Source organism: Rhyacophila brunnea, unplaced genomic scaffold (assembly GCF_057557595.1).
Source record: "Rhyacophila brunnea isolate RB1 unplaced genomic scaffold, BYU_Rbru_1.0 scaffold_14, whole genome shotgun sequence".
NCBI classification, from domain to species: domain Eukaryota; kingdom Metazoa; phylum Arthropoda; class Insecta; order Trichoptera; family Rhyacophilidae; genus Rhyacophila; species Rhyacophila brunnea.
This window is the reverse complement of record NW_028232796.1, coordinates 39661201-39805379: the sequence shown is the minus strand read 5'-3', so window position 1 is coordinate 39805379 and position 144179 is coordinate 39661201. Positions and strand designations below refer to the sequence as shown.

Sequence of the window (144179 nt, the reverse complement as noted above, 5' to 3'; positions counted from 1 at the left end):
TACGCACTGCACCACGAGACCTTCAGAAATAATTGTGTTAAAATCTACGACACATATTATGTTCGTACTGCGCCTAACAAAGAGCCTACCGCGCGATGGTAAGATGAAACTAAGCTTCATTTTAAAACTCGAAATTTATATTTTCTTTTTCTCTTACTCCTGCGACAGGTCATTAGTGGTACAATACGAACAAAATGATATGACGAGCTCACGCGAGCTTCTTCATTGTTAATCTGAAAATGACTTTCACGTTAGCTAGTTAAAAAAATAAACATAGGTATGGTTACTGCTTCTCCTTCAAAATCCGTGTCCGGAAACTTGTACGTATGCAGTTTGCCGTATCACATTAAAGACCGTCCGATCTCTTTGGGTCGTATAGTACTGACATAAAATCATGTCTAAATAAAACACGGTTCTTGTTGGTTTACACTTTACAGGAAGCCAGCAGCAAACAATTTTCGAAAATAGCTGATATACTGGAATTACAATGCAATATATTATTATGTAGACGCTTTTTATATTTTCACGACTCAATCCATATGGGCCTATAGATTCCGTTAGAGTAGATACTAATTGAACTAACTATTATTTTGTAATAAATAATAATATATGAATCGTCGCAGATTCTGATCATATATTATTAAAAAGTCAATATAAAAATATAAATATGTGCATAGCTATGACAATGTGTTGAAATGCACGTCCCTCGTGTTGATATCACGTAGCAGAAGTCAGTCAATTGATTTATTACAACACACATCTTTTTCTAGCTTTTTTATTTCAAGTCTCAAAGAAATAATTGAACATTTATCATTTTGTAGGCATTCTATTTACTTGCTTACTGGTTGCAAACTCAGCCACGTCCATGTATGGGCATTGTATGCTGTCAATAGAAAAAAAACCTGATAGATTTAGTGTGTTTACCAATCTTTTTAATTGTCAACGTGCTATTTTTGTAATATTTACTGTTTTTTTCTATCATATTAATCTGGTAATCATTTTAATTAATATAAAACAAACTTAAATACTGCCAAAAGTTGGTAAGTCTCGAAATCATGTTATGGAGTAATTTCAATTTAAAGTTTAACATGCCCTCTAAAATCAGGCATATTAATGTTAATTTCTTTTTGCTTTATGTACTCGTACATGTACTATATATTAGATGACCTCGATTTTTTTCTAGCATACATATTTATATATAGACACTTAATACGTTGTTAACTGTAAGTAGGTACCTAAATTATCGACTTACCAACTTTTGGCAGCAACAGCACAATATAATTTAATGGAGTCAATTAGAGAGAATACAAACGTTTTAAGTAACTAATAACTATGTGATATTTTTTTAACTTAATCTGTGTAATAAATTAAATTGGTTAGTAAATAATTACAAGATAAAAAGAAATGTTTATTTACAAGGTTTTTAAATTTTCTGTTGAATCATATAAACTTGACTTGACTAGCTCAAACGATCAAACAAATTTGTACTTCATAGAAATACTGAATAATGTGATATCATATCATATTGATTTCCATACTAACGCACGTATATATTAATAATTTAGTTGCTAGGACCCCCTAATGGTGTCGAAATAACTTTTCATACAAAACAGAATTAACCGAAAATGAATTCAATTCCACTTAAAGATGGCTAAAAGTATTTAAAAGATGCATTGGCATCGTGTTCTGATATATTCTAAAAGCTTCAAATGTCTAGCTAGTCGGGAAGTTCGGGACCTAAGAAAAACGTTGTAAAATACACAATTTTGAAAAACCTCAGAAACATACATAAATCAGAAAATTTATAAAAATAAATGGACCGAATAGGACTCGAAATAACATCTTTCGCTTTCCGGGTGAGTGCCAGATATTTTCATCAATGCAAAACATATATAATTTACATTGTAATGATAACTGTCCATTCTTGGTGGAAAGACATTAAATAGTACATAGTAATCAATCTTTCGTCGGTATAGGATTGGTTTGTCGAATATCCGTTTTTGTTGAAATCGACCTTTTAATGCAGAATGATTTTTTGTATCTAAATGGATCAGAACCATCCGTTTCTTTAAATTGCTTTGTAATGAATAGATCATTCATGTGCTGTAAAAACAACAATTTAAATATAGGATAATGAACTATGTATTTCGTTTCCTGAACATTTGACATTTGGTCTATTCGACAAACCAATCCTACAGCGACGCTTCGTCGAGTCATCGACGGGTTTCTACAATAAAATTCGTGATTGTCGTCGTCCATTCCTCACTTTCAGTCTAGCGATAAACACCTGGCCTGCAGTTATAGAAGGGTGTTCACATTCGAGTTATTGCGAGCTTTCGCAACCACAAGTGGTTATCTATTCCGCGTGATTTAAAACCCATAATAATTATTTGGATCATTAGTGTCCGTTTCTATCGTCCGCACTGTCTTGCCTTTTAGACATGCTACATCGGAATATTAAAGCAAACATCGGGTGCCGTAGGTAGTCGCACCAATTTATGAGTGCCACGGGTCTTCATTCCTTATACCCAAACACTCCTCACTTTCAACCTAGCGATAAACACCTGGCAGGTATAACAAAGGGTGTTCACCTTTGACTTATTATGAAATGTCGCATCCACAAGTGGGCGTGGCACAGCGGCCATAAAAAAATGTTAGGATCATGTCCATGTGTGTCGTCCGCGCCGTCTTCCCTATTAGACATGCCGCACCGGAATATTACAGAAAATATTCGATTCCACAGATAGTTGTGCCACAGGCCTTGTGTGTCGAACAATGACGAGAAGAATGGGGCTAACCAGGGCACAAGGCTGTTTGACAGCCAACTAATTATTCAGGCACTTTCCTGACGAAGAATAAGAAAAAGAAAAATTCCATTTATTTAAATATTGTTTACCACAGAAAATATTAATAATTATCTCTGAGTTAGATATCCTTGTTGTTTACGTTTCTGGTGGGGTCGGAACCCGAAAACCGCTTTAACATGCGCGCCTGCAATGATCCAATCGATTGAGCGAGTGATTAACATCAATTCCTCGTAAAAGGTATATTTTTATGATCGTAGATTTTGGTATGTCGTAAAGCAGTTTTAACAGTATGTGATAAATACCAACTGATAACTAGTGTTTGCTCGCCAAGTTACCTACCAAGTTGGTAAAATTTCAATATTTTCCCGGAGAGTGTTGGTTTAAAGATGCGCTGTCTGTTGTATTTCCGGGAAGCTGTGATTTCAGTGAAATTGGACAAGTCACTCAATTATTTTTATGTTTGAAATAAAACACGCTAAACGTGTTTTTACACAGTCAATTTAAAAGCTTATAATATCATGTTTTAGTCAAGAGAGCTTTTAACTTTACTCATCTGTTTCATTCCATGACAAAATACGTTTGTCGGACAAAATTATAAGTAAATATTAATCTAAAAAATGGATAGCACATTCAAAGATATACGAAATAATATCTAAGTTATTATTCAATAAATATTAGGAACTTTCTGTTGACATTTTTATAATTTAGGATCATGTGTAAAATACAGTTCTTACAGATATTTTTCATGCTTTGAAAGTTGTTCAACTGCAATATAATATAACCGTCATTGTCATCAGCCAGGGTCGTTCCACTGTTGGATGAAGACCTCCCCTAGCTTCTTCCATTCTTATCGATCCCAAGTTCTTCGCTGCCACGTAAATCCACCGATATATAATGAATATATAATTTGATAAATAACTATTTTTTCAGTGTAATACGAACGGCAGCAACGCTATTTACATTTTTGTTTTGTTCATTTCAATTCTTTGTTTTTTTTGGAAAATGTAAAATTATATAATATAAGTACCTAGTCGTTGCAGTGTAGGTATCAAATTGTACAAAAGAAAATAGGACAAATCCATTAGCCCGATTTACAATCAGTGGCCGAATGGAAATTTCATCGTTTTTTTTCGAATTTATCATATTATTAGATACATTATATTTAAAATCAGTGATTATCCACTAAAATTCAAAAATTTAAATGAACATGACAAACTTTAGTGAATGCCATGATATAGGGGACGTAACTATTGAACATAATGGTTTTAAGTTTATCCCGTATTTCTCTACTGTCAGCCTCACCCGGAATGCTGCCCATTTCTCATTATTGTTATGTTCCCTGGGCGTAATTTTTGAGTTTGGACTCTATCGATTATAGCCATAATAAATGATTTATCCTGCCCAGATTATAATAATACCTATAATAGTTTGAAATTCGAATTCACCTGAATGAAAATAATGCTCGGTATGTTATTGCGAGTTTTGAAAGTGGCAGGAAACATGATACCAAAACCTAAACATAAACATAAACCTACGTTTTTTTATAAAAATAATCATTTTTAGTGCCGGATTCACGATAAATCATTGTTTCAAAATATTTACTTTCTATAAATAACCCTTAGGCTTAGGCCACATAGGCAGGTGCCTTACTTAGTCGCTACGTGCTATATGCTACGCGTCGCTATCTCATTGCTATATGCTACGCGCTACATGATACGTGCTACGTGCTAGGTGACATATCCTAGCGAGCAAACGCACACTATTCTAACGCAATGGCCACACTGCACGCTTCGCGCCTCGCTACGCGATTATGAGTCGCCTCGTGAGTCTCCCGGCGAACAAACGTGTTGGTTATTTTCATTGTGTCACCTAGTGATGTTGCCATTGTCTATGGATTTGGCAAGATGGCGGATGTCTCTTCAGTATGAAAAACGTCAAACACCGTATATTTTGAGGTTATGAATAATAACGCATGGGATGAATTGACAGAATGCACCCAACAAGTTCGAATTTGAGACTTTCAAAATTTTAAACTTAAATTCTCTGTGAGAAGTGGCTTTCTGGTTAGTTTTGAAAGTGACATAATATCGTTGTTCACTTGAGCGCTCCCAAATGTTAAATGAATTTGTACCTAACCTAACCACGTAGCGTGCAATGTAGCAGTAGTTTTTTTAGTAGACAAGCATAGCATCTAGCTCAGGACTAGCGAAACACCTGCCTATGTGGCTGAAATCTTAGAACAGCTGGTGAATAAATATAATACTCGGTGCACACACGTGCTCGCAGCCACTTTTTGACAGACGCCATCGATTCGATTGATAGCTTGTGTCATCTAGCGGCGTGCAAAAAGCTACTTCGATCGTCCCACCTTGATAAAACAGAGACCGATTCGATCAGATAGCAACTAAATTGATGTCCCTGTCAACAGAAAAAATCGCGAATGGCTTTCCATGGCGTAATTAATTATCAGAATGTCATCGATTGTAAACGGATTTTTGCTAATTTAACGGGTAATTAATGACTGGTTTTGACATCATCAGCATAATTTAATTAAAGCTTTTTCTACTATCGATAATATCCATCCGATACGGTTGTAGAGTCAGTCGCAAATAGATACAGTATCAATAATTTTCAGTAGGTACCAGACGTACATTCGTGTTAGTCACCAAATAAATTAGCTAACAATATCAATAAATACAAATCCTGGTGTTGATATGATATAACTATAAGCAGATCATGAATAATTGTAAGGCGATGTCTTTACCTACCAGAGACACCTAGCGGAAATATACGAAGCTTGCAATTTGAGACATTTTTTTTATAATTTACATTTCAACCATGTTAATTAATAAATAATATGTACTTATCTGAAAACATTAAGGCTATACCTCAGCTGGGGCACGGTGTAAAACTATTGTGACAACGCGACGCGAAGATTGTGCAAACGACGCCTGCCGAACGAAATATAATTAGTCATATAAATCCAACATGCGTCCATTTAATTTTATGTTTATTGTTCTATTAGTAATAATAATATATTCATTGACATGTTATCTTTTTCAAGTAAATGGGTAACGTTTTTTAGTCATCTTTACACGATTTAAGAATTAATTCCCCCGACGCCATCACAAAACAAATTGACGTGTTCAGAGCTCAACTTTCGCTCTCCAATTGGCAGCCAGTCCGAAATTTCGTCGCACCTATATAGTTGAAAATTATTTGCCGTTTCACTGAAGTTATCGTCTTAAAAAGAAAAAAAAATTAATTGACGTCAAAGATAAACTTGTGAATATGAATTTGTTGAATTGCACCCCGTCTTATTATTACATATATTTTATGGTCATATTTATAATTAAAATTTAGTTTATTTAGTTTTCTAAGCATCGCTTTAGAGCCCCTAGAGCTCTTTAGATTTTTGACTAATTATTCATAGTATTAATATTTGTATATATATTTTAAAGAACATCGATTTTTATAAAAAGATAAATATGTATGACTTGAAATCCTTTTTATTTATATCAAATCGAGCTTCAATATTGGGACCATACCTAAATAAAAATTGATATAAATAAAAATGATTTCAAGTTATACACAAAAAGAGTGCTAGTACAAACTTTTATAATAGGTCACAGTATTCTGTTTCGTTTTTGAAAGTAGATTTATTTCGCCTGCGTCTCTGACAGTATTTATAATTTAGACCAATTATTTCTCATGCATATACACACTAGAAAAAATCATTTTGTAGGAAAAAAAAACAATTTACTAACCTACCTAAATTTAATATATCTACTAAAACCGATAGCCAACATTATAATTCAATTCGATAAGCATTTCATGTAACAACTAATAGTTAAAATCATCATAATTTACTAAGATGCCCGTAGCTTAATTGGAAAAGCATACTGGTGCGAATCCAGCAGATACATATTCAAGTCCCGTTGGGTATCGTATTTTTTTTTCTACAAAATGATTTTTTCTAGTGAGTATATACCGTGTCGGGAAACTTCACACTTCACCGTATATTAAAGACCATCCAACCTCTTTGGGTCGCGTATAGTAGGTACTGACATAAAAATCATGTCTAAATAACACGCAGTTCTTGTCGGTTTACTTACACTTTACAGGAAGCCAGCAGCAAACAAATTTTGAAAATAGCCGATGTACTGGACTATTTGTTAGGTTAGTTTAGGTTAGGTTTTCATTCTTGAATTCATGAATTTTGCCAAAATCAGCTATAAAAATTGAATTGATGTTCATATTGAATCTAATAAAATTGGAGACCGTATAGTATATGATTACCTCTTTCCGATAGAAAGCTCACGGCGAACTGTGCCACGGTGAAATGTTTTACGTACAATTTACATGTCACCGTATATTCACTATAAATTCAAAAAAAAAATGATTATTATGATAAAATAATTACAAGATAAAAAGAACTTTTTATATACTTACAACGTTTTTAAATTTTCTGTTGAAGCATATAAACTTGACTTGACTAGCTTAAACGATCAAAAAAAATTGTACTTTTAGTTGTTAGGACCCACTTAGCAACCAATAATAGTTTTAGTTTTTACGGATTTCTTCCTAAATAACTTTTCATACAAAACAGAATTAACTGAAAGTGAAATCAATTCTATTTAAAGTTGGCTAAAGTTGGCTTTTGATTTCCATAGTAACGCACGTATATATTAATAATTTAGTTGCTAGGACTATTCGCTTAGCAACCAATAATGGTATCGAAATAACTTTTCATACAAAACAGAATTAACTGAAAATGAATTCAATTCTACTAAAAAATGGCTAAAAGTATTTAAAAAATGCATTGGCATCGTGTTCTGATATATTCTAAAAGTTTCAAATGTCTAGCTAGTCGGGAAGTTAGTTAAAAATCGATTGCAAGATTTGTACCGGACAAACAACCACCGGAAATTTAAGAATACGACCTAAGAAAAACGTTGTAAAATACACATATCGCCATTAAGATTAATATCTACACAATTAGGATGCGAATCGGCGTGTTTAGCCTACTAATGATACTAATAATGATGCTCATTTAACCAACAATATATTATACCCGATTTATTGGTAGATGTTTACTAAGATACCAAGTCATAGTTTGTAACTATGAGAAGATGTTAATAATATGTTTGTTGAATTTAATAAGTGGGGGGCAGGTTGATGAAAGCTAACAACTGTAAATGACATTAAATAATGGACCATGTCTGCAATCAATGGCGGGCCATTTATCCAACGTGAAACAAAGAGAAGGAAGATAAGCAAACGCGAAGAAGTTTGTATAGAAAATTCTTTGAAAATAGTTGGGATAGTCATTGTAACTTACTGCCTGTCTAACGAAGAGTATAGAAAAAAAAATAAGATGAAATCATTAACAGAATATTATACCTAACATTAAATAAGTATTAGCTAGTAGGTACAAGGACATCATAACTCATAACTAACAATTTTGGACTACTCTTGTCAAGTGTTGCCAACTGCCAATATGACAAAAATAATATGGCAGATAGAGTAAGAAAAAATCTGCAAACTAGCATTTTACAACAATAAGTCATAATTTTAAACATGGTTTTGCGAGAAGAATTGATAATTTTGCAACTAAACCACCTACAATAGGTACCTTAGTCATATAGTCAGATATAAATAAAAAGGATTTCAAGTTATACACATTTATATTTTTATAAAAATCGATGTTTTTTTAAAATAAATATAAAAAATATTAAAACGATGAATTAGTCAAAGTTAAAAAATTTAAAACTTAAACTAAATTTTAATAATAAATGTAAGCATAAAATATAATGTAATAATAAGATGGGACCCTGCAAGAAATTCACATTTTGTTACATTTTTTTTACAATATTGTAAGTATAAATGTTTTCAGATAGGTACATATTTATTAATAAACTAATGCAGTTGAAATTGTAAATTGTCTCAAATTGCAAGCTTTGTATTTTTCCGCTAGGTACCTCTGTTGGTATAAGGATCCCCCTTAAAATGTAGTTTTTTTCTGTAAATTTGAAAAAATCGTAATTGAGTAATAAATATTGTATATGTCCCTAATAATGTAACACTCCTTTCTATGATAGACTATCGAAACTAAATAAACAACAGAATTATTCTTTCGTGTTTCCGTTGAAAGAAAGGTATATTATTTTGGTCGTACGACTTTCAGGCTACCAAATTTATTCTACGTAAAGTTATCTACCACGCGGCGAATAGCAAAAGCTGTTTTCTGTAGTGCGTCTTTGCTAAAATATTTACAGTTGAATAACAGATGGCAGTGCCATTCAGATTTTGTCTAGCTTACTAAATATTGAATAAATAATAGAAAATTTAGATTCCACCACCAGAATATTCGGTACATAGATAGCATAGCGACTTGCATAATTTATTTTTACAAAAGATGTATTATATAATATTTAACATTGTTTTTATTTTTCCAGGTGAGTTTCTACTTTGGATTATACCGTGTCGAAATACGGCTAATACTGGTTATTGGCAGAGAATTACGTTTGGTAAGAAATGCAATGTTTCTTTATCATATAATTTTATACTGTTGTATTTTTTATTAAGTTTCCATTCCATTATAAGTTTTCGTGGTAAATATGTTTGTCCAACAAGCCTTGGTTTTCCATACTTACTAGGGCTAAATCGAGTTGTAACGAATTAGGTACCTACCCTTCTGATGATGATGCTGATGAAGGGGGCCCGGGGTATGAAAATAAAGTAATTACGAATAGAAATTAGGTAATAGAAATTCTTTTCTTGATCGGCCACTTGCGGATTTACGCATAAACGTGGCCATCTCCATCATAAGTGAAACTGAGTAAATCAACTTTTTTGTCTTTTTGCGGTTAATTTCTACTTGTGAGTTAATAAATTCCTGATTTATAATTATATTTACTTAACTTTAAAAATATTATTTAAACCATGCTCAATAATCACAAATCTTTAACAAACAAGTAATTTACAATTTAATATTGGAGATGGCCACGGTTGTTTTGTATCTTCTGGATTGGACAAGGTTTGAAATAAAAAAACTATTGGACGTAGACAGTTTTGTTTTGTATTCTATCATACATGACGTATATTTACAAACAAACTGGGTTGCCCTAAAATAAACTTTCATATCGTCACCTCAATACTACAACTAGATAAGTCTTATTTGGTAATTGTTGGGAAAATAAAATTTAAACTTTACTTGATTAACATAAATCTGGCTATAATTATTATTTAAGTGCTTGTCTAATTGGGAAAATTAAACAGGGCTCGAAATGGACCGGAGCGCACCGGAGCGCCGTCCGGTTCGTGAAATTGGTAAAATTATCGCTCCGTCTCGTGGAAAAAATATTTTGACCATCTGAGCTAGATATGCCATATAATAAAAAATGTAACACATTTTTTTTATACAATACACAATAAAATAAACAACTATATAAATATCTTCAGAAAATTGTCGAGCGCTCCGGTTCGTAAACTTTTCCATTTCGAGCGCTTAAATTAAATAATGTTCAATAATGTATTAGAAAAATATTGTAGACATATTATTTTATTTATTTACCTAATGCATTTATGGTTTTAAAGTTATCTAATATTTTCAAACACAAAATTAATACAGTTCCCATTAACTTCCGATTAGCCTAGTTTTATCATTATGTAGAGAAGGAAATTTAGAATCATATTCAATAGCTATATCAAAATAGTTAAAATCAAGTTATCTAGTTGTAGTATTGAAGTATTGATGTGTTTCATTGTTAATCTGATATACATCTTAAATTTTGATTAAAAATGACGAATTTTTTCGAACAAAAGACTAAGATGAGTTTTATATTAAATAGTTTCGAGAATAAATCCACTTCTGCGCCCTTTGAAACTACATCTTGGAAAACCAAAAGAAGTGCATAATACGTATTATATTATATAATATAAATTACGAATAAAATAATACTCTATGTGTTTAAATCGTTTAATATGCAGTAGGTAACTGCACTCGCTATGCAATTTAGATGCATTGAGAGTATTCTAATGACCTGGATCATGTCTTTATATTATGCGTAAAAAGATAATACAATAAAATTCCTCGCAATCCACGTAGTACTCTTTAGGTCGAATAATAATATTAGGTTTGAACTGGAAAGAGGATCTAACCCACAGGTTCTCAAACTTATTTCGACCACCGCCCACTTTGAGATTTAAAAAAAATCTAGGGCCCCCCATATTTTTAACTTACCTTTTGAACTTCTGACAGATCAAAACGCCATTTTGGTCAACTTCCGGAGATGCCAGATTCATGAAATAAAAAGCGGGAACGAGACCAGTGCATGCGCAAGCGACTCTAGTTTTTTGTCTATACTGGTCTCCAAGACACAGACAATCACAGTCAATTTTATTTAGTTAACTTAATCGTGGACTACGTACATGAAAAATAAAGCTGCATCCACATTATTACATGCGTTAACCGTCGCATTCGAGTAGTAAATCGCATTTCAAGTGGTGTCGTGTTTAGTTTCCGTCGGATTTTTATATATAGAATTTGTCTGCCGTCGCCCCTCTAGATTTCTTTAACGCCCCCTAATTTTCTTTGAGCGTTCTACTGTCCCCCTGAAAGGCTCCAGCGCCCACAAGGGGGCGTTATCGCCCACTTTGAGAAAGGCTGATCTAACCCAATGAGGTCAGATTTGATTGCTGCGATCATAGAGACGTTCTTACAAAATAAAACCGAACATTAAAATATCATTGGCTCAGAAACATTCCATAATAATCAGTCAGTGCCTCATTGGCTGATTCTAATACCAATACGTGGACCAATAAAATTAATAGCTACGAATATTTTACGAACTGTCAGAATATGTAGGTACATGTATCAAGTCTATGTGAATTTAATTAGAGTAGTATATACTAGTATAGTTTTGAAAATAGCATTAGTCTAATCGCACCCCATTTCAAGTCAAATGAATAACTTTAAAACATTGTGATTGATATATTATTATTTACATTATTGTAATGTTTATTAAAGAAAAATATTAAAACAAAATATTTTCTATTTCACTGAAAATAATTACTAAAATATTGTAAATACTCGTAGTTTAATGCATTGTCATCGTCAATCAGAATTTATATAATCCACCTATGGAAAAAACTATCGATATATTTTACTAAATCCAGACCACACTTTTTCATTTTTGTGGGAGGTTGGCCGACACTTTGGGTACGCCACTGGCAATAATTTAGTAATAAGTTATTAGCGTTTTTACACATAGCAGTAATAATAAATATTGTATGATTGTTATAATTATTATTTAAATTGTGAAGTGTGGGAGGACGATTTTACAGAGGTGAGTATAGAAATTATTCTACATGCCCAACGAGAACAGGTGTCAAAACATTCAAGTCGTGGGAGGGAATTCCTGATGCTTCAACACAACTTCTTTTGGACTTAAGTAGACACCTACTATATTAATAATGATTTATTTCAATAAAATTATACTCTATTCAATTTGCCGAATTTTCACCCATCAATATTAATTATAATATTGTATTTTTCGAGTCGAGAATCTCTTATATCTAAAGCATAGTTCAGTATATTATTCTAGTGTTTTAGTCAAATAATTTTGGGCTATAAATATAAGGATTCTTGTACGTTATTCCTGTTATGACATTATTTGCAATTATTTGGCAAATACATGAAGCATGGTTAAGTTGTAACCCCACAAATATTAACATCGCTAAGTTGGCATTCCAATTTTCTGAGACACTCAATGGCTGCCATTTTTCATGTACATTGTAATTACTTATTCGACTGTAGTAGTTATAAATGATTTTACACAAATTTGACAAGATCTTTCTACTAAATAATAATATCGAAGTGTAGTATTATTAAGCCGCATTTAGACCAAGCGAGCGAATGTTTGTTCTTCCCCCACTCCAGCGATATTATTATGCTCCTCAACAAAAAGCGTTTAAATCAACATAATTTCGCTGGAGTGGGGGAAGAACAATTATTCGCTTGCTTGTTCTAAGTGCGGCTTTAGCTGTTTACCATCGTGACGGGTCATTTTACACTCCATACAAATTGACAAATAAATGTCATAGCAATAGTCTGACGTTCTCTGCAAATGAACCTGCAATACGGAGTCGCTTGTAGCTAACATAATCGGTGGACTGGTGATCCTATTTCCCCTTCAATTTCATATATTTACAATCCATCTCTATAGGAGAAGGCTTTTTTCAACATCTTTCATTTTAGTCGAATGGCAGTCATTTGGTGTTTAAGCCCATTCGCTGCGGACCTTTTAATTAATATTTAATTACCATATTTAAATAACATGCTAATTATGTATAATGGTCACCTGATGGGCAACGCACCAGTTGCGTTGGACACAGTGAACAGACAAATCTAGTCGGGTAATTTAGTATAATCAATTACTTAGTTTTTTTTTTATTGAATTAGCCTCCACTACTCCTCATCAAACACTAAATAAGCCGCGAGACAACTACAAATTCTGGTTCCTATAATGCTAGTATTTTAGCAAGTTTTAGTGGCGAGTAATTTACTTACCATTAAATGTTTTAATAACTGAAAATATCCTAATATACTACATTGGTGAGTAACTTGACTCAAGAAGATAAGACTATAACCTAAAGTAAAAATAAATAAATTAATACATTTATTTGAAATTGCTTATAGGTTGTACCCACAGAACAGATTACCTAATAAATAGAATTCCGATAGGCTATATCCCAATACACTACGTCAATTTTGTCACAGGGTTTTGAATGTGTGAGTGTCCTACGAAAATCAACCACACATTATAGACGTGTAATGGTGTGTTTTACAACCTTCAAATACACCAATATTGAATGTACATCAGTGTATAAAACGAGAGCAGTTGTCAGAACTAAATCAAGAACAAGCTTATTTTTGACACGTGTTTAAGTTTATCCCATATTCTTCCACACTCGAGATCGGTTGCGTGTTTCTCCACACCCGTTAGGTATTTCAGTTCCCATTATTTATAGAAGTTCCGTGGCTGTACTGTTCATATTGACACAGCACTCACCTATGTACTGTATCCGGTTACTCTTCAGTTAGGTACTAAAACAATATTTTAGTGGTAAGTAAATCACTCGCCACTTGACTAAAATACTAGTATAATCTGAACAAGGCTTAATAGGTATTATTTAGTAGCAAAATTCCATCTACATGGGTCACCTGTACATTGCAGTCAATCTAATCCTTACAGATTTAGCTAATCCCTCGAGGATTTGCCTTACTTGAAGTTAATCCGAGTTTGCAATCCTGAATAATGTCCCGATTAAATTATACAATCTACGAAAATACCATGACTTGATTAGGATTCCTACGCGATTTTAATAATAAAAAATCAATAATTGAATAATGTACACTAATTAAAACACAAAGGACATAGTAATATACAATCAGCATTGCCAACTTAAAAAAATTCTTGCCAAGTCTATTAATTGCCCCAACAAACCACATTCATCCTGCACTACAACCGAACTTAATCGGACATAACACGTGACCCTGCGCTCAGTGTGAATCATCAGGAGCAGTTATACAAGATTTAAGTGTTGATATGCTTTGACTAAATTTACGTGACTTTAAGGTAAAAATCCCCGTGGATGAGAGGAGCACATTGAGGCAACATTAAAAATTGTTGTAATCAAAAAAAACCTAATAGGTACAAAACTGCCGAATAATCTAAGTAAAGAGATGCCGCAAATTTTGTAAATGCAATATAATTGGCCTTTGTGGCAATCAGGTCGGACGGTCCAATGGTTTGAACAGACAAAATACTTACGTCACTTATAACATTATCATCTCTTCTTCAGCGGGATGTCATAGCAAAGATCATAATACAGATGATTATTTAGCCATCTGACAGCCTTCGCCGGGGTTTGGCTACATTTCTCTCGGCAATCAGAGGCGTGCAAGATCTTTGTCAGTGTGGAACCTGTGTCATTCCTGATTTGGTTGGAATCCATGTGAAGAGAGCTCTTCCTCAACCTCTCTCACCTTCAACCTGACCCAATATCACGAGTTTTTCCAGGTTGTCATCTTCTGTGGGCTATATGCCAAAATAATTTAAGAGCATACTTCAGTGAAACGGCAAATAATTTTCAACTATAGGTGCGACGAAATTTCGGACTGGCTGCCAATCGGAGAGCAAAAGTCAAGCTGTGAACACGTCAATTTGTTTTGTGGTGGCGTCGGGGGAATTAATTCTTAAATCGTGTAAATATGACTAAAAAACGTTACCCCTTTACTTGAAAAAGATAACATGTAATTTAATATATTATTATTATTACTAATACAACAATAAACATAACATTAAATGGACGCATGTTGAATTTTTATGACAAATTATGTTTTGTTATGTACGCGTCGTTAGCACAATCTTCGCGTCGCGTAGGCACGATCGTTTTAGACCGTGCCCCAGCTGAAGTATAGCCTTAAGCGAATCTATTTCGAATCTAAACTACCGGTGATTATAGAGTTGTTGATACGTTTGCCCATTCAGGAGATTCATTCAACATCGCCTCCATCATTACAGTTCAAAAGCATACAGAATCTGTCTTTCTCTTAAGTAATATTATTTCTTTTTTGACACAAATGGGAATATATTATTATGGTCTCGCACAAACGATACTGAATTGTATTAAATTTTGAGGGCAACTATTTGATAACCCTGTTGTAGACAAATAAACATTTCACAGACAATAATATTTCAATAACTTATAAAATTAATGTCGAACTCAATTACCTCGGCAATAAACAATGGTCGTTAAGTATAGCCTGTCGTTTCGCGCTTCAACAATTTCTACTGCTAGATTGGACCATATCCGGACCGAAGAGGTTGGACGGACCAATAATTTAAAAAATAATATTGCCCAAAGCACAAACACGTCATATAATAATATTGTATTGAAAGACATAAACACATATTGTGTTATATAAGCAATCGGGACTTACCCAGAGCTGCAAGTATAAATTAAATAGAGGATATTGGAGTTTTTTTTTTAATTCGATTCGAAAAATGAATCGAACACACATTAAGTTAAGTGAAAATTGTGTAGGATTTTTTTATAAATAAATTTTAAAAAAAGTATTATTTTTTCCATAGACGCCAAATGCCAATGACATATTAGGTAGACTATTGGGGGATAGCTACGGACAGGGAACTCAGAAATAATCGGAACTGAAACACTTAACGGGTAAGGTATAGCAGGTAACCGATCTCGAGTAAGGAAGAAGCCGGGATAAACTTAAAGACGTGTCTAGAATACGTCATACGTCGAATACTGACAACTGCTCTTGGTTTATGCATTGACGCTAGTTTAATATTGGTATATTACACACACTATTAATTGCACGCGCATAATGCGTGTTTCATTTTCGTAGAACACTCACACATTCAAAACCCTGCATCAAAATTTAGTGTATTAAATATAGCCTACCCTAGAAGTCAATGACCCCAAAACTACAATTGACCTCTTCTTCGAGTTAAAACGTTTAAGCCAAAAATCATTATTTATTCTCGACAATAAAGTCAAATAGAACTATTTTATGTACAGCGTTGACGAGCTACACGTAACTAATACATTTTTAACTAATGTTTATTTTCGGATATGAGATACTTCTGCAGATCTATTCCAACTACGTAACCCTATAACACCTAGTAACGCCATTTAGTTATAATTCCAAGATCCGAGATAACTCCGAGGTGTTGCGAATTTTTACTATGTGTAAAACAGTAATCTGTGGTTATATAAAATGCAAAATGGTGAGTTAGCACCCTGTTTCACCATTCATTCAAACTCGCATACTTCGGGAGACTTATCTAATTAACGTTCCGACGGGAGCGCTATAAATGTGTTATCTTTTTACGTTTCGTTTCGCTTAGAATAAATCATACCACTTTTATCACAATGTTGCATCTTTTTGAAGTTAATAATAAATCATATTGTAATTATTATCATAAATTAATCGATATTACAAAAATAGTAGCAATTTCGTGACAGATTTTGAAATATCTTAGTAATTAGAAGTTATTCACAAGAATAACACATGGGTCAGTAGATTATTTGGTTATGTTTTTGAGACTTTTCTGGATAATCTGGTAGGTATAATAAATAATCTGATTCGACTCTGTACTTCGTACAACTGACAATTTTATTACTGGGTGCTTTATATCAATGCCTACATAGGAGTATCCAATTCTGACAGCTTAATACCTAACTGTCAGACATACAAGTGTATCCAAAATACAACGTATGATTGATATATTTTCAGTGTACCTGATAGTTAAGACTAATTATCCAAAGCTTTAATAGTAGTCATTAGGTATTCAATCAATTATACAGAAATTCGAGCATGGTAGTGTTTCTTATTTACATCGAACCGGTTGATAAATAACACTCTAAATATTATTATTTCCACACGAACTATATTGGCCATTTCCAATTTTCTTTAGTACAAGCTCCGTTCTCTGCATGATCCTCAAGAATGCAGTATCTATATGCAAAGTTCAACTGTCTTACAGAAAAATTGGAATTCATTTCGAAAAAATATCCATAATATTTAGTTATTGACTTTTAAGGCAGAGGAAGGGGTGGGGTTTACAACATCTTGCTGGTGGCACTGACTTCCACATTCACCCAGCTCTTTCGTCGCTTCAACCGTGGAGCCCTGCACTTTTCCGTGTATATTTTCAAACTCAGACACGTCGCACTTTCAGTCTGGCATGCAGCTATCACTTTGTTAACTTACCTACAAGCTATTGTGACTAGTCATATCCACAAGTGGTTATGAAATGCTAGCGATAAGCCTCACTTCCATCCCTTTTCCTATCATTAGTGTCCAGAATACTGCATTTTACCGCACATAACTAATATAATATACAGGAAGTTACTGCTATCTACCTCTATATGCCGCAGTCTACTATAAGATTTCACACACCACTATACGACTAGGGATTGTAATACCGGTATTCTGAAAACCGGGATCCCGCTATTCATCGATACCGAAATACCGGTTTTTTATAAATAAAATACCGGTATTTTCAGTGGGTATTAAAAACAGCAGAGAAATTAACACATTTATTTTGGGCGGTAATTTTCTCGGTTTTGGTTTTAGATGTAATATTAATTGTTTATCGGCAAGAATTGCTTTTGGACGGAATATTGCAAGAGCTAAAAAAACTGTTGATTTTAGTTTCTGGATGGAATTTTATTTTATTGTAATATGTAGAATATTTGACGGCATTGAGAAAAAAAATGGGTGCCGTGAAAGAATTGTTTTTTAACAAATACCGGTATTGATACCGATTTTCAGTATGTAATACCGAAAAACCGGTATTGATATTGTCATTCGGTATTTCAACCCCTATCTGCGATTATTTATGGTCGATGGGATGTGATAACCTGTAAATTCATAATATTATTAAAAATGTATTTCTTTGGTTACGTTTAATTTATTTAATTTGCGCAATGAAGATATTAATATTCCATTTACAAAGTTAAACATCTTCCATGACATGGATATAATAAATAATTGCACGGTCTGTGTTTGAAACAAAGTAGCCAACTCACGTTTGATTTTTTTATGATCTCGAAAATAAGTTACTCGTATAAACCCATCCGTTAAAAAGTTAATTGAATATTTTTATCAACTGGCGAGCACTTAACACTCAACAGGTGCTCATATCATTTTATCATGAGACGATATCGTGAGGTGAATCAGCACTGCTCAAACTTTTAGACAGAACTACTGCAACTTTATTATGACCCGTTGGTAACTGATCATCAAATTTATTGATAATAGTGTTAATCAATTCCCGGTATTTTATTGATCAGCAATCCGTTATGGAAATCCTATCTAAAAAATATTTAAATTGAGGGACGATAACTGCTGTCTATTCAACGGCTACATGTATCAAACAGTGTGACATGTCATCAACGACTACCCAATACTTATAAGACATTAATGGACGAATAATTGTTAACTTCACACTTCACCATAAAACTTTACTTAATAGAGGAAAAAAATAATTTCATAACCACAAATTCAACATAATTATAAATAACTTAATGTAGGCAATTATCTTTCTGAAACTTCTATGAAAATGCAAAGGCAACGTTATTAAAAAAACGGTATGGATCTAGACCAGGGCTTTCCAACCCCGTGCCCGCCACTATTTGACCAGGACAGATTTTTTTTAATTTCAATTTTATTTTGACGAGTTATTTACGAAAATATTTTTTTGTATATTTATTACTTATGTCCAACTATAAATTAGCTTTGAAAAAATATGTGATGCCCGCCGCCCTATCTTTATTTTAAAATGTGCTCTAGCTGGGGGTTTGGAACCCCTGAATTCTAGATTCACGAGAAATTATTGTTTCCTTGTACCTATAACTGTTTTAATATCTATTTTTTCTCTTTTTTCAATATCAACATCATATTAGAACAAAATATTTTGTAATGTGTCTTGTCGATCAAAACCTGACTTATACCATTATGTGACCATGCTCTACAATATTCTTCCAGATGGCGCCCTCTGTAGTTTCCCTATAAAAATCGATGAAAGCAATTTCAAGTTGACTTTGAAATGCTATTTTTATATAGAAGAAAGAAACAACAAGCAGGGCAATACTGAAGGTTTCTATAAAAACTAGAGAAAATACCAGATGACAGTGCCAACTGTCAACATTATTCGATTTGGCTTAGTTCTGCATCATAAACTATTTTGATTAAAATCACATTTAGACTTTAAAATCATCTGTCCAACAAATATGAAGAGTATCATAATATCATTAGTTTGTTTCTTTGACGACCCGATTAAAATAAACGATTCCTTTTTTTTCAAAAATTTAGAATTTGCGTCTTCTCATTGTATCGCTCTCTTCTACATAATATACTTACCTATATTTTCTCGATAGATAGATAAATCAAGACAAATATATTATATAAGTAATAATTAATGGTCCTAGTGAGTATTTTTACGCCAGCACCTTCATACTTTTCCCTCCCTCTCCAGGGCTCGAAATGGAACGGAACGCACCGGAGCGCCGTTCCGGCTCGTGAAATTTGTAAAATTATCGCTCCGTTTCGTGGAAAAAATATGTTGACCGTCTGAGCTAGATAGGCCATAGAATAGAAAATTTGACACACTTATTTTCATAAAATACACATATGATTTGATGACTATGTAAATATCTTCAGAAAATTTGTCGAGCGCTCCGGTTCGTAAACTTTTCCATTTCGAGCGCTGTCCCTCTCTATAAAAGAAGGATCTTTTCAACATCTTTAGTTACATCTTATTTAGGACTTATTAAATTCTATTGGTCCACATTTTGAGAATCCCGATCGTTAGAATTAGTCTAGGCAACACGTTTACACGTAATAACACGGCAATGATCACGATATCGCTCAAAACTTCTGAATTTATTCGACGATATAAATTTTATGCACACACATTACAACGTAGAGGTAACTAACTGCCTCAAACAGTGTTGCCATATTTTGAAAGTGGAATACTTTAGGAAAAATATTTCGCCGCGGGCCGCACGTTCCCAAATTTTCATGGTCGGCTTGTTTTTAAAAATATTTCGTCGCGGGCCGCAGATTTCCAAATTTTCGAAGACCACTCGATTGCGAAATGGCAAATGCAGAATTATAGTACTTTTATATAAAATTATAGTATTTTGGCCGTACTATACCTATTTTCTATCGTACATAGTACGCGGACCAAAATTATAGTACAAATACTATAATTATAGTACGGTTGGCAACACTGGCCTCAAATAAAATGTTTCTTCAGAACGAAAACGAGCTCTGTTTTATCGTCGAAGCAATTCCAGTGGGAGATAAAACGGATTTCTACAGTGTAGGTACCTATATATTAGATTCTATTTTTAAATATTGTATACATGGTATTTTAGATTGGCAATACTTTATTTTTTATTTTGATAGTATTTTTTGACAGTTCGTTATTTTGTTTCTTGTAAGTATAGACTTTCAAATAGTATACAATCGTTTATAAACCCCAAAAGTGTCAGACATACGACTAATCTATTAATAATGTGTAATTGTATCATTATAATATATAATCAGGATGAAAAGGCAGACCTATTAATTACACAGAATAGGCACAATAACGGGGACGATGTGTGGTAAATTATGACAAATCTTCCTACTTTTAGTAAATTAAAACTTATTGTAGATATAACAGGTCTGTTACAAGAGTGCAACTTGTTATAAAGCATCATTAAAAGTGTATGGAACACAGAACTAGTGCCTCGATATTCCATCAGCGAGACATTGTGCATTTCTTCGAATGAACTGTTCGGCGTGGACCATAAAGTCTAAAAAACAATTGTTCTTACAGTAAGAACGCTAAGAAGATGGATAGAAAAAAACCAATATCAATAAACCACAAGGCATCCAGAGGATAAAGTACATTGGAGAAAGCTGATCATCAAGTTTCGCAGTACCTATTCCAGAATCAACACGAATTTCAGTCATAAGAGTAACGACGAGAAAGAAGATATCATTTATTATTTCTATCTCCAACATGGCCCACACAAGGGGATGGCTAACAGGGCTCTTGCCTGGGGGCCCGGGCTTAGGAGAGGCCCGGCGTGGCGGGTGGACGAGTTTAGTGAGATAAACACACACCACAAATTTGCTCTAATAGTAAAAAAAAATCGCCTCCGCCGCTATTTCACGAGTGAATTTTAATTTTATAATTATTTTTAGCGTGTTTCTTGACTGATAAAATTTACTATTTATCCAATATGACCGATGGTCGTATGTTGTTACTTGGCTATCACAAAAGAGGGTCACGATCAGTGCTTCATAATGGTGCCGATAATGCAAGTGAATGTATTTTTAAAAGAAATACCAAAAATCGCTTAGAAACACGAAATACCCTTTATTTTAGCCGGAACCTGGAGTTCCACGGAATACGATTTGGGAACTCTACTATAGAACATTACACTGCGCTGAACCTTAGCGATAGGTTGGGGGGAGGGCGCAAAACATCGTGGCATGGGGGCCCGCTTCAGGATGTGGGGCCATGATCTCCATTATTTGGGTTTAATAATTATTAATATTATTATAGGTATATACGTGCCTTTAAAGCAAAATTTCTAGAAGTTATATTTGCGTTGAAGACGTTTTAATTTGCATAAAACGTGTGCACTCATATTGACGCTTTTGATATGCAAGCCTTATCGTGACTTCACAGTATTATTGACCTACTAATATTATCATCCCTCTAGTTTTAGTTGAAGTTTCGTAAACTTTGACATGGTCTAACTGTGTCGTTGGAAACTTTTCAGTAGAGAAAGCTTTAAAGCTTCTAACATGATTTTAATACTGTTAAATATCAATTCAGTATAAAATAATATTATTAAACTAAATTGAATAATAACAACGATCGAGAGGTTTAAAAGAATACAATTTTATGTAATAAAAATACTTTATGCAGTCATCAAATGTTTAAAATGAATATAAAGGATAATAAGGCTTCAAAATTATATAAATAGATTATCTACAACGTTTAAGGAATGTTCAGGCTAATGCTTTGAAAATACCATAAAACCTCAATTTTGACCTACGTTGGGCATGTGGGCCGTTAATAAATTATTCCGTGTAATTAATTACAATATATAATTATAATGAGCACTATCGGTTTCGTGCATTTTGAAAACACCCTAGAAACATACATACATATTAGAAAAATATTAAAATTTAAACAATCTTTATAATACATAGTTTATTAAATTATTAGCAAGTGCTAGTATGTTAAAGACTAAAAATTTTATAGATTCCTGACACTTGAAAGTAATCAAGGAAAGTACATCATATTATTGGTATTTTGATTCAATCCACAAAAATCCAGTCGCCAATATTAGCGAAATTTATAAAGCACTTCAGTTGCATGATCACTTGCTAGTTTCCTGGTAATTATTAATTAGGTCTCAGGTGGATAAATTGGTATACCATAGCACATTGAACGGAATCCGTTGGATACTGATTCAAGTCCTGCCCAGTCCAGTCCAGTCCAGATCGATAATTAGAGACTTGACTTAGATCATAAGGAATCGCCATAGGAAAAGGTAGGCCTGAAAATCGAATTCCATGACTAGGGTTAAACTATTATGAATACTGATCTAATAAAATATGAATTTACGATTCCGGGCAACTGGTTCCAGGACGAAAATCGCCAAGAAAAATACATGAATAAACGCGTTGAATGAACGGTAGTAGGTCCTTGGATGAAGACAACCCTGCCATACCCATTCCGACAAGAAAGTTCACCAGAAATACTACTATCCGTAGCTACGCCCTTAATATATAATAATATTAAACTGAAATAAAATTATTTATATATTATCTTCGTTTATTTAATAGTTTATTCTATCTTTCGATTTTATCTTTCGTTATTTCGTTTTTTTAATAACTTTGTAACGTGATTCTGGGATGCGCAAGTGTTTCAAGTGGAAAATGCTTCCCACCCCTGTGTCCAGCATAACTAAAGTTCAAAACAATCTGAGATCAGATTTCCACAGCAATTAGGTTAATGTCTTCTATGGGAAACTGACAAAGTTTAATAACTTTGAATTATGGTTTGATTTATCTGCTATTTTAGCGAGAATATCATGTTTTGCTTAATAAAAAAATTAGAAGCAAAACACATTTTCTTTATATTACATAATAACATTATTGGCAATACAAATTATAAGTGCATTTATATCATAATTGGTTCCCAAATTATTTAAAATGACCAACTACATGCTAATTTTATTAATATTGAAGTGGTTTTTGCTTAATAAAATACCATTTTAATATTGATCTATTTGTCTAGAGACCATTCAGATGATGGGCGTGTGGGCCAAGAACTGTCAACATTAATACTACTTAAAACCATGCATTACAACATATAAATCAACTGGCCATAATATAATTTTATTCGTGAAATATTTTAATATTTTGTAAATACGTATTAATTTTTTAAAATATTATTATTATATTACGGTAATTTATAGATAGATATATATTTTAATAAATATTATTTGCTAATAATAATAAACTAATATTTTTGAACAGCACCATACTTACTTTACAAAAATTGCTCTGAAAATGCTGCATTTTTTACTGTAGCCTCATTAGTACGTATACTGCATCAACTGACTGATTGAATGACGAAGAAGAAGAAAAAATACTGTAGTAAGTGTTTATAGAAAATGATGATTAATGCATATTGAAATAAATGGTAATAATTTTATATAATCGAAAATCTTCATTTATTGTGAACAGGTTACGTCATTTTATTCGACGATAATCAGTAATTAGCACTACCAGCGTAATTCGCAATTCAGTGCCACGGCCTGTATATAAACGAGATTAGTAATGACGGATACAGAGTTTAGATTGTAACAGGTGAAGATTTACATACGGAGATACTCATGCTTCGTAAGTAAACAATATCGTCATACCTAGGGAATCCAATCCCGAGCCAAAATTTTGATCTCGGGATTTCGGGATTACAATTTGACGATTCCGGGATTGGCGTTTTTTCGACAGTTAATATATTTTATTATATTATTATACAAATAGCATTGATAAAATCGGTCAAAATGTCTATTAAAATTTATAATATATAAAACATTTTATGTGAATATGTGTACCTGCGTTCATCTTGGAAATACATGGGTTTAGTGGAGTAAATAATATTGTAATATAGATAATAATGTGAAAGTAAAACAGTTTTTTTTTATTTATTTAAGAAAAGATAACATTCATTAAATTCGACGTAGAAACAAATGCCTGCCTGCACATCCGTGGCATTGGCGGTTAGACGCCGTTCGCGTGCCAGAACGTCAGTGGCATCTAGCTGGTTAAATGAACGAATTTATTATGTATCTGATGTTCTTACGATTGCGTATGACAACAAAAAATTGTTATTTATTATCCATGAGCATCCGGTGATTCCCCTGTGACATGTGCAGGTAAATACACTTTACTAACATAATTTTGTACACATACTAATTAATTGATTGTGATTAATAAAAAAAATCAATCCCGAAGGTTTCGGGATTATGTTTACTAATCCTGGGATTCTCGGGTATTGAAAATTGGATTTCCTAGTCATACCTGTATCGAATACGTAAATACTCAGTGTGAAACCACCTTAAATACAACCACCTTAAAAAAATTGTAGTTATTTATATAAAAGAAAATCTCGTCATTAAATTTGAAATTAATTACACTCGTATTTTATTAACGGCTCGTGAAATAAAGATACAATATAAAGCGATCAGGAAAACTCATCTAGAATGTCTTTATATTAATGGCCGTAGATTTTCTCATAAAGTGCACTGCGTAACATTATACCACCGCACACAGTATGGCAATTACTAACAGCTAAGCTCGGCGTAAATCATTCGTAGGTCGCACTCTTTACAACTGCAAAAGGCCAATAATACATACCTACCACAGATATTTGAAACTATACCGGAAGAATATTCGTTAATTTAAAATATTATTAAAATAATTACAAGATAAAAAGACCTTTTTATATACAACGTTTTTAAATTGTCTGTTGAATCATATAAACTTGACTTGACTAGCTTAAACGAACAAAATAATTGTATTTGATAGAAATAATACTGAAATGTCATTTTGACACTCATATTGATTTCCATAGTAACGCACGTGTATATTAATAATTTAGTTGACCCTAGCAACCAATAATAGTGGATTGGATTACGGATTTCTTCCGAAATAACTTTTCATACAAAACAGAATTAACTGAAAATGAATTTAATTCTAGCTAGTCGGGAAGTTAGTTAAAAATCGATTGCAAGATTTGTACCGGACAAATAAGAATACGACCTAATAAAAACGTTGTAATTAAATAAATAAAACATAAATTTGGGTGGTTCACAATAATTATGGATCAAGCCCAATTTTCATAAAATTTGATTTTTTTATTTCACTGGCTAGATAAAACAGATTTCTATATCGTGTGTTAATATCACAATCGTAGCTCTACAATTTTCCGCATAAATGGAAATACCTACTAGTCAAAAAACATCAAATTGAATGTGAATCATGTCCATTTTGAAAGTTCCTTCAGCAGTATAAAGAGGTATTTAGGCTAGCCTGAATATACTTTATGTTTCGACTATTTATTTAAATTGATCCATGTACTATCAAAATATGGTAAGTAGGTTTATACAGTGAAAACATTACTGATTTTACAAAAGGAGTTTTAACTTTAGGTCCAAATATCTCAGGTTCCATTTTGATGGAGTTGATCCATAATTATTGTGAACCACCCATTTCAAGATAAAAGTGTGTCCATATTGAAAAATAATTACAAGATAAAAAGAACTTCTTTTATACAACGTTTTTAAATTTTCTGTTGAAAGTAAATAAAAAAACAAATATAGAATACTGAAATGTCATTTTGACATTTCATTTTGATTTCAATAGTAACGCACGTATATATTAATAATTTAGTTGCTAGGACCACCCCCTTAGCAACCAATAATAGTCTTTTACTTTTTATGGATTTTTCTGAAATAACTTTCCACACAAAACAGAATTAACTAAAAATGAATTCAATTCTGCTTAAAGATGGCTAAAAGTATTAAAAGAATGCATTGGCATCGTGTTCTGATATATTCTAAAAGTAGGTTATTCACTTCGATACCTTAACACATTTAAAGTATAATATATCTATAATATTATTGTATACTTAATGATATTGATTGTAGCCGTGTGTGTATTTTTTGTACAATAATATCATACGTTACAATACACAATAATAAAATCATACACCATATTTCATTTCCATCTTTTGATCGATACTGTTTATATTTTATAAATCACCTAGGAATAGTCTAATAAAAAATATCTAGAGCCAAAATAGAAAATATCTTCTACGTACAAAACATCCGGCATTTTTATATGGCTATTTGTAATGATTTGTATCCATATTATCGCGGAAAATGTCGATATATATTTTTTTATATATTTAAATACGACAGTACTCTGTCTTATTACGATAATGTTAGTAAAATTGCCATAATATTGTTTTATTCGTCGATATATTTTTTATAAGTAATAATTATTTGACTCATCTAGTGAATACTTGACTTGATTTATATTATAAGAAACGAAAGAACGTATTATTAATATTATTAGATAATAATAATATATTTGCTGTATTTTGAGTAGGTAGTTTGTCGATGGATACGCATGACAAGGTGTGTAGTTTAACAACTCACATGAATAATAAAGAATTATTACTTAAATCCATAATTTGTTAGTTATAAAAGATGTGACAGTATTAATAAGAACATTTTTGTCAAATCTAAATTATTGAACTACAACATGCATGTACACTACTTGTAAAATATATCAGCTACTACATTCAAGTAGTTGGTTACAAACAAATTGTACGTCGTGACGGAAAGATATGACCGTATAGCATTTAAATAAAAAAACGAAGCGTTGCTCGCGGAGCATTGCATTAATTTGATTTGTATCAAATACCTTATTATAACGCTGTCATTATTATCAGAGAATGAGGTACGACATAATACCTACTTACTAACCAAATTTTGAATGATTCAGAATTGTATATAAATATAATGTACGTTTTAATTGTATTTCTATTTTGTAGAGGTTTACCCAACTCTACAACCGACGTATTATTGTCTGTGGTCATTTGTATGGCACAGACAATAATACTAAGCAGAAACGAGAGCTCACAAATCAGTTGTATTTTGGACTTAAAACTGTACAGTCAGATATTCAATCGCAACTCAGTGAATATCCAATAAAATCACAATGTAAATTTTACGTTAACTAAATTCAATATCAATGTCACTATTCGTTAGTGCCGTGTACAATCCACAATATAAAACGAACAATGTCAACGCTGTGTCTTATTTCAATTGTGCCCCGAACATTCATAATATCACACACACGACGCAACCTTATACATACAATTAATAGATGTTGGATCTACACACACCAAACAACAAAAGATCTAAGATCTATAAATTTACTTACATACCTATTTTCTCCTGTCTTTCACTTGGATTCCGGTGGGTTTATTACGTATTTTTAAGTGTAATATTAAAACATGAATTTTATAATAATACTATATGGCTATATGGTTTTCAATTCAACAACTCACGATTACACGATGAATTGTGATACAGTCAACTACATACACACTACTTGTTTGTTGTATTACAAAGTAGAGTAGGTAAATAAGTATCTTTTTATTAAAATATATCGTCTGTTTTCAATATATATTTTATATAGGCGGCTCTCGTGGTGCAGTGGGTAAGGCGCTGGCCTTCCACCCGAGAGTTCTGGGTTCGATTCCCGGTCATGACAAAAACATTTATGTGTTTTTCTCAAAGCCTGGGTGTTTGTGATTGTTCAAAATTACTAACAAACCACCTTGTACGAAAAAGCAATGACATGGTTATTAATAATTCTAAAAAAAAATATATATATATATTTTATACCACGTACACTCTGTAGATTCGCATAGGCTCCGCTTTGGAGCAAAAACTAGTAATAGTTTTATAAAGTAAATGTTAGCTCCCGAGATTAAATTGTATGTAAAATATTTCACCGTGGCACAGTTCACCGTGAGCTTTCTTATCAGAAAGAGATGACCGGATACTATACGGTCTCTAATTATTAGATTCAATATGCACATTAATTCAATATCGATAGCTGATTTGGCAAAATTCATGAATTGAGAATGAAAACCTAACCTAACAAATAATCCAGTATATCGGCTATTTTCAAAAGTTGTTTGCTGCTGGCTTCTTGTAAAGTGTAAACTGACCAGTGTTTTCTTTAGACATGAATTTTATGTCAGTACTATACGACCCAAAGAGGTTGGACGGTCTTTAATATACGGCCATATTTTTCCGATACAACATTTCACGGTAAAGTGTGATACGGCGAACTGAATACGTACAAGTTTCCGGATACGAATAAAAATAGGCATTCTAGGACCAAACTCCTTATAAGTGTCTATGTAGACCGAGCTTGCTGGAGAGCAGAGAGAGAAAATCGCTGTCGAAATTGCGAATGGCAACATCGAAGAAAAAGAAGAAATAATTACGTTATGATTATTTTTTTTATTCAAATTATGATTCAACTTTAGAAAGGGAAAAGGGCGTAATCCACACAAATCAAATTTTACAGAAGGCACAAAAACGTTTATGTTATGGTTTTCGATCAAAGTTAAAATACAAAATAATAATAACCTTGAAGTGCATGATAATTAATAATTTGGTTTTTATATCCCTTATCTGATATTAATAATTGAGATAATTAAAAAAAACCAACAAAAATGATGGTTAAGTCGTTTTTCCCACGTCACTTCCTTCCTTTTTTTAATTGTTAGCTAAATTTAGATAATAAATTGGCATTTGCAGGTTACATATTTTGAACACTACGTGTAATTTAGTCGTGTACAACGTTATTATGCAATAAAACCTATTTTGAAAAAACTAAGGGTTACGCCTTTTTTCCATTGTAAAGTCGAATTATATTAGACACGAAAAGTTACATCTCCGAACCAATAAATATTATTCTTACGAGTGTAGTTTACAACGCAAAAGAACGATTGATGATTTCTGGCTAGGCCAAAATAATTTGCCAAAGTGCAGTGAGCACATAATGGGATATTACTGTCATGAAATGTTGTTTGGGCTTTGTTTTATTTCGGCAGAACTCAGATAAATGAATCAAATAATTCCCCTTTATTTCCAAATGCGATGTAATCACTCATGAATCTTGGCTTATTCGTAACATTTATGTAAGTACCTATACATTTATTTTGTTAGCCGTATTGGCTAGATTGGTAAATCGTTGAACTCATAGGAATATTGGTTTTTATTCAAAATTAGTGACCACCATCCCTTGGAAAGCGATTTGGAAGTGGTGTTTTATTAATTAAAACCATCGATTGAGAATAATGATTTAATGGAATTTGAATTTAAATTCTAATTGAGTTATTGTGGTGATGTGAATTTCATAAAATATTTCATAAAGTATTTTTTCAGGCACTATACACAATCAACTACCAACGGTAAATGCGTAAATCCACACTGACACAGAATAAACTTAATTCTCGTTTGTAAAACAAATTAATAAAATAAAAAATCATGAAAACCTTATTATTATGGAAAGAAGCAAAGTATACGAATTAGTTTTGGAAATTTGAAGGTTTTAGGAAAAAGCCGAAGTAGATACATAAGATACTCATTATTAAGTCTTATTATTATTACTTTAATATTATTATCACCTCATTACCTATCGAGACCTCAAACTAGATCTGAGACTACGAATCGTTCGCTACTAGTAGTTGCCATTCATGCCTTATTCATTTATATATAAATGCATAACGCGATCCAAATGACAGTCTGATTTCAATAAACTATGCACCAATACTGGTATGCTAAGTTTTATTATTAGATTTATATGATATACATAATATTTATCCTAATGAGATATATTTACATAAATATTGCATACGAATAATTCAAACGCAATGTTATACGGTTAGGGATGTGATTTCGAAGGAAAATTATCGATACTCGGTATTATGGCATCAACATAAATTATCGACAAGTACTGGAAAAACATATTATTTATCAGTACGTCCTACCAGGCAATGTTTAAGGGCCTTAGTGTTGTCTGAAGTTTCAAAATAACGAATTTGGGGTATCTTTGCGAGACTAGATAATCTGTGGACTTTGTAGATAAAACGTATGAATGTCTATAATAATAAATAACTTATCTTTTCTCATCTCATAAAATAATATTAAATTTAATAACGACATTAATAATAATGTAATGATATTATTGAAAAGTAATGTCGTTAACGTCGGCAAGTTAAAATTGAGAATAAAGCGATAATATTAGGTACAACAGATGTCTGTGGTTATAGCACTTTTTCAAATCATTATTATATTAACACGACGTATCTTTAATTTGTATTACATTTAACAGATTATCTTCTTCTTCTTCGCCCGTGTCCGCTCTTTAGCTGGAGTATATAGACACCAGACGGCGCCTCCAAGAATCCCTGTCGCTCGTCAGTCTTACTCCAGATCATACCAGCATCCCGTAGCTTTACCGCATACCATATATAGATAGTATTTAGTGGCCTTCCAAGACAGTCAGGTTGAGATTCTCTTCTGGCATCCGCACCACGTGGCCGACCCAGGTCCAACGTCGCCTCTTCACTATCAACGTGATGAGAGGCTACTTGGTTCGATCTCTTATTTCCTCATTTCTCCCAAAGTCATACCACTGCACATTTAGTATCCATCATGGTTTTGAAGCCAAGTATAGATTGGTCTGAGCCTTCGTAAGGTGCCATGATACGCTACCATAAAGCAGTACAGTCAGAATGCAAGTGCCTTATAGGCGGCATTTGTTTATGTTTCTCCACCCATTTCCAGTCAGTTCTCCCATGATGTGCACCCCCAGACATTTGAAGCCGTAGGCGCTTTCGATATATTACCCGTCGCTGATATGAGGGAAATCTGGATCAGGACAGAGTCTATTACACAAAACGTTGTTTTTTTTTTTGCGTTGATTTTTTTATCCGACCATGTCCGATCCTAATAGGATCATATGGGCCTTCACAGAGTAGAAGTTTGTATTAACAGATTTTGTTTTTTTTTTACGAGAAATGGATGTCAGCAACTTGCTTAACCTATTAGGGCCATACCCTGACTCACACAGAAATTGAAAAACAATATGTGTACTTGCCAGACCCACGGTTCGAACCTGGGACCCACGGCGTTATAGTCCAACGCTTAAGTCGCGCGACCACCGTGGGCGATTGATTTTAGTCAAATATATTCTGTAAATTATTGAATTGAGTTTATAATCGATTGATAATTTTGAAGAAATAGTAACAATTATTTGCGTTCCGTATTTACATTTATATATTATATTGTACGAAAGTTTAATATATTATTACCTTAAGTCGATCATATTACAAAATGCAAATATTAAAATTTAACTAAGATTTTCTATTATAAAATATGGTTCGATAACGTGATTTAACTCATTCGCTGCTGACTAGATAATGATTTTTTTAATTACCACCTTTAAAATGCACGTTAATTACATCGATCGGCCGCCTGGTCATTACGCGCCAGGTGCCTCTTCAGCGTCCAAAGTATTAACATATATTTAAATATTTAATTACGTTATTACTCGGTTGTCTTAATTATTATTAAATATTTACATATAAATAAATGAATGAAAAAATAAAAAAATTAAAAGCTTTCTGTTAAACAGATTTCTAGTATTAAATAATCTCATATATAATTCTGAAAACACTCATGAGAAAATATATCCAATAGAAAAAATCTTTTTCGAAAAAATGAACACTGACACTCGGCAGGAATCGAACCTACGTCTCTTGGGTTTCGCGCTCTGTGCATACCACTTTGGTACGAATGCCATGCTTAATTGCGACAAACTTTAACTATTGGCCTTGAAGAATAAATTATATATTGTGTTCAATAATTAGAATGGTACATTCTTAAATCTTGTGAATTATTCGTTGAATATAAGAAATAATTATGGAATAATTACAAGATAAAAAAACTTTTTATATACAACGTTTTTAAATTTTCTGTTGAATTATTATGCTCAATATGCTCAAATTTGTACTTGATGAAGTAAATAAAAAACAAACAAATATAGAATACTGAAATGTCATTGATTCCTATAGTAACGCACGTATATATTAATAATTTAGTTGCTAGGACCACCACCTTAGCAACCAATAATAGTCTTTTACTTTTTACGGATTTTTCTGAAATAACTTTCCATACAAAACAGAATTAAGTGAAAATGAATTCAAATTAAAAAATCATTTTAAAGATGGCTAAAAGTATTAAAAGAATGCATTGGCATCGTGTTATGATATATTATAAAAGTTTCAAATGTCTAGATAGTCGGGATGTTAGTTAAAAATCGATTGCAAGATTTGTACTGGACAAACAACCACCGGACAAACAAGAATGCAAGCTAATAAAAACGTTGTAAAAATAATCTCAGTCGATAAGTCATGTTCATATTGTTAGATCCTGTATAAAAAAAAATCCTTCTCGAATCAAAAAAATATCGCATGATTCGTTATTGGCGAGACTGTCACAATACCAGTATTGCATCGGAAGAAAATATCGATACTTTTGTTTCATCCCTATGATAATATGAGCGCTGCGACGTAATCGGATAATCCTAACAGGTGAAAGCAAGCCCAGCCAATTTCCAATCCCATTCCGTCCTGACAGTAATGTCTGCATACATTTATGACTTTATGGCGCGTTGGCCAAAAAATCCAATTTAACATTACGCTACACTTCTTCCTCTTAACCCGACCTCATTTTTAACTTTTAGTATTTTAGATATTTAGGTTAGATTCACTGAAATTCTAGTGAAATTCTGTAAATTTTCTTACATACTCTTTCACATAGAAAATATCAATTCCAAAGTGAACAAATCAACAGATTATGTCAGATACATTAAACAAACATAATTTGGAATAGGTAACTTACAGAAGTGTACTCACGTATTGAAAAAAAATGTTTCCATTAGAGCATAAACCAAAATACATTACGAATTAATTGTTAATTTAATATCATAAAATCATTATCAACAGTTAGGTATAGCGTTGCCAACTTAGCATGTCTCTTACTAGACCTAGCATTTTTCGATAGGCATCTAGCTTATGGCGTTTTTATTAGCGTTTTTGATGCCTTCAACAGTTTTAAATGTGCTGAAAATAATCTGGGCTTTTAGTTTATTTTTATTCAGATATTTTGCTGCCTGATTTCCAGGTTGTTCTATGTCACTGTCAGTAAAATTTTCAGGAGAGCAATTTGAAAGTTCACATTGAAATAATTGCACAACCAATATTATTGTATAATCATAGACTATAGATACATAGATACATCATATAATATTAAAAACTGTGCTCTGCATATAAAAGAATAACTTATTTTCGACATTATCGACAAATCCGTTCATAATTTTTGTAATCTAACTAATAGGTTAAACATAGTTCTGGAAATAGAACAAAATGGCATTAAAAAGTCATTTTGCTTAAAAATATGGAGAAAACTGCTCGCTTTGCTCCTAAAGTTGTAATTATATTGAGATGCACGTCGCGTGCTATCACTCTGTCACGGCGACAAATTTAGTCTATGGTTTCGTTATTTTGCAGAATATTTTGAACGATCACCATCTCTGTAAATTCAATGATGGATAGTGCCAACTCTAATGTATTAGTAATTTTAATTATTATTCATGCCAATTTCAATTATTTTAACAGTTTCTACGTGTGCGTACTGTTACGTCCCCAAAAAGCGGAGTAGTTTAAGTAAGATAGTTTATCACTTTCACTAGTTCTTTTAGGTTTCGTAATTACGAATTTAAATAGTCTTTATACTTGTAAGGGTATTGTTTACTATTTTATTATTATACAGAGGACTATGAAAATAGGACTCTGTTAAAGTCTCTTTTTAGTCAGGAATAGCGAAAAGAGAGCGGAAATGTTCACAGGAGATATCAAATTAAAAGAGAAGAACTTTTGATAGATGTTTTATTTATTAAAAGGAGAATAATTACAGTAATACAAATATTACAATTGACAGAAAGCCAACTTACAATACAAGAGGTACAATGGTTGACGGAGAACTAACAAATTCATTACGTGCACAATGGTAGATATATGGAAAGAAATAATGTTCTAGAAACTTCTAATTATCAACACAAATATTGTTTGTGGTTTTCTAGAATTAATTAGAATAATTGAATCAATATTTAAATTAACAATATTATTGATATCAGAGAGGATGCTGTTGTTATCAGAGGAAGTTGCAGTTTCTCTAATTAGAATCTGTTATCTACTTATTGATTGTATGCATAACAGTACGTTCAATTTACTTGCGATAGTATATACATAGATAATATTTTGAACAGAACCCAGCCTGCAGACAAAAGATAATAGACGACATTCTTATAGAAAATATATAGTGCCAACATATTGAGTCGAAATTGTGTAGGCACGTAGAAAGTGATAAAAAAAACGTTCATTGAGTCATGCGGGTGTCGATACAGTGCGATACGCGTGAGGTGACCTTATTCTTGTTCTGGTGATTTCAGCAGATTTTGCCAACTGACAATGTTCGTTTAAGGTTAAAAATGTGCTACGGGATGAGAGCAGTAGTCTGATAACATTTTAAACACCAAAAAAACGACATGACACACTTTTTCCCCGTAGCGGCAGCTTAATCATAATAATATATGTGGCGCTTAATTTTATTGTTCACGAAAATCAACTCTCTCTAAACCTGTATATCTCTGTCCTTCGTTATTTGCCGCCCCTAAGCAGTACATGACACACTCAATGTCACGAAACGTCACTGAACAATAATAAGTTGTTTGAATAATTATAAGAGCAGCTACCTATAATAATAACTGTATTATATAATATACATATATGTATGTATGTAGATATGAAACATTTGCATCATTTAATTTTGATAAATTTACGGTTTCAACAAGTATGGGCATATCCAATTAAAAATACGTAATAAATAGTGAACTAATATATTATTATTACAGTATGGAGTGTATATGACTTCGTTTATAGACATAAACTAATGAATATTTTTTTTCTCTAAAAGGGAGCAGTAAACGTTTTAATTACGCACAAAAAAAATACCTAGAAAGTAGAATAAGTAATTAAAAATCGTTTAAAAATGATAACAGGTTTAGATAATGTTTCAAATGCAAATATTATTTGTTGTCCCGCTATCGCACGGTACAATCATAACATAAGAGACACAATTGAGCCGATTCCTTCCTTATAAGGAGACTTTTAACTTCCTCGGCTGGTCTAGGTATAGATATAATAAAATATAATATTATTGTATCCAAAGTGTCGCCTTCCCGCCAAAATATCTTGTTCTGTCAAATAAGAGATGGCGAGAGGAGATGGAGAAAGATCATTTTTGGAATAATAAAATGCCTAATTCTTGTGAAATTTGGGATCACAGAGATTATAAAATATATTTTTTTATCGTAAATTTTTCACTATATAATGTAAACATTAATTTTACTAATGGTTTTATAAATGCGTTTAAAAATTAATAAACCCAAAAAAAAATTAACACCACTGCACATGGATGTACTGAAATATGACTATATTCTTAAACATTAGATCGAGAGGTTTAAAAGAATACTATTGTATGTAATAAAAATACTTTATGCAGTCATCAAATGTCTAAAATAAATATAAAGGATAATAAGGCTTCAAAATTACATAAATAGATTATCTACGACGTTTAAGAAATGTTCAGGCTAGTGCTTTAAAAATACCATAAAATCTCAATTTTGACCTACGTTGGGGATGTGGGCCCTTTGTTTCGTCACCGGGGAAAAGATACAAAACAATTATGGTGGCGCTTTTAGCAGTGGACTATAATTTGAAGATACTGGTGGATGGATTACGGATCTAGAGAGGGTGGCTTAACCAGGATACCAGACACTGACCTTTTTTATGTTGAGAGGGCTGGCGCGCGCTGAAGCTAGTTCATTGTTCACGCACTCACGTACTGGTAAACGGACGGCTAGGAATATCACTCTCACGATTTCACTTCCGTTTTATGGAATGATGATGAAAAGGATTCAGGATCAGGATTGATCTAGTAAATTAGAACATTAATTCAATTTTTATAGCTGACTTTGGCAAAATTCAAGAATGGAAACCAAACCTTACCTATTAATAATAATCCAGTATATCAGTTATTTTCAAAATTTGTTTGCTGCTGGTTTCCTGTAAAGTGTAAACCGACAAGAACCGTGTTTTATTCAGGCATGAATTTTATGTCAGTACTATACGACTCAAAGAGGTTGGACGGTCTTTATTATACGGCCATATATTTCCGATACAACATTTCACGGTAAAGTGTGATACGGCGAACTGCATACGTAGAAATTTCCGGACACGATATTATTTTATTGACATGGCAATTAAACTCGTATTTTATTGATATAGCGTCTGTTTACATGGTAAATACAAATAATATAATGAGTCGTATTTAATATTGATAGTCTTTCGTGTTTCGGTACTCAAAATAATTGTCCTTTGACGAAAACAAATAAACGATAATATTATATTTAATTTCTGGTTCAAATGCGACGGATTATCCATTGGGCTATCATAATTATAGTACACTAATAACCTGAATAATTAGTGTTTAGTGAATAGTGACATTCTATGCATCTTGATTTAAGTAGTTAACTAAAAAATATTCAACCCTTCGACTATACGATCTTTTTGATGGAGTTTTCCATATATGAAGTTACTTCTTAGTACTTACTTGGAAAGGCAGTAGCAGTTGTAAGTATTGCCTAGTGTAAAAATACAAGACCTAAATGCATAGGATCGGATTTGCTGCTAGTAAGTATCTGCCTTATCGAGTATTCACTCTCTATCATAGGGCATGGTTTGATTTTAATGAATTTATTTACATAAATTAAACATTCTATTATCTGTCACGATTATCAATAATTCAACCATTTTTAAATAATTTTGTAATCAGTTTAAAATGTTGTAATACAAAAAATGTTTGTACGATCCCGTCTGAATAGAAACAGTTCATACTCCTTCATATTTGGATATTTATTAAATACTAATATATTAGATCAGAGATTTCCAACAGGTGTGCCACGAGCGAATGGGAAGTGAGCCGCAGGTTTTCATTCCATTTCCTTAAAAAATAGGTACTTAACACATTTCTCACAATTTTTTTCTACTCGGATGTTTTTGAAGACCGACTATATTCAGACCGTGGCACTAAATTCTGTATTATAATTATTATTCTAGTGCTAGTTATCGATCATCCTCGAATGCAATGCAGTAACCGTTCGCAATAAATATAGATTTTAAATTGCATATTTTGTTCAAATTGTTACTATTTATTTCAATATGCAACAATCAACATTTTCTACAAACAGTTTACCATATTTCATTCGATGTACCATCATCGAAATCTAAAGTTTCGTTTCATGGTCTGACTATTAGTAGGCCTTTTAGTTAACATTTTAAAAAAAATATGCTTTCACGTTAGTTTAAAATGCATGTTACATAGGTTTAAAGATGTAAAAATTTAAATCAACGATATTTAACGGTACATTATAATGTAACGTCAAAATAAGTTGCCATCTTTCAATGCGCTAACGTACCAATTCTTTTACCCAAAAAATGTTAAAAAATCTACTAGTAGATAAATACAAACATTTCATATGATTTTTTAATCTGGTTAATTTTTTCAGGTACAATGCAAAAAATATGATAATTTTAATATTAAAATGTCATTTGCACATATATAAGTAGGTATTCTTTAGTGTGTCGCGATTATTTTATAGTTTAAAAAATGTGCCGTGACTTAAAAAGGAAACCTTTAACTTGAAGGTTCAAAATGTGCTACGGGATGGGAGCATTAGTCTGATAACATTTTAAATACTAAAAAAACGACATTACACACTTTTTCCCGCACTGGCAGCTTACTGTGATAGCACGTGACAGTACATAACGTGATCAAAATGTATTTGAACCCTAATCGCTGCTTAAACCATGTTTGTATAATTTACACAACATAATAAATCATCTGAGTTTATTTGGTTTTTCAGTATAATGCAATACTTAAGATATGTTGTATTTTTTATTTTTTATTATTATTTAATAATTAGATAAACCATCATTGGATAATAGTATGAAGGTATTTATTTAGATTTGTCTTTACAATAAAGTTATTATTAATATTATACTATAACACCAGTAAATACGTACCTACTTAAATATTAATGTTATAATAATTATAAAAACCTTTTAGGTACGGTTGAATCATTTTTTAGGAACCAATATGAAGCGAACGCATTCTACAATAGACAATCCAAGCAAAAGTCTCCTAACGGCTATCAATGGAGAGAGAAGAGCAGAGAACTCGTATACGGAACTGAACCTCGCTCGTGGTATAACGTCACTCAGTGCCCCGCGTTCTGCTTTATTTCAACGCAATTTCCGTGATTCGCCGCGAAATAATATTTTATCAATCTCACCGGGATACGGGAATTTTAATGACCCGGCGTGAAAGGGTTAAAAAATATAATAATGTGTTGAAAATCATTTTTATAAACATAAATTAAGTTTAAGAATATTTTCAGAAGTTGTGAGTAAGTACTTAAAATTTGGAAAGCGTCTGTTACAGCATTTTCATAATAATTATTATTAAAAAAATTAAGAAACTTTTAATAAAATAATTAGTTTTAACTAAGAAATCAAAATAATTTATAGCAAGGGAACAAAAATCTAGTGTTAATATCCATAATAAGCCAGCATATTTTTCACAAAAATACGTATAATAATTTCTTAAAAATAATCATTAACTTAAAAAATATACAATTGAAACTTACCCATTTTATTAGTAATTTATTTTCACATGTGTAGTTTTTTTCTGTTTTAATTGGTAGGTATATAGAATTTGTTATAAGAGATATATATTTACATTATTTTTTCATATTATTTAAAATATTAATTAATTTATTATTTATTACACCAAAATGTTTGAAGATTTTGTAAGTAGTTGATAATACTATAATATGCCGTCTAAAGCTCGTCTGAGATCTCCCAAATTTTGTAAATAATTGATTATCGATCACTGAATTATATTATTGAAGAATAATGACTTCATATTATTATCTAACGTAAATTTTAAAAAAATGCAATTTTATATGAAAAAAATATTGATGTCAGCTTATTTGTCTTTACTAACAAGTATAAAATCTGTGTGTTTTTTTATTGATTTAATCCACTAGCAACTCATTTTCAAAATAGATTTTTTTTTATTCTCTATTAACAGTAAGTTCTCATCAAATTTAGGTAGGTAGGTACAAAATTACTAATATATATATTCATACGTGCTAGGCTAATATTATTATATCATAGTAATACTTATAATAAATTGAGGAAAACCCGGTAATATGTGCAATAAGAAAAATTGTTACTATTGATTTGACGTGAAAAACTTAGAAGTTAGTACTTACCTAGATTGTAATATTATTTTGTTTTATTAGGTCACATGACAATAATGAACTTTTTTTATCGTCATACTTACTAAAAAAAAAATACGTTGGTTCTTATTCAAAAAGCTTAGATATGTAATTAATTATCTTTAAAGTTTAGCATTTCTTAAAGTTTTATGCAATCTGTATAATAGCGCTTATGTCAAAGCTCTATCAAAGAAAAAAAATATAATAATCCACGTTTTTGCAAGAGATTTTTGTCCGTAAGTATTTTTAAATTTTTATTAGCTGAACAACTGTATAACTATTGTTTTTAATTGTCGCCAAATTCTTGAATACACGAGGTTTATAATAATCTTGCGACATTGATTGTGTAAAAGAAACTATTGTATACTTTTTGAAGATATCCATAAAAACGACGATAAAGCTTTTTCCTGCAGAAATGTGATTTTAAACTTTCATACAGAAAAGCTCTGTTTTCAATTTGAAAAAAATAACACACACAAAATCTCAATTAGCGGCCGCTTGAAGCAATAAAATAGTTAACCACGGTTTACCGAATTCCAGATTTTTTCTATTTTCGTATTGTAAATACGAACATCTATATTGATTTAATTCTTGAATAATCTATATTACCACTTCTTGAAAAATCTCATAGTAAATAAAATATATTGATATTGGAAATTGGATTTCAATTACTAATGGAACGGTATCTATATAACTATAAACAAGCGGACAAAAATGAGCAAGCGTATTAAAAAAAACTATTATGTTCACTGCGCAATTGGAGAAAAATAATTTTAATTAACATCTTTATATCAATGAGAATGAAACCGGTACTTATCACATTAAATTATTATTAAATCAAGTGGAATAAGAATTATATTATATTGACAAACAAGAATTGACAGTTAACACCATTTAAGTAAGAAATCATTATGGTATTACAAATAATAATAATAATAATAATGTGTATTACTTTGTTTCATTATTATTTAAATTAGCATTTACGTGGTATAATTCCATTATATTGGTTTGCAAATAAAGTTTTTTTTTGTTAATTCTACGATAGTTGTATTGACAACTATTTTGGGCTGCAATCCCATCTTCAAAACCTCAATAAATTGTCTACATCTACAAAGCAATGAGATAACATCTTTCTATCGTTATGAAGGTGTTTATAACTCGAAATATGTAGTCACTTAAAAAAAACTTGTTTTAAAATTATTACTTTGTTTTGTCACAAATTCCATTTTAGAAAACAGATTGAAGTACCCTGTTCAAAGCTTTGAAGTTTCCCAGCTAATAGGCAAATAATTGATTTAGATTATTGTTTACATTTTTTTCATTTCTAAAAATTAATGCAGTAACCTTTAAGGGCGGACATGCTCAGCGTAGGGTCAAAATGGAGCTTTTATTGTATTTTCAAAGCATGATTCTGGACATTCCTTAAACGTTGTAGATAATCTATTTATATAACTCTGAAGCCTTATTTTCTTTTATATTTATTTTAAACATTTGATGACTGCATAAAGTATTTTTATTACATAAAATAGTATTCTTTTAAACCTCTCGCTCTAATGTTTTAGAATATAGTCATATTTCGGTACATATGTGCAGTGGTGTTAAGATTTTTTACATTTATTAATTTTTAAACGCATTTATAATACGATCAGTATAATTTATGTTGACATTATTATTGTGATCTATTTACGATAAAAAATTATATTGATAATCTCTGCGATCCCAAATTTGACAAGATACTGATTATAAGCTATGTTTTTGACCATTCAAATGTGATAAACATCCTACGAATAATGATTGCTTTATAATAATTATTGACCCTCGAATAAGGTAGTGTTTTTTGAAATACGCCATTTCTTTTGGCATTCCCCAGTGGTTAAGCTACAACATACGGCCGTAGCCATAAATTGACAAACTAAAACTGAAGTAGGGAGTAAGAACATTTGTGAGCGTGTTTGAACATGTAGCTAACCGATTTTTTTTAAACGGTACATATTCAAACACGCGCGTTAACATATATATATATTTTTGTTTATCGTAAATATTTCACTATAATAATGTCGACATAAAATATACTGATGGTTTTACAAATGCGTTTAAAAATTAATAAATGTAAAAAATCTTAACACCACTACACATTTATGTACTGAAATATGACTATATTCTAAGCTTATTCTAATAAAGCGAGAGGTTTAAAATAATACTATTTTATGTAATAAAAATACTTTATGCAGTCATCAAATGTTTAAAATAAATATAAAGGATAATAAGGCTTCAAAATTATATAAATAGATTATCTACAACATTTAAGGAATGTCCAGGAGTATGCTTTGAAAATGCAATAAAAGTTCGATTTTGACCTACGCTGAGCATGTCCCCCCTTAAAGTAGATACATATTATATAAATGTTTTCAAATATCACGTAATTTTTAACCTACACTCAATTATTCGTAAAACTTCTGACGGAAATAAGACATAAAGTAAATTATTTTGGTTCAAAACAATTAATTTATAAACTACATATTGTAAAATATGTATACAATTTCTAGGTATCTATGTGTATGTTAAGTATGAACATTATCAACAATTATTTTAATATACCTTTTTCAGCTTACATAAAAAAAATACATAATGACCATAATGACGTTATTTTTTTAATGCGTGTTTTTTGCTAATTACTGAGTAGGTATAACAAAAGCATTGTCATGTTTTTGGGTTTATTGACATCATTTATATTATAATGTCATGTAATTTTGTACTACGTGAAAAATATACTACTTATCGTCATGTTTTCTTTATTATAAAATTTTCTGACACATAAATATGTATTAAATAATATCTGTCAAAATATTTGGCAATTTAATTTCAAAAATAGAATATTATAATTCCATCTAATAAATGAATGTGATGCCATTGACAATATATAGCATTTTGTCTTATAATTATTAATACTAGCGATAACTTACGATTTCATCCGCGTGAAAAACCGAAAATAAAAGTAAACCGATATACAGAATGAATAAAATATATGTACTTATTTGTTTTACCTTTCTTTCGAATCGGTACGGCAACGGTAAGATATAGGCGCGCACCCCTTTACCCAACCGGTTAAATTCTATTAATATCCAGTCGGTGCTATTAGTCAAGGGTTGGATGTAGGCATGCATCCACCTACTCGACAGTTCACCACCTCACCACTCCACCGCTGCTATATGACCACGTAACCTAGTCGTGAGTGTTAAAAGTGTGTTATTTTTGAAAAGTTTTGTTTTTTAATTTCGTAACGTTTCGAGATATTATCATGATGAATGTGTATTAAATTGGTATCAATAATGTAGTCTACAATATGTGCTAGTTTCATCAAGATTGCCATAGTATTTTTTGATTTGTAACAGAACAGACAGACAAAAAAACAATAGTTAATGCTTATGTATCATGGAAATCGTCAAAACACTAAAAAAATGTATATACTTCGAAATCTCAGACAAAAACTTCAATTTTAATAATAATATATGGGCGGCTCTCGTGGTGTAGTGGGTAAGGCGCTGGCCTTCCACCCGAGAGTTCTGGGTTCGATCCCGGTCATGACAAAATATTTGTATATTTTTCTCAAAGCCTGGGTGTTTGTGATTGTTAAAAATTACTAACAGCCACCTTGTACGAAAAAGCAAGGACATGGTTATTAATAATTCTAACAAAAAAAATATAAATGCAACATTATGTAAAAAATTCGGAATTGAATAAAAATATCACAGCCTCATGCCAATTCGACCCTAGGCCGATGGATAAAGAAACAACTCTCATCTTATAATAATAACAATGACATATTTACAATCTGTAATCATCGACATATATCTTGATGTTGATTTATGTTATTATCAGATAGTAACAGTAGCTCTCGATTCAATGAACAAAATAGTAATAAAAAAGTGTCCAAAAAAATTGTTTGGCGTACTTGGATATTACTGTCTTTCTATGACAACCCTTCGCTGCATAAATCGGTCTTGTAGCACAGTTTTGGGGGCGAAAGAGGCTAATACGATTTTTTTATCATCATCATCAAAATAGATCAATGCACTCACTACTGATCATTACACTCCTCCGGTCCCTAATTCTTTGCTGTCACGTACATCTGCATAACATAATGAATTCGTCAATCCAGTGCATTTTAGAGCGTCTCTGTGGTCGTTTAGTCTGTGTACCATTGTATGATTTGAATTATCCAGCATTTTTCCAGCCCATTGCCATTTAATCAGCTTGCGACCTCTATCACATCGCGTACTCTTATTTGCCTCCTTTCCATTATTTTGTGGTGTTACACTTAGGTATTTTACGGTTTAGACAGAATCGGGGGTCACTTTTGAAGATACTATTATCGTGCCCAAATGCGCTCCACTTCGGTTCTGCTAGCTAACTTGTCATTATAATATTATGCACCTCCGTCAATTCACATGTATTGTGGTAGATAGACATAGTTATAGACCTGCTAGTGCCATTAATGGAGATCGGTATTAGGTCATCAAAGCAATTATCACGAGTATAATCCAAGAGACATTCATTTTAAAACATACTTAGTGGTAGATGTAAAAACTTTCATTTGCAAGCTCTTAACATTTTAAACATCTCTAACAGGTATTTTGGGTCTTTCACAATTTTGCTATTTCATTTATACATTTAAAAAACTTTTTCTCTTTCCATTAAAATATAGAATATAACATATTATTATTATGTCTCAAAGACAAAACTATTAATAAATTGATCTTATGAACCAAAAGCAATCCTAATCAATGGTTCTCAAATCGAGCGGGTGAACAAATACGTTTGTCTTGGACAGTAAATGTCAAATGACGGTGATATGTATTACGAGATTGTTTGTGTGCTATCATCGCTCAAGTATGCGTGTGAAACATGGATTCTAAATTAGAGAGCAATCCTAAAATTACGAGTAATGCAACGTGATATGGAAATATGCATGTTGGACACAACGCCTAAAGATCATAAAAGAGACCAATAGATAAGAAAGCAGACAAGAGTATACGATGTGATAAAGATCGCTAAGCAGATGAAATGGCAATGGGGTGGAATGTCGCTTGAGGAGTGGACAACCGCTGGACAAAGGCGATATACAGCGGTACCCAAGGGGCACTGAACGCCCACAGGGACGCCCTAAAATGCAGACGATCTCATAAAGTTCGGTGGATGTACGTAGCAGCAAATAACTTGGGACCCAGAATAGTGGAGGGAGCTATGGTAGACCTTCATGTAGCAGTAGATCGACTATGGCTAATGATTACGATGATAATAATATTAAATTATTATATTATATATATTTATATCACATATTTATAGCACATATTTATTATATCACTTTTTTTTTAATAAATAAATAAAAATTTTCATCCAGTGTAAAATATGGCATACCTATTCGCTTTTTAAATAAAATTAAAATAAATGTTTGATATACATGAATAGAATACTATTCTCTACGTGTGAATTATTCAATTAGATACTATAATATAAGATAACATATTTTGTCATCGCAATATCAATTATCCTGGAATACATGTGATAAATACTTATATTATATGAGACCAATTTTCTTTTTCTTGTGAAAAATCCAAGCCAAATAACTCCAGTGCCACTCGGTATGACTGGAAATGACGTTTTATCTCTTATTTCGTACATTTTCCAATTGCTAAATTGACACCGGGAAAGATTTTGACAGGGTCGTATTGGTGTCATAGCAGACAAAGAAAAATACTAATATAAAAATATCGGGTTACAGTTTTTGACAGCCAACTCGAAGAGTTACAAAACTACTTTGACGTTTCTATATCACTTTCAGCGTGAACAAGTTTAAAATTTTATTGTTGGTTTAATATTATATGATACTTTTATAGTTAGTATATTTAAGTATTGCGGGTGAAATCCTGAAAGTTTATTTTCAAAAAAATAATATTTTTCAATCGTATGGCGAAATTGTTTTCCTGATTGTACATTGTAATCAGATGCATTTTACCTCTACTTAAAGTGAATACATTACCATTATTTTTTTCGTGATTTCGTGACCCAAACACAGCTATTATAAATTGAATTTAAATAGAATTGGTGATCGTATCAAATAATTAACAATTTATCTAATATACACGTTATTATCTCTCCATAATATTAAAAATATGTGAGCAAGAAGAAAAGTGAGATTTGTCTTAAAATTTTAAAATAATATTTGAATACGCCAAAGTAACCCTAATGCATATTATGCGTAAATGATAAAAGGGACGAGTCGAATCAACGCCTTCGAATTACTGAATTCCACATAGAGGCATAAGAATTATGCATTTGTATAATTAACCTTCTTTTGGCTATTATAAATAATATAACATAGTGATTTTAGGGTTATCTCCTTTTTAATTTCACACATTGTACGTATGCAGTTCGCCGTATCACACTTCACCGTGAAATGTTGTATCTGACATATATTTCTACAAAATGATTTTTTCTAGTGTGTATATGCCGTGTCGGGAAACTTCACACTTCACCGTATATTAAACACCGTCAAACCTCTTTGGGTCGTATAGTACCTACTGACATAAAATTCATGTCTAAATAAAACACGGTTCTTATCGATTTACACTCTACACAAAGCCAGCAGCAAACAAATTTTGAAAATAGCCGATATACTGGATTATTTATTTGTTGGGTTAGGTTAGATTTTCATTCTTGAATTCATGAATTTTGCCAAAATCAGCTATAAAAATTGAATTAATGTTCATATTCAATCTAATAAAATTGGAGACCGTATTACTCTGTAATTTGCGTTTCTAAATAGACGCGCCTAGCGCGTAACGATCAGGTGGCCATTAGATGTAATTAGCATGCTATTTAAATTTGGTAATTAATTACTCATTATCTAGTCAGCAGTCAATGTATTAACTTATTGAAGCTTAATTGAGCGTGTAGAATTTAAAACTGCTGCGAAGAAATCAGGCAATACGCAAATGATTTACTCATTTACGCATTGCGCATTCACTTATAATTTTGTTTTTTAAAACATGAAAACTTGATCACTTTCAAAACAAATATTAACAATACTGTAATAATAAGCATATCAAAATACTCTCAATCCATCTCTGGAAGCCATAATGGCAACCAACTCATGATTGACTTACTCAAGAGGGCCACTTACTTCCTAACTGTCCCAATATAAATGCCTACGGTGGCATTTTAGATTAAAAATCCCAGGAGAACAGAAGGTTTCTCCATATAGCTTGTACCGCGTGGCTTACACATTTAATTTTCCCTTTGTCTGGCGAGAGAGGCTGATACACTTTATGTGCTCCGGATACTTAAATCGACCATAAACAAGAAAAACATAATGGAAAAATAATTTTCACGAGCATCCGGTTTTTCTTCATTACGTAATGGATCTTATAAGCCTTTATTCTAAGGAAATATATTAAGATACGTTATTATTGTTTAGTATTATAAATCAGAGTAGTTACCTACATAATAATATACTCGAATTAAGATTAATTATCACTTTAATCCACTAGTGGTATATATTTAACATTTACAGTATTGATATTTAATTTAACATATCGACCTTTTTTTAAGACCTCAGATATATTTACATTATTAATTTATTATATAATATATATATATATGTTTCTAGCGAGACTTGAACACGCATCCATCGCGTTCATGTGGGTCTATTCTATACTTATTGACCGCTAAAGTGATAAATACGACGGCTAATTAGGGTAGGTTTGTATCAAAGTATTAGCACTTATTGTAACAATTACAATAAGTTGGTTGTAATTGTTGCAATAAGTGCTATATTTTAACAGCACCTCTCTTGACTGTGATAAAATTTATAGCAAGATAGAGACACAGTTTTGACTGTTTAGTGTAACAATTATAATACAAAAATATGTAATAAATACTATTACTTTATCACTTTAGCGGTCGATAGTCGCCTTGTGTATAGAATAGACCTGCTGGTAATGTGCTTTATCGACGCGTACATATTGGACACTTCTATACGTATATGTTGTCAAAATATTTTTTTGTTACCGTGAAAATTCTTTCATACAGTTTTCAATATTAATTAATGTACTCATAATCCTATTAATTGGAAACATTTTCACTATCGGATCATGATGATCAAATTTATTTTGCATATACCTACCTAATAACTAACGTGACAAAATAATTACGAATATTTAAATAAAAATACAGAGTTATGAGTATTTTTTTAAAAGTACCTTCATGGAAGCACACTGGGTGAACTAAATATACGCTATCTTTAAAACTATGTGCATTGGCGACCGGCGTTTGTGATTTTAATTAAGTTAACAATAATAGAAATTTAGGTATCTTGATTCATAACCAACGTCCGGATCTCTCTAAATTGTACTGTTAACGTACAGTAAAAACAAAACAATGATTCGGTTGGTCGATGGTGTGCGTGCCGGTGGGGAGCCGTACTAAATACCTGGCAGCCGATGAGCGCTACGTATTCGTACGCATACAATCCACGAACGGAATCATTGTTTTGTTTTTACTGTACTTGCACTTACTAAAAATTTAATAAACTATTTTTTTTATTCAGCGAATAATTCACAAGATTTAAGAATGTAATATTCTTAATGTGAAACGCTTTAATTGCTATTACGCTATTAGCTAATTCCGTCGTATATTATAAACCTTGGTAGGTGGTTACATCATGACCCCCACAAGGGGGGGGGCTGACAGGGCTGTAGCCTAGGGGCCCGGCGTGGCGAGTCGATCAGATAAATGAGATAAACACATATCTTAAATTTTCTCTAATGCTTAAATTCTTTAGCCTAAGCGATGGGTAGGGGGGGGGCGCCAAAGATCTTAGTCTGGGGGCACGCTTCAGGATATAGGGGCCATGGGTTACATTGGCCGTAATCCTTTGAATACGTGTTTGACGTATCCGGAAATTTGTACATAAACAGTTCACCGCAGGACACTTATTCGTGCGCCGCAGTACGTGAAATATGAGTTCGTGTAACATTTAATCAAATGACAAGTTCTTCGTTGAACATTTCACCGTGGAGTATATTTATACGTATGCTACAAAATTTGGCGAATTTTATGAGACGTATTTACTAGGTTAGGTTAGGTTAGGATTAATCTAATTAAAACAGTACTATTTGCATCACCACATTTTGTAAGATACGTACAAATGTATTCTACCGTGAAATGTTCAACGAAGAACTCATCATTTTTGATAAAATGTTATACGAACTCATGTTTCACGTTCTGCGGCGCACGAATAAGTGTCCCACGATGAACTGCATACGTACAACTTACATGTAACCCGTGTTTGAGTCCCGCCTGGGGCACCATATTTTTTTTCTAATATGTATGTTTTTGAGGTATTTCCAAATTATGTAACTTCTCGTCTTCATCCTCGACATCATCTTGACATTCAAAACTGTCTTTCCAGCTGATACAGAATGGCGTGCGTCTCTACACCTATATTTCAAAAGCTTAAATTATTCTGAGCTTTTTTTCTTAGTGTCAACATCTCCGCTCCGTATATATTAAATTTTGGTCGTGACGATATAACATTTTCCTTAGTCATGTAAAAACATGATACATTATAGCATTTTGTAATACAAAAAAACAAAACTATTATGTTAATAGTTCAATTGTATCCGTTCATTTGAAAATCAAATCAAATCATTCTGATCTAGCATAAAAGAATCGCCTACATAAAAACACTTTATTGGTTCCAATAATTTCCTGAATCAAGAAATACTTACAAAATTGATATACTCTGGTATATCTTCTATTGAGTATATTATCTGCCCTTTTTTATTACTTCCTAGTTCTTTCTGTTTGTTTACGATTATTTCTGCCAGGCGGAAAATTTACAATATCGATAAGTGCTTTTTTACTGTCTTATAACAAGGAACAAGAAACGTAAACAACACTTGATTTGTGGACATCTTTTGAACTGCACGAACAAAAATCTCATAAAAGTTAGTTTTATCTTTTAAGTTGCTACATTAAAACGGAAAGCTGCATTCGGGCGGTAGCTTTCGCGAGCTTCCGACCCGACGCGAGCCTAGCATTAATCTTAACTTTCACTGAATGCTGAATAATTCAGAGTATTAGTTAAAAAGCCAGTTATTCTTATATTTTATTGTTTTACATTCGTTAAAAATTTTCTTCGAAGTATTTTTCTACAATGTGTTAGTTTATTGGCTACAAAATTCATTCCCGTTTGCTTGTAAATAGTTCCGTAGTGGGATTGATCAATGACAAAATATTCTATTCGAATGATTTAAAGTTAATTCATTTTTACATTTATAATTCTAACGCTGCAGGTACCTAATATATACTCGTATGTGTTGATGCAAATATTTCATACAGTCATTTTTCATGAACCAATTTCTACTTGCAGCAAATAGCTAAAATTGTGTTCGAGGTGATAATAATGATTCGTAATTCATCTTATTGAGACCAGTTAGGTTAGGTTAGGTTACTGCCCTGTTTAGTAAAAAGACAATGTTTTTGGTTTTAGTGAAATGAGAACCCAAGTTTTAAACCACTTTTTCTTTTATAGTAGGTATGTTAAATTATTGTATAATTATGACATAATCTTTAAATATACATGTCAATTTACTTATCAAGGCAGAATATTTGTGGATACCTATAAATCTACTGTTCAACAAGATCTTCTTATCTACGTATTAAAACTGTGAACTAACAAGCCCTTACTATTTAGTTAATTGCACTTCGATTACAGCGACTTCCGGTTATCGCTTAGATCTCTTGTCGGACAGTCTAGTCGATATATGATAAATAAATTCATCATGAAAAAATCGAATAAATGTAGATGTGAATTTATCTAATTGTCCTCCTGTAATGTTTTACATCCAAATAACTGTTATAACATCAAAAATATTTGAAATTCGTAGAACTAAATATTTTTAGTAAAATTAATAATATTTGAATATATATAAATAAATAATTAAAGTAGTAAATGCAACTACGCCAATGGTGAACGAAAATGTAAACATGTATGAACACAATGCACGCTGTCTTTCTGTCATATCTTGAGAGCATCATGCATTTAGTTTCAAGTTTAGAAAATTAGTTATTTTAGAGCTGTTCTGAAGATGGGTTCATAGCTCAAAATAGCTGTCTACATAAATAACGCAATTACTTTCGTATAATTAACAAAATTTTGATCGACCACTTAAACGGCCGTATAATTAGTAAATTTTATAAATTTCACATTCATACATTTTTCTCGTATATATATAATTAATATTGATTTAATAAAATTATTCATTCACCAAAAGCATTTAAGAAACTCTGAAATACGGTATTGTACATAGATTTCCCTCAAGAATTTATTTAATATCCCCTATAAAACGTTACATACAAATAATAAACATGCCTACATTTCTCGAAAATGCAGTCAGTCGGTCATAGACATTGCGGGACTTTCCCTAGGCAGTAAATAAAAATAGGACAAAGCCAGTGAGAGGAAAATGAATAATAGTACTACTAAATCTTTCCCTGTGACCGCCGAATTAATCTGCTGGGATTCTTTTTTATGACCTGGTTTCCCATCCAGGATTTTTTAAACGTTGTGTTGTGATGTAGTTGAAAAAATATATTTAGAAAAACATGGAGATGATGTAAAGGTCGATTCACACCAGTCGTAAAACAAGGCTGATATAACCGTTCTGTACTGTTAATATAAAAAGCATATAATTATCTACTGAATAAAAATATTTTAACATATTATAAACATAAGATCGGTAACAAACTAATATAAAATATGATGTAGGTAAGGTACTCTAAATTTAAGTTAAAAATCGGTAAACGTGACTATACTTTTTTCCATTCACAATACTCTGTGACGTTCCCAGGCAAAATGCCGCACTTAATGTGACTTAGAATACCGTTCCCTTTTATTTTTAACTTTAAATTGTCTGCAAATTCGTTAGATACCTACATAGGTACATATTTTATTATTTATTTTTGGTTACCTTAAACCAGCGATTTCCAAACTGGAAGGCGCGGAGTGTTGCGAAGGGAGGTGCGATAAGTTTCACACAATTAATGTAGCCACAGGTTTGCAGTTTGCAAATGCTTATTTTGTAAAACGGCCGCTAGATATAAACTACATAAAACAGTCCTATAAAAGGTTGTTTGCAAACCTGTCTGAAAATATGGAGACTAATTTTATAATACCTTACTTCTATCGTATATTGTGAAGCGCGCTGGCCGTTTCGTGAAAAAATTAAATAAAAGGGTCAAATCATAATGTTGAAATTTGAGGCAAATTTGTTTAGGAACGATAATTTTGTTGTTAAACTTTGGTTGAAATTTAAAAATAAAAATAAGTGAATAAATCAATGCAAAAACCACTAATGCATTCACTGATTCATAAAATATTGGAGCTTTGGAAATCAAAATTACAAAAAAAATAAGTTCGCCATGTTTCCACTTTTAAATGATTTGTGCGCCAGATACATTGAAGCAAACAAAAATCTATTTACTGAGTTCTTGGCTAGTTTGCTAATGCACTTTTCACGTTATTTTATTAATAGTAAAAAAGTCGCCTACGGCGCTGCTTTGTTTCAAGGCTATTAAATATTTTAAATATATGATTATGCGTTGCAATTTGATGTAATACCTATATGATGATTGATATACTTAAATGATAATTTCTGATATATTATGATATTAAAGGGAGGCGTAGTAACATAAAATTTGGAAACCACTGCCTTAAACAGATAAATATGTAGGTACACAAAAACTCTTTAAATTTGAATTAACTTTTTTTAATCAACGAATAATTCACAAAATTTAAGAATGTTATATTTGTCGCATTCTTAAATCATGTGAATTATTCGTTGAATAAAAAAATAGTTAATTAAAAAATATTAGCAAGTTCAAGTAAGTTGCAAACAAAAAATCTTGGAGTGATCCGTGACGTCGGTTAGTAATTAAATTAATACCTACTTTGATTTAAAATACAAAAGCCGATCGCCAATAGTAGCTCAATTCGAAAAGCGCTCTAGTGAATATTAAAAAGCCAATGGTTAAAAATTGTCGTAATTAAGTATGACTCATTTAGCATAGTGGACTAGGTGCGTGGACGCGATACCCGAAAAATGCTGGTCCGATTCCTGCGGGGTGTCTTATTTTTTTCAAAAAAGATTTTTTCTATTGGTTATAATATATTTTCTTAAAAGTGTTTTAAAAATTATTAAATCAACATTCACGCCAACTCTAGAGAATTACAGCATTTCCAGGAAACCTACTCACAAACAGTGGTGGTTTTACGTACGTAGATTTCAGAGATAACAAACGAGTCATACGACATCTAATTCATAAAATTATGCGTATTTCTCTCATATTGACTATAAAAAAATATTACCCAAAGCATAAAAAATTTCCTAAAACTAACGTCAAACTGAAATATAACATAACCTTTCAAACAGATACGTAAGTAGGTACTTGTACACCAAAAATAAATCACTGATTGAATTGATATGTGATGTTTTTGGTCAAACGTTGTGATTCTAGGAAAGAGATACATTCATATTATTTGTACTAGGTTTATATAATACACTTCTTTTATACAACGAATAAATCACAAAAACTAATATCAACCTAAAATCATTATTATCGCAATTTGATAAGCACTTAATGTAAGAACTACTATTTAAAATCTTCGTAATTAAGTAGGATTCCCGTAGCTTAATTGTAAAAGCACATTGGCGCGAATCCGGCGGTTGCATGTTCAAGTCATGTCGGGTGTCTTATTTTTTTTCTAAAATGGATTTTTTCGAATGGACATATTATGCATGAGATGTTTTCAAATTATGTATGTTCACGAGGTTTTAATTTATTTACTCTAGCCACTCTATCTTTCTGTCAAAATATTCATATTATTTTGTTTTATTCATTAGATATTTTCTATACAAAAAGCGGTGTTACAACGCTGTAATTTCGTGATTTTACTAGACATCATTTTTAACCGAAATACCGGGTTAATAATTCAAAATATAGTAGACGTACATATGACACGTTGTTAGCTATGTTATGAGAATTCCATATTCGGAGATGCTAATATATTTTGTATTGAAACTATTTTAATTTAAAACATCGCAGTTACTGATGTATATATTTTATAGTTGTGTAACACTTTAGCGTCGTGTCATCAATCATAATTTTCTCATTCGTTTCATGACACTGGCGACCACGTGTGGTAGTGTGAAAATTGTATGCCTGTGATACGTATGTGGTACCAAATTTGTACGGTTCGTCATTAATATTTTTGGAAGAACCTGCGCCGATGATGGATATATTATTCATTTAAATAAACTGTATTGTACATATTATATACCTTACAAAAGTACGTGGCTTTACTATGCTCATTTTCAAAAGTGCTATGCATTCATTAATACTGTATTTCGTTACACTATCAGTTGTTTCATTTTACCTAATGTTTTATTTTTAAATTTATACTGGATGTAGCGAAATTATTTGAAAAAAAATATTCATAAGATCATACAAAGAACAATAATTTCCAGTCTGTATTTTAGTATGGAGGGCGTTTGAAAAAATCGTCATTATTTTTCCTTTAATTTTAAATAGATAACTATAGTTTTTCATCACTTTCCATCGGGATCACCATTTGTAGTCGTTATATTTTAAGGATATATATATTTAAATAAGATTGATTTACTTTTATAGTTTTTCGTCATTCTCACAGTATGCGTGAAACGACTATTCATTTGAGAGATTAATAAATTATTGTAAACTGCTTGATTGAAAGATTTGATATTGACTAATCATTACATCGAATACAATTTAATATGATACATTCGAGTGACGAGTAATTATTTTATGTTCGTACCTGTTACTGTAACTAGGTACTAACATTTTAAACATATTTGTCGACCGCCGTGTGGTAAATATATTTAGCAGCCAAACCTTTTTCAAAAATCATCATAAATCAGGGAACATAAAAATAATAGAAAACGCGTTACCTTATGTGTGTGGCTGTATGAAGATACGATTCTAGAGTGTAGATACATATGAGATTAACGTAAAAACATTTTAAACTATATATTTTCTAGAGCAATCTTATTTTTATATATTTTTTTTTTAAATATGAGGCGTTCTGAAAGTCGGAATCAACTGACAACAATAGAATTTCAAAAGTCTATATCCGATTTGGATGTTATTCAACTAAATCGGAACATCTGGTAGGCGTTGTAGACCGTTTGTTATTGTATCGTAAATTACTATTTTATCACCACGTTTTTATTAGCTCGATTATTGTTTGTCCAGTACTAATTTTTTCTTGTCTGTCCAGTACATTTTTTTTCTTATTTGTCCAAGATTTTTATTGGATGATTGAAGATTTTTAACTAACTTCCCGACTAGCTAGACATTTGAAACTATTATAATATATTCATTAATTAATATATTCATAGAATTTATTTTCACTTAATTCTCTTTTGCATGGAAAGTTATTATTGTTGGTTGCTAAGGGGGTCCTAGCAACTAAATTATTAATATATACGTGCGTTACTATGGAAATCAATATGGAATGTCAAAATTACATTAAATTTCAGTATTCTATATTTATTTAGTATTTGTATCAAGTACAATAAAAAGTTTTTATTAATACATAGAATTGTCAAGTTTATACGATTCAACAGAAAATTTAAAAACTTGGTAAGTATATAAAAAGTTCTTTTTATGTTGTAATTATTTAATATTATATTACTGTTGCGTAACGAAATTAAATAAATATAATTAATTTGTAATTAATAATTTATTTTATATTTTAAACTCTTCGTCGCAGTGGTCCATGTATCAATTTAACCCGTTGGCGTCTGTTCGGTCACGCTTTTCGCAGAGCAAAAGCGCGACATCTCTGTTTGTCACCGTGATATGATAAATCACCATAGCTTCACCAATTTACAAGTTATTCGCCAATACGGAACGTAATAACACGAAATATTTTAAAATTGCGATGTCTTTCATTATCAATTATGAATATTTGATTTTTTGAAATGAAATTTACAAAAAAATCAGGACGATGACCCATCAACTCCTCCGACATTTTTTTGAAGACGATAAATCACACATTTCAATTGTTTTCATGAGTGTGTGCTCACACAAGACCCGTTAGCGACATAGACTTGATTTTAAGCAAATCCAATTTTAATGCATTGAAAAATCTTGCTTTGCGGTATCATTATTAAAAACTCATAAAACATTGCAGCTAGCCCATCAACAGAATGTTTACTCTTTTGTAATAAAAGGATTACGTTAAATTTATTAGAACTGCTTGGAATATTAAAAAATAAATCCATAATGATTATAATTTAATATGTACAATCGTTAACTTTACGAGAAATTAACTATTTTATTTTAATATAAGTAATGTGATTTTATTTTTATTACCAACAGTAGAAAATATCTAAGGGCACAATAATGAAAAAACTTATTTTAAAGTTACTTATACGCTCTATAAATATAAAATTAAGTTTCTTTTATTAATCGTACATGTTTGAAATAATGAATAGAATTAATAAAAAGAAAGGTTTCATTTATGTCTGTCTATTATATTATACGAGTATAAACCATTTATTTTTATAGTCAGTACCTATAAATAATGATGTTACAACCAAAATAGCTAAATCTCTGAAATTTTATATAATTACTAGTCGAGCTACGCTCTCTTGGAATCTCCTGGCTAGATGCTCTTGGTAATACAATATTTCAGTTATCTAAAAAGTATATCGACGATATCCATTTTATTTTTCACATTTCTATACATAAACCATACATGAGATGTCTATTGGTAAAGGTTTTCATGGCATAACTAATAAAACATAATTATTTTTTAAAAAAAATACATTTCATTGAACGTTATGATCCATGTTTATTGTTTTGAGTACCGAACCGCCCCCAAAATTTGGTGATAGAATGTGTTGTCGACGCATTAATACTTATGTATTAAAAGTCTCTGCATTGGAGCGAAACGTTTCAGATTTTAGTTTATATTTTTTATGTTTCTATATTACATAATGTGCTAGTATCTTTTTATTTGTACTGTGGAATTGGTTGTAGATAATAAATTATCAGTGAAACACGTAAGGGCACTTTCATATTAGTTTTATTTGAGTCCATTAAATCAAGATGTAATTTTGAATTGTAGGTAATGCGCGTGTGCTGCGCCCGTACGCCTGCGACCAACTGACCCATGCCCTGATTGAGTGGGACGCTACAGAACCCCCCTAGGAGTATTTTTTTTAAATGCAGCGAAATCGTAGCGTTTTTATATTATTTATGTGTGGCATAATAACTCTTAACTTAACTGACGTTTTAAATTCTTTTTCCACTAGGAGTTTTTTCAAGGCCAGATCTAGCCTCATCCGTCATATATAATTGACTCATGTCCCTCTCTATTGTCTTCTAATGCCAGGTATTCCCATACAGTGCAAATCGTTCTACCCATTTCTTTTTTTACCTTAAACCTATTAGGATAAGATAATACTTACTCTCATATAATTTTAATCACATTATTTGTCGGTAACGTCTTCCACGAAAACTCCAACGAAGACAGATTTAAGTAGGTGCTTAAAATTGATAGATTGGTAGGCAATATCGATTAATAATAATATGTCCCAAAATAATTAACAGCGACTCTAAATAAGAAATTTTGTATTTGATTTTTTTATCTACTCCCATTACTCAAACGTAAATATTCATATTTAAAAAAATAATGATTGCTTTGTATGTAGTTTGAATAACAATACAGTGATCAATAAATGTAATTAAAAGATCTATCGATCAGTTCACACCTTACCATAATATGACTTGAATAATGGATCGATCTATGCTCTATTCCATGCTTACATTTAAAACGTTATAAGCTTAGATCATCAAGCTTAGTTAAATGTAGTATATTATGTTGGTAAATTAAAGAAAATATTAGGTTTAAATAAACGATCAAAATGATTAATAATTAATATTTAATTAAATTACCATTTGCTTTAAAGAGAGGATTGAATTAAAAATTGTACAAATCTATTTTAGTTAGTGTCGTGGGTCCCAGGTTCGAATCCTGGGTCTGACAAGGACATATTGTAATATTATTTTTCAATGTGTGTATGTGTCAGAGTACCTATGAACCTAATAGGTTGAGCAAGTGGATGACATCCATTTCTCGTAAAACAAAATCTGTTAATACAAACCTCCACCCTGTGGAGGCCCATATGATCCTATTAGAATCGGACATGGTCGTAGAAGAAATATTACTATATCGAGATTTAATAAGTGATAAAAAATGATTCTGGAAGAACAATTATTCTTATAACATTGAAAAAAATATATAATTTCTTTATAATTTTGGTTCAATAAAAACAATTTATCGCATCCTAAGTATTTGCTGTCATTCCTACTTGCATGTGGAGTGGGCAAGCTGAATTATACTTACGCATTTTAAAAAAAATCATCGTTATCATCATCAGCTGGGGTCGATCAACTGCAGGGGGAAGGCTTCCCTTGGCTCCTTCTAATCTTCTTGGTCCCTAGTTCTTCATTGCCCTGTACATCTACCGAAGTTTATGAGCTCGTCTACTCAGCGGGTTTTAAGGCATCCCAGTGGTCATTTAATACCCTTTGGGTACCATTTTAAAACGGCGTCTGTCCAGCGATTGTTCACTCAATGATCGACATGTACAGCCCATTCTCAATCGATCTGCTTAGCGACTTCCATCACATCGTTTTGTGTTCTATGCGCGTTATACGAACATGTACCTTTCCATGCCACTTTCTTTCATTAAAATTAAGGATCTATGATTAACACGCATATGTACGCACCTGGTTAACACACATTGGTTGAATACTTCAAGCTTAAAAGACGATGGGGGGCAGTGACGTCCCGTGGGGGTAGGCAGATTGAGCGTCGCTTGGGGGCGGCAGTTACTAAAAGGGCGGCAAATCGAGGAGAATCATTAGGTATATATAGAAAGCTACCTAAAACGTAATAACGGAAATATCTTTCCATTAAAAAAATCAGCTCACTGGTTGGAAACAAAATATATCTATTAATTAGATAAGTACTATACAATTTTCAACAGGACTTGTTGGGTCTGTTTGGTCTGTTGGGCTTGTTTTGTTGGGTTTGCGATGTCTAGTTTACTTCCGTTGTCCTTGGACGTCACATTCTTCACAGTCACTCGCGAGTTATGGAAGTTGTCAGGTGTATTTCTAAATGTACCTATCTGAAACCGTAGTACCTAACCGTATAGTTTATTGAAGCAGAGATGGGCATTTATGTTAGATTTAGTAGTATAGGTACCTATATCTTGTTAGTAATGTATCCATACAACACAATTCTTAGATATTGGAGTCATTAAAGGATGATACAAAGTACTATATAAACAAATGTGGCGGCATTTTGGCACTGCCTAGGGGCGGCATTTTGTCTAGGGACGTCACTGATGGGGGGTCATTTTTGAAGATACTATTCAGTTTGGTTCTGCGAGTTATCTTGTCATACATACCAGTCATACCGGGTTGCGACTGAACTGTCGAGCCGTGCGGACGTGTTTTTGCATCGCTATTATTTCGCTTTCGTTATCTTCAATTTTGACCCTGCTATTCACAAGTTTTTGATCCCGTTTCTATACTAATACCTTCGCCTGCCCTTGGAATACGATTTGTGAAACTTTTTTTGTGTTTTCCCCTTGGACTTTCCCGGGAATTGTGACTTTTAATTCGTTTAATAATAGTTACGTAATTATTGTAACAATAATATTTATTGTGCGATAAATTGTGGTTGAGTGAGTGACGTGTGACGAGTGTTACCTAGCGCCATGGTCAACCACAAAGGGGACCCCATGCAAGTGGAAGGAATGTCCACTAGGAAGCGGAAGTCGGACGTGGCTGAGGGTATTGGTGACCCAAAGCAGGCCCCCAAGGTCAAGGATAAAAGGCCTGAGAAAGAAAAAGAGAAAGACAAGCAGAGCGCTTCCACCACTTCAAAGGGCAAGGGCGTTAAGTCAAGGGCTGGTTCAACCTCAGCATCTTGCGAGGAGATCAGTCCCGTGGCTTTGAGTATTCTCTCTGAGTCTCAGGAGAGTGCGTCCAGGGCGACGATTGCCATCAAAAGGGCGCTTGCCACCCTCGAGAAGGACAGTCGTATTGCCAGAGCAACCGTGAACGCAGTTGCCGAGGAGCTTGAGATGGCAATCACTGAAACGTGGGCCATGGCGATAGAGCTGGAGGCACACAAGGCAATTGTGAAGGATCGTGCCTCCTTAACGAGAGCCATCATCCAGGCTCCTTCTAATGCTCCTCCCAGGGCTCTTTGGAGTGACGTAACCCGTAGAGAGGCTCAACCAACTAGAGTCTCCGAATGGCCACCAGTTCCTCCGAAAACTGTCGCCAGGCCGGGGGTGATGTTTTATCCGACTAAGGAGGGCCAAGAATCGACTGCCACAAAGGAAGCGGTCATGAAAACTATTGTGCCTGAAACTTTGGGAGTGCACATCACCGGGGTACGCAAGATCCGGGGAGGCGGGATCATCGTGCATCCCAAAAGTGACGACGAGGCTAAGCGGCTCATGGCTGCCCCTGGGCTGACTGAGGCCGGCTTAAAGGCCCAAGTCGCGGGGAGAAAGCTTCCCCGCGTCATAATTTTTAATGTACCCATTGAGACGACAGAAGAGCAGCTCAAGGAGGCAATCATAAACAATACCCAGGAGGCGTCTGGCCTTGCATCTGAGGGTTACGCTGGAACTAAACTGAGCCACAAGGCGGGACCGAAGACCGAACGTTGTCATATGATAATGTCGATCCCTGGAAAGGCTCGAGAGGCGCTGCTTAATGATGGCAGACTTTTCATGGGGTGGAATTCGTTCCCTGTGCGTGACTTTTGCGGAGTTGTCAAGTGTGCAAAGTGCCACTTATACGGACACATGGCTAAGGGTTGCAACGCTAAGGTTACAACGTGCGGCCACTGCACTAAAGAAGGGCATGACAGAGCAGACTGCCCCACCGCTGACGAACCGGGCAAGTGCCCTGCGTGCACGCGCTACAAGAAGCCGAACGGCCACTTGGCCACCGATCCCGACTGTCCCGCGCGCCTACACGCTATTGAGGAGGAAAGAAGCCGCACTGATTACTGTCCGCAATGATCTCCTTCGCTCAGATAAACGTGGGCAGAGGTCGAGCCACATCTGCCGAGCTGCTTGAGGTTGCTCGGGATCAGAATACGGACATAATTATGATACAAGAGCCATACGCCTTTGGTCCCAATCGGGGCCTAAGCGGTGGCCGTATCATACAAGCTACCCCGAAATCTCTAGCTTGCATATTTGTAATTGACACCGCACTGACTGTGTTGCATCTCTCGCATCTATCCAATGAGCTCTTCGCGGTGGCGGAGATTGCTAATAACAGGGGGCTCTCCATTGTAGTTATATCTGCGTATTTTCAGTACAGTTCTTCTACCCTGTATTGCACAAAACAACTGGAGAAAATCTTATATGCTTGCAGAGGCAAGCAGATAATTGTTGGGGCGGACGTTAACGTCCAGTCCTTGCTCTGGGCCCCCTCTGGGCCCAGACGTAACAAGGACAAACCTGAGCCACTCGAGGAGCTCTTGGCCGCCTTTGATTTGACGGTGCTAAATGACCCTAACGGGCCGGCCACTTTCTCCACCAGAAATGGTGAGTCACATATTGATGTCACTCTGACATCCAGTGGCGTTGCCAGACGCGCCGTGGACTGGCAGGTCCACACGGACGCGGTGGCTAGCGATCACCGTCTGATCACATTTTCGTTCAGAGTTGCGGGAGATGCGGCCCCATTGAGCCAAACCGAGAGCCTACTACTTCCCAGGCGCTTTCGGACGAGCGGTGTCAATTGGGATGCTTTTGACGTCAAAATTGGTGGACTGGCTTCTGCCATGTCGGCTGACGATCTCCACCAAAGAGCCAATGACTTGACAGCGTTCATTACTCAAACTGCGGAGTCCACGCTGGGTAGAACCTCTCTGAGGCCACCCAACCTTGCGCCATGGTGGATACCAAAATTGACGTCTTTGAGAAGGACCATGAGACTTGCCCAAAGAAAATTGCAAAGAGCTAGAAGATCTCAGAACGACTTACCCAGAAATGACGAACCTACGGAGATTGCTTATAAATCCGCAAGGGCAAAATTCAAAAAAGAGTTAAATAAAGCCAAGAAAAAGCACTGGCGGGATTTTGTCTCTGAAATGGGGGGCTATGATCCGTGGGGACCGCCTTTCCGCGTGATAAAGCTGGGCTCAAGGCCTGGTAAAGTCATGGCGGCTATGCGGCGCCCCGATGGCACCTTTGCGATGGACAGCGCAGAGTCTGCATCCATACTGCTGGAAGCTCTAATTCCACAGGACATACCTACGGCACATGAAGATGACAGAACCTGTCAACTAAGACTATCTGCAATCTTGCCGTTGGAAACTCACCATTCTCCTGAGCTTACCCAGTCGGAGGTGGGATTAATTTTTGATGGCCTCAGGGCGGGCAAAGCCCCCGGACCTGATGGGATCAGCAATGTGATTGCCAGAAGGGCGTGGCTTCGAGCACCTCATGAGATAGTCGGGCTGTATGCTGACTGCATGAGCAGGGGCATCTTCCCGGACTGTTGGAAGAAGGGTCTCCTTAGGATTATACCTAAGATGAGCACACGACCACCGCATGACCCAAAAGCGTACCGTCCAATCACTCTTCTGCCAGTGCTGGGTAAGATATTGGAGCGGTTAATCAGCAGAAGACTGGAGGACCACCTTGAGAGAATCTACCCTATCTCGGAGAGGCAATTTGGCTTTAGACCCGGCAAGTCTACTGAGGACGCTATCAGATTTGCACAGAAATTTGTTGAGGACTCAGAAGGAGTTATTGTGGCAGGCTTCTTTTTGGACATAGCCGGTGCCTTCGACACCGCATGGTGGCCATTAATTCTATCTAAGCTTCGGCTCCGACAGATCCCGGGGGACCTCTTTGCCCTAGTGCAAAGCTATTTTAATAAAAGGGAAGTTATATACGACTCTAGCACTGAATTGATTTACAGGGAGACCACCATGGGGTGTCCGCAGGGTTCCGTGCTTGGCCCCTTGCTATGGAATATACTTTTTGACGATGTTTTGACGTTACCTCTGCCACCGGGCTGCGCGCTCGTCGCGTACGCTGATGACCTTCTTTTACTAGTTGGCTCGTCGAGCCGTCCGACACTCGAGCGCGTAGCTAAGGACGCATTATCGAGAATCCTTAACTGGGGTAAGCTTAATAAGCTTGCATTTGCACCTAGCAAAACGGAAGCTATCCTCCTAAAGGGCAGCTCAAGGATAAACATAAATAAGCGATCACCCGCAGTGCGCTTCGGCGACTCTGCTATAAGGTTTTCTCGAGAGGTGACCTACTTGGGGGTCGTTCTGGACGAGAAGCAGACCTTTTTGAAGCATGCTAAAGTAATTGTGGCTAAGGCCAACTCAGCCTATCAGAAGGTTGCTCGCCTGGCGGGCAACAATTGGGGTCTAAAGCCTCGGGCCCTGAGAATCGCCTACGAGGCTATATTCATGGGCATCGCTGGCTATGCCTCCAGCGTGTGGCACACCAAAGCCTCGCTGACAATTGTGAAGAGGGCTCTGCTTAGCGGACAGAGGGCTGCTCTGATTGGCCTTACTAAGGCCTATAGGACCACATCTTCGGATGCCCTGGCGGTCCTTGCGGGGGTCTTTCCCCTCGACTTGCACGTTCAAATTAGAGGATCGATCACTCTCCTTATGAGGAGGATCAATACAACTCTCGCCGGTGTCCCTCTGACACCGCCATCGAGAGTGGAGGGCGTGAGCTACAGAAAAACTGTATCTGAGCTGGTCTACAAGACCGCATATGCGGCATGGCAGGCGAGATGGGTGGCCTCCTCTAAGGGCCGCCAGACTTTTCTATACTTTCCAGATGTCTCGGTGAGACACATGACGAGGAGACTGGTGCCTACCCACTGGACTAGTCAATTCATGACTGGCCATGGAAACTTTGCGGCCAAACTGCAGGGGTTTGGTTTGGCAGGACATGGGTCGGGTTGCTCATGTGGACACGACCAGCAGGACGCAGAGCACGTCCTGTGGGACTGTCCACTTATGGGCCCCGAACGAGCGGAGTTGTTTGCCCGGGTCCGACCCCATTCGGGCCCAATAGGACACGCGGACATGGTGGCAACCGAGGCCAATTTTGCGGCCTTTACTAAATTCGCCAGAGCGTACGGGGGGCGGGACACTCTCGACTCCCCTTGCGACTCTTCAAACTAAAGTCACTCTGATAGTTGCCATATAAATTAACATCATGCATTCGCACTTCGGTGCAAGGTTGCATCACCAGTCCCGTGCGGCTCTGCTCGGGACAAAATGAGGGCTTAAATTCTTTGATCTGGCACACGTAAGGGTTATGTTAGCCGGCCGCGTATGACGTGGCTGCATATACATAACGGGAGCGGAGGTGGGAATTTTACACACCATACCAGTCATACCCCACCACCAGGTTAATTATTAATAGTATGATATTATAATAATATTCCACTGTTACGTAGTATTAAATTCACCACCACATTTTCCGAGTAACGAGCACTTAATAAATATTTAAAAGTATTAAAATCTTTTCATAGAATCACTTGGAACGTTTTCAATATAACAATATAATTTAATATACATATTATTATATTAATAAGTAGGTGCAAGATTGAACAAAATAAACACACAGTTAAATCAAACTCAATTTGCCATAACTTATGTGATATGATCTCCCCGTTTCGATCATCGAATGTGTTGTTTTGTCGGCACACATTCTAATGATACATACAAACCTGTACGCGAACAATGTTTTCCATTCGCTTCAGAATGCATTAAGTTTTACATATTATTCATGTGGGAATGTTCTTAAACAATTTTTATCGAAAAAATCACTAGGCGCGAATCCTGCTGGGTGTCATATTTTTCTAGTGGTTATATATTTCTCATCAAGTGTTTTCAAATTATATATGTTCAATTTTTATAGACAGTTTTACACACCATGTAGACGATTATAAATGCCTAACAACAGTTTTAAATACTTATCTGAATAGAATAGGATAAATAGAAAATTACACATAGACTAAATATTAAGTCAGAGTTTTCAAAAAATATCAGAATATTAAAAAAAAAAAAAAAAAAAAAAAAAAAACAATATTTAAAGGCAATCAAATCATTGCACGATTGCAATGATAAATTCGTAAACTTTAATGGCTATTTTCTTCCGGCAGTGGCAAAATTTGAGTGCAGCATACTGCTCTTCTCTTATCCCAGACATTTCGCAAAGCTTGTAAATCTGCAAAAACGAGATCGGGGGCTTTTTATGTCCCTATACCGTGTGTCACAATGCCTTCTCAACATTGTTTCAGTAAAAAAATCTATCAATAGATCACTGCATTTCATACGCTGCGGACTGTTCATTACTGGTCGAAATTAACGTGCAATGGGAAATTAAAGTAGCTGTTTCTATAATGTTTGATATCAATGTAAAACTAATAGAGTGAAAAACAAGCTTACACATCTCAATGATTGATATTTTTTGTGATACCATGAAAAAAACGTTATGAGTTAAGATAGAGCGAATTGGAAAGCATTCCCACCAGCAGAGAAACTACCCTTATCTGTAAAGTACAAATAAATAGTGTGCTTCGTGGGTTAAACATGACGAAAGTTAACCTATTTGAAATCGGTGTTACGTATGCGGATGGGTTAATAAGTGTACTTAGCAGTATTTATTTGCTATATTATTATTTACACTACATAAATGTTATTTAATGAGATTATTTGATCAGTCGGTACAGGAAATAATGAAAAGTACCTACGCAAAAACGATTATTCTTGAACGACTTCTGTAAAAAACATTAATTACATTAATTACTATTATGTCATTAGATTTCTTGTATCCGGATTATTGACAAACCAACGTATGATAGTTATGTTGCTTACTGAATTATACCTTTTGTAGGGTGGCCCAGAAAACTTGATGTACAACGGAAACATTTATAATAAATAAATTTACTTATGAATATGTTTTAAACGACCTTTAAATATGTACATATTAATAAAATGAGTACTCCTTTTCGCATAATTTACGTAAGTATATAATATATAAAAAAAAATATTTGTATTCTTTAAAAGCACAATAAAAACTACTTATTAGATCAACTTAAATGAAAACCTCCCCATATCATATCCTTTTAATCTTCACCAATGTCGTCTGATAGGGGCAGGCAAAGTATGCGTTGCTTATGGGAGGCAAATTAGGAAGACGTGTGAATAACATAACTTTTTAGAGTAATTTCTTCGACGACATAAAAAATGGCTAGCGATGAATACCCACACCCAAATTTAATGAATAAAAATGTAGTATGGAATGAATTTAGATAAACATTGAGACAAAAAAACGTTGGGTGCAGTTTTTTGAAACTACGTTGGGGCGGTACTTTACCTAGGGATGTCACCGGTCTTCACAGTTTCCTAGCTCTTCCCTGCTACATACACTTTTGCACTTGATGGGTTCATCGATTCTGCGCATTTTATGACTTCATTTATCTAGCGCTGATCCACACGATTAACGAAATATCTAGCTTATTGTCATTTATTGTTTTGGGCAACCTCTATCAAACTGCGTATTCCTGCCTGCCTTCATATCTTCCATATCCCCTGGAGGCCTTCTTAGTCCAGTGTGTTAGACCCTGGAATTTCATCCGGAGCTCCGAGATTGATTCTCGATGAGGTCACAATATATTTATGTGATTTTCTCAAAGCCTGTGTATTTGTGATTGTTTCTCTTCTATTACTAATTACACTTCTGCTTCATTACACCAATGTCATTACCTGTTGTAGTGTTAAAATAAATATAGTATGCATTTTTCTTCTATGTACATCGTTTTTGCTTCATCCCTCAGATTCACTTCACTTCACTGGCTGGAAATCGGAGAGCGAAAATCGTGCTGTGAACACGTCAATTTGTTTTGTGACGGCGACGGGGGAATTAATTCTTAAATCGTGTAAAGATGACTAAAAAACATTACCCATTTACTTGAAAAAGAAAACATGTCAATGAATATATTATTATTATTAGTAATAGAACAATAAACATAACAATAAATGGACGCATGTGGACTTTTTATGACAAATTATGTTTTGTTCTGCACGCGTCATTTTCACAATCTTTGCGTCGCGTAGTCACGATCGTTTTATACCGTGCCCCAGCTGAAGTATAACCTTAAATGGACGTATGTGTAACGAGATTGTTCACAAAACTAAGCTGCTATCGAGCGCATTCGGAGGTCCAAATTGTATCTTCAGAAGTGACTTCCCGTTGTCCCTAAAGCATATTATAGTAGTTTCAGAAATTACCTCTCGTTGTGCGATGCCAGTGCATTGGTAATAAAATATTAATAATATAAGCATAAACTTGTATCTATATTTTCTGGCCATGTTGTATATCCTAGAAAATGCTGCCATTACAAAAAGTGATATTTCTTTATGCGCGACTCACTCACACCTTTCCACGAAGACAAACAAGTCTTCTCGCATACTTTATATTATATTATGGACATGTTTCAAATACTTATCGGACTAAGACAACGGCAACTAAATACTTGGACGTATCTTTGTGTCAGAGATGTTCATTACATTTTTAAAAGCATTTAGTTTTAAGTCAACTTACCTACCTACATTATGTCCAATTTATTATTTAGTCAAAGCTTGTTCATACTTCTCGAGCAAGCCCTGAACAAAACCATCAAGATAGTGGGACAGAAAAAAGTGTTTAGAAGCGCTTAGTTATAAATATATGAGTATTTATTACTAAGATAGAATTAACAGGAACGTGCGTAAAATACTGTGGTATGTTTTAATTAAAAGTGTGTTAAGGGCGGACGTGCTCAGCGTAGGTCAAAATAGAGCTTTTATTGTATTTTCAAAGCATGATCCTGGACATTCCTTAAACATTGTAGATAATCTATTTATATAATTTTGAAGCCTTGTTATCCTTTATATTTATTTTAAATATTTGATGACTGCATAAAGTATTTTTGATAAATGATAAATGAAGTAGGGAGTAAGATCATGGTAACGCGCGTTTAAACGTGTACCGTTTAAAAAAAATCGGTTAGGTACATGTTCAAACACGCGCGTTAACATGATCTTACTCCTTACTTCAGTTTTAGTTTGTCAATTTATGGCTACGGCCGTATGTTATAGCTTAACCACTGGGGAATGCCAAAAGAAATGGCGTATTTCAAAAAAACACTACCTTATTCTTAGGTCAATAATTATTATAAAGCAATCATTATTCGTAAGATATTTATCACATTTGAATGGTCAAAAACATATCTCATAATTAGTATCTTTATAATTATCGTCAAATGTGTTAATCTTGCCCATTTTTTGAATAATAAAATGCCTAATTCTTGTCAAATTTGGGATCACAGAGATTATCAATATAATTTTTTATCGTAAATATTTCACTATAATAATGTCGACATAAATTATACTGATGGTTTTATAAATGCGTCTAAAAATTAATAAATGTAAAAAATCTTAACACCACTGCACATTTATGTACTGAACTATGACTTTATTCTAAAATATTAGAGAGAAAGGTTTAAACGAATACTAATATAATACTTACTTAATACTTTAATACTTAAAATAAATATTACGGATAATAAGGCTTCAAAATTATATAAATAGATTATCTACAACGTTTAAGGTATGTCCAGAATCATGCTTTGAAAATAGAAAAAAGCTCCATTTTGACCCACGCTGAGCACGTCCGTCCTTATGTTTATACTATACCTACTTTTGTCAATAATTGAAGTTTCCAGTTGTAAAACGAACCATGTCCAGTTTTTTAAATTTGTTTTGAGTTAGTGATGTCACCTAGGTAAATAATAAGTAAACATAAGTATAACCATAACCTATTTTTCTATAATCTAAGCCATAACCCAACTATTACTAGCCGACAAAATAAGTACAATTTATTTTTAAAGTTTTATCCAGATTTAAGAATTCATATTTCACATTGAAATTTGTAGGTACATATTATACATACTTTTGATCAATTATAAAAATATAATTACAAGATAAAAAGAACTTTTTATATACCACGTTTTTAAATTTTCTGTTGAATCATATAAACTTGATAATTCTATGTATTAATAATTTGGGACAATTAAGGCGATTGTTAACAAATCATTTTTTTTGCTATTTTGCAACAAACAAACAAATATAGAATACTGAAATGTCATTTTGATTTCCATAGTAACGCACGTATAAATCAATAATTTAGTTGCTAGGACCACCCCCTTAACAACAAATAATAGTGGATTGGGTTACGGATTTCTTCCGAAATAACTTTTCACACAAAACAGAATTAACTGAAAATGAATTTAATTCTACTTAAAGATGGCTAAAAGTATTAAAAGAATGCATTGGCATCGTGTTCTGATATATACTAAAAATTTTCAAATATCTAGCTAGTCGGGAAGTTAGCTAAAAATCGATTGCAAGATTTGTACTGGATGAACAACCACCGGACAAACAAGAATACGAGCTAAGAAAAATGTGGTAAAATAGTTATTTTCAAACCTTGTTTCGACGAAACCATCTTACTTTATTCACTTTAAAACTGAACACCTGAAAAATCCATTACCATAAAAATGCAGGGTTGAAAACCCCTTATCTGTACAGCCTCAATAGCTGCTCATTAACTGACAATGGTACACTATTATTAACCAACTCGCGGCCAAACTCGCTTGCGTTAATTTCAATAATATATTTATAATAATGACAGGGATTATGATATGAGTTGCTCATAGTTTTTGACAGCTTTTCTTTAATTATTGTCCATGTATTCTCATTAATTGAAGCATATGGACACCACGCGGCGCTTCCAAAAATATCTGTCAAAAGCTATGCCGGAATCCCATAGCTTCACCGTATACCAGTGGCGAAGGGTGGAGGCAGGCTGTTAGGATTCGACATAAATAGTGCACACTAAACTGTGTCAGTCATACTTATTTGTTTTCGTTTTACTAAGAATACAATTTACAGATGATACTGGTTAGTTTTTTTAAATTCAATTAAATCCTGCCTAAACCAAACCATACTAGTTTAGGTATGCTATGGGCGATCCAACAAACATAGTGCACACTTTTTCAGTGATACTAGTTTGTTTTCGTTGGATTAAGAATACATATTGAAGATGCTGTTGGTTAGTTTTTTTAATATTCATTAAGTCCTGCCTACCCAAACCACAATCGATAAAAATATTCTTCTATGTATAAAATATTTAAAATTATGTATGGTTTAATGGTATAATTTTGAATATATTACGAATATTTTTTTACTATTATCTACTATGGCTTAGATTAGGCAGGATTTAATTGAATTTTAAAAACTAACAAACACTATGTACACATTAGAGTCTTAGTTCAAAGAAAACAAATATGTCTGACTGACAACGGTTAGTGTGCACTATTTATATTGGATCTTAACAGCCTACCTCCTCCCTTCGCCAGTGCCGTATACACCATATACCTAAATGGTATTTACATCATGTTTAATTACTACGACATACAATATTACATTTTATAATTGAATAAAAATTCAAAGTTGTAAAGTTCGAGTCCCTTTTTCTATTACTTAATCTGATTTCTGAGGTTATTCAAAAATGACGTGTTTACAATAATCATCATAATACGCTGGATAGACCCCCTAACTCTCTACACTCTTCTCGGTCCCGAGTTCTTCGCTGCTACGTACGTCCACAGAACTTTCTGAGTGTGTTTATCCAGCGGGTTTAGGGCGTCTCTGTAGTCGCTTAGTAGTACCACTGTATGGCCGTATTTTTCCACTCGCCGATATAATATGTCCAGCACATCGCGTACTCTTGAGTGCTTTCTAATTCATTTGTTTATTTCGTGGTCTCTCCGCGTTATGCCCAACATGTACCTTTCCATGCCACGTTGCACTACTCGCAAAATTTGGATATACAATAATAAGAATCTGATATTCTTAAATGTATCGAATTATTAGCCCCGTCTACTTTGTGGTTGTTCATCACTTTCCGTCGGGATCACCATAATATGAAGTTGTTTAGTATTTTAATTCGGCATGATGTTCTACTACTAAATTTAATTTTATATGTACATATTTGATTAATAAACACAGAACTATTTTAATGATAGTTTATTGATTCACATTTATTTTAATTACATGATATTATGCACTTGTACAATTTATTATATTTTCTGATATCATTGTGAATTTAGTATTACGTCATTATCGGACAATCACATATACGTGGAACGACTATCAATTGATTTAGAGATGATTTATGAACTGCTTGATTGAACGGTTTGATATCAACTAATCACTATATCTAATACAATGCAATAATAATAATAAGTTTAAGTGCCGACTACTTGATTATCGTTTAAGATCGTTAATTCTATTTTATGTAGATAGATGTTACTATAACTTTAACTATACTCATCCGTTTTCAACGTATTATTTAAATCAACACAATGTATTATTATCTAATATTTTGTGTTTCGTTTTTACTCGTTAGGCTGCAACGGGTTAAACCGCTTAAGAGGTTTAGTCGATAGCAACTTTTCTGTACGAGCTTAGAATATTAAATAATATATGGTGTTATCATCAACTTAAGCATGATTTGCTAACTGTCGACTGTCGTTCAAATTAATCCCCAGATTAAAAGAATATCCTTCGCCCACTAATTATATTTATTATTACATTTATTACATACAACTAAATAACTATAATACAGCTACTAAACATTAATATAGCGTGGAAGAGTCGTTGATAGTTTGTTGATTTGTCCGATTTGAATGACGCTTTTTTCCATTTCAAAATACACATCTTTTACCAGTTTTTAAATGGACAATAATTGCAATATTATTATATTAATACTATCGACCGAAGGTACTTGATGGAATTTGAATTTAAATTCTAATGAATTTAAGTTTTGTACTATTCCAATTGAGTCGTTTTTTGCGACCCTCTTCAACTATTCATAATTTGTTTATTAGGTATATAAATATTTCTATTTACTTTTTTATCACCTACGATAATGTTTTTACCTACTTATATTGTATTGATTTGTAATATAAGTTAGAGTTATTAATTTTATTCGTTGTTAGTGTATATTTGCCTTTTGTTGAGTGTAGGTACATAGAACTTGAAGATGCCGAAATGCGAAACCAGGGTCGCAAAAAACGACTCAAATGGAATAGTACAAAGCTTAAATCCATTAGAATTGCAATATTATTATTTGATTTGACAATGTTTTGCAATGAAAAAATGTTTTTACAACTGATATAATGAACATACTTCGTCTTAATTAGATAAAATACCCATAGCTTAATTGCTTAATCACATTGGCGCAAATCCAATAATTACAGGTCCAAATCCCGTAGGGTTTCGTTTTTTGTTCAAAAAAGATTTTTTCTAGTAGTATGAGGTTTTCAAATTATATATTTTCAATATAATGAATGTTATATTCTCAAATCATGCGAATTATTCGTTGAATAAAAGAAATAGTTTAGTAACTGATATAATATTATGTGATAAACAGTCCGTATGTATATTAAATTTAAAACTTGGCTCCGTTGCTTCATATTTTATATAAAATACACAGTACTTCCACTCTATTAATGTATATTTCTCTATGGGTTCTAGTGGAATAATAGTTTTTCAGTCGACACATTTTCGAGAAATGATATTGATACAATCTCCCTCCCATAGGTTATTATTTTTTAGGTAAGGGTAAGTAAGCATTATATAAATACTATTTAACTACCTACATACATACATTTTACAGAAACATTATCAGAGGTAGGACACCTTGTCCCCGCTTGGGTACAGTACAATATTTGGAAATCACCGAGGACATATAAATGTATTGTTTGTTCCATTAAAACCTTAAAACATAAAAATTATCCTTTACTACACAACAAATTTATAAAACACATTTATCAGAATTTATAAAATAATAAAATATACCTACCTAACGAGGTAACATGTAAATTGTGCGTATCCCATTCATCGTATCACAGTTCACCGTGAGCCGTTCTACCGGAGATGACCATATAACATTGAGATCAAAAAATGACACGTTGTTCGTGGAGCATTTCAGACAGAAATGTTCCAATTTTATTAGATTCAATAAAAACGTTAATTTGATAATGATTTATATCAGATATCTGATAATACTATCTTTCATACGAGCACTTACTTGTTATTCGGACTACTTTTAAATTATTCAGAATTTTATATAAATATATAGAATGTTATTGTATTTCTAATATACTAACTTACGTAGGTACCTATTTCCCTTGTATTCCAGTGATTTTTACTATCTATATATTTGTACATATTTAAATATGAATTTAGTTATTTATTTAAATAGGAAACATTAGTTTCCGATACAACAGTTCGTATAATTTTCCGGACACGGTAATATCGGTGAGAGCGCACTGCCACCATGGGCTCCGTATTTTGGCGACCCCTGTTACATTTAATTAATTTCTTTGACTTTGTAAATTCACTTTATGATGATTCAATTTCCCCCCTTTCCTAGAACATCCAAAAATACGCTTGAGAAAGTTTTTTTTCATTTTGACTGGCAAGGAAAAATTTAATAAATCCAAGGTTTATGGCATTTTCTTAATTTATATTTTTCATAAAAACTTTTTAAAAGCAATCTCGTACAATTTCATCAAACCTACTAAAATGCTACGGAATAATTCAAAAACTTATTTAATATTTGTAATAAAAACATCATCCGGCTAAATTAAAAAGTGCAAAGTGATATAAATTTTAACAATAATAAAAATGGATTCTCCGGATTCCGCCTGCCTCGGCAGACACTCCTGCCAGCAAGGTTCCTTCGTGGCTGAAGATTCCGGACTGGCGACCAGCGCTGATGCTCAGTCGTGTGAGCTGGACTATCAGGAGATTGACTTTCCGGGGTTTGTGGACTCGCCGGGACTTGCGGAAGCTGAGTTCTTTGATGAGGCGATTGAGAAGGTCATAATACATTTGCTACTAGATACCTAATAATATATTAAATCCTTTTTTTTAGTTTTCAGTTACTTATTTTGTTGATTTTAGGTAGGTACAAATCTATCATGTAGTAATAAAGATAAAACTACATACAAGTATCCTTAAACACAACATTATGAAAATTTTTGTCATTTTACGTAAAATTAGATTTATTGAAAATATTAATACTGTAGGTACGTAGGTTTTATAGTTGGACAAATTTATATTATTCAATACATGGTTATTTCCCAAAGATGTTGAAGATTATTTTCTTGTATAATATAAGTGAAGCCTAAACATATGAAAATGAGACAAAAACGGACCTCTTGGAACTCTAATTTCCATACAAACCTCAATAATTATCCTGCTTATTGCCTCTTTCTTCTATAAAAATGGCACTTACGTCGAACTGGAACTTGTTACAGTGATTTTTGTATAAAAACCATAGAAGGATTTATCTTTTTTAAGAGGATATTTAATATTTTTATTTTGTTCTCCCAATTGGTCAAAACGGAAAACTTGGGATACTTTTGTGATACGTCATCATGATCCCATAAAAATATTTTCTCATCATGAGAATCAACATTTAAATGGTCGTATAAAATATATTAATACCATAAAACAGTTTTATTTTAAATGTCTCCGTTCTAAGATTGTAATAAATCAATTTTATAGATACCCATCGATTATATTACAAATGCTTCTTTCCTATGAAGCAAACTCCTGTTTGTGCCAATTTGTATGCAAGAGAAAAACACAACCATGGTTATCCTGAGGATTAAATTTGTATAAAAATTAGTGCAGTATTCAAAGAGATCTTTTGTTGCTTCACTTTCATACGTTTAGGCTTCACCTCTATACAAGAAGGTCTTCTTCAACATATTTTTGTCTTATATCAATTTCTCAAATTATTCTTTTGTTCAATGTTCACCTAACATTATACCTATATACTCTATTAAGTGATTTTTTTTAAAGAAAATCAAATACATTTCAATTATGTAAAAAAATATGTTTTAAAGTTATAAATGTTAAGCTTACCTATTCATCAGTTTTAGTCATTTCAATTAGGTTATATTCTTTAGTTTTCAAATTATCACTGTAGAGCTTTACAAAACAAACCTAATTAGACAATAAAATACTAAAAGACAAGTGAAATCATTATTTTACATTGACAGCTTCATAAAACAGATATATCTATTTAGATCACCTCTTTTCTATTACATATACAAAAAATAGCGAGTTTAATCACACTGTGCAAAACAACAATTTAAAAATATTTTGTTTATCTCAATACACCACCTCGTTCCACGGTATTTTTTTTACATGAAACCACTTGGGTATATTAAATAATCCATAAATTTTACTCTGCGATTCACGATTCAAATGAAGCATAGAGATATCTCGTCGAGTGAGTTCATGTAAACAAAACCATTCCGGCGAGTTAAGTAGCGTTTCCCACTGTGGAAAACTTAAAGCTATTAAAAACTCGTCACTCATATATACAAAACAAAAGCTCAACTAAAATAATTATTTTTATTCAATTTTATTTTTACATCACGATACAAGACATAGTTTACTGTTACAATGGGCATTATTTATAGTTTTTAAAACCACATACGGACTAATAACAGAGATCAATGACGGCAACATAAGTGCATCAGTGATCAATTTGAATAATTTGACTTGAAAGCTCAAAATGTGATTGTTAATTCGGTTCCATGACAAAACAGAACATCATAAAACAGAACGGTGACAAAGCAGAACATGACAAAACATAACAGTGACAAGCAAACAAACAAACAGCCAAGAGAATTAATAATTGAAAAATTTTAAAATATTAAATATTTCGTTTATAAACTTAAGTTTTACAAGTATTTTCCACAAAAATTAATGTTTTATTTTTCTCCTAGCTGTTCTGTTTTGTCATGTTGTGTCTGTTTTGTCACCATTCTGTTTTATCATGTTCTGTTTTGTCACTGTTCTGTTTTGTCATGTTCTGTTTTGTCACGTTTTGTTTTGTCCGGTTACCGTTGTTTCAACATAACTGTTTTTAAAATTTAGTAAATGAAATACTACTCTCAACTCATCCATCATATTTAATCTTCAGCATCTCAATTATTGTCCATCTCCGGACTCTAAAACGACACCAAGTGCTTTATAAGTGCCTTGAGAACGTTCCCTAATCAGTTATGAGCACCTACACAAAACAATAGTAAAATTATATATTTTTTGTCTTTCTTCCTATATTTTCCAATATATGAGAAATAGGTATAGTATTTACCGAATAGTACTCACCATACAGAGATTATTGTTTTTTTGCTTCACTCCAAAACACAATCGAACTGATTTCCAGCGATTACAAACACAGGTCCCTCGTGTACCAAGCGCCCCAACCTCGATCCACTCCGCAAGATGCGGCGGGGGCACTATCAAGCAGCATTACTACCCCGAAGGCGGCTGGGGATGGGCAGTTTGCGCCTGTGCCGTTGGTGCACACACCATCGCCCAGGGTTTGCACACTGCAGCAGGAATTTGGCTGATCGAAGTCGCCAAGAGGCACCCCAGGGAAGCAGCGAAAGCGAATATTGTTCGGGCAGGTATTGGATAATTACGTCTTGTTTTTAAATTATTGGATACGGGCTCAATCCAGCGGCATGCAAAAATATTTTTAAGAGCTCACAACCGTTCCTTACAAAAATACTGTTAACGTAGTCACCATGTGGCGAAGACACTATACTAGACGATTATTTTAAGTGTACATTGTTAAGAAAATTAGTTTTTAATTGCATTTTAATTGCATTTAATTGCATCAATAATTTGCAAAAGTAACTAGACTATTATTTTTTGCCAGGAACTTAAAAATATCTCACGAACTCACACAGATACTAACAGGCCACGGAGCGATGCGAGCTTATCTAAAAAGATTTAAATTGAGGAATGATGACTGTTGTCCATGTGACGGCAACACATCTCAAACTGTGTGGCATGTCATCAACGACTGCCCTATACTAGAAAGGGAGCGATGGACTCTCAGGACTGGATGTAGACAGCATAATTATGAAATTGACCTCCAAAAGCCTCACGAAGTACTAAGCAATAGGACAACTCAAGAACACTACACAAAATATTTAATCCTGGCCATAAAGAAAATTAAAGACATAAATGGAGGAACCTAATTAGCTCCAAAGCAATGCAACTAACTCACCCAACCACCTTGTACGAAAAAGCAAGGGCATGGTTATTAATATTTTTTTTTAAACTAGACATTATTACTTAATTTTATAAAAATAATTAAATTTTCCAACAACGACATCTGTCGTATATGTAGGAAAGTGGAAATCATTGAAATAAATACAGATTTCACCACAGTATATTCCACAGTACGACATCTGACTTGAACAAATTTCCCTAATTATTAGAAGTGAACAGTGATATTTTTATGTATTAAGTTTATGTCACGTGACCTCATGGTGTCTGGACCAGTCCATACAGAACGATAGGCTCTAATTTTTAAGCCTAAAATCTGCGTATAATATATTAATAAAATAAATAATAATTAGATAATTAAAAAAAACTATGGCATTAATAATCACATATCAAGATTGTTTTTAAAAATAAAAACAATTTCGATTAATCTAATGATTTTTGATGTGTTAATTTAAAGCCATCGCTCAATTTTATGTCGTTAGTGAGTTATTAAAATTTCATCGAATTAAGTGGTGTGTATCTATTCATCAGTAGTAATATCGTACTATCTTCTTATTTCCCGTAAGTATACTTGACAAGTTTGTTCTTTTTCTCTAATCTCCATAGGCTAATATCTCGTTCCAAAAGTCACCCTTTGTCGCTGTACTGTACAATCATATAAATGCTTCGCTTATGAACAAAATGTTAGGCTTACTTTATTTTTAAATTGCAAGATAATAAAACATTCTGATGTTTTGATGTGCATGTTTTCGTTTACGCCTCTCTCCTACGCAGTATCTCAATCACACTTGAACACAACAGAACTCATTAATAATTTCCATTGAATGCGGAAAAAAACAATGTAAAACTTTTGGATAATATATTTTCTTAACAAAAATATATCTGTCACTAACCGGAATCCATTTGTAGAGAAAAGAACGATTTGTATGTTAAATAATACTGAAAGTCGTACCAGAATTATTTACATGCATTTACACATTGAGCGAAAAAGTTTTCCATCCTCACACAAGACGGAGAGCTTTTTTTATTCGATAATACTATTTAAGTTCCACGCCCGCGCTTTTTCCGAAAACTTTTCCAACTGCAAACGAAGTCACGTTTAAACAATGTATAAGTTTTTCTTTTACGAATCTCCAATGTATTAAACACGGCCAAAGTTTGTACCCACAATGAATATTCTGAAATCTTTGACGACAACCTTTACTTTTCCATACTATGATCAGTGACGTCCCTAGACAAAATGCCGCCCCTAGGCAACGTCAAAATGCCGCCCCATTTTTTATCATCCTTTCATTACTCCAATATCTAATAAATGTGTTGTATGAAGCATGGCCCCCTCATCCTGAAGCGGGCCTCGTGTTAGGATCTTTGGCGCCCCCCCTACCTATCGCTAAGGATAAAAGCAGTGTGACGCTCTACAGTAATGTTTTCCAAATGGTGTACGCGTTAAAATTGATGTGTATATTTAGTGTTTTTTTGTATATTTTAATACATACACTTGAATTATGGAGTTTTTGAGTATCGCTACACAATTATAAATTGTATTGTGTGACCACATAATTTTAAATAATATCATTATTGAAGGAAAATAGCGCCGCAGGCAAATTTTTTGCTATTAGAGCAAATTTGTGATATGTGTTTATCTCACTTATCGAGCCCGGGCCCCAGGCTAGAGCATTGTCAGCCCCCCTTTGTGGGGGCCATGGTATGGATACATTACTAATAAAATATACACCTACCACTAAGCTGAAACATACAAAATTAAATTTAGATATCATTAAATAAATAAGCGAATAAATATAATTTTAGTTAAGACACTTACCCAAATCACCAGAGTATGAGATGCCATTTGGTTGATATGTCTGACACATTTGGTTTGTATCATTTAGTAATACCTACGCAGATGTATTATTTTCACACCATTTTCTCTATGCTATTATTGTACCCTAGGACACGTAAACAAAATAATTTTCCTCATTATTTTTTTAATATAAACCTAAATTTAATCATAAATACACTATTAATTAAAAGTCTCAACATTCAACCGTCGATGATTGAAATAAACTACAAATCCACACTATTATCAGCAAAAAATATGTTTACAAAAAAAACGACTTAAAAGAAGGTATTGCACAGCATTGTATTCACAGCACGGTAAATATGATATAATCTAGGTAGGTACCTACTAGTGTACATTTTTATTACAATTAGCTGGTACTTAACGTAAATACCTATTATATGCACGAATACTAATTGATTATTTCAAATGTCAATAAGGATTAATAATCATTATGAATATGTATCTATTTGCAATAGGTACCTACATCCGGCAACTTTTAAATCTCGCGAGTGAATATTTGGGTAAATTAAAAAATACGGTAAGATGTACCTACCTATAAATCTCTACCATAAATTCTCCTTGTTTCGTTACCAACGTTGATATTTATATAATATTATTTTCTTTTAATAACTATGGCGCGACATAATTATTGGCTTTTGCGCAGTATACCTACCACTGTTATGAAAGGAACTCTTTAATCTGAGTAAATGCCATTATATTATTATGACTGATTTATTATTGGTTTGTGGTTGTTTTACATTTATAAAAATATTCATAATGGGTCTAGGCGCCAAGTTTATTAGCATTTGTATACGAAACCGAGCAGTCAAAAATAAAATAAAAAAATCACTAGTGAGCGTGGTGACATCATACTTAAATCGCTGTGAGTACCTACTGGGTAATAATAAAAAAAAGCATCCGAAACAAAACATCTCCAACGCTCTGGTTATAATATAACTAAGTTTAGGTAGCTATTTCTATATGATTCTCCTCGATTTGCCGCCCTTCGAGTATCTGCCGCCCCCAAGCGACGCTCAATCTGCCTACCCCCACGGGATGTCACTGACTATGATATATTTTTTTTAAATCAATAACCAGCGCTGAAAATAGAACGGGACCGAATCGTAGAACCCTGAGCATCCTTGGGGAATTGAAACCCATGAAAAATGTTTTCGGAGATTCCATTTGTTTTTATAACGTAATTTAACATGCTATGGTTGAAAAGGAAAATGTCTTGTTCATATGAGTCTGCTTAGCATAGTATAAGTATGCCATATCAAGGGGAGGCAGCTGCCATGTGTATTATGATTTTAGGGGGCTCAATTCTTGAAATTTATAGAACAAATCTATTTTTTTTAGAAATATGGATTCATTAAAGCATAGTATTATTGTGCTAAGAATTTTTAACTATGTCATTGAATGTCGAATGTAGATGATGAAGGAGAAATATCATTTAGTAGTTTCGGGCCGGGTTTCTACCTGGTCGAGCGTGTGCAGACCAAATTCACAACCTTCGATGTCTTCTCCAGCAGAGCCATGAGCTGAACAGTCCGATGGCTTGCTGCTTTGTGGATTATGAGAAGGCTTTCGACAGTCCGCACCGCCCCTCCCTCTGGATGATACTGGGAGCATACGGGATCCCTCCCAAGATCACTTCCATAATCAAAAGCCTGCACGAGAATAGCGAATGCTGTGTCAGAATTGGAGACACTGTCACGGAATGTTTCGGGGTCACGACCGGAGTCAGACAGGGTTGTGTCCTTGCACCGTTTCCCTTTATCATTCTCTTTGACTTCATACTGCGGAAGTCAATAACACCCGACTGAGGCATACCTGTTACCCCGACGGTGAAGCTATGCGACCTGAAATACGCCGATGATGCTGTCCTATTCGACAACTCAATCGAGCGCATTCAAGAGACAATCGACAGGTTGCATAACAACTCCTCTCGCGTTGGTTTGAAAATCAACGCGAAGAAATCCAACGTCTTGTGCAATAGCACCTGTCCTGATCCAGATTTACCTCTGATTAGCGATGGACAAAGCATCGAGAGCGTCGACAGCTTCAAGTACCTGGGGGTACACATCACGGGAGATGGCATTTTGCAGAAAGAGCTCGCTATCCGAATGGGAATGGCTGGAGCAACATTCAACTCTATGCGAAATGTCTGGGACTCACGATTGTACTCGGTCAAAACCAAATGCCGCCTATTCGACGCTTGCATTCTGACGGTGCTGCTTTACGGTAGCGAATCATGGCACCTTACGAAGGCTCAGAGCAACCGTATACTGAGCTTCGAAAACAGATGTTTGCGACGAATACTGGGTGTGCGGTGGTATGACTTTAGGAGCAACGAGGAGATAAGAGAACGCACCAAGCAGCCTCTCATCACGCTGAAAGTGAAGAAGCGACGTTGGACCTGGCTCGGCCACGTGCTGCGGATGCCAGAAGAGAACTTTAACCTGGCTTGCCTGTTCTTCAAGCCGACCGGATTCCGGCGACCTGGAAGGCCGCCAAATACAATCTACAGAGTGTCTACGGCGGAGCTACGAGATTCTGGTTTGACCTGGAACGAAGCAAGAAGACTGGCGAGCGACAGGGGTTCTTGGAGGCGCCGCGTGGTGTCCGTATGCTCCAGTTAAGGGTCGGATATGGCTAAAGAAGTAGAAGAAGAAGTTTCTTCAAAAAAGGATTTAAAACTATTTACGATCAAAACTAAGTCGGGTGACTAAATAGACAAGCGAAATTTCACGCACGTTTATATTATTCATAAATAATAATCACAAAATTTTCTGGTGCGGTGGTGGGTTTAATTGAATTTTAATAACAAAACAACACTATCTTCAATGTATAGTCTTATAGCGCCTGTACACGTGCATGGATTTACTGGCACCAATAGTGTGTATTTTAAACTATCGCGATAATAACTGTTTACACGAAAAAGTGCTGACTCGCCAATCTCATTCATTTCTCACGCGTAAGCGAGACGCGATGTTGTCATTGTATGGTGCTATTTGACATGTTGTGAAAATTTGTAAACGTCAAAAACGCTTTGCGTGGTGTAGATTCAGAAGGTGTAGAACTTATTTGATGCAATCTTGCAACTTGCACGATAATACGTGTAAACGGGGTATGAGTTAAATGACAAGAAATAAGTATGAACTATTCGTTGAATAAAAAAAGTTAATTAAATTATTAGTTCAAGTAAGTTACAATAAAAAATCTTGGAGTGATCCGTGACGTCGGTTAGTAATAATTAAAGTAATTAACACCTACTTTGATTTAAAATACAAAAGCCGATTGCCAATAGTAACTCAATTTGGAAAGAGCTTCATGGAATATTGTAAGAGACACTAGTTATAGTTTTCGCAATTAGATAACCTATAGCATTGTGGTCGATATGCGTGGGCGCAAATCCCGAGGGATGCAGATTCGATCCTGCTGGGTGTCTTTTTTTTCAAAGAAGATTTTTTCTATTAGTTATGTATTATGTTCTCAAAAGTGTTTTCAAAATTATGTATTTTCAAAATCTAATATAGGTAATTATGTAGTATACCTACATAAATATATACTAGGTTATAAAAGTCTTTACAAAAATAAGTTCTGTTATATGCCGAATCAGCAATTTGCTTTTCCATATAAATGTTATACATTTGTTTCGAATATGTAGCTACAACTGCTCGATATAAATGTATTTCAATTTCATGTCTAGGCAAATGCGTAGGCCTGCAACATCATTGGACCTCGGCTGTGCAATAAGGTACATGCACTTCTAGTAACAGGTGCATCAACCATTTAAAACGACAACATTAAACATTCGAAGCAGTCCGACCGTAAATGTAACTGTCATGTTGTGTAAATCTATAAAACTAAATTCCAATCTAAACTCTGGTATACATATTATTATTATATTATGTAGTTGTGTCGTGAATTTGTTAGTATAGCAATCGACATTTTTATGTTATAGCGAACGCACTTAGCACACACAGAAAACTTTGGTATCTCTCTTCTCTTCTTGGATGTTGGAAGATTATGACCGCTTTAAAAGGTTGTATTATTATTGTCTGTTAAAATGATGAATAAATCAGCCAGTAGCATTCATTATGTAAACATCAAATTAGTGTTGTTATATCAAACGGAAGAGAGATCACGCTCGCATGGCCACTCTTGGAAGCTCAAGGTTAATTCGGATATTTTCGTACATTCTCGTTAATCTTTGACACAATCGTGACTAAAAAATATTAATTGTTCTAATTCGGTCACTACTCCAGGGAACGACTCAAAAATGATTTTTCACAATCGAGGGCGATCGTGGCAGACGACCGGCCTAAACGGTTGAAGTTGAGAGAAGCTGCAAATTTAATAATTGTTAAAATGTTAAATTAAGTCATACAGCCTTCATTATATTATGTAAACGTTAAATTTGTGTCATTATGTCAAACGCAAGACAGGACACGCTCGCGCGGCCACTCTTGGACGCTTAAGGTTAATTCGGATATTTTCGTACATTCTCGGTAATCTTCGACACGATCGTGACAAAAAATTAAAATTCTTCCAATGTGGTCACGACTCAAAAGTGACTTTCACGATCGGAGGCGATCGTGGCAAACGGTTGGCTTGAGAATCTGCTATTGTAATTCGAGATTAAATCCGCACATTTGTTTCATTATTAATTGGCTTCTTGTTATTCATCTCCTCATGCCACTGGTTTTCATAATAATATGTGCTTACATTAAGACTAGTTTCAATATATTTTATAAATGTAATTACTATAATTCATTGAGTTTCCCAAATGAATTGATAATTATTAACAATATCAAACAGAGAATACTAACAAAACGAAAATGCGGAATATATAATACGGAGAAGAAAATTAATATTATAGCAGGCATAACTTTGAAAAGAGACCCATACATGGCGTAGCCCATTTACTAGACATCGCAAGCGCTATGTAGATAGATTAGGATTCAACTCTATGTTGACTCGCAAATTGATGTCTCTCACAGATCTTTCACAACCAGTCAGTTTAAACTGATTAGCTCTGACCCTTTTGATCATACAGGTCCTCTATTTTGAGACTAAGCACCTTACAATATCATTATTCGTTTCTAGGAATAAGTGCGGTACCTAGTTTTCATTAATTTAATGTGATACCTACCCGATTTGAAGTAATCCTTTGGCAAGTTCATCTGGTTATTTGGTCGAGTGAGTCATCCTATATTGTTAATCTATTTCCGTATACCGTTTGAAGTATTCTCTGTTCATCATCATCAGCCTGAATCCATCCAATGCTGGATGAAGGCCTCTTCAAGCTGCTTCTACTTATCTCGGTCCTGTGCATTGCGTTGCCACGTATTTCCGCAGAAATTTATCATTTCATCGATCCAGCGGCCTTTAGGTCTACCTTGCGGAAGTTTTGTACCTCTTGGATACCACTGGATGACTAATTTTGTCCAACGATTGTCTCTTCTTTGAGCTATGTGTCCAGCCCATTTCCATTTAAGGTTTTTAATGAACTCTATTACATCGCAAACCCTTGTCTGCTTCCTTATCCACGCATTCCTCTTTTTGTCCTTTCGCGTTATCCCCAGCATGCACCTCTCCATCATATAAACTCGGAATAAATATTAAAACCGGAATTGTTTATATTACCTTATAAATACTATGACTGGCTACCAACGTGGCTCCAAAGTGTTTCTATGTTATAAATAAATAAAAACCATCCTATAATATACTATTACTTATACTGAAATAGAAACATATTAAGATCACGTATCTTTTTTTATAGAATAAGACAAAGTATTTATTTGCACAAAATTACATATTATTCAAACTCATACAAACTAAAAATATACTCGATCCCTATTTATATACTTAACAGCCATGAATCGATGTCATTTAGAATTACAATCTTTCTTTCTCTCAACGATTTGCACTTGATTCTAGTTTTTTTTCCCGAAGACAAAAGACTTGTCAAGCACTTTTAGTAAATGTTTCCGCTGTCAGACTATTGCCCATTTTCCAAAAAGCCATTTCCGAGCCACTTCTTGCCATCTTGCCAGAAGCAATATAGCCTTACTTTACCCTCTATTCTTCCAAAAAAGACATAATTTACTGTCGCTATTAATTGATACAACCGACTGTAGAAGGTTAGTTATTTCTGAATGAACTCTTTTTTAAGAGTATTGACCTTCAAATGAAGGCATAATGAACGTTGAACTATGTTGATCACTTCGGTTCCCAACCTTTATAGATGCACGATCTTTAATTATACATAAATGCCAATTAACCTTACGACATTAAAAGCCATTTTCATCGGTTAAAGAAACCACATAATATAATAAACTATTTTGTTTTATTCAATAAATAATTCGCAATAATATAACATGTTTTTATTGAACACATATAATTTGAAAACACTTCTGAGAAATATATAATGTTTTTGAAAAAAATACGACACCCAGCAGAATTCATATCTGCACCTCCCGGGATTGACGCCCATGTGCTCTAGCCAGTTATCCTATCCAATTGCAACGAAGTTAACTAATGGTTCAATCATGTTTATTCCCACCATCACTAATTCTATATGTAAGATGCCACATTGAAAGGTAGTGACATTAACCACCATTTTTTCAGGTCGATCTTCTGTTAAACCCATTTTTTAACATGGAACATGTTGTACTCATGATCTCCGACGCAAAATCGTTACAAAAAATAGACGTAGAATAACGCAGTTCGCGCCCCGCCCTGATTACTTACGCGCGCAGATTATTTTAATTTTACGTTCAGTAGCCTACATTCTGTGCGATGTATTGTTCGTCAGTTATTAGTTTTCTGTTTAGTTGTTCTTTAGTTTTATTATTGTAATTACATAATTTTCAGAAAAGTAAAATTGTTTGAATCCTTTGGATTAGGTTACTTTGACGAATAAATTTTCTTTCGAATTTGGACAACCAGCATTCAGAGCATCAGTAGGCAAAACATGTTCCATGTTTAATAATTTTAGCCGTCAGGGTTTAAGTAACCACATATTCATATTCAAGTAATAGGTATATTATTTGTTATATGTGTATAAATATTTTAAATCACCACGATAACTGACAGCACTGTGTAAAATATGTGTAAGGTGTAAGTGCAATGCAAAATCATCATCACCAAGGTTGATACTAACTAACTTTTTTATAGCTTCACTTCAATATACATACCTATTATTTAGATTGCATCTTGACTAAGCTAGACTAAGCTTTACTTTAATATATTTGCTGACGACGTTTTTTTGTATCGAAATCAACATGACTATAGTACGTTAGGTCGATTATTATACACCCTTTCTAAAAGCTTGACTATGTTTAAAATCACCCTTGTCGTCTTGTTTAAGCTTTTAACAGAATCAAAACTTTTATCGCTGATTTCCTATCGAATGAAGTGCGGGGTCAATTGAACTCGAGCAACGGTGCTCAAACCCACAGTAGTGAAACGTGCGAATCACTGCAAGATACTTTGGAAAACTTTGCATTTGTAAATCCAATCAGTGTAACTTCCAACATCAAAGTGGCAACTTTACTGACACCGATTTTAGTAATATTAGAATCTATGTGTAGGAAAAACTTGATGTTTTCTGAAATATTATAGTTCTACTAGCCATGCTTTAGTAACACCCCGTAATGACCCTTATATACTTATAAATAAGGCATAGTGGCATATGACGACTTTTAAGATTGGACATGCTTTACTTTATAAGTGGTTTTATCTATCAAAAAAGCCATTAATTACTAGTTAACTAGGTATTAAAATATGCGATGCGATACGGATCACCTATGCGCGTTGTCATTTCCATAGCTTTTATAGATATTGTGTATGCATATTTAAGACAAATTAGGGATACGCCACATCCGCAGCATCTATGAATCGCACTTAACTAATATATATCTACTTTTATAGGTAAACAAAAATTTTAACAAAATCAGGATAATGCTATAGAATTTAGTATTATATTATAACTATAAACTTTAAAAACATTATTGTAGGACGATTTTAGTGTGGTTGAATTAATTAACACCTACAATTATTACATTAACATTGAAATAATATGACAATTCGATATTTTTCAGTATGTTTTTTTTTACTTTTCATTCGAGATAATAATTTTAATATGTAATCGTTCATCTAAATAATATGTTGGCTAAATTATTACTCTACTACTCTACTTATATTTTTTTATCTGGTCCTACAGCCTGAGGTATAAGTAATCTTAAGCAGACTCCTCACACACGATTCACACCTACTATCCGTTCTTCCACTTCATTTGATCTCCCACGGCTCTCGCAGTGTTCGCTGTAGGCAATCAAGCCACAAAATACGTGATATTCTAGGTAACCTACTAAATCCGATGTAAATTGTTTATTATTTAACGATTCATGCGTGTCACATGGTTGGCCTCTCGTATGTGTTAGATTTTCATAAATCTGAAGACGCCAGATTCATCAAAAATTATAGTGACGACGCCAGATGCCATCCTTGCAGATGGCGCAAAATATATTTCACAAGATTCTACACTTAAACATATTATGTATAATGTATATAAATATAATACATACATAAACAATGTCGTCATATTATGCAATTTAAGATTAAAAACTACATGGATTCCGCAACTTTATAAAATTTTAATTATCTGTAACGCAAACTGTAAAGAAAGAAAACAAATGATACTCTCATAATAGTTTGACATATGCTTACAGTGCGGTAATAGCATATCGAGTGAATAGAGTATCGATAAATTAGTGTGTTATCCAAGGGTAATTAAAATAGGGGGTGCTGTAACCTACTGTAACCTTAGGCAGCATGCACAACCAATAAATAATACAAATATTATGGATGAGGAAAAACCATATGTAAAGTCAGGAGAATCTACAAAGACTTCGTCAGGTTGATTCAGCAGCTCACAGATAAATAATTGAGTCTAAACACCAGAACAAAGACATTAACAAGGTGTATGAGAATGTTGACAGACGGTACTGTCACTTGGAAATGTTTCGTAATGCTTAATAATAATTTAATTAATTGAGAATAATAATTGGGTGATTTTAAAATAATGTTGAAACGCTTGCAGTTTTTGACAAACGAACTGAGAGATGCAAGCGATATTAGTATGTTATAAAAAAATCATCAACCCAAAATAACATGCAGCTAATTTAAGCGTCCATGAGTCCTTTTGTTGAGCTTCCCTCCTTGGAAAAAATCGGAATAAGAAGTAGCAACATAATATATTACAATATTCTGTTTTATATGAGTCATAAAGTGCTTCAAGCTACCGTCCGCCATTTTGCTTATTAAACTTTATAATATCGTTTCGTCAAAATGAAACGTTTAAAAGATTTTTAATAATATTTATACGTATCTTTAAATTTCTTAGCAAATCCACGTACCTACCTACTTCATTTTTTGGTTTAGTAAAATAAAAGTTATCGCATTTTCAAATTGTATAGTTTCATCTACCCATTGTTTACCATCATCATCATCATCACCAGGCGAAGTCGATTCACTTATTATGAAGGTTCCTTTTAGATTCCTCAATTCATTTCGGTTATTCGCTTATTGATTAGGGGACCTCCCTCTTCCACCGACGATGGGCCGCTAGAGTAATGTCTTTTAGTTATCAAATGGCCAATGAAGTGCAGAACTATTTAAAAAGTATATTTTGAAGACTCGATTCTTGGTCTTTATTTGAGAAATTGGTTCTTTCTGCTGCCACGTTTTCTCAATGTCACATTTCAAACGCATCAGTTTTACGACTTTCTTTATACTTTAAGTCTCAGAAAGGTGGTGATTCTGTGTTAATTCGTTATAATGTGTAAAATTTATTTATTACTTGTACTTATCCTATTAAGTTTTACCAAGTACGAGTACCGTCATTTAAGATTTGAGTTTATGTAATATTATAATTATTATTGTCTACTTACGGGTAGAAAACGATCTGTGTTATGTAATAAAAATACATAATAATGGGTTTTGAAACAAAGTAATGTTTGCTAATTCTATTTTAATTGAGTCGTTTACGTTGACAGCAGCTGTTTCGGGATATAAATCCATCTTTGTTCATAGTAGTTATAGTCGACCTTTCAACCATTAGAATTAACAAAAACAGCTTTGTTTAAAATTCATTATAATGGAGTTCTACGACATAAACGCAAGTTTAATTAATACAAATATAATATAATATAATAAAAAGACAGTTGATAAAATGTTACAGTTGAGTGGAATGGGAAATTCGTAAAAAGTAAAGATCAATTACTATGGTTTTAAATATTGATATATTTTTTTTGAGAATTCTAAACCTATTAATAAAGTTAAATGTATTAACATAAAACACAATACATAATAATATATACGCAATAAAATATTCAATTGAAGCGGACACAGCTGGACGTGAAAATATTATTAAATTACGTGGAATAAGTACCTACCACATAATACTGTGGGTTATTATAATTTTATTGTAAATACAATGTTTTCCCACTAATAATTATTGGCAGTAACTTAGTCTACTTTATTTTCGTGATGAACAAATATGATAATTTTCGATTACTTAGTTTGAAGATTCTTAAAAATTATTAGTTTTTCGGCATCACAATAAATATTTGCATTAGCCCTAATATATTCATATGTTACTGATTTGTCTCCATGTTTTGTTCAATCCTATAATTGCTCTCTTTGAGAATGTCCAATATTCTAGGATTGATAACGTTTTTGCAACCCCTTATACTAATGATGCGAAAGTCAAAATTATTCAAAATCTTCTGACCTTATAATACGTCTTTATTGTGCAACTGACTGAATCAGTCTGAAAATTTAATAATATTACCTAACAAACATTTCAAGTAATAATATATTATTTTTCAATGTAATACTATGATATTCCCTTTGCCATCATTAAAGTTTCTTATGTTTGGCTTCTCAATACTGAGAAATAAGAATTGATAATAAGATCCAACAATAAATGAAATTATTAAGACAGATTGATAATAGATGAACGCCGTTAGAAAAATTGGTGAGGTCCAATTCTACGATGTATAACGTCCGCTTGGAAACAAAATAAACATTAAATAATTACAAGATAAAAAGAACTTTTTATATACAACGTTTTTAAATTTAAATTATTATGCTCAATATCCCCAACCTAGGTACTTCTTATGAAGTAAATAAAAAACAAACAAATATAGAATACTGAAATGTCATTTTGACATCATATATAAATGATTTAGTTGCTACGACCACCCTCTTAGAAACCAATAATAGTCTTACTTTTTACGGATTTTTCTGAAATAACTTTCCATACAAAACATAATTAACTGAAAATTAATTCAATTCTGCTTATAAGACTCAATTGAGACTTCGTAGCTTAATAAAAAGGGGGGACATGCTCGTCGAAGGTCAAAATTGAGTTTTTATTGTATTTTCAAACCATGATCCTGGACACTCCTTAAACGTTATAAATAATCTATTTATATAATTTTGAAGCCTTATTATCCTTTATAGTTATTTTAAACATTTGATGACTGCATAAAGTATTTTTGTTGCATAAAATAGTATTCTTTTAAACCTCTCGCTCTAATGTTTTAGAATATAGTCATATTTCGGTACATACCTGTGCAGTGGTTGGTGTTAAGATTTTTTACATTTATTAATTTTTAAACGCATTTCTAAAACCATCAGTATAATTTATTACGAGATAATTTTTGTAAAATATTCACGATAAAAAATTATATTGATAATCTCTGTGATCCCAAATTTGACAAGAATTAGGCATTTTATTATTCAAAAAATCGGCAAGATAAACACATTTGAAGATGATTCTAAAGATACTTATTATAAGCTATGTCTTTGACCATTCAAGTGTGGTAAACATCTTATGAATAATGATTGCTTTATAATAATTATTGACCTAAGAATAAGGTAGTGTTTTTTTGAAATACGCCATTTCTTTTGTCATTCCCCAGTGGTTAAGCTACAACATACGGCCGTAGCCATAAATTGACAAACTATAATTAAAGTAGGGAGTAAAATATGTTAACGCGCGTGTTTGAACATATACCTAACCGAATTTTTTTTTTATTTTTTTAAAACGGTACATGTTCAAACACGCGCGTCAACATAATTTTACTCCCTACTTCAATTATAGTTTGTCAATTTATGGCTACGGCCGTATGTTGTAGCTTAACCACTGGGGAATGACAAAAGAAATGGCGTATTTCAAAAAAATACTACCTTATTCTTAGGTCAATAATTATTATAAAGCAAGCATTATTCATAAGATGTTTATCACACTTGAATGGTCAAAAACATAGCTTATAATAAGTATCTTTATAATCATCTTCAAAAGTGTGAATCTTGCCGATTTTTTGAATAATAAAATGCCTAATTCTTGTCAAATTTGGGATCACAGAGATTATCAATATAATTTTTTATCGTGAATATTTTACAAAAATTATCTCGTAATAAATTATACTAATGGTTTTGTTAATGCGTTTAAAAATTAATAAACGTAAAAAATCTTAACACCACTGCACAGTTATGTACCGAAATATGACTATATTCTGAAACATTAGAGCGAGAGGTTTAAAAGAATACTATTTTATGCAACAAAAATACTTTATGCAGTCATCAAATGTTTAAAATAACTATAAAGGATAATAATGCTTTAAAATTATATAAATAGATTATTTATAACGTTTAAGGAGTGTCCAGGATCATGGTTTGAAAATACAATAAAAACTCAATTTTGACCTACGACGAGCACGTGGGCCGAAGAAAGCATTGGCATCGTGTTATGATATATTCTAAAAGGTTCAAATGTCTAGTAGGGAAGTTAGTTAAAAATCTTGGACAAACAAGAAAAAATCTGTACCGGGCAAACAAGAATACGAGCTAATAAAAACGTGGTAATAAATAGATAGGATCTATCATAATTTTAGATACACAAATTTCGTACGAAATTCGAAAATTTATTTTCATAGATAGTATAGCTTATGTTCTTGTCCTCTGAATGGTAATTGGCAACACTTGCTAAACAACTGCTTGTCAAGATTCCGATGATCAATAATAATGTTTCGTTTAAATATTAAACACGTATTTGTTTTACGACATGAAAATATTTCTATATTGTAAATTCTTCTGTTTGATATTTCCACAATACTTACAAATCCATGTTATTATAAAATATATGAGTGTAAACCAATATATCAACCAGTAAAACGTTATGAATGATAGACCACAATAAATATTATTTTTAATAAAAATACACAATAATTTTAAAAGCATCGTGGCATGTTAGACCAATACAATTTCACGTTTCATTTTTCCCCCGTCATATTTGGAAACGATAGATTAATGACCATCACATAATGATAAATCAAAACTGTTTTGTGTTTAACTTTTAAAGGATTTCTCATAGAATAATATAGAATAGATACTCACTTAAATACATACTAAACAATTAAGATGCATTATCATATAACATCTCAAGTAAATAAAACCCAATAAAATATAATATAGTTGAAGCAATAATATATATTGCGTATTTAGTCACCTGACAGTAATGGAATTTGGTCAATTATTCAACTATTTCATTCTCTACCAGTCTAGCCGAGTGGTGGAGAACCCTTTTTTAAATCGAAACATATCCTTAAGAAGGTAACAATACCTCGAAGGTAAAATACAAATTTTAAAATACATAAAGCATAGGTGCATTGGCTTGTCAATTCTTGACTGCCCACAGTGGATTCGCTACTAAGCTCTTTGAGCTGAACTTGTTACCCGACCAACATGTCCATGTGACGGAGAACTAGAGGATGCAAACCACATTCTCTGGGAATGTCCGAGAATGTGCTCTAAAAGGGAAGAGATGCTCAAGTCGGTCCAACTAGCTGTTGGGCCCATCGGGCCGTGCAACCTGGTAGCCACAAAGATCAATTTTGTTGCGTTTAAAATTTTTGCAACGTCATATTTCGGACGTGAAGCTCTCTTCACATAGTTTTTATGTCCGTATTGAGTATTGACCTTTTATTTTTGTTTGCTCACCTCAATCTCTGTAAACTCATTCAAATACAGTTTAAACGCACCGTTGAGTGCGTGGTGACCTCAGTTTTAGGTATCTGCTGCTGAGATATTATTAGGCGTTAAAGGCTGCTGAAATTTCACACCCAAACGTAGGGCCTAGTGATACGCTCGATTAAGACCGAATGTGGTACGGGGCGGGTTGGTTGTTAGGGGACTATATTTATGTAGGCTTGTTTAAATAATATGCATTGAGGGTGACTCGAGTGAACCACTCCATTGTATTATCTAACAAAGATGTTTCTTACACAATTGTTAAATGTTATAATAACATAATTGTAATGATACAACCTTCTTAAAATTGTATTCTATATTATTCTTTAAATTCTGGTAAAAATTCATATTTTTTACATTTTTTCAAATTAATGTATTCCATGTACAGCAAAAAAGCCGCCTACGGCGCAAGTCCATTTTGCAAATATACGTACATTATTATAATTGTACTTGCGGAATTATAAATACGTATTTTTTTTAATTTTGAAGCTTTTGTGCCGTCAATTTATTATATTTACATCGTTCTTCATCGTTACAAGTATGGGTTTATAGCCCAAAACAACTGTTTGTTTCAAAACCATTATAATATAGATCTACCACCTTAATAATCCCTGTATAGTAATATATTTCAAATTAATTATAGTGTAGTTCCTAATAATATTTTTTACATAAAATAAAACTATTAAAATTTGACAAATTACTTTAGATTTTTAAGATATAAAGATGCCCAAATTATTTGTGTATTGACCCGTGTGCCCTATGTTAAATTGAAACCTCTCAACATCTGCCTTTTTGTCATTTTAGTAAGTAAAATATACTATTAGATCATGTTAAAAGAGCTAACAAGTCGAATAGTGTGAGGTCACTGCTTCCATGTGCCACTCTACATAATATATCTCCTTTACGTTTTGAAAAAACCATCTTATCTTAAAATTCGAGTCATTATGGAAATGAGTACAATATTCTAGCAAAAATTTCAATGTATAATACCTAATTAAATAGTCAGGCTATCCAACGAAAAAATACGTACATATTACCTATTTGTTTTTGTGCAAATGCGGAACTCATTATAAAAGCTCTGGCGCATATTTTCTTTTGGAAAGAACAAAAAAGCTCTTCATTTCAGTGTCTTATCATTTTCCTTTTTACTGTTATTACGGCAATTTCCTCTAGGGGGACGACAAATTTTCTTTGACTAGAAAAATAGCTTAGAGTGACTTACGTGTTCTCAAAATATTTATCTATTCCGCCGGAAATGGAAAAGTCTTCAAAAAGATTTTCTTTGTAAAACAATTCATTTGTATTACATATATTTACTATATGTATATTAAATCACAAAAATTACAATGAATTTAACATCGGTATACATAATGTAGATCATGTGACGATTTCACTCAGATAATAATCGATTTTAAGTCTTGCCCGCGGCAGCTTAGTAGCATATTAATTATTTGAATAAACATAACCAATAAAAAAAATCTTTTTGAAAAAAATAAGACACCCAGCAGGTTCGAGCCTGCGTCTCTCAGGAATCACGCCCACGTGCTTTGACCAGTATGCTATTATAGGTATCTCATTTAATTACGACACATTTTAACTATTGGTACTTACAATAGTCTCTGAAGCGCTTTCTAAATTGCGTTACTATTGGCAATCGGCTTTTGTACGTTAAATGAAAATAGGTATTAAATTACCTTAATAATTACTAACCGAGGTCACGGATCATTCCAAAATATTTTGTTGTAACGTACTTCAACTTGGTAACATATTTTTTTATTCGTTGAATAAAAAAAATAGTTAATTATATGTATAGGTATAATATATTGTTTCCATCATAATAATATATCGATGACAATTAGTGTGAATCCATGTACTTGTATTATTGTAATTGTGACCGATTGACCAAAGCAGATCCGTTTGATTTTATTTGAAATTGACGCGTTTTTATTAAAAGTCTCTCTGCTTTGCGGCGAAAACAAATAACACAGTTTGTCAATTTCAGACATTGTTTCAGGTACTACTTACCTGAAAATAGTCAGTTGGCCGTCGCCGTTGCAAACACGAACAGGCATTTAATTCAAAATATAACTTCCCTAGGCTTGTTCTTTCTCGGGGCGAGATAATGTATGATCTCAAACCCCTTTCGGATATTGTATAATTATCATATAAATGTGCTTTTTCAATTATTGTGTTACTAATTAGTAGCGAAATAAACGTGTGAAAATAAAGTGCCGGTTGTCAATAATTAACTACACCTCAAGATATATATCATAAGTCGCAGTAACAATACTTAGGTAATTAAAATAATATGTAATTAAATAGAGGTGGCAACCACTGTACATATTTTAATTTTATTCTGCCGTTGATAGGAGCAAATAAAATGAATAGGCGTGAACATTCATAATTAATTTACCAATAGCCTGATTTTATAGCCTTGCATTAATTATAAATGTTTTTCAACGCGTTTCTAAGTTTGGCTGAACAAACCGGGTTATGTCTTCAGTCTCGCATACATATGTAATATGTCTAATAAATATTGTATTATATGAACAATATTGATTAACTTTGTTTCGTTTTATTTTTGTATAATATTCATTATCGGACGACAGCAATGATTTTAACCATCTTTGCTCAAACCAGTCTCTAAAATTATTGAGCCAGGATGTTATTTTTGTGCTAGGGCGCTTACCGGAAATCATCCCTTAATTTTAATGATATGATGCAGAACATGATATCTTTAGGGCTTGCAATTGGTGTGGAAAAAATGTGGCAACTTCGTAGTAGGTATTTACTTTTCTGATTATTTCCTTAGCTTTTTCATACTCGATGTTCGTAACTTTGCCTTTTCAGCTATACCAAGGACGCGTGTGTACACCAACATTTCGTAAGATGTTTTAAAAAATATTGTAATGACCGATTTACTTACCTGTACTTTACCTAATCACAACGAAATTAACTAATAGTAATTAAATGTAACCTAAATATTTCGTTAATATTAGCTACCGGTTTTTGTAATTGAAATCATCTGGAACGAAATGTTTGTATCTAATTGTAATGATTCTGAGGTGTTTCTAAATTCAATAATTTCATAATAATTATTAAGGTAATTATAGAGGATTTGATAATAAAATTCGGGAAAACACACGTTAAACATTAATCACTTTACCTACAATATTATATAATATATCAGTAGCGAAGCCGAAGAGTCCATACTAGGCGATTATTAAATAGCCTACCTTCCTAAGAAAAATATAATTTAATTGCATATTGACATATTTCTATATTCTATAAAAATAATTCAATTTGCCAACGACATCATCTGTTGAAGCTATAAAGGTAGGAATGTATTATAAATAAATACAGATTACAGTACCATCCGTTAAAGGTTTTAAAGAAATATGCCACAGCACGCTATCTGTCTTTAACGTATTTATCGGATTATTCGCCGAGAATGCTGATGTTTTTTCTCGTATGGATTTTATGTCACGTGACCTCAGCATGTGTATCGCAATGTATGAAAAATGATAGGCTCTGATGTGTAAACTTAAAAATTATTATTATAAAAAGACGCATTGTGCACATAACAAATTATTAATTCAAGACGTTCACAGCATGATATTTAGAATCAAAAGTACAGGTAAATCAACTAAGTAGAAAAAAAATAAAGCAAAAGAAATAAAAAATCATTATATCTATCTATTCATCAGTAGTAATGTCGTATTATCTTCTGATGTCCCGTAAGTGTACTCTTTTTCTCTGATCTCCACAGCATACGTCTTTCCAAAAGTCACCATTCGCCACTGATCATAATATACTCTACATATTATTGTTTTGTTATTTATTCATGATATATTATTCACATTCATATTTATGCGTAATATGCAAATCAGATATCACTTGAGAGCGCAAAGTTAATTGCTTTTCAAAGCTGATAAGTACTTAACTATTTCTAATATGTCCGTCGTGGCCTCAGGAAATTATTTTCTTGAGTGACATACCTCTTCTAAGCCGCCGACAGTTTATCTTAAAAACTTAAACGGTTATTTCAATTAATTACGATTCCCTTCTCTTGCGTATGATCACGAGACTTATTTCTATACGCATCAACCATTTAAGACAGAAAACATCACTAGTTTTAAAACGTTTCATTTGCCTTTAACATAATATCGTTTTGTATCTTAATATTTACAAATTATATTGTTCTTTATTTCGAATATTATAAAACTATAATACTTTTCTGTATTTATGTAATAAAAAGAAACAAAATAATAAATGGTGACATGTAATGATGATTCATACCTTTCAGATCCAGTGACTGCAGTCATAAAAGATAGTATATGCTCAGAATATCAGTCCTATGCGGCATTTCTTTTACCACCGGAAAAAATCGGCTACAAATTGCAGTCCTCAGTTCCCAATGAATACGACAAAATATTCATCAGAATCGCCATCGCCTTGCGCTACAAAGAATTATCCAGGGTTTTCGCAAGGCGGTTTCACAGGCCCTGGCCGAGTTCAAATGAGCAATACCCGATGCGGGTAGAAGAATAGTTTTCAATAAGGCATATTCTCTCAGCCGGCACAATTTTCATTTGACTAGCATCAAGTAGAGTAGTTTGCGTGCCAAAGTCCTTAAAGAAACCTCGATAGTAAATGCGAGGTATTCATAAAGGCATCTAGAAAAAAAAAGTGTGCGGCCTGAGTGGACAGTGTTCGGCGGGACGTGAGCGGCATGCGCAACTCAAACGATACTCCCATCTAGCGCTGCTACCCGATCAATTTCGATACCTTTTCGTGATGAATTGTTGTAACAGCGTTAAAGACCTGGCAGAAAAAGTTGGATGCTTCCACCAAAGGCAGGCACACACATATGTTTTTCCAAATATCATTGGTGACATGGTGGCTTCGCTGACAGGGTCTTTGAGCTTGGTCTTGTTACCCGTTCAACATGTCCATGTGGCGGAGAACTGCAGGATGCAAACCACATCCTCTGGGAATGTCAGAGAATGTGCTCCGAGAGATAAGAGATGCTTTGAGTCGGTCCAACCAGCTGTTGGGCCCATCGGGCCGTCCGACCTGGTCACCACAAAGGCCAATTATATTGCATTTTAAAAAATGCGGCGTCTTATTGCAGACGTGATGATCTCTTCACATAATTTTGTTTGTCCGTATTGTTTTAGATTCGTTTTTTGTATGTTATAAAAATCATTAAATTCATTTATTTCCGTTAAGTCTCGATGCCTTTCTCTCTTACGGCACTTTTTATTAAATTACGTCTTTCAATAAACTCAGTCAAAGCTCACTTGAGAGCGTAGACGTAGGCATCTACTCCTGAGACATTCCCAGGCGTCCCCATTCCCTGCTGATGCTTCACATCTAAACGTAGGGCCTCGTGATACGCTCGATTAAGACCGAGTGTAGTGCGAGGCGTGTTGGTTTGGAGGGGTCTATGTTTGTGTTGTTGTAACAGCTGTGGTATATATGTGGAGTTGTTACTTCGGCCTCTTCGAGATATGAAGTAGAACTCACGAAACTGGTCAAAAATGGTATCAGCAATGTAATCTATAACCCATGAAAGTTTCATCAATATTGCTCCAGTGTTTAGTTATAACAGAAAAAATAAACAGACAAAAATAAACTACATGGAAATTGTAAAAACGGTGATCAAAAGCCAAATATTTTGAAATCATAGACATTATTATTAGTACTGAGATGTAGTATATTTCGAAAATATACTAATTATACCTATGTATTTATTTTTAATGAATTGAAAAGTTCGTTACATATCACATATTTATATTTATTCTCCCTAAGTATAGAAGTTAGTAAGTAGTTACATAGTAGAAAGCATTAAATCACTGAATTTATTTAAATTTAATATTATGCGAAATGCATTAAAACCCACTGCGTTCCTGCATTTAGTTAAATGCAGATAAATACTGATAATAACGTAAATTATATGCAGGTGAATGAGCGATGAGTTCGTGAAAAATTGCATTAAATGCATTTATAATCAAGTAAATTAAGTGCAATCTCCGGTTAGCGAGTTGGCCCTTGCATTTTAATTGGATTTATTGCATCCAGATGCGAAAATTTTATGCTGTAAGAAGTACTTTTGTAGTTAATATAATATAATATAATATTAACACATTGAAATTTTTAAACTATTGATTAAAGAAAATTTAAGTTTTAAAATAAACAAATATTAGAAAATAATCGTTATTTTCAAACGAAATACAAAAAATGGGCGGTATGTCGATTTGAACCCTGGCACAAACGATTACCAGTTGCGTACACTACCAATACGGCATCGCTTTATATCACGTTACTATTATTTATCATGTAAATATATAAGTGCATATTTTTTATATTTTACAGACGAAATAAAAAAAATACCGTATGTGGATTCGAGGCTTGGACTTGGACCTTACGATTACCAGTCACGCACACTACCTATATCATAAATGATAATTTTATACGTACTTGCATATTATATAAAACTACGATATAGAAGAAATTTACTAATACCTATTAGTATGTGTTAACATGATGAAATTGTATGATATTATTTTCAATAATAATTATTAATAAATTACTAACATAAATCGATAAATTAGTTATATTATTAATTTAATAGACCAATTTAGTCATTTTACAAGTTAGGTTACATATTTGTTTAGATACCTACCTAAGTAACAGATAAAATAATGTTTCCAATATAGTATTATGTTTCCACAAATCAAAAATTTCTTGCTCGATTGCTTTGGAATAAAGATATTGGGGGAAATGTCTTGGAAAATATTATCGCTTCAACTAAGCTTTTCTTGAAAAATAAAAGATACTATTAATATTATGTAGGTACTTGAATTATTTTTTTTAAATACTTTTGAAACAAGTAATATTTTGACTGTTCAATTATAAGAAATAATAATATCTATTTTTGTTTAATTATTACGAATGTTACGCTGATATCTTAAGGATTGTGTGTCGTGTAAAATAATAGAAAAAAGATTGCAAAAAGTCATATTTTTTACCATTTACAATGAAACTATTCTAATAACAACGAAGTCAACCAAATGTCCAGGATATCTCTTCTTGGTCATTCCCTCTTGGCTGAGGAACGTGATCACCTTGGAATGTTGTCATCTTTTGAGCGACCAAGACTTTACACCTCTCTCAATCCTCAGGGCAGAGTGAAGACTGCCCCCAGTCAGCTCTTTGTCTGCTTCGTCTTCCTTGGAAGCTACCCAAAATCACTAGTCTCTCCAGGTTATCCGATCCACGTCGAACAATTTGTCCAAAAAACTGCATAATGCGTCTCAGACATATTGTCAAAATGACCACGATATATTCTGAAACAATTACTGCATTAATTTGTTGTCTCTAAGCAACGAATGACCCGCGTACTTTCACAGGACGTTACTGAATTTTGTTGAGCGTTTGTTCGATTAAATCTATATCAACATTATTGAAAAAAACGTCAATCGGTATGTATGAAAAATGTTTTTTTTATATTGATATAATTTCATGTTTTTTGAGGTTCGGTTGTCTCCTTTTTTTAATTTTTTAACAGATCGATTACATCATTCTTGTCAAAGAAAATCATCGCTGCTCGTTTACCAGATATCTTCCCTTATACAACAAAATACCAAAGTCTTACGAAATATCGCATGTGACTCAAGTACCTTTACCAGCTTTCTAGTTTAACATCTTTGGCTCTTTTTCATCCTCGACATTCATGATTTTATTCTTGCATTTGATACGGACATGCGTGTATACACCCACATTTCCAAACCGTCAAGATTTTAAACCGTTGTACCTACGAGGGTCCACTATTTACAGGAAAACCTAAAAGACATAACATCGTAGGGGAGACCGAGGTGGGTTGACACAAAGGTGAATTGACACAGTGACGACATCTCGAAATGGATAACTGTTATGAGTATAGCAATATTGCAGTTCGAACTCTTTTTACAAATGCATCGACCTGCTAGTACATTCTAAGGCTGTGTGAAAAGCGATTGTGCTGCAAAATAAACCAAAAGTAAATTTTCGGCCACCTTTTTCAAATTATTTTTCTATAAAGTATATTTTGGTAACATGAGCTTAATATTTGTGTAGCATAATAATTATTTCAATTTTATAATTACACTTTGTTTTGTTTTGTTTTATGACGAAGTTATGACCAAAAATTTAAAAATTGTGTCAACCCACCTCGGTCTTCCTTACCATTCTTATTCTGATTCCAACTTTTGATTAAATCGAGTAGAGTATATGATCCATAAATTTGCACTCCGATTCTAGAATGAAAATGCTATAATATATTCTAAAAATATTTTTTTTACATATATTATATATTTATTTATTACTACATATTATGTTAATACAAGTGAATATCATTTGTAATATTAATACTATCGACTGAAAGTACTTGATGGAATTTGAATTTAAATTCTAATGGATTTAAGTTTTGTACTCTTCCATTTAGACTTCTTGAATGTAGTATTTATTGATTATTATTTAATGATCTATTATTAGGTCTTGACGATCTATACGCCTATTAATTGTATCATTAGTGATAGGGTTTTTTACAAATACTTCAACTACCTATTCATGATGTTCTTATTTTATTGAATGCATTTATTATATAAGTTAGAATAATTAATTGAATTCATTGTTAGTGTATATCGTCACCGTTCAGGCAAAAGTCACCAACCCTGAAAATGGCAGTTTTGAGTTGAGTATGTCACCCGAAGCGTAAAATTATGTTCTTTAAGATGCAAAACTCACCACGGTACATTAGTTAGTAAAATTTTGCTTAAATCCGAATTATTTGTTTTTCACTAAATGACTTTCGATAAAATCTTAACAAGCAAAAGTCATTATAGGTGAATATATATTATTGACTATATAAAAAAAAAAAATCCTTCGTTATAAATATACAAGCAGAAGTCACTATACTATGGATGGTAAGTTTTACTGATCCTTCTTTTGGCCAACATTGTTCAGATTATTAACAAGCAAAAGTTACCAAACCATAATTGAGCTACCTTGCCTCCTTCAAAACCTTCCAGATGTTTTAATTAGCATCAAAAAGTAAAATTACCTTAAAGAAATTATTAAGAAGACATGATAAAATAATTTAATGTAGATAAAACCATAAAAACATTAAAATGTGATTTTTCCTGCATTTTCAAACTTTCAAATTGCGATATCTCAAAACTATGTTTTTAGGGTTGGTGACTTTTGCCTGAACGGTGACGATATATACCTTTTGGTGAGTGCACATAGTGTCTGAAGATGCTGAAAGGCGAAAACCGGGTCGCAAAAAACAACTCAAATGGAATAAATAGTAAGAAAATTAAATCCATTAGTATTTGAATATCATTTGATCTAATTTTATGCGTGGTAATCGAGCAAAGAAAGAGGCGTATTATTGTAGTAGATTGTAGAAGGTGCAAAAATAGTTCAAAGTTGTAAAACGTATACCTACTCTAACTGCAAGTAATATTCTGACTACTTCTATAACTTCTCTGTATTTCGTTTCATGATCAAAATGCTGTTTTTCACCCAAGTTATGCATATTCAATATCTCTCTATTTTTCCCTGTATAAGTAAGCGTAATTATTATAATATTTCTTATTATGTAAATCGCACGATTATTTTTATATTTAAATTCAACCTTCTCCCACCAACAATCTAAACAATCTATTCATATTTTTCGAATACTCGATTGATATATTGATATTACCATTAGACACTATCTTAAACAAAGACTAGTCGTTATCCACTCATTCAATCATCCTTCCTCAGTTAATAAACTCAGTGAAAAAATGTCCTATGCAACCAAACAAGCCACAAAAATCAAATAATATACCTAAATAGGATGTTGACAAAATAAATAGGCGACAGTTTTGCAGCCGCACGATTATCCGGGCTGAGATAATACCGGATATCCGACAGTCGGATAAACTTCTACCCTAGGGGATTCCCCGGTTATTTATTGCGCCTAAAGAATGGTATAACTATAATATATTATCGGGGCGAGTGCATTTCCTAGATGCGGACTGATTCGGGATACTAAATCAAAAACGCTAACTCGTTGTTGTTAGTTTACTACACGGTGACACTGCAGTATATTGTTTTTCATAAAGATTTTTTTTTGGACAATCATTGTTTCACTATTTATAAGCCTTCTTCAACAATTTTATTAAAAACTATGATACCCAAACATACTTTTTATAATTAATTAATAAAATAACACAGATAACTATAAAATTATTGATATTTTCGTCATACAAACGATTTTCATATGTACTGTGCAAAGAGTCTACTTCACGAAGCTAAGAGGAAATACGACCCAGGTTTAACGGCCCACATGCCCAACGTAGGTAAAAATAGAGTTTTATGGTATTTTCAAAGCATTAGCCTGAACATTCCTTAAACGTTGTAGATAATCTATTTATATAATTTTAAAGCTGCATTATCCTTTATATTTATTTTAAACATTTGATGACTGCATAAAGTATTTTTATTAGGTAAAATAGTATTCTTTTAAACGTCTCATTCTAATGTTTTAGAATATAGTCATATTTCAGTACATCCATGTTAAGTGGTGTTAATTTTTTTAGGTTTATTAATTTTTAAACGCATTTATAAAACAATTAGTAAAATTAATGTTAACATTATATAGTGAAATATTTACGATAATAAACTATATTTTATAATCTCTGTGATCCCAAAGTTGCCAAGAGTTAGGCATTTTATTATTCAAAAAATGGGCTCGATTAATAAATTTAAAGATAATTCTAAATATACTGATTATAAGCTATGTCTTGGACCATTCAAATGTGATAAACATCCTACGAATAATGATTGTTTTATAATAATTATTGACCTAAGAATAAGGTAGTATTTTTTTGAAATACGCCATTTCTATTGGCATTTCCCAGTGGTTAAGCTACAACATACGGCCGTAGCCATAAATTGAAAAACGATAAATGAAGTAGGGAGTAAGATCATGTTTACGCGCGTGTTTGAACATGTACCGTTTTAAAAAAACGATTTATTTTTAATTATTGAATATATTTACATAATTTTGAAAACACTTCTGAGAAAATATATGAAAACCAATATAAAGAATCTTTTTTTTTAAAGTAAGACACCCCGCAGGATCGAGCCTGTATCTCTCGGGTATCGCGCCCATTCACATATACCACTATGCTAAAGGAGTCATACTCAATTGCGACAAATTTTAACTAAGGGCATTAATACTCTCTGAAGCGTTTTCCAAATTGAGCTACTATTGGCGATCGGCTTTTGTATTTTACTAACCGACGTCATGGATCACTCCAAGATTTTTTGTTGTAACTTACTTGAACTTGCTAATAATTTTAATGTATATTTTAATATAGATAAGTTTAAATTTGATATTATATATATATATATATATATATATATTATTAAAACCTACAATTATTGATTTCTTCATAATAATGTTACAATGTTTAATAATATTTCTCGTGGAATACCCTGTAGTCGTGTAGTATTATCTTTTTTTGACTAATATAGTGTTTGTAGTGAAGATTTATGTCCAACAGAAGTTCTGTCAAATTGCATGACTTATAATTGACCCACTGTATAAGTGTATATAAATACCTAAACCAACATCAAAAGAAAAAAAATATTATGTTCGTGTAGGTAATTAATGCATTCATATCATAATGTTCCAGATCCACTGACGACTCTTTTAGAAAAATGATTAATTTACGTTAAATATTTTGACGCTGGCAATAAATTTCATTTTTTGTTTATGTCAACGGGAATTAATTTTACTTCACAATAATTCTGTGAATATATTTTAACATAATTAATTTTATGACAAATTGTAAAATATTAATTATATGTTATTATTATTTACGTAACTACACATGCATGAATTTATTAGTTAATATTATTGTAAATAAACAAATATTTTTTGACAATTATCTAATATGGCTTGGATTAGGCAGGGCTTAGTTGAATTTTAAAATCTCGTAAGCACTATCTACATATTGTAGTCTTGGTTCAATGAAAACGTATAAATAAATATAAACGTAAAATTATGCACGGATCTTAACAGCCTACCTCCACCCTTCGCCACTGGTATGTTTTCCCCATAATGTATTCTATTTTTTTCTCTTTATACTTCCTTGCTTCGATATCCACAACTATCCTTCAGACGTTTCTAGCATAATATGCATGTCTCTCCGACATGGCACATTGAGTTTTTTCTATTTCTTCGTGCTATTCTGTGATGCACCCAGGAAACCCAGGAGTAGACTATATTATATCTGTATAGTTCTCTCATGGATACTATGGAGATTTTTTTGAATCTCTCTCATTTTACAACACGTCTTTCTGAGTATTTTATATGAGCTCAGACCCACCTCACGACGACTTGCTATCGGGTTTATGTCAAACATGTTAATTTATTTGAAATACACAATATTTTCACTGTTTGTGAGCTTTTAAAATTCCAACGATGTTCTTCTGGGTAACGACTCGTTCAGCTTCCTTCAACAGAAGCTTTCGCCACTGGCATGCCATGCACGATAGTATTAATTATTGCCCATACATAAAGTAACTCTAAAATGCCATTAAAATATGAAGGCAAGACCATTGAATCAATCAAACGAGATATATTAAAGCATTAATGTTAGCGACGACGCAGGGGACCTGCATTTGATGCCCTGAGCTAATGTCGTTATTCGTTTGTCTTATTTTAACAGGGTTGTCAAAAAATATTCGCACAATTAATAATAAATTGCTTAGTTATAATAAGTAATAGGAACACTATCTCGCATCAGACAACATGTTAATCAAAGGTTATTAAGGGTAAGCTCTACAGAATTGCCCTTGAGAATTGAAAATATGATTTTTTTATATGTGGTCCGGAATTGTTGGTCTACTAGCAATATACAAAGGTCGCCGACAATGCTTGTGTCAAATGTAAATGGTCTCTAAATTAAATTTAAATCATAAACACGGTCGACGTGAAGACAGAATGGGGTGACCAAAAAATAATATCTTCTAATATAGGTAGGTACGTAAATGTTACTAAATTCAATTTGTTAATCAACTGTTTGGGAGAAAGTATTGCAACCAATATGATGGTGACATTTTCAATTATATGGTTGCCACAATATAAACTTAATAATATATTAATAACTTTTTAACCTGAAATTGTCCGAGAATTAAACATACGAAGGATGTTGAAATGCATATCTACCTACATTTTTATTTCATGTGCTATCCAAAAAACATTAATAATGAATAGTGTTTATTTGTAATGTTTAGGACCTACGTATTAAAAATAATAGGTATTGTTTAATTCTAATGCATATTTTTTAAAACGTAGAATTTAGTGTCTGCCTATTATAAAAAGAAAGTGACTTTTTATTGAATGCGCAACTTCACTTTTATACTAGTGAAACAAGTGGAAGGTAGAACCATTATTGCATGTAAAGGCAATGGGCGAAATAATTTATATCATGAGTGCCTAAAAATAATTATTAACATACAGTCACTAGATACATTATTTTTTTATTAGTCCATCCGACTGGCGGGCGACGCCAGGGCTGTCGACGCAATTAATTATATTGTACTTTTTAAATTTTATTTATAATATATTTTATTCAATTTTTGTGCATCTAATGCCGGGTCCACACTGGCAACATGTCGCGCAACAACCTCGATAAATTTTACGATAATTATCATAATGGCTTAAGAAATTTTACGATAATTATCATACTTATCGTAAAATTTAACGAGGTTGCCGGCTACATGTTGCCAATGTGGACCCTGCATAATATCCACTGTGGTTCACGTAGTGGAATGGACCTGTTGTTTCTGGGGTCAACTAATTCAAGAAGTAAACACCCATGATAGAATTTTTCTAGTTTTAGTTGGATTATATTCCAAAACTCATTTTGGATTTTATAAATGGAAATTTCTTGGTGTACATAGTAAACAAACCTACGAATAAAAAAAGACAGGAAGGAACATACTGATTCATCGCCATAAAAACTGGCAACCAAATTCGCCATTTTGGAAAGCGATGACTTTGCGAAAACAAATATCGTGTGGTCTGCACGTGTGCGGTAAACTTAAATAGGTAATTTTGTGTATTTTATGTTTGTGTATCATGCATTGTTGGCCATATTTTCCGGTCTTTCTTGATTGCCGTGACACAATATGTTCCTTCCAGTCTTTTTTATTCATAGAAAAAAACAGTATGTTGTATTAGTTATATAACGTATTATGAATCTGTAATAAAATAATACACAATTAAAATATTTTCAAATTGAAAAAAACACATTTTCATAGCTTTGAGCCGTGCTCACTCATGAATGTCGAATATTCTTCATTTAGGTAAGTATATACAAATTTTGATGTTATCTTGCAAATTAAACAGGTATCTGACCTTTTCACTATATTATACATGTACCTACATGCAAATGTATTGTTTTCAAATAATTGATATGGATTATATATCATCGTATTATTTTCTCGAAATCATAAACATACTATAATAGTATTTGAGTATCAACCTACGCTCAATTTGAATTAGGTAATAATAATACTATGACGAAATTAACATTTTAAAAATATTAATGCATATAATATTTTGACAGCCCTGTTTTCTGATCGGCGGACACGTGCAGTTGTTTATCAAATAATAATGTGTAAGGCGGCCGACAATGCCAATAATATTTTTTTTTTTTTTTAATAAAATCTCCGATGATTAGTGATTTTTGCGAAAATATCGATTTAAATTAACGTCCTAACGACGCCGATGTCCTTTTGATACTAGATTATATTTCAATCTCCTCCTCTTGAGCCCCCTCTTAACGTAGTCATTTGTCACACATAGGTATGTATTAAAAAATAATATACCATTTCTTTTATTCAACGAATAATTCACAAAATTTTGAGAATGTAACATTCTATATATTGAACATACATAACTTGAAACCACCTCAGATATATTACCTACTATAAAAAATGATATTTAGTAGTAATATAAAGTAAATAATATAAAGTATTATTAGTGCAATGACACACTATTTGAGAATTTAACATTCTATATATTGAACATACATAAATTGAAACATATACCCATTTGAAAAATCTATTTTAGAAGAAAAAAATACGACACCCAACGGGACTTGAACCTGTAACCGCTAGATTCGCACCAATGTGCTTTCCCAATTAAGCTGCGGGTATCCTACTGAATTACGACGTTTTTAGCTAGTAGTTCCTTCATGAAATGTTAATCAAATTGCGTTACGATGTTGGCTATCGGTTTTTGTATATCTGTCTAAGGTAGGTATTAATTAATTCCTTAATTACTAACCGACATCACGGATCACTCCATTGTTTAATTTTTATAATGTACTTTTTGTGTTTATGATTTGCTATGTAGGTCATAATTTTATAAACTATTTTTTATTCAACGAATAAGACACTATTTCAGAATGTTACATTCTATATTATATTGAACATGCATAATTTGAAAACATCTCATGCATATAATTACTAGATTATTCGATTATCGGGAATTAAAACATAAATAGTAGGTATTAGTACAATGACATATTAAGGGGACGTTCTACAGAATTGGCCTTGAGAATTGAAAATATGATTTTTTAACATGTGGTCCATAATATCTGGTCTACTAGTTCATATAAAAAGGTCGTGTCAAAGTTGTTTGTGTCAATAAATTTGCTCTATGACTCGATCCGACTCATATTTCATCAGGGCTGTCGAAGACATAAATCATAAATATTTATAATTTTAAATTTTTATTTATAATATATATTATTTAAGTTTTGTGCATCTAATGCCGGGTCCACACTGGCGACAAGTTAAGTTGCTGGCAACCTCGTTAGATTTTACGATAATTATGATAATTATCGTAAAATTTCTTAAGCAATTATGGTAAGTATCGTAAAATTTAATGAGGTTGCCAGCAACTTGTTGCCAGTGTGGAAATGGCTTAATATCCACTGTGGTTCACGTAGTGGCATGGGGTTAACTAATTCAGGAAGTCAACACCCATGATAGAATTTTTTCCAGTTTTGGTTGCATTATATTCCAAAACTCTTCTGTAAAAATCGTTTCCGATTTTATAAATGGAAATTTCTCGGTGTACATAGTAAACAAACCTACGAATAAAAAAAGACAAGAAGGAACATACTGATTCATCGCAGTAAAATCTGGCAATCAAATTCGCCATTTTGAAAAGCGACAATTTTGCGTAAACAAATATCACGTGGTCTGTACGTGTGCGGCAAACTTCGAATGTGTTTGTAATTTTGGGTATTTTATGTTTGTGTATCACGCATTGTCGGCCATATTTGCCGGCCTTTCTGATTGCCGTGATTTTTACACATCTTCCTTCCTGTCTGTTTTTATTCGTAGAAACAAACAGTATTAGTTATATGAAGTTGACCTTGAATCTGTAATAAAATAATACACAATTAAAAGATTTTGAAATAGAAAAAAACACATTTCCAAGCTTTCAGCCGGGCTCACTCATGAATGTCATTCGTCATTTAGATAAGTATATACACATTTTGATGTTATCTTGCAAAGTGCGAATGTAATGTTTTCAAATAATTGATATGAATTAATTATACCATCGTATTATTTTCTTGAAATCATAAACATACTATAATAGTATTTGAGTATCAACCTATGTTCAATTTGAATTGGGTTATAACAATAATATACCCGTATATATATCAATAGTATGTTTGCTACAAAATCCACCCAAGTTATCATTACGTACTTGCACAGGTTTGATTAAAAACTATGATGAAATTAACATTTTAAAAATATTAATTCATAATATTATTTTGACAGCCCTGTTTTCTGATCGGCGTACATCTTGCAGGTGTTTATAAAATAATAATAATGTTCAGCGGCAGACAATATCAATAATAATAATAATAATAATGTTTCTTGAAATAAAATCTCCGATGATTAGTGATTTTTGCGAAAAGATCGATTTAAATTAACGTACTTACGACGCCGAGGTCCTTTTTATACTAAATTATATTTGAATGTCGAGCTCTTCAGCCCCCCCCCCCCCCTTAATGCCATTGTATTAGCAGCATACAGCCCACGATGGCCGCGCGCCTTAAGCGTCGGTCTATAGCGTCGTGGGTCCCAGGTTCGAATCCTGAATCTGGCAAGTACACATATTATTGTTTTTCATTTTGCGTACGAGTCAGAGTATGAACCTAATAGGTTGGGCAAGTGGCTGACATCCATTTCTTGTAAAAACAAAATCTGTTAATACAAATCTCCACCCTGTGGAGGCCCATATGATCTTATTAGGATCGGACATGGTCGAGAGATTTATTTTTAAGAAGTCACATTGAATACATAACTAATTATTAATTCAAGACGTTCACAGCATGACATTTAGAATAAAAAGTACAGGCTAATCAACTCAGTAGAAAGAAAAACAAACCGAAAAATAATTTTATAGCAAAAGAAATAAAATAAAAAACAACAATAATTCAATAAAAATACAAATTAAACAAGAATAATTACAAGATAAAAAGAACTTTTTATAATATACAACGTTTTTAAATTTTCTGTTGAATCATATAAACTTGGCTTGACTAGCTAAACGATCAAAAAAAATTGTACTTAATAGAAATACTGAATAAATATACTGAAATGTCATTTTGACACTTCATATTGATTTCCATAGTGACGCACGTATATATTAATATTAATAATTTAGTTGCTAGGACCCACTTAGCAACCAATAATAGTTTTACTTTTTACGGATTTCTTCCGAAATAACTTTTCATACAACTGAAAATGAAATCAATTCTACTTAAAGATGGCTAAAAGTATTAAAAAATGCATTTGCATCGTGTTCTGATATATTCTAAAAGCTTCAAATATCTAGCTAATCGGGAAGTTAGTTAAAAATCGATTGCAAGATTTGTACTGGATAAACAACCACCGGGCAAATAAGAATACGAGCTAAGAAAAACGTTGTAATAAAATAGATTTAAACAAAATACATAATGCATGGCTAAAATGTCTACATTAACATTATTAATATATTTACTTGCCTTCTGATAAATGAAATATGTTTATTAGTTTATTGTTAGAAATGCGAATCCTATTGTAATTCCGACTACCCTATAAGATGGATAGGTAGCTATAAATCGTAGATTAAATATAAATATAATAAATTATTACAATATTTCTAGGTAATACAACGTATTCTTTCTTTAGATGTTTTGATTTCGATACAGGTATGGGAGATAATGTTATTCGATGAGCTAACTAATATGAAAAAAGTCGATTCGTGATGCCATCTTTCGCCGCAGTTTCTCGTGCACTGACAAGTGACACATCAGTGCTTCTCAAATAACAAACCAATCAGTACCCACCACATTACACTAAATTTAAATAATATTACAAGATAAAAAGAACTTTTTATATACAACGTTTTTAAATTTTCTGTTGAATCATATAAACTTGACTTGACTAACTTAAACGATCAAAAAATGTACTTGATAGATATAATACTGAAATGTCATTTTGACACGTCATATTGATTTCCATAGTAACGCACGTATATATTTTAGTTGCTAGGACCCCAGATCCCTAGCAACCAATAATGGTGTCGAAATAACTTTTCATACAAAACAGAATTAACTGAAAATGAATTCGATTCTACTTTAAGATGGCTAAAAGTACTTAAAAAATGCATTGGCATCGTGTTGTGATATATTCTAAAAGTTTCAAATGTCTAGCTAGTCGGGAAGTTAGTTAAAAATCGATTGCAAGATTTGTTCCGCACAAATAAGAATACGAGCTAAGAAAAACGTTGTAAAAAGGTACTAAGCTTAAATATATAATACGAAAACTATTCTTCTTCCTGTGTCAGATCTAGTTAGACGCCGGCGATGATTTTAGCTATCATTCCATATAGAGATAAGGCTGCTAAGACGTGTCATCGCATTTTTGTCATCTGTGTGCGGCTTCTTATTTATGCTTCACATCCACATGTTCCACTAATTTTGGACAAAGGCATTTAAAAACATGAATATAATAGAGTAATATAAATACAAACCAAATACTTAAGCAATGTAATATAATGGTTTTGAAACAAAGATATTTTTATTAATTACTTTAAATGAACTATTTACAGTCGACTATAACCGTTCAGAAGATAGGTGTATAGTCGGAAACAGCTTTCAACGTACATAACATAATTATCAAAAATAACTTTGTTTCAAAACCATTATAATTGTTATGTATCAGTAACTCCCCTCTCTAATATATCTCCCCAATGACAATAAATTATTGTCTTTTGTTTAATTCATCGACACCCTAAGGCCTAAGTTACTAATTATGTACTATTGTTAAGAATATTCGATTGGTGTGATTTCGACATTGCAATATACCTACTCAATATTATATTATTGATCAACCCCGACTTATCCACCCTATCTAGTTGTGTTACTAGACACATATAAACCCTTGTACATGAACTAAGCATCATTAATATTATCTACTTACTATTTCATATTTTTTATACTATAATGATTCTAATGTCATTCAACACGAACCATTCAACTTGTTCAAACTTAATTCAGCTCTACTCTCCGAGTTGTTTCACTGCGGATCGAACTCTCCTGAGTTCTTTCTCTTTTATTTACACACCATTTATTTGTACATTGAGGACGAATAAACATCTCTGAAGATTAACATCCAATCCATCGAGCCTTATTACTGACATACACCTTCCGCTGGACCACGTGAAGGATCGGGCCCGTTGGTAATGATTTCCGTTGCCGAAAACATAACACAATGGAGTTCTACCACGTACAATTCAATTAATATACATTATATATTATAAACTTTACCTATTTATTTAAAACATCTACAAAAATGTAATATTATTTTTTTAAATATGTTTATTTTCATGATGTTATTAAATAGGTAGGTCAACCGCATGATATACAGCATCATCTACCTAACACCCGTCTGTTCTGCGATGTAGTATCTTTTGGTATTCATATTTATTAATATTATAGAATAGATCTGATAAACGCGTCCCACATATTGTGTTTTTACGATGCGCATGATCATTCTCACAGACGTTTTAATATAGAAAAATTTACGAAAGACGATTTACGGTTTTATTTTTATATGAAAAAAGATTCAATTCGATTCGATAAAATGGAGTACCTCCTTAGTATCTGTTGATAATTTGAACATTAACTAAATTTTTGGTTTTGTTAGGGTTCGATAATAATGTGGCTAATATCGACACGTTGAAAGGCCACATTAATACTGAGCGCGATGCTCAATTCGTACTTACCATAAAATAACAGTAAAAATTGTAAGTAGCCGAAATCCATCTGTTAACTATAGATTATAGAGATAAGGAATCCTTAACCATAGACTACTTTTGTTATGAACTCGCCCCCTTGCCCCCCTTCCGTATTGCCATTTACCACTGACAGCTGCTGTCAAAATAAATTGACGTGTCTTTAAAACGGCCAATACACTCAAATTCATTTAACAATTGATCTCAATATGGGTATTGAACAACTATTAAATATCCGTGACATTTAATACGACATATTTTCCTTTACTTTCTTGATTCTGTACATGCCTTAATTTAGTAAAACCGATTATCGAATTGAAATGTCAGTGTCAATGAATTATGAATTAACTTTTCTTATTCAGATTTAGATATTTATGTAATATTAAACCAATAGATAGGTAGTTGAAATATATAAGTACTTACCTACACACCAACATGGTAATATTAGTTTTAATCACTCTATATAATTATTCACATCATGGCATATATTTGTAATAATTGTAAATGACAAAATCTGACATTTCAACGGCAAGTGTTACCGTATCGGGAAAAACATGGTCAAAAAATAACTTATATTATTCACTAATTGCGGAGACATTTAATCATTTTTATTAAATATTAATTGTGTATTTATAGTTATTGAATTTATTTTGTAAATTTTTCATATTTTTGTCATCGTTTAACAATTACAAAATAATTTACCTAAATTATGAAAAAGAGAATTTTTATATATGGTAATATTTTAATAGAAAAACAGAACGAAGCTATTGCAGATTTGGTGGACCATAGACAACTCGATCATAACTATGAAAGGCTTTCTGGATAGTGTTTTGTTGTAATTTTGTTGTAATTATGACAGACGATTGTGCATAGAGATCTAAGTAATCTTCTACAAAATGCACTTAGTATAACTAACAGATATCTTTCAAACGTGATATAATAATTGGACCTTGAATCAATGATTACATAAATTTTAGTTGTACTGCTTACGTTGAGGTTTATGCGATTTATTTTCTCAATTATTTATTTGGACATTACAAATAAAAAAAATCTTATTTTTAAATAGACTAACCTTTTAATGATGCTGCTGTTACTTCTTTTTGTGGAGAGGGATTTGAATGTTTGGTTGCAGCATATATGTTTACAGTTAACCATCTAAATATTAGTCATAATAATATTTTGTGATTTTGACAGCGTCTCGGTTTGAGTTATGTATGTATCGGAAAGTACTCGTACCTACGTATATTCGAAACAATTGGATGAAAAGCTAGAAAATATTTATCATGCTTGTTGTCGAGGTATTCAATTGCATATTTCCATGTTATTTTAATCGTATCTTGTCATTGTGAACGTAATATATTTTATATGTTGTTTTAATTGCCCTAATATTGCAATATACCTAATAGCTTTCCACTATGATTGACGGTAAACAACAAATCTAAATATGAAAAAATTAGTTGTAATAGACTGTGGCGTCAAATAAACAACAATTTGGGTGGAGAACGGTTCATGTTTTAAAGATCAAGACAGACAGTGTACAGTTTACATTTTTTTTTAATAAATTCGAGAATTAAAACGAAGCAGTTCGTCTGGTGTTGCCTGCAATAATTATCGGATAACAATCAATGTTCCCTGCAAGCCTACAAAACTGTGTCCGCACACATGTTTTCATTCCCTGCACCGTCCTCACACAAAACTATTGTAAAATAAAGTTTCCTTTGCCAGATTTTAGAAACCATCACATCCACAATTCTTCGACTCATTTCTTGGAAGACGAAGGTCAAGTGCGACTAACGAAAGTGAAATTTTACGTCGAGCGGGATCACTATATTATTAAAATATATGTTTTAATAAAAAATTGTATGTATGTGTTTGTGGGGGGGGGGGTATAAATTTACCGCATCGGGTGACGGCCCATCACTGACGGGTGATAACAACCCTAGTTACGCCACTGTTCAGATGCGTTGATGATCCGCACACACAATAGAAAAATTAGAGGGAACGTTGGTAACAATAGCAACTGACGATACTATTAATCGTCGTCCCCTTTCGGTACAAAGTTCATGTGTGATATTTTCAGAAATGGCTCACTGGCAGAACATTTAGGTAAATATATTTTACCATCGTACAACTAATCAAATTTGTACAGATACCTACATAATATTAGGTATTACATGTTTAATGGAAGATAACTTATAGTTATTAGTTATAGTTATATGTTATAACCAAGCAGAAGTCGGTTCTGACTTAATCGACAAGGGAAGTCAATATAGAGGATGTTACAATCAGTGTTGCCAACTGTCGTTGACAAAACATGCTAGACGGGGTAAGAAAACAAACTATTTGGCAGGAAAAACGCTATATTTTGTGAAAATAAAATTTCAAGTAAATTTACTTATTCTACCAAGAACAAAGTCAATACCTGTCCCTTCGCGTATCGAAAAAAAGTTCAAAAATTGAAAAAATCTCCATACATGTAAAAACCACACATTTTAACAGAAATGTAATTTTTAAAATTGACAAATGCCATTGTGTCAACGGCGTTCAAGTTTCGTTTCATGTTATTCCGAAAATTTTCAAACTCATTTCACATACTTGCACACAATATTAATAATATTATATGATACCTGAATAAACTAAATATCTAGCGTATTTTCAGCGCATTTAAAGCTGTTGGAGGCATCACAAAATGCTAGTAAAAACGCCACAAGCCAGATGCGTTTTTTGCAAGCTAGATGCTTACCGAAAATTGCTAGATCTGTCAAGAAATTGCTAAATTGGTAACGCTGGTTACAATATTGAATAAGTCTGTCAATTTTTTTTCATATTCACTTCTGAACTGTTCTGTTAAAAACAATATTACAATTATTAATTTAAGTGTTTCGAGTTTCATACGTATGAAGATTCAATGCCATTAGTATTCAATTGGAGATTTTTATGAATCGATAATAATTTTCTCTAAAAAGTTTATTTTTTAATTTATACTCTCATAGATCTCATTGTTTCAATCTGTTTTCAGTCACATCTCTCTCGCCTTGGATTATTGTTGACTGAATAACTCGAAGACGCAGCTAAATCTGACTGATTTAATGATCAGGTTGCGACATTTTGTGTTAAATTTAATTGCTAACCACGTATGAGATAATAGTATCCATTAATAATGTGCACTTAGGGTTGGTCTTAATATAAAAATCGTTTAATCAACGACTCATTTGGTTTGTTTTAAAATTCCTGTCGATGCAATCCTTATAATTTACTTCACAAACATGCTAATATTATTACGTTCGTAAAACTATGTTTCCAAGAGTATTGGATTAGAAGGAAATAAATTGTTTGCTTATAATAATATAGGCTGTGTCCATCTTGGAATACGTGTCCGGAAACTTGTACGTATGCAGTTCACCGTATCACCGTGAAATGTTGTATCGGAAATATATGGTCGTATATTAAAGACCATATCTAAATAAAACACGGTTCTTGTCAGTTTACAGGAAGCCAACGACAAACAAATTTTGAAAATAGCTGGATTATTTGTTAGGTTAGGTTAGGTTTTCACTCTTGAATTCATGAATTTTGCCAAAATTGGCTATGAAAATTGGCGCGGTTCCCGCCTGACTTACTGTAAATCGACTTTTACCTAAAACACTTACAAAATACGTAATAAAACTATCGAAATCGATGACCGTTACTATACGGTCATCTCTTTACGATAAGAAAGCTCACGGTAAACTGTGTTACGATGAAATGTAATGCCTGGTCCACACCGGCAACAAGTCGCGCAACAACTCGTTAAATTTTATGATAATTATCATGATTGCTTAAGAAATTTTACGATAATTATCATGCTTATCGTAAAATTTAACGAGTTGTCGCGCGACTTGTTTTCGGTGTGGACCCGGCATAATACTTACGTACAATTTACATGTAGGTAACCCTTGGAGTAGTGACTACGATGCTCGCATTTCTTTGCGTTGATATATTATACGATCTAAATAGATCCTATATTAAGAACTCATGAAACAAAAAATACCTAACTCACGTAGGTAATATGTTGAAAGTGATCATCTATTTCTCTTTTAAAAATCTCTTAGTGAAGCGATCAAGATCCACATTGGATGGTAGAACTAATGAAAAATAAGGTATAACTAGCATTATTATAAACAACATATAGGTAACATAAGATATGAAGGCGGCTCTCGTGGTGCAGTGGGTAATGCGCTGGCCTTCCGCCCGAGAGTCCTGGGTTCGATCCCGGCGAGGACACAATATTTATGTGTTTTTCTCAAAGCCTGGGTGTTTGTGATTGTTCAAAATTATTTTCCTTTTGACACCTTATATATTTTATATGATATTTGATATTTTTGATATGATATTTTTTGATATGATATGATATCATTTGATATGATATGATATTTTTGGCGACCCATTATATATTCTGTTTTTTAAATTCTATTTTATTGTTTAATTTGTATTTTTTGAATTATTATTGTTGTTTTTTTTGTATAAAACTATTTTTGCTTTCTTTTTTTTCTCCATCTTGTTTTTTCTTTAACTGATTACTTGTAATTTTTATTCTAAATGTCATGTTGTGAACGTCCTGAATTAATAATTTGTTATGTACTCAACGTGTCTTTTTCAAATAAAATAAAAAAATACTAACAACCACCTTGTACGAAAAAGCAAGGACATGGTTATTAATAATTCAAAAAAAAACTTAAGACATTAGTGCTATAGTAGAAATTCTCTCAGTGCCCCAGGATTGCGCGGAACCCTGTTGAGAATCACTCCAATATAATATAGTACCTAGTTAATTTAGTTTATATATTTTTCTGGACAGAGAAAATTATAAACCCACTTTATACCCAAATATTTGATGAGGTTTTATTGAATGAATTCCGGCTCATAGAAGATTATACAGAGCACAATGAGCAGAGCAGAGTAATAATAATATGAATACCTACTATACTTATTACTTATTACTTATTACACTATTCATGAAATCTTAATGAACGGGAAGTACTCATTATATTATATTTGAAACATTTTTAGAGCATTAATGTTTTCAATCTATCCCTCATGCTTAGTCTTTCCGATGACAGATATATCCGTCCATGTAATACCGCTTTTCAATCCTACAAGTCTGTATTAGATGGTGGTGATAGATCTTGCTGGACGTCATTCAAACGCGTATCGATTGCAGTGGCAGATTGACAGACTGTGAGAGATCTTTCTTGTAATCTTCCTCCATGATTTGTATACCACTCATGTATTAAATTTATAGCATTAACTGGTTATGCCTATTTTAATCAACAATTAACAATAATGAAAAGAACGTGGATTCACGATGATTACAAATTACTTTTTTCACTAATACAGATTATATAAAGTACTGTCAACTCCATACTTAGTTACTAGGTACCTATGCATCACTCGAAATGGAAAATTTTACGCTCCGGAGGGCTCGATAATATTATGTATAATTATTATATTATACAAATAAGTGGCTTATATTTTCTGTTATACCTGCAGTCCCAGAAGTACCCGACCTGATGTATAGATAGCAGTTGTTGTTTGAAAATAATGACCATGATAGAAAGTACCAACCTTATAAAGCCTAAGTTTGAAGTTTGACGACCCTACGTTGTTCAGTAATTATTTGTCAGCCATCAACAGTGAACGCTCTCAGTGAATTTGTAAACATGGAAAAAAAATGGTCATAGTTATGTGATACAATACATTCATTTGAAAGGCTTCAGTCCAGCCAATATCAAAGCGGCGCTAGATTCTACTCTGGGGGTGTCTGCTACTTTGTTTACAATAGTAACATATTGGGTGGCTGAGTTTAAACGAACTCGGACGAGCTGCCAAGACGAACATCGGAGTGGTCGACCAAATGAGGTGACCACGCCAGAAATGGTGACGAAAATCCAAAATGGTATTGGATGAACGTCGACTGAAATTGCGCGAGCTAGTAGACATGGTAGGCATTTCAAAAAGTGCTGTACATCAGATATTGACTAAAAATTTGGAAATGATAAAGCTGTGCGCAAGGTGGTTGCCGCGATTAATCACAATGGAACAAAAACAGCATCGTGAGGATGTTTCAATCGAGTGTTTGGCAAAGTTTAACAGCAATAAAGCAGAGTTTTTGCGTCTATTCATAACCATGGATGAAACATGGGTCCATCACTTCACACCTGAGACAAAAGAACAGTCAAAACAATCGACTGAAAGGGAGAATCTGCTCCAAAGAAGGCGAAGACAGTTCCATCTGCAGGCAAGGTCATGGTGTCAGTTTTTTGGGATGCGCGTGGGGTAATTTTCATTGATTATCTTCAGAAAGGAAAGTCAATCAACGGCGTGTATTATGCAAACTTATTGCAGCGTTTGAGTGATGAAATCAAGAAAAAACAACCGCATTTGGCGAAAAAGAAAGTTTCAACAGGACAATTCATCTGTTCACACATCCGTTATCGCGATGGCCAAAATCAATGAGTTAAAGTTCGAATTGCTTCCTCATGCACCCTATTCGCCAGATTTAGCCCCCGTGGATTATTTTCTGTTTCCAAACTTGAAAAAATGGCTCGGTGGTAAAAGATTTGCCAAAAATGAATAGGTGGAGTCTGCGGTTGATGGCTATTTTGAGGAGCTCGATGATTCTTCCTATAAACAGGGTATCGAAGCTATTGAACATCGCTGGGAAAAGTGTATCTACCTAAAAGGAGACTACGTAGAAAAATAAAATAAAAATTTCCCAAATTTTTTGTGTTTTCTTTGTTAGGTCGGGTACTTCTGGGACTACCCGCGTACCAGTAGTGGCGAACCTATGCCACTCGAATGTTTTATTTTGAAGAGAGAGAAAACGGTACCCATAATAATAAATGACAGACCGTATTGTATAAAATATAGCAGGCAAATACTCAAGAGTAAGCATTACGTATAGGTCGGTCCTTAGGCTTTGTGCGTCACATAATATTATCACACTAGCTGATCAGGCGGCGGGGGAAGCCGCGCTGCGAATCTCTGAGTTTGATCAATTTATAATGCTTGAGACCATTATAGCGAGAGAATGTAATAAAAAGAAAAGAAAGAAATAAAAAGGATTTCAAGTTATTATACACATTTATATTTTTATAAAAATCGATGTTTTTTTTAAATAAATATAAAAAATATTACAACTATGAATTAGTCAAAAATCTGTACGAGAAAACAATGGAAATGTTCACTATATTATGTAAAAATAAATAAAATTTGAATAAAATGTATACCAGCTGTCAGCTAAATGCGAAAAACCAAGGGTATGGTATGCAACGTTACCTCTAATTTTTCTATTATCTGTGTGGATCATCAACGCATCTGAGCAGTGGCGTAACTAAAGTTGGTGTCACCCGGTGCGGTAAATTTACACCCCTATCCCCCCCTCCCCATAAAAACACACATACAATTTGTCATTAAAACCTATATTTTTAATGTATTTATTAATTTCAATAACACTAAAAGCGATAATTTTTGAAGTAATAAATAAAAAAATAGGAAATAAAGAAAAAAGTATTCGTTGATAAAATGCTTATATTAAATACTAAACTTGCAGAACGTTTTTTTATAATTATATTAAAATAATATAATGGTATTATATTAGATTAATTGTGCATGTGATGGTTTCATGCATTCGAGAAAAACTAAAATCTGACAAAGGAAACTTTCTTTTACAATATTTTTGTGTGAGGAATGTGCGGAGGATGAAAAAATGTGTACGGACACATTTTGGCAGGTGTCCGCGCGCACATGCGCACACCTTACATGGAACATTGATGGTATGTAATAAATTAAATAAAAATACCGTGAAAGTTGCAAGCAATATTTCTACAATTGGATAAGTGAGGGCTCTGTAGCAGAAAGTTCGTAAGATTTCCCATTATAAACCACAATACCATAAATACGTATTTTATTACACAATGCAATAATCCTTCTTGGTACTCACGTCTCCAACAAAGTACAAAGTAAGAAACTCATTAGAAATCTCCGCGGGAATTCGATTTAAGTACCACATATTGCGTGCAGAACTAAGCTCCAAAATCTAATCTCAGATCGCGTCGCTGTGTGTAATACAATATTCAACATTCAGACATTACGGTGATCTTTAATAATCGAAATCCTGGCGACAAAGCGACCTCACACATTGCAAATCTAAACGAAATATTTAACGGTAGTATTACAAAAGATTATAATCAACAAAGTTCTCGGTGCAGGCGTGATCATTTCTTATTTATGATTACAGATGGCTTACATGGCCAGTGGCGTCTCCTGAGTAAGCAGGTTTAGGAGTGATAAATTAATCGACAAAATAAATGTAAAAACTAGATCTTTGAAAGAGTTGCCTAGGCAGTTTCATGAACAGATGTTACTGTACTAAAAGCTCTTTATAATTCTAAAGCTGACTTAAGAGTAGGTTTATTGTTTGGGCCCCGCATCAGTTTAAGTACCACTTAAGCTAATAAACACTCTAAGATAACTATATTATTATTGTGCCACGTACTTTTCCGACTTATTCGCGGTGTAAATGAGAACTCCATTAGTATTATATTAATACTATCGACTGAAGGTACTTGATGGAATTTGATTTTAAATTCTAATGGATTCAAGCTCTGTACTATTCCATTTAAGTCGTTTTTTGCGACCCGGGTTTCGCCTTTCGGCATCTTCAGGCGTCATGTACACTCACCAAAGGTAAACACACACTGACAACGAACACTCTTAACTCTAGCTTATATAATAAATCAATACAATAAACTAGGTAAAAACTCCATCCACCTATCAAGTCAAAGGTCACAAAAAATACCTACTTTTACCTACTTTATTGTATTGATTTATTATATAAGCTAGAGTTAAGAGTGTTCGTTGTCAGTGATCATTCATCATTAAACAATACTTCTACAACATTAATACTATTAATACTAATTCCATTTAAGTCGTGTATTGCGACCCAGGTTTCGCCTTTTGGTATCTTCAGGCGCTGTGTATACTCACCAAAGGTAAACACACAGACAACGAACACTCTCAACTCTAGCTTATATAATAAATCAATACAATAAACTAGGTAAAAACTCCATCCACATATCAAGTCAAAGGTCTTTTACCTACTTTATTGTATTGATTTATTATATAAGCTAGAGTTAAGAGTTTCGTTGTCAGTGTGTGTTTACCTTTGGTGAGTGTACACGACGCCTGAAGATACTGGAAAGACGAAACCCGGGTCGCAAAAAACGACTTAAATGGAATAGTACAGAGCTTGAATCCATTAGAATTTCTATTATTATTAGTAATATGGACTGTGTCCCTGACCTGACATGGCCCCCACAAGGGGGGGCTCTAACCTAGGGGCCCGGCGTAGCGGGTCGTCCTGGTAAATAAGATAAACACATATCTTAAATTTGCTCTAATAGTAAAAAAAAAAAAAAGATTACCGAATATGACCGATGCTTCATGTCTATTCGTTCGAGCTCTAGTCGTAACTTGGTAATATAGAAATCTAGATACAATATCTACTGTTATAGTGTCGGGTGACTTTAGATATTGTATGCGTATTAGAAAACAATAAATTAAAGATAGATATCTCATTCTATTAAAAATAATATTTCCTATATAATCCCGAAATCTCGTGCACTTCAGGCGACTTTTTGGAGCAATTTACTTTTATGTATACATTAAATTTTATGATAATATTATTTTATAGTTATTTTTATGGGTTCACGTATATGTTCTGGGCGCATTAGTTCGGAAAATAAACTTTAATTGCCGTCTGATTAATTGATACAAGCGGCCGATGTTCAATCGATAAGGAATTTTCTTGTTGGCTCAGTGGTTAATGGTCCGCTCTCCCATCCGGCCGATGAGAGATTAGTTCCTGCTTAGGAAATTTGTAATTTAATCGTGCTTTTATAAATGATTATCGCCATTTAAAAATGTCATAAAGCGATTAAAAACATAACAACATTATAACTGCTGTAGGCATGCTTAAGAATATAAATGTATTAGGGAGAATATTGTGTTGAAACATAGATTTATTTAGAACGTTTAATTTATTAGGTACTGATACATATTCTTACACCATATATTTGAATTCATGGACCCGGGAAGCTTGATAAATCGGGGTAAAAAGCTGGACTCCACCGCTGCGTGGCGCACGCAACAGTTTTGCCAGTGGCTTTAGGGACAACCACGTAGGATTTATTATTCACCAACTTACCGCAAAGATATTATATGAACCACCATACGGTGGTAAATGTACCTACCTAGTACCTAGAACATGCGTACATCCCATATTATCATATTAGTGACGTACAGACCCCCTAAGATAAAAAATTAGCAATCTAATTTTGATTTTCCAAATAAATCCTATTCATAAATATATAAATAAAGTACCTATTCAAACAATTATATAAATTATACATGCATGGCTTAATTGAAACAGTCTCCTTTCTGAGAAATCATAATACATAAGTACCTACATACTTACAGCAGAATACCTGTCAATTTAGTATTTAGAAAATAGTTTTCATTTGGAATAAATTGCATGAACCAATGAAAATACGAATTCCGGTATTCGTAAAATAATTATAAAAAAACGTACCAATTATTATAATGTGTGTAAAAATCTCTTTAAAATATTAATATTTTATAGCATGTGTCATTGTTGGTCACCAAGGATGATGAAGGGCCGCGGAAGTAAACCAGACATCGCGTAACCCAACCAAAAAAAATACAGCCCTGTTAAACCTTTTATGTTAATTAATACATTTGTTTTCCACTTTCAATACCAAATATATCGGTATTGTCTGATTTTTAAAACCAGTATCATAAAATACTGGGATACCGATTTTGAATTACCGGTATTGCAATCCTTAGTTTTCATGAATTTATATTTACAATCGAATATAATAGAATTTATTGAATTAAAATAATTAAGGTAACCTTCTATAAATTATTTTTAGATGTGTACTAAAAGGTGTAGGTACCTACTTGAAAGACAGTTTTAACTAAAACATTGTAATATTATGTAAGATTAAAGACATTTCCTTTGGCTAGCCGACACAATATCCAACTGACCATCTTTACTACATTCACCATCATTAGTTACAGGCTCAGAACAAGAATGGTTACAGGCTTTCATAAGCTGTTTATAAATAGCTAATATATAGTTTAATTCCTTCCCACGGGCGCCAGTCGATCTTCCTAGTAAAAGATCAATCCAGCATTCCAGAAGACCTGCTGTTACATTATCTATGGTTGAAACAATGCCATCCTTATAAGGAGAGATAATAAAACTGTTGTTTATTAACACAACTAATGAGTACTGACAATGACAAATGGTTATTGTAAACGCAGGTCAAGTCACAGGTGTGAATAATTTGGTAACCTCTGATCAATCATGTTCTATATACATTAAAAAATCCTTATCTACTAGGCAGCGCTCGTAATGGAATATTTTACGAACCGGAGCGCTCGATAATTTTACGAAAATATTAACATACTTACTGTCCGACAAGAAGATCTAGGCAATAACCGGAAGTCGCTAGTGCGGTAAAAAGTATGAGGAGCTTGTTAGTTCACATTTTTAACACGAGGACGACTCGTCGCTAACCGGAAGGCGCTTCAGTCGATGTGCGGTTTAAAATGGTACGAGCTCGTTAGTTCACAGTTTTAACACGTGAAGATCTTGTTGGACAGTAGTTATATAATCAATTGCATGCATTTATAGATATATTCTTTAGAGAGTGGGTGTATTGTCTGCAGTGACGTCCCTAGATAAAATGCCGCCCCTAGGCAGCGCCAAAGAGCCGCACCATTTTTTTAATACAGTACTGAGATACTTTTTATCATCCTTTCATGACTTATCTAAGAAATGTGTTGTATGTTGTATAGATACATTACTAACAAAATATATACCACTAAATCTAATTTAAACGCCATCTATACTTCAATAAACAATATTACGGGTCCGCGGTTTCAGATACATTTAAAAATACACCTGACAACTATCAAATCTCGCGAATGACTGGCAAAAATATTTGGATCAATTAAATAGGTAAGTACCTATGTACCTACCTATAATTCAAATATAATTCCCAAATCTGCACGTGTCATTGCTGGCATTAAGGACGTGACGTCCAAGGACAATGTAAGTAGACTAGATATCGCGAGCTGATTTTTTTAATGGAAAGATATTTCCGTTATTACTAAGTTAAGGTACCTATTTCTATATATCTAAAGATTCTCCTCGATTTGCCGCCCTTCGAGTAACTGCCGCCCCCAAGCGACGCTCAATCTGCCTACCTCCACGGGACGTCACTGATTGCCTGGGCCCGGCATCAAGCATTATGGTGAAGAGGGCTTAGAAGAATTTACTAAAACTCCTTTACCATATGGCTGTATGGATATTATCCGTGGCTCTATCTGACTACCGTTTCCATAAGTATGCTTACATACTGTAGTTAAAAATATACAATAGATCTTTATTTAGCCACATATTTTTTTCCGACTAATACGCGGTGTAAATGGAAACTCTGCTATTCTTGACAGCATTGACTTGTGTACCTATACCTGATAATTATTTTAGAAATCGGGAGCATCAGTTGTTTGTTCGCTCAATGTATAGAAATACCCTGCCATTGGTAATGCCAATTGGAAGGGCAATAACTGTGTTCAATCGAACCGCTTTGGATATAGATAAATTCCACTTACGTGGGAGTGAGTACAGGTGGATGTTGTTTTATAATTAAGTTCACCCGGTATGCTTCCATTTACTTTGTGTATCCATTTATTTTTTACTCATATTATCTTGTATTGTTGTTTAAATATTATTATTATTATTATTATGTGTATGTATTTAGATATTTTTGAAGCTATACTTCCTTTGGCGCGTTTGGAAAATCAGATCAGAGTGTATTTTTGGCGTGTGACATGCAACACATAATTTATTTTTTCACACGAAAAAAACGCACTCGATTGGATTCGAACCACCGATTGTTCGGTTATCAGCCAAACGCACTACCTTTACGCCACAGTATAATACTGCAATCGTGACGATTATACAGTATAATATTATAGTTTAGAATTGTTCCGTTGCCTAGGCAGCGTATTTATTATTGTCGGCCATTTGCAATTCCTTACGTAAACAAACGATTAAACTTCAGAGTGACAGTTGGTTCTTTAAAAATAAAAACAAAGAGAAACCATTATATAATTTAGTAATATAAGTTAAAGTGTATAGAAATAAACCAACGGCGTTCCATTAAGCGGTCCTTTTTCTTGAGCGTGTAATTTAACAAGATAATTAAGAGCTAGTCAAAGAATCTAGTTTATCACAAGTTTTGTTTTTGTTTTGTTACGCCAAAGAAGTATAACTTCTAACACGCGTACATAAGTACACACACCGATTTTGTTTTTCATATATTTCAAGAATACCGGTATTCAACAGGAAATTCAGAAATACCGGTACCTATTAGCATTTTCATTCGATATTGCAATCCCTGCATATTATTATAATGATTTGTTACTTATCAGTCTTATCACTTACCGCAGCATTCTTTGAAATCAAATCCCAACGCATAACTCCCTGCCTTACATTGAAACGTAGCCCGAAATCGAAAGGGTACAGTAGATATCTACTATGTTGGATGACATCTAATTTGAATAATATTACACTTTTTCTTTCACAACCAATTAAAATATGTTTAATAAAAACTTCTTATAAACATATTATTTAAAAAACATATTATTTCCATAGTATAAATATTAAAAACTATATATTTTCTAATGTCTCATATTATTATATTTATTATGTCACCTATCGAGTGAATATCGTTTTATAAATACAATGTATTGTCTAATCCATGGTTTCCCAAACTATGGGTCGCGACCCACCAGTGGGTCGCGAGCGAATATTGAGTGGGCCCTCGCCACTGTATACATGAATTTAAAAAAATAGAAAGTGATAAATTTGATATTTCATTCATTTATTTATAATTCTTAAAAATTGAAATAAACTTAAGTTACGGAAAATATTGTGATAAAATAATAATAATTTGAATTGCCAATGCACTACAGATGGCTTGATTCGTTGCGTTGGATTTGTAACCCATTTCAAGACGACTTACCAACTAGTATGTCAACAAAAGCAAGTGAAGAACTCATTGATTTATCAGAAGATACGTCACTGAAAAAAAGTTTCAATCGTAAACAGTTAACGAAATTCTGGCTCTCAGTTGCTGATAATTATCCTTGCCTGTTCGATCAAGCTATGAAAATCTTCCTCCTCTTTACTACCTCATATCTATGTGAGGTCGGATTTTCGGCTATGGTTAACATTAAAACTAAATACCGAAATAAATTGGATATATCAAACTCACTGCGATTAAAAGTAACTAAAGTTGAAGTTGATGCTAAAACTGTAATGAAGAAAAATAAGAAACAAATACATCCTTCCCATTGAAATAACTTTGTAAAAAAAACCTTGCAGGTGTAGGTATTTAAGTAATATTTTTTTTTATTTAAGTTGTGTTTCTTATTTCAACAGTCTTTCATTCATATTGGTAACACTTATAAAAAATATTTTTTTTATTTCAATTAGAACAAATAAGTCAGCATTAAGTAGTTCCACGACTCGCCACTAGGGAATCTGAGCATTACCAATATTTATACCCTCTTTTCTCTAAGACAGCTAAGAGGTGGGTCCCAAGATTGGAAATTTTTGTTAGATGGGTCGGGGCCCAGTCAACTTTGGGAACCACTGGTCTAATCCATTATAATATAGTTCCATACAAAGCTAAACATTATTACAATCAGATAAAATTGTCATTTCCAATAATATTGAATTGCGTCCCGTAAAGATCGACTGACTACCGTATTCAGGTAGACTTCCGTATCTCGTTTGCATAAATAAATGCACCTATGTATGAAATCTCAGTGGCTCTAAACCTTGTTACTCATCGCACAATAATTGAAACTCGAAGTATTCTGCACGTCATGTTGATTTTTAATTTGATTTCTTTTGTTTAAAACATATATGTATCTACTATAGGTGAGAAAACTGGTCGATTTTGAAGACTACGTATACTTACTACCGGTATAAAAAAATACTTAGTATCAAAACTTATTCCAAAATACTTACAAGTATTTGGAATACTGTATAGAGCGTTTGGCGTGCGTATGCGACATAAGTCTCATACTAAACTAGAACTAAAACTTAACTATGGATTAGTATTTGAAATATCGGTTTCAATAGAATCGCTAAAAATACACTGAGCTGGTCTTTTCGAAATGTCCCATTTAGTATAAAATTTTAAACACATTTTAAATTTATGAGTTGTTTTTATATGTTATAATATTCTTGTTAACATAAAATGAATAACAATGATTTTTTTTATTGTAAACTGCGTCACCTCAGTCACTCACCACATTTCCGAGGGAATAATATGCTACTACAGACAATTCATGACCTCTTGTTCATACATAAGATGATGTCATTCGCATGCATAGACTAATAAATTAAAATGTAATAATTGTATTCGAGTGCTATCTCGCTCGCGCGCATTTAATGTCAATAGTATTCAATAGTTCATCACAAGTATTTTGAAACAAGTTTATTGGGCCACACGTACTGAGTATGGGTAGTTTCATCTGATACTTGAGTACACAAACTGGTGACAGTATTTCCAACTCACCTCTAGTATCTACTATAAAAATACTATCCACCAGTATAAGTTGTCCGCTGAGTGAGGGCTCCACATGCTAATATTTGAAATATCATTCAATACTTTTTATACTGTGATGAGCTTAGTTCTAAATTCAAACACCTGACGATTTATGATCGTATATATACCTACTTATAGATTTAGCTAATTTTCGATTAGGTATTGCCAGAATTGCCCATATTATCATGGACTAACGAATATAATATAACGACTATAAATGAAAAATCGAAGAAGTAATGGAAGCACATTATTTAACCAGAAAAAATCAGGTGGCGGTACCACCTGTCAATATTCTTGGACGTGGCTTAATTCTGCAACATAAATTATTTTGATCTTCCCCATCGCTACCAGACACCAAACCTATTTATATCTTTCCGTCATTCTGTCGCAAATTAATTGTAATGTCATTTAATATTTTCTATATACTCGATATTTCCTACGTGCGTACTGTACTGTAAGCATATGTCAAACTATTATGAGAGTATCCTTTAGTTTATCTGTTTTCACCACTCAATTAAAATAAACGATACCTTTATTTTTTTGTCAATTTATTTTGCAAATTTTGAATTTGCGTTTACGTGTTTTTCTTTCACCTTATCAAAAAACTACTTACGCATTTTAATACGTCTCTTATCTCGCTCTCTCCTACACATTTTCATGTTATTTTTTCTCTCATGCGTTACAGATAAATCAAGACAATATACTTATATATATATATATATATACCTAAGAGAATGTGAGGTCCCTTATTATAAGGGTTTCCTATGTTTCACGATACTACAATATTTCGATCACAATGGCCGTGCGGCTTACGAGTCAGCTTACAATGTCGTGGGTCCCATGTTCGAATCCTGACTCTGGCAAATATCTATACGTATTGTTTTTCAAATTGTGTTTGTAGTCAGAGTATGAACCTAATAGATTGAGCAAGTGACTAATATACATTTCAAGTAAAAACAAAAATTTGTTAATACAAATCTCCATCATTTGAAGGCCCAAATGATCCTATCAGGATTAACGGCCCACATGCTCAGCATAGGTCAAAATGGAGCTTTTATGGTATTTTCAGAGCATAACCCTGGACATTCCTTAAACGTTGTAGATAATCTATTTATATACTTTTGAAGCCTTATTATCCTTTATATTATTTGTTTTAAACATTTGATGACTGCATAAAGTATTTTTATTACATAAAATAGTATTCTTTTAAATCTGTCGCTCTAATGTTTTAGAATATAGTCATATTTCAGTACGTCCATGTGCAGTGGTGTTAAGATTTATTAATTTTTAAACGCATTTACAAAACCTTCAGTAAATTTAATGTTAACATTATATAGTGACATATTTACGATAAAAAATTATATTTTATAATCTTTTTGATCCCAAATTTGACAAGAATTAGGCATTTTATTATTCAAAAATGGGCACGATTAACACATTTGAAGATAATTCTAAAGATTCTGATTATAAGCTATGTCTTTGACCATTCAAATGTGATAAACATCCTATGAATAATGTTTGCTTTATAATAATTATTGACCTAAGAATAAGGTAGTATTTTTTTGAAATACGCCATTTCTATTGGAATTTCCCAGTGGCTAAGCTACAACATACGGCCGTAGCCATAAATTGACAAACGATAAATGAAGTAGGGAGTAAGATCATGTTAACGCGCGTGTTTGAGCATGTACCGTTTTTTTTAAAAAAATCGATTAGATACAACCCAATGCGGGTTTTAATCGTCTCCAGGAAACGTCTCCTTCTGAAGATCCACTCTTCACTACCATAAGCTTCAAAGATGCCGTGTTTCTTTCTACATATTATTACAACTTCACTTTAGAAGGTTATGTTTCACTGATCCTTAGCTAGAGGCAACCGTTTCTTTAGCTATCTGATCTCGTGAGAATTTACTTCTTGACTTTTGTGCAGTGGAACTGAATTAAATTTATTTCGTATTACTACTCCGTTAAATTTATTATGCAGCTCACCGGTAAAATTTCAAACGAAAATACTTTTAATGAGTATTTTCATGCAAGCTTATATTATGAGAATTGATGTAAAGCCTTTTAACACTATTTTGAATAGGAATAAATAAATTCTAAATAATTACCATATATTTATCTGGAATAAAAGTTTATCAAAATATTATTTACTGCTATGTGATCTCGAAATATTTTATAAAATAATAATTTCAAATTACTCCGACCTCTTCATTATCAGCCTAGATCCATCCACTGCTGGATGAAGGCCTCCGCAAATTGATTCCACTCTTGATTTATGCAATGCGTTGCCACGTACTTCCCCAAGACTCTACTATCTCATCGACCCAACGATGTATTGTACCTACCTCTTGGATACCAGTACATGAATCTATTTTTCTTTGAGACATGTGTCTTACTATAAATTTAACCACCCTAAAAAAACCCTTCGAAATAAAAACACTAACGATTCATAATATATGTACGAAAGGAACATGGTAATAAGTATTTGTTTTAAAAATGAGTTAAATGAACGCCTCTGAATTACTAAATTTCCACAAAGAAACATAATAGTTCCCATAAAAAACTGCCCAGAATTCTTTTAACTCTCCTGAACAATAGCGATTTTAGACAATATATTTCCGTTTCCTTTCGCATACAGTATTGTTCGTTTCAAATTGTTTCAAACGAGGATTCGAAATAATTAAATTAACCATCGGAACGATTATGTAATTACAATTTCCCGACATCAACATAAAACAGATGTTATCTATCATTTTGTCTTATTCCAGGATGGTTGGGAGCGCTGTCGACGGCCGTCGCCCTTTTCATCTCACCAGTGACCGTGGCCTGCTGCTTGAGGAAGTCCACCAGGGTGACAGCGGTTCTCGGAGGGCTCGTGGCGGCCCTAGGGTGCCTCTTCACGTCGTTCGCCTCGCAATTTCATCAACTTTTCTTCAGCTATGGTAAGTCTGATAATTTACCAATACACCTGCTGTGCTAACACTCTGAAGTAGTGGTACCCCGAGGGGAACTTTTTAGAAGCTCTAAGCTTATTTATTAATCTTCACCACAATATTTAACTCTAGGTATATCGTTGATAAATTATAAATACAAGTTAATCGGTCGTTGAAGAAAGAATATATTTGATGAAATATTAATTATTGTTTTGCCAAAAACAAGTGAATTTAATTAAATTGTCTGAAATCGTACTTGTGGATAAATTCTCATAACGATATATTTTACGCATAATATATATACATATTGCATGAGAAAGAGTAGACTTTGAGATAGTAATATAACTAATATAAGTATTAAATTAAACCTATATAAAATACATAGGTACATATATAATCGAAAATCGTAATTGAAAATTATGAGTCAATAGCATACTCCAGTGGAAATTTTGTCGAATATTTTATTTATAATTAAAATTAAAAATATAATACAGATATTAAGGCAAATCCTCTACCTACCAGAGGCACCTTGCGGAAAATCCCATCTTATTATTACATAACATTATATGATCATATTTATTATTAAAAAATAGTTTTATATCAAATCGACCGTCAATATTGGGACCATACATAAATAAGATTTGATATAAATAAAAAGGATTTCAAGATATATACATTTATATTTTTATAAAAATCGATGTTTTTTTTAAATAAATATAAAAAATATTAAAACTATGAATTTATCAAAAATCTTTTCGATACAATATAGCAAACTTAATAAACTATTTTTTATTAATAAATATGACAATAAAATAATGTGAAATAATAAGATGGGGCCCTGCAACAAATTCACATTTTATAACATTTTTTTAAATTGTAGGTAAGTTTATCTTTGACTTAAAATAAAAAATATTTTTCTATCTAATGTTTTCATATACATATTTATTAATTAATCTAGTTGAAATTGTAAATTATCAAAAAAAAATGTCAAATTGCAAGCTTCGTATTTTTCCGCTAAGTTCTGGTAGGCAGAGGATTCGTCTTAATAAGCAATACCTACTAATAATGCCAAGGGGAGACGTCTTGCTGGAAAATCTTACTTATTTTCTTCACGTGCATTATAATGTGTCACGAGCAAAGTACCGATTAGTTCCAACACTGTGATACATACTATTTTTATTAATATTTTTTTGATCATGCGTCATATTGTATTTATGTCCAGGGGCGGTGGTTGGCGTTGGAGTGGGCCTGGCACGAGACTGTGCGACTCTGATGGTGGCGCAGTACTTCAAGCGGAAGAGAGAGCTGGTGGAGGTCTTCGTGGTGTCGGGGAGTGGCCTCGGGATAGCTGTCATGAGCGCCTTCATTAAAGGGGCAATTTCGTGAGTCAGAATAAATACTAAAATGCTAAAAGAATTACTAAACATGACAAAACTTATTGTATCTGTTCAATCCATAAAATCAAAGAAAAAAGTAGAATCTCATAATATTATGCAAGTAGTTCCTCAGAACTCATAGTCGTAGGAACCTATATACATGACTACCCAGTAAACCTTAACGCTCTGGTGGTTATAAATACCAAACTGAAGATTAGTGGTTGTAATGGAGAAATCTTCTCTAAAGAATTCTCGAAAATTATCAGAATATGTGAATCTCAAATCTCGATAAAAATTCGGGAAATCTCGAGTAATTTCATTTCTCGAGAAATCAATAATGAGATTGTCAAAAACTCCAGAAGTTGATAATAGGAAAAAACCGCAACTTTATGTATTCGAATGAAATTTTTAAATTCCTTGACAAAAAAACACTTTATTTTGAATTGAAACAGAATATTGTGTTAATTACATACTCGAAAAAATTTGTTTTGTGCAATAAAAGCTTAAAAAAGGTACTTAAAAAAAAATAATCTCAAACAAATTTAGTCAGCAGAAAATTTGGGCTACATGAGTTAAAAAAGAAATAAAGATTTATCTCAAGAATTCTCGAAAGATTAATAAACCAATCTCTAATTCTCGAGAAAAAAAATATTCCTGGTTTCAAGAATTCTCGAATCTTGAAAAATCACAAACTGTAGGTACTTACCCAAGATCACTGTTGTGTGAACTTAAATAAGCATTATTAAACCATAGTTTCTCAATTTAAATAAATAATTAATATTACGCCGTTAGTTTCGTTTATTCAACCTGTTTTCATTCATTGCCATTTCAGAGCCATCGGTTGGAGACTTGGCCTGCAAGCCGTCACCGGAGTTGTGTTCCTGACCTTCATCCTCGGAACTTTCTACCGCTCGGCGTCCCTCTACCATCCTCAGAGAAGAGCCATCCTGCATCTGAAAAACCAGAACAAAATCAAGAGGAAGATCAAGGACAAGACAAAGATCGACGAGAGTCCCCCATTCTTCGACTTCTCCACTCTCAAATCGAAGACTGTGAGGATACTGCTATTATCTACTGGAATTTCAGCGTTCGGGATCAACACGCCTATTTTTTATCTGGCGCATCAAGCAGAAGAAGAAGGTAAGTCAATCACGCACCTAAAGAAAACGGTTATTAATTCTAATAAAACTAAAAAAAATACCCATCCTTCCTAAAACATCCATGACGCTATAAATGTGCCAGAATGAATGATTGCAGTGCCTCACTTACATGCTTCGAAGCGTAGCTACACGACATCTATGAGTCAATCATGCACTGCAGTGTCCAAACTTGATGTTACTACCCCTCCCTTTAAAAAAATCTAATCTTGGTTCCCCGTTTATTTTATGAAATAAAACACACATTTAGGTATAAATAGTAAAAAATGTAAATTGTAATTGATTTGAGTTTTGTACTAATTTTTTACAACCCGGGTTTCGTCTTTCGGAATCATCGGGCACTACGTGCACTGACCAATGGCGAATATACACTGACAACGAATAAAGTTAATTCTTGTTTATATAGCAAAACCTTATTACCTAAGTAGAGGATAAGATATTTTTTTAATATGTTGAGTACCTATTTAAAGTGTTTGTAAAACCCCATAGGTAGAGTATTAAAAATTACAGTTAAGTATGTAAAGTTTCAAATTTGTATTGGTATATTGGATTAATATAATAGGTAGGTGCCTAATAGTAAAACAAAAAAACAATAGTGCCACTTTTAACTCTTTTTCTATTACTAAATGGGCTCGATGTATAGATTTTATTGCAAACTCTAATGAAAGAATTTAGAAAGATGAAAAATATTGATGATTTACACAGCCGTCAGTTTAGGCTTTAAGCGACCTCGCATACAAAAACCACTAGATATTATCACAAGTCGTATGAGGTAGCTGGCGAGGTGTTCATTTTGGGGACGGTTTGGACATGAGGATTTTATGCGAGGAGATGTGGGGGTGCCGCATGCACATCAATTCGATGGAGAAATATAGCAACGGTGTATAGATGCTGTAGATGAAGAGCATCCCCAGAAATAATCAATAAATTACTATGTAATAAATACTATATAATATTATATCTATTGTTGACGGTGAACGCGAGCGTATCCAATCGAATATGTGTGAGTCTCCGTGTAAAACTAACTAATAATAATTCATAGTATTAATATTTTGTCTACTGCGTTCCTTAGATACAATTTCTTTTCATCCTTTCAGGGTTAGGCGAAGCAGTAGTCCTTCTCCAGGCATACTTGGGACTGGCATGGACCACTGGATGCGCCGCCTTCGGTCTGCTGGTGGTGAAGTCATCACCAGAATGCCGAATCGGGCGGCAGTATCTCTGCCAGGCCGCCGTCTTCATGTGCGGAGTGTCCATCCTGGCTTTTACAGCAGTTCACGGCAATTACCACGGATACGTCATGTTTGCTTGGATATACGGTGAGAGTCTCTATTAATGTTTAACTGCTTCAATCCAGTATTTGAGTGATTTCCGAAGTGGGTGTAATTGCTCTCTGAAGGGTCACTGGAAGAGAACAGGTGCCCTATGTTATAACTTGTGACATGAAGTCACCCGACGACATGACGTAAGCTCAATACACGCATCGAGGCGAGCCGCCCAATGCACACGGCTCACCATAGATATTATTATGCTGAAACATCTATTTGTGTATGGGGACAATGAATAACGCCAGTATTAGAGTAGCGTTAATTTCTCGAATGCTATTGACTCACTCCGGTAGTACGTCATAATGATGTCATATGACGTCATGTCGCCGGGCGACTTCAACTCGGAAGTTACAACATAAGGCCCCAGAGTATAAAAAGACGTATCCAGAAATTTGTACACATGCAGTTAGCCGTATCACACTTCACCGTGAAATGTTGTGTCGGAAATATATAGTCGTATATTAAAAACCATCCAACCTCTTTGGGTTGTATAGTACTGAGTTAGAATTCATGTCTAAATAAAACACGGCTCTTGTCAGTTTACAGAAAGCCAGCAGCAAATAAATTTTGAAAATAGCAGCTATATCTAGTGGATTATTTGTAAGGTTAGGTTTTCATTATTGAAAGAACATTATTGTCTGCAATACTCCACGAACAACGCGTAATTTTTTTATCTCGGTGCTATAGAGATGACCGTAGGTATAGTATACGATCATACCTTTCCGTTAAGAAAGCTCACGGCGATCTGTGCTACGGTGAAATATAATACGTACAATTTACATGTAAGACACAATATCCCCGAGGATAAGGAGATGGAGTAAGCTTGGGGCAGATAGGGATGAATGGAGATGTTTTGGAGGTAACCAAAATAGTACTGATGATGATGATGATGATGATGATGATGTATTATTTATGCAGCCATTTTATTTATATATTTACACATAATCCGATAAGAATAATTGTATACCCATTTATTAATCTATTTATTTATTTTGAATGGCGATTGGAACTTTTGCAGACTGGCAAAAAATTTCTGCGGACCGGCGGTTGGAAAACATTGTTTTAAAGAATGAATTTAATCTTTTCTATGCCTCACGATATTACTATGGCAGTATCTGACAGGCCGCAGATTTTTAACGACACACGTTGAATGTAGAGCAAAGCTCTACAATCGCTATAACATCGATAAATTGTGGCTTAGTGTTTCATAATTATTCAAACATATGTCGCTGTGTGTTTAATTTTTTTGATTATGCAAATCAATCGATAGTGGCTAGTAATTTAAGTTTAAAGTCGGACGAGATCACTCTCGAAATTTGTATGTGCAGCCTGTAGATCACGGCCTCATAGAGCGAGATAACTCGCTGAAGGCATTTTTTTGACCATGTCCGATCTAATAAGATCATATAAGCCTCCACAGAGTGGAGGTTTGTATTAACAGATTTGTTTTTACGAGAAATGGATGTTAGTCACTTGCCCAACTTATTAGGTCCATACTCTGACTCAAACATAAATTGAAAAACATTAAGTGTTTTTGCCAGACCCAGGATTCGAATCTGGGATCCTCTACGTTATAAGCCGACGCTTATGCCGCTCAGCCATCGTATGGCCATAGAACCGGTTAAAACTACTTTTCCAATGTTCCTTTACTCAATGGCAACTGTAGTTTAGCATTGTACCCGATGGATGAAATGACACTAATTCAATTTACAGGTATCTTTTGCGGAGGCTATCATTATTCTCTGAAGATGTACACTTATGAGAGAGTGAGATCAAGGAACTTTGCCAGGACCTGGGGCTTCGTCCAATGCTCTCAAGCCATCCCAATAGCAATCGGGGTTCCGATATCAGGTAAGTAATAATCTCATAACCATAATATTATACATGTATACGCATAATGTAGTCCAATGCGTAATGTAACAATAGTGTGTAATACGTACACAATGTACGTAAATTATTACCAAATGTCAAAACGGGCCGCCATCTTGTGTGAAGCCGTCATTTTCAATTCCACAATGTACTTAGATTGTGCAGAATATTAATCATTCTATGGCTACCATTTCTGTCATCCTTTTCTCTAAAAATATTTTAGATTCACCCATAATATGAATCTCTCTAGCTACAGTTACTTAAATCACTAAACAATTTGTAAAAACGCTTTTAAAGTGGCATTAATTTACAGTTTGTGATCTACCTTGTTAGTAGAACTAGGAATAGCTTCAAAATCTTGACAGATTTGAAAAACCAACATAGTTAATCAATTGTGCACTTCTTATGATACTCTCAATACATTCATTGATCTTTAACACTAGGTATACACTTATTTCAGGCTACATGAATGTAGGTTGTGGAGGAAAGGCAGGCTATTACTTCAGCTCCACGTGCGTGATCGTCGGTAGCCTGGCTCTGTTCTTCATAGACCTCCACAGAAGAAACATATCACGTCATAAGCATACAAGGTAAGACAATGTAATACCTTATAATGGTAAAAGAACAAGCCTTTTGTTAATTTGCTCCTCCTTTTTACTTTAATAGATTCTTTTAAGTGACTTAGAATATTAGTGTAATACTATCCTGTGATCTTAATGCCTTTAGGTTTATAATCTATTAATAACAGGATTCCTAGTGAATCCCAAAACCCAGCCGCCGGTACGACCTTAAACTTCTTCGGAGCTGAACCACCCTTTTTATGCCACTACATGGACTCCTGTTTTGATTCAGGGTGATAATAATGAACCCACGTTTCATTTCCCGTAACAATTTTGTTGATAAGCCTAAATCCTCTTGATTGACGCTAGACAGCTTTAAAAACTGGTTAGAACATTCCACGGGATAACTTTTTTGATGTGGCATAAACATTCGTGGCTCCCATCTTGCGCTTACCTTTGACATCCCAAGATTTTCGTGTATAATTCTGGAATTGTTGTTGAACAGATTGAACCTTTCTGCGATTTAGCCGACCATTTTCCATAAGGGCATCTTCGATTTTTAATACCATTTCATGTGTTGTGACAACACTTGGTTTTCCACAACGGTCATCATCTTCTACTGACTCTCTACCTTGTATAAATAAACGTGACCATTTTTAAATCATGGTTTTACCACAACAAAGAGTGCCATAAACCAATTTCAATCATTTTGGACGGTTTCCACACTTTTTCCCTGTTTTGTTAATTATTCTGCACGGACCTCAAAATTTGACATTTTTAAAATTATCATTGACTTTCATTTGTTCTTTTGAATATTGGAAGAGATTTAATGGAACAATCAACTTGAAATTGCACAAGTATACCTAAAAAGGATTACCTAACAAAACAATAATAATTAAATAATTTTAATCTCAATATCTACTTGCTACTTTCACCACCATTCCGCGAACTTATGGAACTCTCCTTGTATTTTAATTTCATTGATGAAATAAAATAATAGGTGCTTTATTATAAGAAAAGAAATCCTATATGTCCGGGTAAATCGGCATTGATACATAAAAAGAGTGATAGTATGTTCATGCTATATTAATACTCACCATGACTCTAACGGTGATTGTTTAAAAAATACCCATCATCGTATCACTTATCTAAACGCACACGAAGCTTTCAAGCTGAATATAATATGTAGATACATCATTATACACGACACAATCAAACATTTATACTGTAGATTCATATGAGGAAGGGTAGGCTGACAAAATCACCTCCGTGTCATATGAAATCGTGTCATATGACTGTTAATAGAGATGGGATCGACAAAAAAAATAATAGGGATGAGAAGATTTTTCAATACAAAAAACAATATAAAATATAATTAGGTACCTATGTAGATACTTCTGTACTCATATATGTTTTTTTCGAAATGGACCCATCCCCAAATCCCGCCTGCTTGTATCTCATCTCCTACAATTAATTGTGTATCGAACACAGCTGTATTTACAGATACATTTTTCACTAAAGACAATGATTGAGTTTTGTTTTGCCAACAGGAGCAACGGCAGCCAAGTACTATGCGAGTCGAAGAAGTGTCCTCAACGCAGGCACTCATTCAGCAGGGAAGGTGACAGAGAAACATCTCTGCCTGGTGCTGCTGCAGCTTTGGGTAAGTCATGACAACATCTTGTTGCTCCACCCAGAAAACCATCATAGTAGTTGGATGTATTACTGTAATATTGGAAATAATACAAGCTTATTGGAGAATGTTTTAGTATGATTGATTTCTTCTTCTTCTAACTCCATGTATGCTTCTTACTTGTGCGCCTGAATATGGGACCAAAGTGTTGTGATTTACGCCACGTCATTTTTCTAGTTCTCGGAGGTGACATGGGCAGTCCTACGGGGGCTGAAGCGCATTCTGCCCCGGAAATGAAAGCCGAGTTGACATGTATCTCTGAAGAAGGACTGGCGGACATGGACTTGCCAGATAACCTGCTTGAAGACTTAGATTATATCGGAGACTGTATCACAAGTTGCAATAAGGTATAAATCATTGCTATCTCTTTGGATGTAATAATTTATCATTATCGTTGATTCTACAATAAAATCTGGGCCGCATCAATTATGAGAAATGGTTATTAAACATTATAGTCAACCTATTAGGCCAGGTGCATACGATAACCACTTGTGAGTGTGATAGATCGCAGCGATTAGTAAATAGGTGAGCATCCCACTAGCGATTAAGGCTGCACACCAGGTGTTCATAGCTATAATGTAAGTGCATCTGGGTATGGGGAATGTATTCAGGAAAATGTTGCAGTCTTCAGTGAAAACGATAAGCTGCAGTAGGCAAGGTACTAGTGGTGCTAATTCTTGTCGACTAGCAGTGGACTTTTCGAATTCTGTAACAAGTCGTAACTGACCGCCACATCCTATGGAGCATGTGCAGAAGTTCGGAGCAAAATACAAGTTACAGCAGTTCTTATAACTACTAGTGGCTATGGTAAGCGATTGTGTTTGCGCAGCGTTTGGTCCATGCGCCAGTTCCAAAAAACAACATCAATGAATTTACCAGATGTTGAATTCGAATCCACATTCTTCCTCTCATCCATTGTGCACTACATTCATGAAAACTGAAATTGTACAACCATAGTAGGTATTTTGGATGACACCAATAAAAATAAGGTGGCAAGCCTTATTGAACAATAAAAAGTAATTATCTGCTGTCTAAAATTCTTACTATGCCACTGCCCAACATGCGTCTCTCCGCACTTTACCTACGTCTCTAAATTTCACTTATCTACAAGTATGCATTCATTTTTTCAGGTGGAGAATTATCTGATGCTCAGTGAATATGAAAACAACCTGATTGCCGAGATGCCGATGATACTGGACAAGAAAGGACGAAAGTGGTCGATAGCACGCGGGGGCAGTCGGAGTGTTGGCATAGGCGGTGTCACGCTGGCCGGAGAATCAGCTGAAATGGAAGACACCATCAGTCAGTTGCCCCCGCTCAACACCTACGGGAGGGCACCCAAATGGAAGCTGACTCCGCAGCAAAACAACAGGCTTATAACGGTCATCGACGAGGCGTCCGTATAGTAGTAAATTTCGAAGATTCTATAAAATGAATCTTTGACATATTTCATCGGTAGTTTTTAATAAATTTAATATAGTATTATCGATCCCAATGCGACTATTTAAAATGAAGGGCTCGGGATAAAAAGTGTCAATCATCATTTTAGTTAAAATTGAGTTGAGTCTCTCTAAATTATTTGTCAGAAAAAACTGATTTAACCTCAGAGAAATAATACTAAAGAGAAAGGGCTACGTCCGGCTACATAAAGCCATTTTCTGCAGAGATGCACAGTAGAATGTAATTTTTTTTTTTATTAACTTACCAATGTAACATTATACTATTACCTTGCTTCTCAGTACGGCGACTACATTCTAATACAACAAAGAGAACAATCTATTCTAATAAATTAAGAATTTGCACAAAAAAAACTATATATTTCAGCAACACGTACTCGCAGTACCTATTTGCACTATGGGCATCCGTCAAACAGATATTTAAGTACCGGTTACAAATCCGAAAACCTCTCCTTCATTAATATATCTTCTATCTTACTCTAAGGAATATTGCTGAGATTATACTCATGCTGAATGCTTTCTCACTAGCACTTATGGGTAATTTTTGTTCAGGCCTTGGATTTAACATTCGGTTGATTAGGATGTTTTTGCACAATATTATATTTTTATCCAATAATTTCTTGATGTAAAATAATATCAACAATAAATTATTGGTGGTAGGTGAAATTTTAGATACCGCAGTGCACACATGTAACCATATTTTCAAAATAATAATTGATGGAGATGGTTACTACGAAATTTATCAAAAATGATGTGTTTTGATACATTTATGAACTAAGTATTAACTAAATTGTTCTTGAAACTAAGAATATGAGGTTTGACACTGTTTTATGCCAACCCCTTCAAATAAAAACGCTGTATAAGCCATTATTTGACAGAATTGCTGTTTTCTAACCTAACATTTGAATTGGAATTCAAACTTCTATGTCGGTTATAAACGGGTGTAGGATGATCTGCCGACTAGACAATTGGACAACTGGATGACATACAACTAGTCACAGCACAGATAAATGAAATGCTTGAAAAAGTCTTCAGATACATTGTAATCAATACAATCTAAACGTTAGAAAGAGATGGAAGGATGAAAAGAGGAGACAGTAATATTCAGATATTTAACTCTCAATTTGTCATTAGACTGCGGCAACAACGGCATTAGGCTTCTAATCTAGTGTCGCAATGTGAGTATTGCCACGAGTGTTCTAATGCTCCAAACATCAACCTTCAGTTAATGTTGCCAAATGTGGTCTCCTTTGAATTTCTAACTGAATGGATTTAGAAAATAATATGGATTATTGATCAATAGAGATTAAAAAATCAAATAAGTCCAATTATTCACAAACTAAACCTAAGATTATATTTGGTCGTCAAATAAAAGAAAAAAATTACTTATAATATATTATTGTTAAGACTGTATTATAAAACTCCTTCAGTGAAATGCCGTCACATTATTTTAAGAATATGTAAACGTCCATTTATTAAACTCTCCTCATGCAATCAGAATAAATCAGTATCCAAAGTAATTTGTTTAAATGTAGAAGTAAGTTTGGTTCTGCATTTTATTTAATTTTTCTAACCTCATTTAGGGGTCGTCCATACATGACAACGCCCCCTAAGAGGGTAGGGAGTCTGATAATATAACATAATGATTTTTGAAGAGTGGGATTCAAAAGAGTGATTTTTAATATAATATCAAAAAATATAACTTTGTGTCCAGCTATTCTATGGTCTTGTTATTTATGGTTTTTGACGATCATTGCGCTAGTATTGGTTTTGTGAAGCTCCATTTTTGACGAAATTGACTTTTTAATACAGTTCATTTTTTTATATATATATAAACGCATCAAAATCGTTGGAAAAAATATTAGAAAAACAGAGATACTTTTTAAAAAATGTCCAAGAAACCACGGTACAAAACAATCATTCGGTATTGGTATGTCCAATGCGTGGACCAACCGGCGCTGAGGGTTATTATGCGGATACCGCCCCCTCTACTACGTGATTGGTCAATGGATCGTTTATCCTTTTCTAATATTTAGCTTTACTGACTACGTCCTCATTACACATATGAATATGTTATAATTTTTATATTAATTTTGTGAGAATTAGAAGCGATCGCTGCTAAAGTACAGTGTCTGCTGTTAAATAAATACAAATATTCTTCTTAATAACCAGATGGCTGCCAATGACGTCTTAAGACGCAAACTTTTCCGTAAACGGAACGCCGCT

General features: G+C 33.2%; 1 protein-coding gene across 1 annotated transcript; it reads left to right on the top strand.

The window, feature by feature from the left end:
* The first annotated feature begins 73913 nt into the window (after positions 1 to 73913).
* LOC147075979 (monocarboxylate transporter 10-like) lies at positions 73914 to 143319 on the top strand. The gene is made up of 11 exons (XM_085942300.1): positions 73914 to 74242; positions 76626 to 76854; positions 132349 to 132522; positions 133736 to 133895; positions 134722 to 135029; positions 136144 to 136365; positions 138088 to 138225; positions 138704 to 138833; positions 140354 to 140466; positions 140674 to 140843; positions 141627 to 143319. Exons 1-11 carry the CDS (start codon positions 74048 to 74050, stop codon positions 141900 to 141902), a joined length of 2115 nt encoding a protein of 704 aa, XP_085798426.1. The 5' UTR covers positions 73914 to 74047; the 3' UTR covers positions 141903 to 143319.
* The last annotated feature ends 860 nt before the right edge of the window (positions 143320 to 144179 follow it).

Coding starts and splice junctions, on each gene's coding strand:
- LOC147075979 (XM_085942300.1), top strand. CDS start 74,048: ATGGATTCTCCGGATTCCGCCTGCCTCGGCAGACACTCCTGCCAGCAA. Junction 133,896..134,721: donor TTCATTAAAGGGGCAATTTC/GTGAGTCAGAAT, acceptor TTGCCATTTCAG/AGCCATCGGTTGGAGACTTG. Junction 140,467..140,673: donor TGGTGCTGCTGCAGCTTTGG/GTAAGTCATGAC, acceptor TCATTTTTCTAG/TTCTCGGAGGTGACATGGGC.